This window comes from Chenopodium quinoa, unplaced genomic scaffold (genome assembly GCF_001683475.1).
Source record: "Chenopodium quinoa cultivar QQ74 unplaced genomic scaffold, ASM168347v1, whole genome shotgun sequence".
In the NCBI taxonomy this organism is placed as follows: domain Eukaryota; kingdom Viridiplantae; phylum Streptophyta; class Magnoliopsida; order Caryophyllales; family Amaranthaceae; genus Chenopodium; species Chenopodium quinoa.
In genome coordinates, this window is record NW_018742356.1 from 188 (window position 1) to 144,366 (window position 144,179).

General features: G+C 36.0%; 11 protein-coding genes and 4 pseudogenes across 12 annotated transcripts; 8 read left to right on the forward strand and 7 right to left on the reverse strand.

Moving 5' to 3' along the window:
• Positions 1–5,338: 5,338 nt before the first annotated feature.
• On the reverse strand, positions 5,339–7,731 carry LOC110695659 (tropomyosin-2-like; the record flags this gene model as incomplete). Its single annotated transcript, XM_021872882.1, has 3 exons — positions 7,528–7,731; positions 5,759–5,812; positions 5,339–5,659 (listed from the first exon to the last, which is right to left on the reverse strand). Coding segments are annotated over exons 1-3 (579 nt in total), but the record flags the coding sequence as incomplete, so codon positions are not given.
• Positions 7,732–12,465: 4,734 nt separating this feature from the next.
• On the forward strand, positions 12,466–12,861 carry LOC110695516 (uncharacterized mitochondrial protein AtMg00810-like). The gene has a single exon (XM_021872744.1). It carries the CDS (start codon positions 12,466–12,468, stop codon positions 12,859–12,861), a length of 396 nt encoding a protein of 131 aa, XP_021728436.1.
• A 6,564-nt stretch (positions 12,862–19,425) lies between these two features.
• Positions 19,426–33,140, forward strand: LOC110695568 (annotated as a pseudogene).
• On the forward strand, positions 22,679–23,361 carry LOC110695575. The gene is made up of 2 exons (XM_021872792.1): positions 22,679–22,789; positions 22,900–23,361. The coding sequence occupies exons 1-2, from the start codon at positions 22,688–22,690 to the stop codon at positions 23,323–23,325; spliced, it is 528 nt and encodes a 175-aa protein (XP_021728484.1). The 5' UTR covers positions 22,679–22,687; the 3' UTR covers positions 23,326–23,361.
• Positions 23,408–24,451, forward strand: LOC110695583. The gene is made up of 3 exons (XM_021872799.1): positions 23,408–23,601; positions 23,691–23,778; positions 23,861–24,451. The coding sequence occupies exons 1-3, from the start codon at positions 23,463–23,465 to the stop codon at positions 23,952–23,954; spliced, it is 321 nt and encodes a 106-aa protein (XP_021728491.1). The 5' UTR covers positions 23,408–23,462; the 3' UTR covers positions 23,955–24,451.
• Positions 33,141–38,998: 5,858 nt separating the features above from the next.
• Positions 38,999–43,054, forward strand: LOC110695589 (cytochrome P450 CYP82D47-like). 2 transcript variants are annotated; one of them, XM_021872809.1, is made up of 2 exons: positions 38,999–40,160; positions 42,240–43,054. In XM_021872809.1, the coding sequence occupies exons 1-2, from the start codon at positions 39,228–39,230 to the stop codon at positions 42,861–42,863; spliced, it is 1,557 nt and encodes a 518-aa protein (XP_021728501.1). In that variant the 5' UTR covers positions 38,999–39,227; the 3' UTR covers positions 42,864–43,054. The 2 variants fall into 2 exon arrangements, with proteins under 2 accessions (XP_021728501.1, XP_021728497.1); XM_021872805.1 differs by lacking the exon at positions 42,240–43,054 and adding an exon at positions 40,629–41,927.
• Positions 43,055–45,584: 2,530 nt separating this feature from the next.
• LOC110695606 (cytochrome P450 CYP82D47-like) lies at positions 45,585–48,095 on the forward strand. Its single transcript, XM_021872817.1, has 2 exons — positions 45,585–46,670; positions 46,755–48,095. Exons 1-2 carry the CDS (start codon positions 45,708–45,710, stop codon positions 47,379–47,381), a joined length of 1,590 nt encoding a protein of 529 aa, XP_021728509.1. The 5' UTR covers positions 45,585–45,707; the 3' UTR covers positions 47,382–48,095.
• On the forward strand, positions 47,566–49,505 carry LOC110695614 (annotated as a pseudogene).
• A 7,513-nt stretch (positions 49,506–57,018) lies between these two features.
• LOC110695550 lies at positions 57,019–57,856 on the reverse strand. Its single transcript, XM_021872772.1, has 2 exons — positions 57,624–57,856; positions 57,019–57,524 (listed from the first exon to the last, which is right to left on the reverse strand). Exons 1-2 carry the CDS (start codon positions 57,777–57,779, stop codon positions 57,255–57,257), a joined length of 426 nt encoding a protein of 141 aa, XP_021728464.1. The 5' UTR covers positions 57,780–57,856; the 3' UTR covers positions 57,019–57,254.
• A 4,034-nt stretch (positions 57,857–61,890) lies between these two features.
• Positions 61,891–63,896, forward strand: LOC110695625 (cytochrome P450 CYP82D47-like). The gene is made up of 2 exons (XM_021872836.1): positions 61,891–62,939; positions 63,167–63,896. Exons 1-2 carry the CDS (start codon positions 61,968–61,970, stop codon positions 63,788–63,790), a joined length of 1,596 nt encoding a protein of 531 aa, XP_021728528.1. The 5' UTR covers positions 61,891–61,967; the 3' UTR covers positions 63,791–63,896.
• A 1,920-nt stretch (positions 63,897–65,816) lies between these two features.
• LOC110695642 (zingipain-2-like) lies at positions 65,817–67,680 on the reverse strand. Its single transcript, XM_021872854.1, has 2 exons — positions 67,179–67,680; positions 65,817–66,940 (listed from the first exon to the last, which is right to left on the reverse strand). Exons 1-2 carry the CDS (start codon positions 67,648–67,650, stop codon positions 66,372–66,374), a joined length of 1,041 nt encoding a protein of 346 aa, XP_021728546.1. The 5' UTR covers positions 67,651–67,680; the 3' UTR covers positions 65,817–66,371.
• A 19,362-nt stretch (positions 67,681–87,042) lies between these two features.
• On the reverse strand, positions 87,043–90,344 carry LOC110695633 (zingipain-2-like). Its single transcript, XM_021872845.1, has 2 exons — positions 89,101–90,344; positions 87,043–88,396 (listed from the first exon to the last, which is right to left on the reverse strand). Exons 1-2 carry the CDS (start codon positions 89,567–89,569, stop codon positions 87,825–87,827), a joined length of 1,041 nt encoding a protein of 346 aa, XP_021728537.1. The 5' UTR covers positions 89,570–90,344; the 3' UTR covers positions 87,043–87,824.
• A 1,770-nt stretch (positions 90,345–92,114) lies between these two features.
• LOC110695523 lies at positions 92,115–95,199 on the reverse strand (annotated as a pseudogene).
• A 5,179-nt stretch (positions 95,200–100,378) lies between these two features.
• Positions 100,379–102,843, reverse strand: LOC110695560 (annotated as a pseudogene).
• Positions 102,844–127,490: 24,647 nt separating this feature from the next.
• On the reverse strand, positions 127,491–129,966 carry LOC110695649 (senescence-specific cysteine protease SAG12-like). The gene is made up of 2 exons (XM_021872865.1): positions 129,441–129,966; positions 127,491–128,339 (listed from the first exon to the last, which is right to left on the reverse strand). Exons 1-2 carry the CDS (start codon positions 129,877–129,879, stop codon positions 127,750–127,752), a joined length of 1,029 nt encoding a protein of 342 aa, XP_021728557.1. The 5' UTR covers positions 129,880–129,966; the 3' UTR covers positions 127,491–127,749.
• Positions 129,967–144,179: the final 14,213 nt, after the last annotated feature.

The following is a 144,179-nucleotide window of genomic DNA, read 5'->3' on the forward strand; positions in this document are numbered from 1 at the left end:
CCAACCAGAAGGTTGGCCGGATCCTAATAGACACCGGGAGCTCGTCTGACCTAATCAGTTATCAGTGCTTGACCAAGCTCAAGTACACATCCGGTAACATGCACCAGGCTCCTCACCCACTAGTCGGTTTTGGGGGTGGAGTAGTGCATCCGGTCGGAAGCATAGATCTTCCGATCCGGCTGGGTGAAAAAGGGGCAAGGACGCCACATGATAGTCAAGTTTTTAGTTGTGGAGGAGCTGTCCGCCTACAACATGATATTTGGCCGTCCTACCTCAACGCATCTAAGGCTGTCATCATCCCGTCCTCATGTTGGTCAAATTTCAAAAGGATGATGGTACAGTCGGTGCCCTAAGCGGGGACCAGAAGACGGCAAGAGAGTGCTATCTCTCTGACGTCAAGACAACTATGGGTGCAGCCGGCCAGGGCGAGCCCATAGATATTGATAACTGCGACCCAGCAGTCCCGGCTCCAAGGGCAGCCGGTATGAAAAGAAAGGCGGACCAACTGGCACCCGTCAAAAAGGAGAAATAGCAATCACTAGCCGGGGAAAGGTCAGATGACCAACGACCTCAGCCGGCTGGTGACTGCCTTGATGTCATCCTAGATGACAGCCGTCCTGAAAGAACAGTCAAGGTCGGGACGGTAGCCTTCGAACGGTTGGGAAAAGGTTTGCTCCAGCTGCTGAAGGAATTCAAAGACATCTTTGCCTTTGAAGTGGAAGAGATGCCAGGCGTCAGCCCGGATCTTGCTGTCCACAAGCTAGCCGTAGATCCCAAAAAGCAGCCGGTTAGGCAGAAAAAGAGGGATCATGGTGGAGAAAGATCTCAAGCGGCAGCGGCTGAGGTCAAAAGGCTGTTGGATGCTGGATTCATTAGGCAATGCTACTACCCGGATTGGGTGGCAAATGTCGTTCTAGTAAAGAAGCCGAACGGTACTTGGCGGATGTGTGTGGATTACACAGATCTGAACAAAGCATGCCCAAAAGATAGCTACCCGCTTCCAAAGATTGACAGCCTAGTCGACTCAACAGCCGGCCATGCGTTAATGAGCTTTATGGATGCTTATTCCGGCTTCATCAAATACCTCTCTGGAAGAAAGATCAGGAGAAGACGGCTTTTGTCACTGATCAGGGGTTATTCTGCTATACGGTGATGCCGTTTGGGTTGAAGAATGCACCGGCTACATTCCAGCGCATGATAAACACCGTTTTTATCAACCAGATTGGCAGGAATGTAGAGGCGTATATCGATGATATGATAGTCAAATCCAAGCTACAGACGGATCACCTAGCAGACCTGCGAGAAACCTTCACCACACTCAGGCGGCACCGGGTCATGCTTAACCCAAAGAAATGCGTATTTGGTGTTGAGTCTGGGAAGTTTCTCGGATTCTTGATTGACCAAAGAGGCATCGAAGCTAATCCGGAAAAAATACAGGCGGTAATTGACATGAAGTCTCCCCGCACTGTAAAAGAAGTCTAGAAGTTGACCGGTTGTCTGGCGGCATTGGGGAGGTTCCTCAGCCGGTCAGGTGACAAGTGCCTCTATTTCTTTCAGGCAATCAGGAAGAGGTCAAGGTTTGAATGGGGTGAAGAAGCAGAGGCGGCATTCCAGAGGCTTAAGCAGCACTTGCATTCTTTGCCAAGGCTAGTGAGCCCCCTACCCCGGGAGGTTCTGTACATGTACCTAGCCGTCTCTGATCACGCCCTTAGTGCCGTTCTCCTCGCTGAGAGAGACGGCATTTCAGCTGCCAGTGTACTTCATCAGCCATGTCTTAAAAAATGCTGAGCTCCGGTACCCCATGATCGAAAAATTTGGGTTGGCCTTATTCGTAGCAGTCAAGCGGTTGAAGCCTTATTTTTTGGCACATCCGGTTGTGGTATACACAGATCAGCCGCTCAAGCGTACGATGACTGCTATAGAGTCATCCGGTAGAATGATCAAGTGGGCTGTTGAAATACAAGGCCTTGAGATAACTTTTGAACCCAGGCGGGCAGTGAAAGGTCAGGCGTTTGCCGACTTTATTGTCGAGATGACTAGGCCGGTGCACCCGGAAAACCCTGATCAGGTCTGGAAGTTATTTGTAGACGGCAGCTCTACGGTGAACGGCTGTGGTGCAGGTGTTATCTGTCATTCCCCGGAAGGGGATAAGTTTGAATATGCACTACGGTTTAAGTTCCAAGCCTCCAACAATGAGGCAGAGTATGAAGCCCTGCTAGCCGGATTGCGCATGTGTAAGGCAGCCGGTGCAAGAAAGGTCGACGCCTGCTCAGATTCACAGCTGATCGTTAGCCAATACCTTGGTGACTACGAAGCCACCCATCCGGCTATGATCAAATATTTGCAGGCGGTCAAAGAGGAGGCTGGGTCCTTCGATGAATTTCATCTGCGACAGGTGCCCCGGTCTGAAAACAATCAGGCGGATGCCCTCTCAAAGTTGGCATCATCAGCCTCCGGTGATGCTCCTAGGACGGTCTTTTGGGAAGTCATTGAAAAACGAAGTATTCAGAATGATCCCATTGGAGTCTTGGACAGAACTGCTACCTGGATGGATCCCATCCGGTCCTTTTTTACGGATGGTACCTTGCCGGATGACCCTTCAGAAGCATCAGCGCTCAAGAAGCGTGCTTCAAGTTTTGTTATGCATCAAGGGGAACTCCTCCGGAAGGGATACCTGCAGCCGTTTTTGAAATGTGTAACCCCGGATAGGGGGAGAGAAGTTTTGGAAGATCTGCACGCGGGGTTTTGTGCCTCGCATATTGGCGGCAGGTCCCTGGCCAGAAGAACCAGACGGCAAGGGTACTTCTGGCCCACTCTTGAAGCGGATGCCATGGATCTAGTAAAGAGATGCGACAAGTGCCAAAAATTCGCTAAGTTGATACATCAACCGGCAACAGAACTCACGGCAATCCATAGTCCGGTTCCGTTTGCTAAATGGGGCATGGACATTTTGGGACCTTATACGCCTGCGTCAGGCGGCCGCCGCTACATTCTTGTAGCAGTAGACTACTTCACCAAATGGGTTGAGGCAGAGGCGGTAAAAGGGATTAAAATGAAAGACGTGATTTCTTTCATCTGGAGAAACGTCATCACCCGGTTCGGGGTTCCAATGTCCATGGTTTTCGACAACGGACCGCAGTTCGAAACGCCTGTCCTGAAGACCTGGTTGGGAGACCAAGGAATTTCCCATTGTTTTGCATCCGTTGGCCGTCCTTAGGCAAACGGTCAAGTTGAGGCTTTTAACAAGTTGATCTCAGACGGGATAAAGAAGAAAGTAGAAAGAGCCGGTGGACTATGGGCAGAGGAATTACCTCATGTCCTTTAGGCTATCCGGACAACCGAAAAGGGGGCAACCGGTGAGACCCCATTTCTCATGACATACGGCACTGAAGCAGTTCTTCCCATTGAACATTATGAGCCTACTCTACGCATTATCTTATATGATGAGGAGGCTAACTGGGAAGCCATGCGGTTGGCATTAGACGCTCTTCCAGAGCGAAGGGGGAATGCTGCCTTGCGTCATGAGATCTACCGTCTGCGTATGACTAGAGCCTACAACAAGCGGGTTCGTAAAAGACCTTTGAAAGAAGGAGATTTTGTGCTTCGCAAAATGGAGGCAACCGGTAGGGCCAATGAACAAGGCAAATTAACCCCAAATTGGGAGGGACCCTACCGGATCTTTGAAGAAGTACGAGACGGCACTTACCGCCTGGAAACTCCAGACGGAAGAAAGTTGCCTAGAACTTGGAATGTAGATAACCTCAAAAAATACTACTTCTAAGTATTGTACATCTTTTGAAAATTTTCAAATGACTAATGAGAATTACATTCAATTTTGTATACAGCCGCCATGTCTTGTGCCTACCACAAGCGGCACCAGTAACTAATTTTTTCATCCGGTGACACCCATACGGGTGAATTCATCGAAGAGAACATCTCCCATTTGGGTGGTAAATTGTTCTAAGCGATCACACAGGCGGACAAATCCGCCTGACGATCCTTCGCACCAAAAAAGGGCAGGCTAGCAACCCCAAACTTGCAGCCGGCTCACTTTTTGGAAGGACAGCCGGTACTCAGTACCGCCGCCTGACTCTCTAAGAGCAGGCCGAAACATTTGGTCTAGGCCATAATTCATTCAGGGGTATGCTTGCATAAGCCCAACCGGTGAACGGACATCCTAATCTGGCGTGATTCTTTTGCGAAGTCCCGACCGGTAATTCAGTATAAACCGACTGGCTCCCGAATCTAATGTTGGCACTTAGTGTATATTCGAGCTATATCATATGGATAGTCGCCTGGCTTGCAAAGACCCAGACCGCTATCCAGGGGCAATTACCCAGACGCCATCCGGTTTGGTTTTGGGTCGAAATTTCTTCGCCTAGTTTGCGAAGACCCAGACGGCAGTGTTACCGGTGGGGTCTTCTTGGCAACCCTTGCAAATTTCTTCGCCTAGTTTGCGAAGACCCAGACGGCAGTGTTACCGGTGGGGTCTTCTTGGCAACCCTTGCAAATTTCTTCGCCTAGTTTGCGAAGACCCAGACGGCAGTGTTACCGGTGGGGTCTTCTTGGCAACCCTTGCAAATTTCTTCGCCTAGTTTGCGAAGACCCAGACGGCAGTGTTACCGGTGGGGTCTTCTTGGCAACCCTTGCAAATTTCTTCGCCTTGTTTGCGAAGACCCAGACAGCAGTGTTACCGGTGGGGTCTTCTTGGCAACCCTTGCAAATTTCTTCGCCTAGTTTGCGAAGACCCAGACGGCAGTGTTACCGGTGGGGTCTTCTTAGCAACCCTTGCAAATTTCTTCGCCTAGTTTGCGAAGACCTAGACGGCGGTGTTACCGGTGGGGTCTTCTTGGCAACCTTTGCAAATTTCTTTGCTGTTTGCGCAGACCCAAGCGGTAGTGTTACCGGCGGGGTTCTTTTGGTTATCCTCGCAGAAATATGTATAAAAAATAACAAGAATTCTAATATTGAAGTGCAGAAACATAAAAAGCATTCAAAAGCCGGCTCAGCCGGTGAAAATGTTTATATTCAAAATAAAAATTATTACAGCTTAGCCCATCTCATCCGGCGCTATTACAAGATAATGCTAGGCACGCAGGCCGGGAAGTAGTTGCTACTCCAGGCGAACAGTGAGCCGGTCCTATTCCGGTTGGTTCTGGGTTGGATCAGGGTGAGCGGCTGCGTCGGCTTCAGGAACGACTTCTTCCTCTTCAGCAGCCTCCGCCTGCCGTCGCGCAATCTCCTCCCTAACCCAAGCGTCATAGGGTCCGGGCCCCGGCTCATTCGCCTCCTCGGCCAGAATGGCAAGATCAGAATATTTGAAGGCGAGTTCCCAAACGGTGAAGTCCGCCTCCGGGTGGATGAGGGAAAACGCCCGTTGCATCCGGTTTGCACAGTCATGCTCATTCTCTTCAATGAGCCTCTCCTGCTCCGACTCCAAGGTGGCCTTGAAGTTCTCATTGGCAGCAGCCGCCTCTTTGCGCAGGTGCTCATTCTCTTTGGCAAGGCGGCCATTTTCAGTCTCCGCCTTGCTCAGCCGTTGGAGGGGCTCTGTCTGTTCCTCCAACTTTTTATTGGCATCATCCAGGGACGCCTGCAGTTGGTCAACTTGGTTTTTCAGCTGATCAATCTGCTGTTGGAGGGCTTTGGTCTTCTCCGCCTGTTCCATGCGTATAGATTTAGATTCTAAGCCATGCATGTACAAAGAGTAGTCAGCAACAATATGGGCGTCATCAACAGCCCGTTTGCTTCTCCTTACCTCCTCAGACTTGCGGGTATAAGCTCGTTTGAGCCCCTCTACGCGCAGCATAGCCTGCAAAGATACAGCCGGTTAATACTGCATATTTAAAAATGCACGTCAAGAAAATTATCGCATGGTTGTTGGAGCATACGTCGGCCAGGTCGACCAGCACCCGGTCGGCATTAAAGGAGTTGATCCCAGGGATCGCCTCCTTCTCGTCCCTAGGGACGGCTTTCAGCATGGCCCGAGCATATTGTGCCCCGTCCGGCCAGCGGGGAGAATTATCTGCACCAGAAACAGACGGTGAGAAACTCGCATATGCTCTGCCTATAGATTGCCGGCTGATTGGAGAATCCCCTGGCTGCGATCGAGACTGTGAATAAGACTTGACCCGCATGGGCAGATCAAGCAGTGTAAGGTCGAAGTTACCTTGGCGGCCCGAACGGCCTTCAGAGGGACCGGTTGCGGTCCTCAATGGGATGGCAGAAAGCACATCCGCAGATCCAGGCCCGTCTGGGACCCTTATTGATTTGCCGCCGGTAGTTTGCCGGTCGGCTGTCTTCTGCACCTTGGATGCAGACTCTTGTTGGGTCGGCGGAGGCCTGACCTGTTTTTGAAGGGACCGGGGCATCTGCTTCCCGTCCTGTAAACGAGAAAAATATAAGTTGGGATAAAAGGATTGAAATAAACGAGAAGGATCAGACGGTTATACCTTCTTCGCCGCCTGGGCAGCAAGTTTTTTCTCGAGATTGGCTTTCCGAATGTCGGCAGCCGACCTAGCCGGTGTCTTCTCGGTGGGCAGCATTTTCTTGGCTTCTTCTGCAGAGGAAGGCACACGGTTAGAATAATAAATAAGGAAATAAAAGCATCCGGTACGAAAGAAACCGGCTGAGTTCCGAATACATACGTTTTTTAAACATGCTGCTTAGGCCACAAGCGGACAAGAAGCATTCGTCCCTAAAAAATTCATGTTTGGGCACCCAGTTTCTAGGTACCCTTACTATCTCTCCGGATGAGAGGGTGTCAGGAACTAACTCAAAAAACCCGGAGTCAAGGATGGTCTCTCTATCATCCTCCGGGACAGGGGGCAGGCAGCACTTGGTCCCCAAGAGTTCTGGTTTCCGGTTGTAGATCCGGAATTCTCTGTTCTCTGCCGTAGTTGGGGCCTTAACCAAGTAGAACCGGTGCTTCCAGTCCGACCATTTGGATGGCTTGTCCAAGGTCATAAGGTATTTGGGCTGGGTGGTCAAGGTATACCAGGCTCTCCAGCCGCCTGGGCTCCTACTCAAGTAATGCATGTGGGCAAACGCCTCCCAGCCGGGGTTGAGGCCCTGCATCTCGCAGGCGGCGATATACCCTAAAATATTTACCCATGAGTTGGGGGTTAATTGCCAGAGACCTAGGCCATACCCCCTAAGTATGGTTTTTATTGTGTCGTGGAGAGGGAAGCGGACTCCGGCCACGAAGGCCGCCTCGTAGCTCCCGAACCAAGCGTTCGCGTTCGGTTGTCCATCCTCCCACCATATTGTTCCCAGAGCAGCCGGGACTTTTATTGTATAGTCACCACCCAGCGGCCGCCGTTTGATAAAATCTGGCAGCACAGCCCGCATGAGCTCGCGGTCCTTGGAGGAGACGGCGATCATGAGAGGATCGTTCCTATTATCCCAAGAAGGCCTCTCCGCCTCCTCGCTATCCTCAGATTCGGTTAAGTAGCTGCTACTGCTACTTTGAACGTGACCGGCATCAGAGCCGGCTGGGGAGTTGGAGACCTCCTTATCAGAGCCTACCTGCTCTCTGGTCTCCTGGAGGGGAGCACTCTCTTCAATTAAAATGCTATCACCCGGGGTGCTAGGAGCGCCCCCGGGTGAGCCTCTCTGCTCTACCTCTCCATGCTCTACTTCACCGCCTGAAGCTGGGACCTCAGGCGGCTGCTCATCTAAGCTCCCACTTCTGTAGTTGGGATCTCTGGCAGTAGACCGGATTCTGGCCATTGTGTCCTGCACAGACACAAAGTCGGTCGATATGGGTGTTGAAAAAGGGTTGTCCCAAAGAACAGAGGCGGCAGACCCAGTTCTAGACTCAGCCGTACTAATAAACCGGCTGAGTTCACAGCTAGGTTCCGGGTATGGGTATAAGGGGTCCATCTACTTATGGGACCAATGAACAAAAATGCGAGTAAAAGACTCAAACGGAAATACATGAAAAAGCTAGAAAGAATAGAGACGGTACCTAGAAGAAAATCTGGATATTCTCTGGGATGCTTGCGAAGACGCAGGCGGTTCAAAATCTGGCTGGGTTTCTCTGATTACCCTCTCGAAAACCTTTGGCTAGATTGCAACGACCCAGACGGTCTGTAGACCGGTTGCTCTCAACGAATCTCAACACCGAATGCTCTCAACTCTCAAATTGCCGGCTGCTCTCAAATCTTCAGAAATTTGGCAAAGTTTGTAAATGAGAGCTCGGGGGACATCTTCTCCTATTTATAGAATTTGTCCCAGAAGGTGAAAAGTCGTGACTCTTCGCCTTCTGCTTTTCCATCCTTCAAAAGGAATCTGAAGAGTAAAAAAAAAAAAAAAAAAAAAAAAAAAAACCTTTCACCGGCGCCACGTGGCACCCTGCCACGTCAGCACCAGTGAGGGGCAAATGTTTGGGGTAAAAATACCCTAAACACGTGGCCCAATGGCCTAGTGACACGTGGCATCCAGCCGTTGGTCAGCAGGGCTCCAATCCTCTGCTGACACGTGTCCTCTAAACCCTAAAAGGGGAACCATCCCTTCCCCACTATAAATAGTGGAAGGACCCTCATTAATGGGGGTTGGAACATTTGTTGTTCACATTGAATACTCCTCAAAAAGAAAAACACTTACCCCGAGCAATATTAATTGCAGAATTCTCCCATTACGCGAGAAGTAACTTCCACATTACGTGCATTCTACCTCCCGTATCTTTACTAACTTGATCGTCGGAGGCGGAGCTCCTACCCCCAGGAGTCTTCGTGATTTTGCAGGCACAGGCGTCGAAGGGCATTCTTGGAATTGTAACTCTCCCGCAGGACACATCAAAAAACCCCGAAACACATTCTGTAACAACACCAACAAAAGCACACACAACAATAACCAATTTCAGTAATTACAGTAAACAACAAAAACCAATTCACCAATTACAGCAAGTAAAAGCAATTCACATTGACTATGCACTAAATTAACAGTAACCAAGTACATCTAATTAACTAATTATTTAACAAATGCACACTCTAATTCAGTCAAAGATTCGCATAATTAGGGTTTATAATACTTTAATTCACAGATTCCCCAAAAAGGCATACTTTACCCCAATTGACAACCATAAATCCAACGAAATGTACTAATAAAGGGTTTAAAGTACCTCTTGTAGTCAGGAATCTCGATTTCTGTCAGCAAATTACCAAGCTTTTGGTCCCCTCACCCTGTGGAAGATGACAAGAGAAGCTGATGTGTTGCAATTTTGTGGTTCCAGCTCGATTTCAACCACCCAAATTGATCTAGGGTTTCAGTTTTTACAGAGAGAAAGAGAAAATTCAAAGGAGAGAGAAGCAGTTACAGTGAGAATCAAGAAAAATCAAAGGAAAGAGAGACGAAAATTGATGAGGAAGTGAGAAATTTGGTGAGACATTGATTATGGAAGGTGGAAGGTGAGAAAAGGAGGAGACAGAGGGAAATAGATTTTAAAAGAATTAAATTGGAGGGAAGTGACAGTTAACTGGGCCCCACAAGCGTTTCCGTCACCTGAGCTCAGATGAGGTGGTAAAACTGATGTTTAATTTTTTTATGAGGTGGTAAAGTAAATGTTTTTTTTTTGGAGGTGGTAAATTCGACAAAGTCATTATTTGAAGGTGGTAAAAATGAAAATACCCATAATTTAATTGATTGTAATAAGGAGCATAACTCCAATTTTTGCAATTCTTGTCAAATTGGGAAACATGTTAGACTACCGTTTTATGATTCTAATAATTTTACTTATAGTGCGTTTGATATTATTCATGCCGACTTATGGACCTCTCCTATTCGTAGTATTAATGGGCATAAGTATTATTTGGTTCTTCTTGATGATTTCACCCATTATGTGTGGACTATTTCCTTAGCTTCTAAATCTCAAGTCTTCCAAAGCTTTCTTATTTTTAGACAATACATTCAAACTCAATTTGAACGACCTATAAAATCGTTTCAAAGTGATCACGGTTGTGAATTTGACAATGATCCGTATAAAAAATTTTATGAAGACAATGGAATGGTCTTTAGATTTTCTTGCCCACACACATCTTCTCAAAATGGGAAAATGGAACGAATGATCCGCACCAATAATGTCAAACACACTCTCCTTTTTCATGCCTCATTGCCTCCTTCTTATTGGTCACATGCCCTTGAGACCGCCACATATTTATTAAACATCTTACCAACAAAGTCTCTCAAAAACATAACCCCGGCTCAAGCTTTGTTTCATAGAAACCCGTCATATGCTCATCTTCAGGTTTTCGGTTGTCTTTGTTTCCCAAATTTATCGGCCATTGCTCCTCACAAACTTGCTCCCCGCTCCACACCGTGTGTCTTCTTGGGGTACCCCTCTAACCATCGTGGGTATAAGTGTCTCGACCTTACCACCAAAAAGGCCATCATATCCCGTCATGTCACTACAACAAAATAAAGCAAAGGTAACAATAATGCAAAACCATTGCCTAATATAAAAAAAGTGTTGCCTTGTAGCTAAGACAACACTTATGAGGCGTAATTTATGCCCCCGTTGTCTATTCATAAGGCAACACATTTTTATTCAAAGGCAACAATTTTGAAAGCTTAGGTAAAATGATACATAAGGCAACACTTTAACAAAGACAACAAATGAAAAATGTTGCCATCTAAGAAGATAATTCAAAAATGTTGTCACTCCCAAGCATTTAGTAGTTGGTAGGGCTCGAACTTGTGACCTCAGAGTCACAAGGTGAGTTCCCCACCAACTCTACCAAACTTGCTCATATATATATAGGCAACACTTAAGATTGTAACACTTACATAAATGTTACTCTTAATAATCTAACGCAACAATACTTATCTGTTACCTTGAACTAAAGTAACAGAAAAAAAGTGTTGCTCTAGACTATATAAGGCAACAGTCACTTAAAGTGTTACCTTTTTCTTGTCTAAGACAACAAATATAATAATTGTTGCATGAAAAGATAACAATAACAAAACTATTGTTTGAAAAATGTAACATTAATATCTATGTTGCCATCTATAACAACATTTATATTAAAATGACAACATATATATATATATATATATATATATATATATATATATATATATATATATATATATATATATATATATATATATATATATATATATATATATATATATATATATATATATATATATATATATATATATATATATATATATATATACTTCCCCTATAGGAATATAGAAAATCATCAATTGAAGGATTACAATTTTTTGGGTTTCAATGATCAATCCCCACTACTCACACATTTTTATTTGCGCCAAGGAGTCACAAACCAGCCCACTCCGCAGGCAGGCCGCGGCCCAGACCCACACACCGCAGCCCACCTGCGGAGCCCTCTGCCTACCCCAACTAACACCCCTCCTGTCAGCCCGCAACTCTCACCAAATCAGCAAACACTTCCAGCCCACAACACTCCCAACCTGACATGCCTATTTCGCCTACCAGCCCACATGGACACTCCCCAATTCGGCCTGCCACATCCCAAAACCAACAGCCCACTCTCCCTTACACCCCACCCCCTTTAAGGGGTGCACCTCCCATACAGCCCACACGTCCCCCTCTTTCTTCTCCCCCTGTAACCCGAAGTCAGAGAGGCATTTTCAAGCCCAACCCAAAATATAGTCAGTCTGCTTTGGTCACTTCGGGTCCACCTCATCATAAATCACCTCTTCCTAAGTCTTATAAACATGCTTTAAATTACCATAATTAGAATGCGACAATGAATGATGAATATAGTGCTTTAATTAAAACAGGGACATGGGAATTAGTGCCTAGGCCAACGGGGGTGAATGTTGTTAATTGTATGTGGCTGTTTTAACATAAATTCAAGTCTAATGGTGATCTTGAAAGGCACAAAGCTCGTCTTGTTTGTGATGGTAGGTCGTAGGAAGTTGGTGTAGACTGTGATGAAACTTTCAGTCCGGTAGTTAAACCGGCCACTATTAGAACTGTTTTGAGCTTAGCTATGGCCAAGAAATGGTCGATACATCAACTGGATGTCAAAAATGCCTTTTTACATGGTGATTTGCAGGAAACAGTTTATATGCATCAACCTCCGGGTTTTGTTGATCAGAGGGCTCCCTCTCATGTTTGTCGGCTCCGCAAGGCCCTCTATGGTTTGAAACAAGCTCCCAGAGCTTGGTACCAACGCTTTGCAAATTTTCTTATTAAATTGGGTTTTGTCATTGCTAAAAGTGACAACTCTCTCTTTACTTTCCGACAGGGAGATGATATGGCATATTTGCTCTTATATGTTGATGATATTATTTTAGCTACTTCATCTGACAGGTTGCGCACAAGGATCATCTCTCAGTTGCAAACTAAGTTTCCCATGTCTGACTTGGGGCCTCTTAGCTTTTTTTTTGGGTATTGCAGTAACCCGAAAACCTTCTTATATGCTACTCTCTCAGGAAAAGTATGCACAGGAGATTTTATAGCGTGCAGGGATGGCCTCTTGTAAACCTGCTACCACTCCAGTTGACACTAAGTCCAAACTTAGTGCAGATGTAGGGCCACCTTTTCGGGATCCTACTTTGTATCGCAGTTTAGCAGGTGCTCTTCAGTACCTCACTTTCACCAGGCCAGATATTTCCTACGCGGTACAACAGGTGTGTCTAATTATGCATGATCCCCAGGAACCTCATTATGAGGAATTGAAACGCATTTTGCGTTATGTTCAGGGTACCATTGATCACGGTTTACATTTATATCCTATTGTTTCACATCGGCTTATTACTTACACTGATGCTGACTGGGGAGGTTGTCCCGATACCCGACGTTCCACATCAGGATACTGTTGCTTTCTTGGGGACAACCTTGTATCTTGGTCATCTAAGCGTTAACATACATTATCTAAGTCGAGTGCAGAAGCAGAATATCGAGGCGTCGCAAATGTTGTTTCTGAGGCGTGTTGGCTCCGTAATCTTTTGCTAGAGCTACATTGTCCTCTACGGCAGGCTACTATTGTTTATTGTGATAATGTCAGTGCTATCTACCTTTCTGGCAACCCTGTATAACACCAACGCACCAAACATGTGGAGATGGATATTCATTTTGTTCGAGAAAAGGTTGCATTGGGACAGGTTCGGGTTCTCCATGTTCCTACTAGATATCAGTTCGCAGACATTATCACTAAAGGCCTACCGCGAGAATTATTTCTGGAATTTCGATCCAGTCTTAGCGTACGACCTCCTCCCGCTATGACTGCGGGGGTGTGATAGATATTATATTTAGGATAATATTTGTCGCAGATTAGGATATATTTATTGTATATCTTGTATGTTTATCGTATCTAGGATTCCTAACGTGATTAGGCCTAGGGTTGTAAACTTTATATATTTGATCAATGGTACACACTCCAGATTGAGGAGTTTTCCCGAAATCTAACAGAAAAGATTATAGGTTATTATATAAAACAAATTAAAACAAACAAAAATAATCAAAAATGGAAAGGAATTTAGGCGTGAAATTTTTTAATGAGGTGATGACATGTATTATGTGTCATTTTAATTCACCTTTAGTATATAATTATTATTATTATTATTATTATTATTATTATTATTATTATTATTATTATTATTATTATTGATAGATTATTGATTTGAGTGTATATGAAGATATAATATGAATAATTATATTAGCAGTATATGCAATAATCATTTTAGTGTTTGACAAAAAAATAGTGATCAAATAGGAAGGTTTATATATTTTAATAATATGGTAAATATATTTGAAGAAGATTTGATAAAAAAAAAAGTGATTTTGGAGGGAAAAACAACACCAGTAAGTGACACGTGTCATTTCTAGGGTTTGTTTTAGTATTATGTTATTGATTAGAAAGAATAAATAGGAGATGATATTACTGAATACTTTTCATATTTATCTATTGAAAAAAATTTAAAATTAAAAAAAAAATCACAAAGGTGGGCCCTTAAAAAGAGGTTTGAGTTGTCACTCAGGGTGCTAGCCTAACCCATATTTTGTTAATCTTAGCCTTTTGCGCCACCAGGGTGAAAGCTCAATTTACAGTGTGGTTTACAGTCCAAATCAAAACCAAACCATATAAATATGTTTGAGATTCGAATCTCACTGTACCATATTACTATTAAAAAAATCTGAACAATTGCAAATTTTGAACATGTAGTAAAAACATCTGAACATCGCAAATTTTGAACATTTAGTTAAAAAATCTGAACAATTGCAATGCATCATGCCTATACTTTTGAACATTTAGTAAAAGAAATATGAACAATCAATAATTTTGAACATTTAGTTAAAAAAATCTGAACATCACAATTTTGAACATTTAGTAAAAAAAACTGAACAATCGCAATGCACCACGCCTATAATTTTGAACTTTTAGTAAAAAAATATGAACAATAAATTTTTTTGAACATTTAGTAAAAAAAATCTGAACAATCGCAAATTTTGAATTATTACGAGTCAAACAAATTTTGAACTAACTCGTAATAATTCAATAGTTTTGTAATATAAACTGAACATTTAATGTATACAAAATGAACATTTCTTGATAAAATATGAACATAAAAATTGCATGTTTATGTTCAATTTTTGTGACGTGTTCATATTCTTTTTACTAAATGTTCAAAAGTATAGTCGTGGTGCACCTATTTCTAGGTGCACCATGGTGCACATAATACTAAGTCGGCAAATTATAATATGCACCATGGTGCATATAGTTATATGTGAACCACCAATTAAAATATTATCTCTATTCTCTTTCCTCCTCTAATTTCCTGATTTCTGATTTTTCTCTCTTTTATTTTCTCTCTTCTCTATTTTTCTCTCTATTTTATTTTTCTTTCTCTTGAATTTGTTCATCATCCTTTTAATTGAATTCTTTCATATTTTTAATCACCATAGAGTGAATTTCTTCATTACAATAGATTAAATTCAAATTTTGTTTTCTTCAACCTTCGATTTGAAGCTTTGTTAATGGAGTTTTACAATGAAGTAGTGAAGATAAAAATGGCGTCGTCCTCAAATAGAAGGTGGTTAAGACGATGGTGAGATTATTTTTCATGAGATTTCATTACCTAAATCACCATGGCTAGGTTTGAGTTTCGAAATATGTAGCTTTTATATTCTTCTGATTTTTTTAGTGATAATTGTACATTTTTTTATGAACAATTCTGAATTTGATTATATTTTAGTATTTTGAACATTTTAAGTTAAAAATGTGAACGTATGATACGTTTTCTGTAAACACATAACATGTATTTTTGGAATTTCGAACATCTTTATTATAATTCTGAATATGCGATAAATTACTTATGAACTTATTTTTGTTTTAAATCTATATATTTTTAATTTTATTAAAAATTTGGCATTCTCTACTTTATAATTTATTAATCTGAACATTTGGCATTCTGAGCAGTGTTTTCAAGTTTTCAGTGGTTTGTGGATGGGGTTCGGAAGTTTTTGTAGGGGGTTCAGAGGTTCATCTAGGGTGTTCAGTGGTTTGTGGTTGGGGTTCATAAGTTTAGGTTTTTGTAGGGTGTTAAGTGGTTTATGATTGGGGTTTAAAGGTTTTTATAAGGGTTCAGAAGTTTTTAAAGGGTGTTCAGTGGTTTGTGGTTGGTGTTCAGAAGTTTTGTAGGGGGTTCAGATATTTTTGTACGGTGTTCAGTGGTTTGTGGTTGGGGTTCAGAAGTTTTTGGGGGTTCAGAGGTTTTTGAAGGGTGTTCAGTGGTTTGTGATCGTAGTTTAGAAGTTTTTGTAGGGGGTTCAGAGGTTTTTGAAGGGTGTTCAGTGGTTTATGATTGGAGTTCAAAGGTTTTGTAAGGGTTCATATCAAAAGTTTTTGAAGGGTGTTTAGTGGTTTGTGGTTGGTGTTCAGAAGTTTTATAGGGATTTCAGAGATTTTTGTAGGGTGTTCAGTGGTTTGTGGTTGGGGTTCAGAAATTTTTAGGGGTTCAGAGGTTTTTGAAGGGTGTTCAATGGTTTGTGATTGGAGTTCAGAAGTTTTTATAGGGGGTTCAGAGGTTTTTGAAGGGTGTTCAGTGTTTTATGGTTGGGGTTCAAAAGGTTTTTTTAGGGGGTTCAGAGGTTTTTGTAGGGTGTTCAGTGGTTTGTGGTTGTGGTTCAGAAGTTTTTGAGGGGGTTGAGAGGTTTTTGTAGGGTGTTTAGTAGTTTATGGTTTGGGTTCAGAGATTTTTGTAGGGGTTCAGAAGTTTTTGAAAGGTGTTCAGTGGTTTGTGGTTGGGGTTCAAAAGTTTTGTAGGGGGTTCAAAGGTTTTCGTAGGGTGTTCAGTGGTTTGTAATTGGGGTTCAGAAGTTTTTAACAATTGGTTTTTTCTTAGATACATCATCGAATTTCTTCTTTTTTTTGGTGTTCTGATGTTGAACATTTGACTAATTGTACAATTCAAACAACTTGCGAACTTAAATAATAAATTACTTAAAATCTTTATCCTCTTCGGTAGGAGCAGATAATTTTGATTTTCAACCAAAAAAAATTTAAAAAAAAATTATTTAAGTCAAAAAGATAATTATATAGTAAAATATAGTTTCAATTTTACAATTTGTTGAATTATATTAGCAAATTTATTTAACATTAATGTAGGAAAATAAAAAAAGTTAAGTATTGTATATTTTTTTAGAGGTGTTTTCGTGTGTTTTTTTTGTCTTTTGTTACTACACAAATTTGCAAATTTAAAGGTACTAGACCCGCAGAACCAACACAAAATTTTAAATAAAACGGATGTTCAGTAAATTACTGAACATCCGTTATAAAGTGACAATAAAATGTGCAAAAGTTACAATAAAACGCACAAAAGTTACCGTGACATATATAAGAGTTATTTATGCTTTATTGATAAATTTGACAAAAGTGACACTAAATTTGACAAAAGTGACACTATATCTGACAAAAGTGTACCCGATGTACAGTAAATCACTAAAAAGCGGGTGTATACAAAAGTTTTCCCAGAACCAAAGGGATTGTGAAAATGCCAAAATATAAAAATGAACTGATCCACTTTATATGAAGGGGGTTTGGGGGTTTGGGTTGTTTAAGATATTGGGCCTAAATTTCGGTTTAAAGTTCAATTAGTGGTTTATACACCCAGGTGTACCATGCGCATTGTACACATGGATTAAAGTGGAATGAACATCGTATATAGTTATAAAGAATATCATGAATTTATAAAAGAACATATTACTGAAATATAAAGAACAAAGTAATTTATGATAAATGGTATTTAAAAAAAAGTAAAAGATAATTACTAATTGAATTTTACCAAAAATTTAATGTCAAATCATTTCAAAATATTTAGATATGAATAATTTCTCTATCCAAAATTATTTTCACCCAAATTTAATTTTAAATTTCATTTTTGAATTTCAAAAATTCAAAATTCAAAATTTAAAATTTAAGAACATATTATTCAAGTGTAATGAACATACTTAATTTATATACCTTGAAAAACATTGTTTGTAATATAAAGAACATATATTTAGGACTCAAAAAACATATTGATTAGACTCCAAACATATTTGATTCCATTTTTAAAAAATGATAAAAGAACATTCAACAGAATATGAAAAACATCATCTTCAACCTTTGAAAATATTAACAAAACAGAAAAATAGATAAACAAAATTTTTGAAATTTTTTTCTCTTCAACAACGAATTCGTCAACTACACCTTTTTAATTATAAAATTCATGGGAATTATTAAATCACTTCGAAATCCAAATTATCATGACTTCTCTCTCTATAAAAACTTTATTTCTCTCTTAACAAAAAAAAAAAAGAAATTCTATATACCAAAAATAATATTGAATGTAAATAATAAATTAATTTCATAAATCAAGGAATATAAACCACAAACCAATACCTTAAATCAAGGAGAGAATCATTTTTTTTTAACTCGTGTACTTTGTATTTCCACACGATGTTCTTTCCGCGTTTATATAACTCTTGTATCCTAAGTGGGTGTACCATAAACATGGTACACCTGGGTGTATGATGAAAATTTCATTAAAGTTTGGTTTTTGTTTTATCTAAACCTAAAATCGAATCCACACCGCAAGCTGTATTTTTTATTTATTTTTTATTTTTCCAAACAAAGTCGCATCATATATTTTTTAAAAAATCAAACTATATTATATATTCGATTTGATTTGCAGTTTGATTTGATTTTAAACCAAATTACTTTCACCCTATACGCCACTTGGCCCACCATATACCCTACAATATGCGATACCCAACAAAACTTAGGGGCCGTTTGGTTCACACAAGGGAAACGGAATGGAATCAACAAAGGGAAATGAGGAGAAAGGAAAGCTAATCCCTCAGTTTTGTATTATTGTTTGTTTTACATAAACAAAGGGAATCACATTTTCAACCACCACTACCCTCCTCTTTCTACAACCACCAATCCACCACTACCCCTTAAATCTGCCATTCACTTACCACCACCACCACATTAGCCACCACCCTCCTCATGACCTACCACCGTTTCCCACCTTTTTCGCTGCTCTTCTACCGTCGTTGATGCCCTCTTCACTCTCAATTTTTTTTTAATTTTTTTTATTAGATCTAGTTGCTTGGTTTTCATGGTGGATCTGGAGGTTTTGGAGATATGGGTGGTGTTTGTGACGAATTGGGTGAGGTGGGTTTAGGTCAAATTTGGGAGATTTCGGTGGGTGTTTTCGGGGAGGTGGTTTTGGGAGATTTTGGTGGGTGGTTTTCAGGGAGGGTGCGTGGGTTTTTTTCGAGTGGGTTTAGGGTGATTTGGGTGGGCGGTGATGTTGGTGAAGTTGGGTCGGTTGATGGTAGTGGTGTTGACGGTTAGGCGGTGGTTTTTAGGGCTTTCGCGGGGAGTGGGGGAGTTTTTCGGGGGAGGAGAGCTCCGGCGAGGCACGGGGGAGCTCTGACGATGGGCAGGGAAGATCCGACGAGGGATGGTGGAGGTGCGGCGATGGTGGCTGGGTGGTGGGATAGGGTAGGATGGTGGTGGTTGGTTTGGATATGGTGGTGTTGTGGTGGCTAAGGAATGGGAATGGAAAAGTCTTGGGGGGGGGTGTGGGGAATGTAGTTGGAGGGATTTGGGGTAATGGAGAGAGTAAAGGAAATGGAAGAAAGTGTCAAACAAACAATATCAAAGAGAATCAGGGCAGTTGATTCCCATTCCCTTTGTTGAATACCCCCAACCAAACGCACCCTAAAAGTGATCATGACTCAAATCATAATTGACCATTCCATCCTGATTAGACCTATTCGAACCCCAACAATGACCCAATAATTAGCATAGCTATTTTTGCTTGAATGTGCGATTCCATGTCTCATATTTCTCCTTGATCTAATCTTATCTGATATTTCAGGAAGAGGCAATGCATTAAAGTATTTGTTACACTACTGTTTAAATGAATTTTACAAGTTGTAATTTATTACTAATCGTTTATCACGCTGAAACAAAAGTCAATACAAATGCCAATAATCTTAATTTGCTATTTAAAAGAAACAAAGTACAAGCATCATCATGTTTAAAGATGTTTCTTCAGCAACTAAACATCATTGGCTAATAAATACAAGTAATAAAAATAACTAAAAATCATAAGTATCATATAAACAAGGAATTCTATAATTCAAACATAGAACAATTTTATTGATAAGTTGTCAGAAAGAACAAAATCATAGTCTTGTGACACATATTCTCAGTTTAACACCAAAAAAAAAAAAAAAAAAAAAGATATTATATGCAAATGGAAGTTAAATTTGGACTACCCATTCAGTTCTCTGCTGAAGCTGCAAGCTTGCTTGCCTTAATACTATTTCTCTACTGTCTGTTTCGACGAAAACAAAAGGCGGATACTAACGGAAAACTCCCTCAACCATCTAGTTCATGGCCTTTAATAGGCCATCTTCATCTTATGAAAGGACTACCTCACATAGTCTTGGGGAAATTAGCAGATATATATGGTCCAATTTTCATGATTAAGCTCGGTGTACAACGAGCCTTGGTCGTGAGCACAGCAGAGATGGCGAAAGAGTGCTTAGGCGGCACCAATGACAAGGTATTTTTAAATCGCCCCCAAACAATCTTTGTAGAACACTTGGCTTACAATGGTGCTATGTTGGGGTTTAGCCAATATGGTCAATATTGGCGTGAGATTCGTAAGATTACTACTATCGAGCTGCTGTCAAACCATCGAGTAGAGATGTTTAAAAAATGTCAGGGTCTCAGAGGTAAGATCAGCCATGAAGAGTATATCAGATGTAAGGTCTGAATCAACTGACATGAAACAATGGTTTACTGATGTAAGTATGAACACTATAGTCAAATTAATTTCGGGCAGGTCAATGAAGGAATGTTACCAAGGAGAAGAATATAACAACTGTGTGAAGGTATTCAGGGATTTCTTCGAGTTGGCAGCTGTATTTGTCCCTGCTGATGCACTGCCCTTCCTGAGGTGGTTTGATATTGGAGGGTACGAGAAAAAAATGAAGAAAGTTGCAAAAGAGATTGATCATATAGCTCAAAGGTGGCTGGACGAGCGTAAAAACAGAGGAAGCTCCAAAGAGGCACAAGGAAAGCTAGATTTCATGGATGTGATGCTTGGTATTTTCGAGACAGGACATGAAATGGCTTCCAAATTCGAAACTGATACAATCGTTAAAGCCACTTGCACGGTAAGAACTTTTATTTTTAGTTTTTACTCATTTTTCAAATTTCGTTTCAACATTAAGTGTATATGATGGATTCTTAGATAAATTTAGTCTAATGTTTCGACAAAATCATAGAAGATATTGACAGCATGTTTTCATTATTTGAGATTTATGTTGTGAATTGAGCTTATGTGGTCTGTGATTTGAAGTAATTTTGAGACTTTCATAACGAGGTAAAGAACAAATTCTTCAGAGTTGTCTACAATTTAGAGATGACAACTCTGCTGCTTGGTATAATTTGGAAAATTTAACATTAATAAGTTTTACAACAATCTAATCACATAAGAAAAGGTCTTATTTTGTCTAATGAAAAATTAGATTAATAATTTATTTTAGAATTAAAAAATTTACTCGCCACCTAAGCAAAAGTGACGAATAATATTTAAGAATTTTAACACATACATAAAAACAACGAATAGAGAATAATTAAAATTTAAATTATTTTTGAAAACCAATAATTATCTTCTCTTAAAAAAAACAAAAAAAAAACACTAAGTAATAATTATCTATATGGATGCAAATTTTTTATCGCAAATATTTTTAATCTTTTCCTAGCAAATATTATAAAAGTTTGATTTTAATAATGTACTCGCGAATAAAACTAAATCTCATATGACTAATTTTCCATAATTTTTAATAGTTAAATGATTATAAATGAGACTAACATTTTAAACGGAACGAGTATATTAAATAAACGAATAGGCAAAAGACTAAGACGAATAAAACTAAATCTCACATGACTAATCTCCCATAATTTTTAATAGTTAAACAATTATAAATGAGACTACCATTTTAAACAGAACGAGTATATTACATAACAAAAAACTTATTTTGATCAATAAAAAAAAACTAGATTTGTCATTTATTTTATGAATTAAAAATTTAAATTGTCATATAAGCAAAATTAGTGAATAAGGTTTGAGATTTTTAAATTCAAGTGTCACACAAAATTAATAAAACAACAAAAGATAACTTTAGTGTTAAAATTAAAAAATTATCTTATGATATTAGATATTTTATCCATATATTTAATGAATGATATTCATAAATATACAAAATTTTAAATTAAATAAAATAATTTATTAGAACCGTGCATCGCACGGGCTTACATCTAGTATATATATATAAAGGGGAGTTTTTTCCCGCGTTTGTAGAGAGCCACGTAGGATTTTTTTAATTTAAAAAAAATTATAGAGCGCCACATAAATGTGCGATGTAGAGTTGGGATTTAATGTGTGCCACATAGGTTAAAAAATATTAAAATTATAAAAGTCAAGGTGAAAAATAACAATATATATCATCTATCTTTATGTACTAAAAAAAAAAAAAAAATTATGTGCTATACGTTTCACTGGCCCAAGCAATCGATCATATATCTCACCAAGAACATAAATAAAGAAATAAAGTATTGATAATTATCATCTATCTTTATGTACTAAAAAAAAAAAACTTAAAAAATTAATCCTTTTCACCTACATGCATTATCTTTTAACAAACATTACTGACTTTGTTCCTTTAATTATGATAAGCAAATTTAACGTAAGTTAGTTTGCTCATAGTTGATATATTATTAGTCAATATGTTTCAAATATTATTATTTCTAAGGAAAAAAAAAAATTAATTAGGAAAAAGATAATAATGATTACAATTTTAATAATGATAAAATTTAAGTTAGGAAAAAGATATGAATTGTTTTAATTAGCTTATGATTTGTTATTATTATAAACAGACATTAATTTAATCCACACGCCACCAAAGAATCACGCAATACTTCATACAAAGCAATTTACGACTTTATATTGTGGTTTAAGAAAATGTACGTCTAATTCCTTAAACTCAATTTTTTTTATGAATTAACAATGAATATGATGAGGTATTCACAAATAATATTATTTTGAACTACTCCGTATTTTTTTTCATTGCATTGTTTTCTTAGGTCTATTTCGTTGATTCGAGAACTTAATTCTTCCAAAAATGATTGGAAAATTAAAGTACGCGTCAAGGCTTTTTGATATATTGAACTTTCGGAAACATAATAGTTTGATTAGTTTGGACATGGTTTTAATTGACGAAGAGGTATGCCTTTTATTTTATTTTTTTTAATAATAATATATAATTCTTTTTTTGAAAATTTATTGTGTAACTTACCATATTATTTTAACTTACAATATTTTTTGCATATGTAGGGTGATTATGTCCATGCTTCAATCAAAGGAAAATTTGTCCAACAATTTCGTTCTAAACTGGTTGAAGGCAAAGTTTACACAATTCGATATTTTTCTGTTATACCTAACAAGAATGAATATCGTGTTGTGAGCGATAACAAGATAATGATACAATTTTTTCAAAATACAACTGTCAAGGGCGTTGCAGATAATAATAAAATTCCGTTGCATAGATTTGATTTTGTTCAATTGCAACATTTAGATAAGTTCCGTAGTAATGCTACACTCCCCGGTATATATTTTACAGATTTTCTATTTTTATTTTTAAAAAATTTCTATAGTGTTATCTTTTGCTTAATTATTTTTTATAATTATTTTTTTTGTTTCGTACATCACTTTGTCCTACAAGATGTGGTTGGCATGATTGTTAACGAAATTGGAGATTAAATTGAAATAGAAGATAAATGGTAATTATTATTTTAATATATTTGTATATATTATTATTATTTTATCAATTACAATTTACTAAGATTTATATTTGATTAATTTTATATTTATTAGTAAATTATTTGTATTTTGATATCATGGTTAGTGGACAACGAATCCAATTAAAGATTTGGGATAATGTATTTCCCAAATATTCAAGACAAAAAGACCTACTTGCTGACTCTACTAAGCCTTTTGGTATAGTTGTTACTTCAACAATGGTCAAATATTTTAATGGTAAGTATCATATATTAGTTATTATAATAAATTATTTTTTAAATATTTACAAGGAATAACCTAATTTGCCATTGTCATTTTGTTTACAGGAAAAATTAATCTAAATACTTCTGCATCAACCAAAATTTATATTGAGCTTCAAATTTCCGAGGTTGATGAATTGAAATCTTTATGGAGGTATGTTATTTCAATAATTTTATTTTTTTATAATATTCTTTCTAAATATATATACCTCTTATATATGATCATTATAATGCAGTGAGAAGTTAGATAATGCAACCATTGGAAAACTTGAAATTCAGAGTATTAAGATTGGACCGAAGAAATCAACTCTAAAAAAGTTGATATTTTAACGCTTATGAATCATGTACAAAAAACTTTAGAAAAAAGGTATTTTAACGAGTGGCTTTTGGCTATGGGTGATGAAAGACTTGAAACAAAATCTGAGGACCACGAAGTTGAAAGGACTTGGATTGAAATACCATATGAATATTTGGCTGACGTTGGGGTATCTGAACTACATAAGATAGTGGAAGCCACTTACCCAGATTTTGAGCTAAGAAGATCTGACAACAACTATTTAAAGGAAAGGGCTATACTCACTCCGTTAAATGAGACCACAGACACCAAAAACGAGTACATGATGAGCCTCTTGCCCATAGAAGAAAGGACCTACAAAAGCTGTGATGAAGTATGCTTATCTTCTACTGAATGTGACCAACAATTCTCAGAATACCCAACTGAATATCTAAACAGCTTAAAATTGCCAGGATTACCGCACCACGAGCTTAAACTAAAGGTAGGAATGCCAGTCATGCTACTTCGAAATATAAACCCCCCACAAGGGTTGTGTAATTGTTGTGCGACAGCGGAAGCAAAGGTCGCACAACAATTGGTATCAAGAGCTCAGGTTCAATCCTTGGAGAGTTTCTTGAAGATAACAATGGCAGGAGATTCAACAATAAGAATTGAGAAGTTTACCGGGAAAAATAGTTTCGGGCTATGGCAAATTAAGATGAAGGCTCTGTTAAAACAACAGCAGATATGGCGTCCGTTGGCTCCAAAGAGTACTACTTCGGAGTCAGGAGACGGACCGACTGACTCGCAGTTAGAAGTTATGGAAGAGAAGGCACACTCTACCATATTACTTAGTCTTGATGATCAAATCATCACGGAGGTTGCTGATCAGGAAACGGCGGCTGGATTGTGGCTGAAGCTGGAGTCATTGTATATGACTAAGTCGTTGACCAACAAATTATTACTGAAACAGCGGTTGTTTAGCCTCCGGATGCAGTCAGGTACTTCCTTACGGGAACATCTAGAAAAACTTAACTCTATTTTGCTTGATTTACGTAATTTAGATGTTAAAATTGATGATGAGGATGCTGCGTTGATTTTACTTGTATCTCTACCGTCTAGCTTTGAGAATTTTGTAGAGTCTTTTGTTGTTGGTAAGGATTCTATAACCTTAGAAGAAGTGAAGGCAGCACTTCATACTAGGGAACTCAGAATGAAAGCTACGAGTGATAATGGGGATAATGGTAGTGGGTTATTTGTTAAGTCCGGAAAGTCTAAAAAGAATAAGGGGTTTAACAAGGGGAACAATGCTGGGTCGGGTGCTGGAAACGGCAAGGATGGATCTAGTAAAACTACTACTAAAACATGTTATTACTGTAAAGAACCGGGTCACTTTAGGAATAATTGTCCGGTGAGGAAAAACAAGTCCCAGGCTGCTGTAGTTGAAGAGAAACCGAATGAGAGCTATAATTCAGAGGAAGATTTAGCATTAGTCAGTTCTGCTAGGTCTGATGATTTATCTGATAACTGGGTTCTAGATTCGGGGTGTTCGTTCCATATGTGTCCACGTCGAGATTGGTTTGATACATATGAACCTCGCAATGGGGGTATGGTTATAGTCGGTAACAATGCTCCATGTAAGGTCACAGGTATTGGTTCCATGAGGTTGAGGACTGTTGATGGGCGGAGGTTAACTTTGACTAATGTACGGCATGTTCCTGCTTTAGGAAAGAATCTGATTTCATTGGGTACCCTGGATGAATTGGGGTACAATGGTGTGTTTTCAGATGGGGAGTTGTGTATTTTCAGAGGTTCTGAGTTGGTACTTAAGGGTATCAAAAGGAACACCCTCTATGTTTTTGAGGGTGTTACACTGCCTAGTTCTGCGGTTTGCGCATCTGTATCTCACCAGGAGATGACTAAGATTTGGCACATGAGGCTTGGTCATATGGGGGAGAAGGGGATGCAGCTATTGTCCAAGAGGGGTCTTCTATCCGGGGTCAAGGTTGCCAACCTTGAATTTTGTGAGCATTGTGTGTTTGGTAAGAAACACAGGTCAAAGTTCAGCAAGGGTGCTCACATTACTGATGCAGTGCTCGATTACATCCATTCAGATTGCTGGGGTCCATCTAGAGTTGAAGGTATGGGAGGTTACCACTATTTTGTGTCATTTGTTGATGACAAGTCCCGATACACATGGCTTAGGTTGCTTAAGTCAAAGGATGAGGCCTTCAAAGTTTTCAAGCAATGGAAAGCTTTGGTGGAAAATCGACAAGGAAGGAAGATCAAGAAGCTACGAACGGACAATGGGCTAGAGTTTTGCAAAGACGAGTTTAATCAGTTCTGTGCAGATGAGGGTATAGGTCGGCATCATACTGTCAGGAAGACACCACAGCAGAACGGTGTAGCAGAACGGGTTAATCAGACACTGCTAGAGAGAGTCCGATGCATGCTCTCCAATGCAGGGCTTGGGAGGAGGTACTGGAGTGAAGCTGTGTTAACAGCTTGTTATGTCATTAATAGGGGTCCTCATTCTGGAATTGATTCCAAAATTCCGTTTGAGATCTGGAGTGGTAAGTTGCCTAATTTTTCGAATTTGAAGATTTTTGGTTGTGTTGCTTATTATCATGTTATTGAGGGTAAGCTGGATCCACGAGCCAAGAAGGGGTGTTTTGTTGGGTACGGGGATGGTGTGAAGGGGTTTAGAATTTTTTCACCTTCGGAGGGTCGGGTCATTCTTAGTAGGGATGTTACTTTCGATGAAAACACCATGTATTCAATTAAAAATGCAGAGATTTCAGATTTGAGAAGGGAAGGAGACAATTTATTACAGACAGATGGGGTACTTGAGGTACATCAGTCTACCATTGCTGATTTACCTCGGGTACAATATATTGATGATGATGCTGATGTTCCAGTGCCGGGTACTCCTGAACCTGAGATTACTCCTACTCATTCTAACTCTGGGGATGAGGTGGAGCAATCTAATCAGGGGTCATCTAGTCAACCTGACACCATTCTTGAGATGCCTAAACGAGTTATCAAGAAGCCTGTTAGATTGATTGAAGAGATGGAGGGAAGAAATTGCTGTGTTGATGCGATGACAGGTTATGCATTGAGTGTAGCTGATGATGTAGAGTCATTTGAACCTGCCACATATAAAAAAGCAATTAGTTGTAGTGAGTCTGCGCAATGGCTTGCCGCAATGGGTGAAGAGATGCAGTCCCTTTACAAGAACAGAGTGTGGGAACTGGTAAAGGTACCGGAAGGGAGGAAGCTTGTGGGTTGTAAATGGATTTACAAGAAGAAAGAAGGGTTGTCGGAAACTGAGCAAATACGTTTTAAGGCTAGGCTAGTTGCTAAGGGGTTCAGTCAGGTAGAAGGGGTTGACTTTGTTGAGATATTCTCACCTGTGGTTCGACATACTTCTATCCGTGTGTTATTGTCAATTGTAGCACATTTTGATCTTGAGCTGGAGCAGTTGGATGTTAAAACGGCCTTCCTTCATGGCGATTTGGAGGAGGAGATTCTGATGAAGCAGCCCGAAGGATTCGAAGCTCCTGGAAAGGAACACTATGCCTGCAGATTGCTAAAGTCATTGTATGGACTTAAGCAATCCCCCCGACAGTGGTACAAAAGGTTTGATTCTTTTATGGTTTCACAAGGTTTTGACAGGAATTCATATGATTGCTGTGTGTATCATAGTAAGCTGGATAATGGTTCCATGATTTATCTTTTGTTATATGTTGATGACATGTTGGTTGCCACAAAGAATAAATCTGATATTGCTAGATTAAAGGAGATGCTTAACTCGGAGTTTGACATGAAAGACTTGGGTGCAGCTAGGAAGATTTTGGGTATGGAGATCTACAGGGATCGGGCTAGAGGTAAGCTTTTCTTGACTCAGAAAAGCTACATTGAAAAGATTTTGTCTCGTTTTGGGATGGAAAAATCGAAGCCTATAAGTACGCCAACTACTGTTAGTTGTAAGTTGTCTTTGTCTATGTCACCTCAATCAGAGGAGGAGTTGTCTTATATGTCTAGAGTTCCATATGCAAACGCGGTTGGTTGTTTGATGTATGCTATGGTCTGTACTAGGCCGGATATTGCGCATGCTGTTAGTGTTGTAAGCAGGTTTATGGCTCGACCTGGGAGGGAACACTGGCAAGGGGTGAAAAGGATTTTTCGCTACCTGAGAGGGACAGCTGATATTGGTCTTGTGTACGGGAATGGTAAGGAATGCTTGGTCACTGGGTACAGTGATTCTGATTATGCAGCTGATGTGGATACCAGGAGGTCTGTGACTGGTTATGTGTTCACTTTGGGTGGTTCTGTGGTTAGTTGGAAGTCTACATTGCAGTCATCAGTTACGTTGTCAACTACTGAAGCTGAGTATATGGCTCTAACTTCTGCAGCTAAGGAGTCTATTCGGCTCAAAGGCCTAGTAGGTGAACTGGGTATTGCACAGGATTTTGCTACAGTGTATTGTGATAGTCTAAGTGCGATTTGCTTAGCTAAAGATCAAGTACACCATGATCGGACGAAGCACATTGATGTCAGGTATCATTTCTTACGTACTGACAAGAGGATTAAGGTGAAGAAGATTGGGACTGCTGACAACCCGGCTGATTTCTTCACTAAGCCTGTTCCGTTTAGCAAGTTTAAACATTGCTTAGACTTGCTAAATATTGATTACTACGTGATGTAGTAGGCCCTGAGGGGCGAAGTTGGGGAGCTCCTGGTGTAGGTGTGTTGGCATTAAGGTGGAGCTTGCCCGGGGCTTGTGATGCAGGTGGAGCATTATGAGTTGTTATACTTGGAGACGAGTATGTGATGGGTCTTGGTTGAAGACTTATCGGGATGTATGGCTTATGCATGAGTCCTGCATCGGGTTTGGCTTGAGATGTTTTTTCACTATGTCTTGATGGGGTCGTTTGCTGACTACGAGTTCTCGTCAAGGTGGAGATTGTTGATAAGTATATTAGGTGACTCGTACTTCGTAGCTTTGTCCGCCCGATCGGGCGGACATTGCCCGGTCTGACCGGGCGGAAGAAGAAGAGGTGCCTGGCAAATTCGTTGAAGAAGCTGCTCTCGCGCCCGACCGGGCGAGCCTTCGCCCGACCGGGCGAGCCTTCGCCCGATCGGGCAGACCTTGCCCGGTCTGACCGGGCGGTGGGGGTTGGATACGTTGAAGCATTCGTATGGAGTCTTCTTCTCGCGCCCGATCGGGCAGACCTTGCCCGGTCTGACCGGGCGGAGAAGGAAAAATACGGAACGCGGATTTTGCGGTTTTAGGTTATCTTATTTTATTATCTTTTTGCCCAAGTATCTTTTAATTAGGGATTAATATAAAACCTCCCTAATATCAGTATTAGGGTCAAGAGAGACAGAGTGAAAGCCGTTCTTGAGAAATACAAGAATCATCTTTGTAATCTTTGCAGTTTATAGTGAAATCATTCGATCTCGGTGCCCGTGGACGTAGCTATCACATCGATAGTGAACCACGTAAATTCTTGGTGTTGTTCTTATTGTTTGCATTGAATTTCTTTATTGTTTTCTTGTTTGTTTTCGACCTTTGCTTCCGCTGTCGCACAACAGTAATGGTACTAGACTGGTTATAACCCACCTAGGAAAGTTTGTAATTGAAGGAAGGATCATAACGGGGTCGAAACAGGGTAACAAATTCCTAATTCCCAGAATTGTGATGACATCTACGGACACCAAATTACCTTTCATATTAAAAAGAAGACAATACCCATTAAAGCCTTGCTATGCCATGACAATAAATAAGAGCCAGGGCCAATCGCTTTCATATGTTGGTGTTTACTTACCAAAGCCCGTGTTTAGTCATGGACAACTCTATGTGGCAGCATCAAGAACTACTTCTCCCGAGGGTCTAAAGTTCTTCATTGATGATTCCTACCAAAAATACAAAAGGCATACAAGGAACATTGTCTACAAGGAAGTATTCTCAAACTTGCCAAGCATGGTAGAGGATAGCCTCTAAAATCTTTTAAAACATTTGACATATGATAATCTTTGTGATTCAGTTCCCATGACTGTTATTTTATTTTATTTTTTAATTTTTTTTTGTAGACATCCAATGACTACTATTAAAGTTAAAATTTTTCTTCATTACTACTTTTGTATTTCATAAGTACAGAGTAAACACTCATTAGTAGCATCTTTCATCAAGCGTTGTCATAGTAGTCCTGTTTTGGAGCTTTGGAGTAAATCATTATCTGATGTTAAAGCTGTTTGGTTAAAAATGTTTAATACTGTTTATATCAAAATCATATTTTGGTAAACATATTAGTCATCATGTATGGATCTTTTACTTACTAAAATTGACAAATTTGCTGTTCAAATTTCAGTCAAAGTATTACAATTAAGGAAGGTAATCATTTTATTAGGAGCCTCTATATATGATTAATTTTTAGTTAAGCTGTTTTATTTAATAGTACTCACAAGATTAAGGACAAAAGTCAACATTGAAGTTGTACTAATTTAGCCTTCTACCAACCTATTTCTATCATTAACTTTATTTCGACAGCATAAACATCAGGTCTACCCAACTTATCTACATAATCTCTCTGTTTTTTATTTTTTTTAAATTTGGTAAATAGAAATTTAACCAAAAATTAAGAATTTGTTATTGGAGTTTAGGTTCAGTTGATGTAAACAGAGAGTGAAATGATAGAGAAATTGATAAAATTAAGCAATTAACTGAGTCAAATTTTCAATTCTTCATTTTGGATATGGAGGATAGTGTGATTGATTTCTGGGTTTGATTTGATTTGGTTAGGGTTAATAAAAGTTAATGAATTGATACAATAGAATAAAGAAAAGGGAAAGCTGGTAATAAAAAAATACGAAGTACATAGTTAGCGTGAGGAAAACAATTCCCAAAAGGAAAGTTTATAAGATTTCTTTTTTTCTTTTTTTTTTTTTTTTGAAAGAAGGAAAGTTTATGAGATAGCTAAAAATAAAAGTCAAAGATATTTTTTATTTTGAGGTAAAAAACATGGAGTAATTATTATGGATAATGAAGTCTGTTTTTTACACTACTACTACAAGCTAAGCGACATAAAAAATCGTGTGTGTCAATATATCATGCTCGATTATTAGTATTCTCTTTTCAGATGAAAGGTTTTTTTAAAAAAATAAAAAAAAAAGACAAAATTGAGAGGGATATTTTGGGAAAGTGAAATTTATCACCATCACCATCACGTAAATATAGAATGAATATATTAAAAAGAAAAAGAAAACAAAAACAAAATCAAAAATTTATTCTTATAGATAACAACTAAAAAAATGATAAAATTTAATATTAACAAGAAAAAACAAATCTTAAAAAATGATATGAATAACAATTAAAAAAGAATAGATTATAAAGAATGATAAAATTCATATAGAGAAAATATGATGGATTGTATTTCCTTATAAATATGCCTTAATTAATTCACAATACATAGAACAACGTTAATTGTGTTTTTTTTTCATAATCAGATACCCCAAGATTCATGGCTACACAAAGTGAAAATTACAATACCTTCGAGGATGCAATAGTAAACAAAGATACAACTAAGGTTGGAGATGAAGATGGAAAAAAATTAATCTTATCACCGTCATTGATTGGAGGCACAAGAAATATGTACCAGAATTACAAAGAAACAATATACTCTACACACTACATATTTAGGGCTACAAAAGGAAATAGGATAATCCTGTCAGCGTCATTCACAGGAGACCCAAGATACCTAAATCAAAACTACAAAAAAAGAATAGAGTACTCTATATAGAGGTGTACAAGAGATCATTCTATTTGAACATCACAAATTGTTTTTTTTTAAAATTTTTTTTGATAATATAATAATAATAATAATAATAATAATAATAATTTTTTAATATTGAAATATTTTTATTATTCTTTTTGATTTTTGACATTATTATTATTATATGCTGATAATTTCTGGTAGCTCTGTGGACTATATAATATAATATACTGTATAATTGGTCATCGGTCCATTAATGAAAGTAATAGAGTTATGACTTGTGTAGTTGCGTTGGCATGCATGAAACTAATATGTTCCTACGGTTCAAATCAATTATAACACACATGTAAATTAAAGCATTTTTTCCTTTTAACAAATTACATCTTTTGCAATCCAAATCCAAATCCAAAATGAACACAAACCGCAACACTTACCAACTATCCTAATGTCTTCAAATCCTTTTAATATTATTATTATTATTAGTATTAGTATTTAATAAGACACAAATCTTAAATAATTTTAAAAATAAACCCGTGCGTCGAACGGGCTTCACACCTAGTATTATCTAATTGTTAATTAATAAGTTTCCAACCTCGAAACAATTTAACATTTGTGTTTATTGACTAATTCATACTTGGTATTTTACAAACCAGGAAAGGATATAATGCTTCCTAATGTCAGATATAATGATCAATACTCGTAGTAAAATAATTATGATATATTCTATTACTCTTCTACTTGGTAGGCTATGATTTTAGCAGCAGTATACACTACATCAGTAACCTTAACATGGGCACTGTCACTGTCAAGCTGAACTCGACATTGTGGTAGGAAAAGAAAGGCAAGTGGAAGAATCAGACCTCAAGAATTTAGTCTACATGCAAGCAGTTCTTAAGGAGGCTATGAGACTATATCCTGCTGTGCTACTCTCAGTCCCTCGAGAAGACATCACAGACTGCACTGTCAGCGGTTACAGTATTCCAGCCGGTACACAGCTCTTTGTTAATCTATACAAAATACAGAGAGATCCACAAGTTTGGGAAAACTCTTTAAATTTTCACCCTGAAAGGTTTCTCACAAGTCACAAAGACTATGATGTTCGAGGCCAAAATTTTGAACTTATGCCCTTTGTAAGTGGAAGGAGGATCTGTCCTGGTATATCATTCGCCCTTGCGGTTATACAGTTTACACTAGCTAGTTTACTCCATGGATTTGACATCTCGATTCCATCGGATGAACCTGTTGATATGACTGAGGGTTTCGGAATAACCAACCTCAAAGTTACACCACTTGAAGTCATTCTCAGGCATCGCCAACCTAAAAACCTTTATAATTGATCTTTATTATTGTGTATGTCCTATCATTAGTGTACTAAACTGCTAATATTCGTAAACTTTCACAGTATATTTTTGTTTAATTGGTCTTTTAAGATTGTCATCCATCCCGTCAAAAAAAAAATAGAAAAAATTGTCATCCATGTATATTATTATGTACAAGCTAGCTTATTTCAAATCTAGATTATTAGATTACTTTCAAATGTTTAGGAATAGAACATTAAACTAGCTTAGACTCTCTTTTTTTATTATTGATCATTGAGAACTTTGAAGATATTTCTTAGATAACTCGATCTTTGCCCATCAGAGTACCTAATTAATTTTCACAAGATTTCACCGGCTTGTAGCTCCTATCTAAGTAGCCTAGACTTAAAATGTCTCGAAGGCTTGGTTGTACGCTTATGCCCATAGTTGCATATAGATAGAGTGACAATAAAATAAGTGAATCAATTGGTTGTTGGTGTAGTGGTGATTGAGAGTACACTTGGTAGGAAGGACCCGTGTTTGATCTCCCGCAACAACAATTGGAAGGGGAATGAAACCTAATCACCCAGAACTGATCCTCAAATCCGGATTAGCCCAAAGAGTGAACCGGGTGGAACATAAAAAATAAAATAAATAAATAAATAAAAAATTAAAAAAATAAAATAGGTGACATTCAAATGAATGAAAATTTTTCCCTAGGGGTGTGACATAGACTAATCAATAACTAATAAGTCTTGTGTATGGCTAATAACTTTTGTAGTATAAAAGATAACTTTAAATACTTTTAAAAAAATACACTTTAATAATCCCAACTTTCAATTATTCCTCAACAATCCAACCAACTTTCAACTGTATTTTCATTCTTGAATTCTAAACTGGTCAACAAAAGTCAATGACCTCTTATTTTAGGTAACTTGACACATGTCAAAGTGTAATTGGTTCAAAATACTAAAAAATTAAAGAAAAATTCAATTAAAAAAAAAAATTAGACCAGCCAAGCCACCATTGACCCACAACCGCCGACGGTGGTTACTCACCCCAAACCACCATCTCCGTAGCCCTTTCCCCCAAAACCTCCCCAGAAATCGCCCTACCATTGCGAAACCGGCCCACTCTGCCTTCCCCCACCCCCTGAACTAGCCATAGCCGAAACCCTAGCCTTGAAACCTCCCTTTAACCCATGTTTGACCATGGTTAAGGGCTTTAACTAGCCAAAAAAAAAAGAAAATGGGTTAGGGATATAATGACGTCATGGTTTAGGGCTTATAGAAATGTTTGACCATGGTTAAGAGCTTTAACCATGGGTTAAAGTGATATAATGACGTCATAATTGGGTTTAATGGGGGTTTGGTAGTAATCGCAACACCTTAAAATTTCATAACAAGAAAATGGCCTGTTTCCGACCGAAATTTTTCGTCGCTGAAGGCTCTAAATCCGTCACAAATCATGTTTGCGACGGAATTCCGTCGTTGGTATCCGTCGTAAAACCTTTGGTAGGAAATTCATGAATTTTCGAGGAATATTCCGTCGGAAAGGTGTATTCCGACGGATTTTACGACCGAATTTAATCCGTCGCAGAACATATTGACTTTTTGGTTTAGTCCGTCGCTAATTTCCGACAAAATTTTCCGTTGGTGTGCTGTCTACAACGACGGATATTTCCGTCGCAAACATTAATTTCCGACTGAAATTTTCCGTCGCAAACAGCATTTTCCGACCGAATATTTCCGTCGCTGGTAGTGTATTTTGCGACGAAAATTATTCCGTCGCTGGTTTACGACGTAACATTCCGTCGGAAAGGGTGGTGAGTTTCGACGGATTTAACTCCAGTTTTTCGTCGCAAATTTAGTGCTTCCGACCAATATAATTCCGTCGGAAATTGCTTTACCTTTCGAACAAAAATATTAACAAATATTATTATAATTGTGTATGTTCCTGCACCTAATACCTGTGATAATTAAAACTATTATCAAATTGCGAAAATATTAATAAATATTATTTTCTCAAAAGCTATATACATCCAAAAGCTACATAATATATAGTAAGTTCTACAAAAGCGGGAACATAATCAAACGCTACATAAAATTGATCAAATTAAGTGCTTGTCCATACTACACAAACCTAAGCTAAGCTAAAAAACTGTAAGGGTACCCTGGCTTGCTCCTCCACTACCCGAATCATCCCTAGGGTCTCGACGCTGAGGCTGAATGGTGGAACATGTGTCGGTGTTGTTGCCAAATCGACTTATGAAGTCATTCCACCTCTCCTCGGCTCTCCTCTCCATTTGGGCCACTTCAGCTCGAATTTGAGCTTGCATCTCAACTTCCATTTCACTCCGGAGTTCACTGCGGATCTCACTACGAAGAGCCTCGACCCTATGCTCCATCTGATCCTGCATCTGAGAAACAACGGATGGTGTGTACTGTTGTGAAGAGCTAGACACCCGACCCATCCGTTCGCCATAGTACAGCGATGCGCTTTCGCCAAGTCCCCCCACTCGACCCTTCTTGTTGCGACCACCCACAGTCTCCCAATACAACTCATTGTGACTCTTTTTAATCCCTTGGGTGGTGGCTTCTTCAACTTTCTTATGGTAGGACTCCTACAAAAAATACATTATACAATTATATATGGTTTTAATAATTTACCAACAACATCAGTTACAAGTAAAGCAACATATAAGTGAAAATGGAATCAATAAACAATAAAAGAAGCATATTTTAAGTTTAAGGGTCTTTATCCTCAAAATGAAGCCATTTCAAGCCTTTATGGCTTCTTACATGCCTATTTTCTATATTTCTTTACTTTTTAACTCATTCTTTGTCAAACCATCTCATATTTACATACTTATAACATATTATGGGTTTAAATCACAATAAAGAAGCATATTTCTAAGTTTAAGGGTCTTTATCCTCAAAATGAAGCCATTTCAAGCCTTCATGGCTTCTTACATGCCTATTTTCTATATTTCTTTACTTTTTAACTCATTCTTTGTCAAACCATCTCATATTTACATACTTATAACATATTATGGGTTTAAATCACAATAAAGAAGCATATTTCTACGTTTAAGGGTCTTTATCCTCAAAATGAAGCCATTTCAAGCCTTTACGGCCATAAACAAATCACAAATTAAACTAAGCTAACATACATCATTATACTAAACAAAACCAATATAAACTAACATATAATCCCGTACATTATTATAATAAAATATCAACCTAAACTAACATATCATGTCATACATTATTATACTAAATCAAAGCAATTTCACATGTCATGTCTTACATTTTTATGATAAGCCAAATTAAACTAACATATCAACCATTATTATAATAAAATAAACCAAACTAAAGTAACTTAAAATTATCACAAAATAAACTAAACTAAGAATTTTTAAAAATGTCATGTCACTAACCTCAAGATCTGCACTATTTATTGAGATTCAAAGCAAGTAAATGTTCAAATCCTACAAATACTAAAAATTAATATGTCAAATTTTATAATAAAGGTACAATTATTTTGTAAAAAATAAAATATATATATAATAAATGTACAATTACCGGCTGTAGAACGGGAGGTGGTGAAGATGGTGGTGGTTCTGGTCGGAGCGAGGACAATATTGGAGGAGGAATCGGCGGTGGTGGCTGATTGTAAAGGCGCCGGCGGTGGTGGCTGTTCAAAGCATTTTCAGACTAAAATTTAAAAATAAAAGTAAAAAAAAACACAAAACAACACTTACCGGCGGCGGAGAACAGCGTGGTTGGGCGACGCGGGACCTCTGACCGGCGCAATGGAGGCTGTTGCAGACGGTGGTTAATTGTAGTGGAGGCGTGTTTATATTTAAAAAAAAAAAAACTACACTTACCGGCGGCCGACCAACGGAAGGGCGGGTCGACCAACGGAAGATGGATCTCCGGCTGCGGCGAACGGCGAACGGTTTCCTATTCGACGGCGGCGGATCTCCTCTTTCTTCTTTCTTTCGTTCCTCTCTGTTTCTTCCTCTCTCTTTCTTTCGAATTCGCAGCAAATGGACACCAAAAACCAAACCCTTGACTTTTGTCTAATTAATTTTCCGATGGAATTAAATTCGGTCGGAAAATATAGTTTCCGACGGAATATTCCGTCATAAATATATTTACGACGGAATATTCCGTCGGAAACTATATTTTCCGACCGAATTTAATTTCGTCGGAAAATTTGCGAGGAATTTTCCGTCGGAAACTATGTTTTCCGACCGAAATTAACGTCAACCTTAAATCCGTCGTTGATTATAGGATTTGCGACGGAAAATCATGTCCGTCGGCATGATTCGGTCGGAAATTGACCCATTTCTAGTAGTGTTTTTTGCGGTAGTAATTCACAAGTTTTTTAATTTGCGGTAGTAATTTACAAAGTGGTATTAACTTGCGGTAGTAATTGGCAAATTTTCCTACATTATATTAAATTAATGTACACCCGCTTTTTTTTTTTAGAATTTGTGTAGATTAATAGATCTTATTATTATGACAAGTTTTTACTTTATTCATTAACTTAAATTTATTTTGGTTAACATTTGTAATTTTTAGATATAAAAAGATATATTCATGTGTGATCTTATTAGATTCATTTTAACGTGTCTTTAATTGAAATTCAATTTTTAGTATTGATAAATGTTTTACAAAAATCGGGTGTACATATTGTGTGGCGAAAAAAAACAGGAAAGAAATATGGGTAATTTTTGTGCATTTTGGGTAGATCTATCAATTCTGACCCAAACCTAATGATCCGATCTGAATGACCCGACACATGACTTGAAATTGACCTAATATAATGACCAAAAAATGACCCAATCTGATCCATACCAACCCAAAAATGCAGTTGACCTGATCCTGACCCGACATTTGAATTGACCCGACCCAAATTGTTTCACTCGAACAAACCCGATACTTGAAATTGACCCGAACAGACCAATACTCTCCCAAAATAAAATTACCTTATTGAACTAAAAATGTCTGGTGCCAAAAATAATTCAAATTGTCCATCTTCAATAGTAGCCACCCTCATAAAGAATTGGTAGTTCTTACTATAACAATAATTAAATATAAAATTATGATTTGAGTTAGATCTACAAATGGAACAACCCGAATACAACCCGACCTAATTTTGACTCGACCTGAATATGCCCTGAACATACTTGACTCGAAAATGACTCAACCTGAACAAACCCGACCCGAACTCAACCAGACGCGAACTCAACCCAATACCTATCCGAGCCATACCCAAAACCCAAAAATGGTCTGACCCGACCCTTACATGACCTGAATGTTAACTGACCCGATCAATACCTGATCCAAACAACCCATTTGCCAGGTCTAATTATGGGTATTGATAGTTTATGGGTAACTTTTGATGGTTTAAGAGTAATTTTATGAGAATAAAAGTAATTAGGTGTAAGAAGGCTAACTTTTATAGAACTAATGGTAATTTTGTGATAATACTGGTAACTTTTGGTATACAATAACAGGATGTACATTAAACTTATTGTACACTTGATACATACAAAAACTTTTATAATTATTATAAGATAAACTAAACAAAACCTTTATATTTGGTGACTCCAAAGCGCAACCACAAGTTTGATTGTAGTCGAGGTTTCCTCCTAATCTGACCCTAAACAACTCCACCTAATTCGAAGTGAGCCAATCTAGTTTACAATATGCAAAGTATAATAATTTAACTTGACTCAAATTCAAAATGATCCGACCTAACAAGACTTGACTCAAACCCAATTGATGACCAAAAAAATTTGCATAGCTGTTTTTGCTGGAATTCGTCATTCCATGTTGCATAATCCTAGATCAAATCTGATATGTCAGGTAGAGGCAATACATTAATGTATATGCTACATTATTGCTTTAAATGAATAAAATAATTTGTAGCATTGATCGTTTATCACGATGCAAACAAAAGTCAATGCCAAGTGCCAATACTTTTTCTATAGTAGTATAAAAGAAACAACTTACATGCATCATCATGTTTATTTAAAGATGTTTTCTTCAGCAACTAAGCATTATTAATTGGTTAATTCCATAATAAAATATATAATCACATCATATAAAAAAATCCCATTATACAAAGAAGTGATCGAACTATCTCCCAAAAGAAAAGATCTTGTTAATAAGTTGTCTGAAATCAAAAAAATAAAATTTCTCAAGATACATATTCTTATTTTTAGCACCAAAAAGAGCTCTAAATGCAAATGAAATTTGAATTTGGACTACCCAGTCAGTTCTCTGCTGAAGCTGCAAGCTTGCTTGCCTTAATACTATTTCTCTACTGCCTGTTTCGACGAAAACAGAAGGCGGATACTAACGGAAAACTCCCTCAACCATCTAGTTCATGGCCTTTAATTGGTCATCTGCATCTTCTGGGAGGACTTCCTCACATAGCCTTGGGTAAATTAGTAGATAAATATGGTCCAATTTTTATGATTAAGCTCGGTGTACAACGAGCCTTGGTCGTGAGCACAGCAGAGATGGCAAAAGAGTGCTTAGGCGGCACCAATGACAAAGTATTCTTAAATCGTCCCCAATCAATATTTGTAGAACATTTGGCTTACAATGGTGCGATGTTGGGGTTTAGCCAATATGGTCAATATTGGCGTGAGATTCGTAAGATTACCACCATCGAGCTGCTGTCAAACCATCGGGTGGAGATGTTCAAAAATGTCAGAATCTCAGAGGTAAGATCAGCAATGAAGAGTATATCAGATGTTAGGTCTGAATCAACTGACATGAAACAATGGTTTACTGATGTAAGTATGAACACTATTGTAAGATTAATTTCTGGCAAGTCAATGAAGGAATGTTACCAAGGAGAAGAATATGACAGGTGTGTAAAGGCATTCAGGGACTTCTTCGAGTTGGCAGCTGCATTCGTCCCTGCTGATGCACTTCCCTTTCTGAGATGGTTCGATATTGGTGGGTATGAGAAAAAAATGAAAGCCGCGGCAAAAGAGATTGATCATATAATGCATAACTGGTTGGAGGAGCATAAAGAAAGAAGAGGATCAAAAGAGGAAGAGGGGAAGCTTGATTTCATGAATGTGATGCTTGGGATTTTCGAGACAGGACAGGAAACGCCTTCCAAATTCGAAACTGATACAATCCTTAAAGCCACTTGTGCGGTAAGAACTTTTTGCATAATTTTAAAATTTGAGTTTGATGACATCAATTTATTGGATGATCTAATTTTTTGACAAGAACAAAAAATTACACCAAAATCCTGTTTTGCTGCAGTATATCAATTAAGATTGTAGCTATGAATTAAACTTATTAGGCTGCCTTTGATTTGAGCTTACATTATTTGAGAATTTTTTACAGAGGAAAAGAATTTCTTCATACTTGTTTATTGTTTAGAGATGACATTTTTGTTGATTAGTAGAAATGAAATAAATATAATACTCATGTTTTACTTATTTCTAATTGATAAGTTTCCACCCTCTAATTATTATAATATGAAGTATATATGTAACATTATTTGTGCTAAATCATATTCTACTAACCAAGCTAGGAAAGGACTTAATATTTAATTTCTAATGTCTGATATAATAACCAATAATTAGATAAAAATGTTATGTTCTTCTACTTGGTAGGCAATGATTTTAGCGGCAGCATACACTACATCAGTAACCTTAACATGGGCACTGTCACTGCTACTCAACAATAAAGATGTCCTGAAGAAGACTCAAGCAGAACTCGACAACGTGGTGGGCAAAGAAAGGCAGGTGGAAGAATCAGACCTCAAGAATTTAGTCTACTTGCAAGCAGTTCTTAAGGAGGCTATGAGACTATATCCTGCTGTGCCACTTTCAGTTCCTCGAGTAGCCATCACAGACTGCACTGTCAGCGGTTACAACGTCCCAGTTGGCACACAACTCTTTGTTAATCTTTACAAAATACACAGAGATCCACAGGTTTGGGAAAACCCTTTAGATTTTCACCAACATATAACCCCACAAACAATTAAATCAAATAATATAAAGAACAGCAAATTACAGATAAGCTAGGAAAAATCTTCAAAATATATCAGCAACCAAGTATATATGATATTTCTTGCTATGTGGTTGTTAATGCACATTTTTGTTAAAGACTGAAAAAAACTATTGACAACCAAAATCTAAATTCAGAGTTTCAGACAACTAACCAAATAGAAATAAGCTCTGAATGGAGTTTCACAACCCCATCAAGTTCTCGGTTGAAGCCGCCACAGGCGTGCTTGCGTTCATACTAGTCCTTTACTGTCTAGTAAGATGGAAATGCAACGATAACAATACCAAATTTGATCCACCTGAACCATCAGGTTCATGGCCTATTATTGGCCATTTACTACTTTTAGGAAAACTTCCTCATGTAACCTTGGGAAAGTTAGCTGACAAATATGGTCCAATCTTTATGATCAAGCTCGGTTTCACACGAGCCTTGGTTGTGAGTTCAGCAGAGACGGCTAAAGAGTGCTTAGGTACGAATGACAAAGTATTCTTAAGCCGGCCTCAGAAGATCTTTGTTGAACTCATGAGTTACAAATCGGCTATATGGGGTATGAGCTCATATGGCCAGTACTGGCGTGAGATGCGTAAGATCACCACCATCGAGATCTAATCCAATCATCGGATTGAGATGTTCAAAGATGTCAGAATATCTGTAATACAATCAGCCTTAAAAGTCCTCTTCGATGATTGTAGGATCAAGGGAAGTTCGTTAGTTGAAATGAATCTATGGTTGAACGACATAAGCTTGAACATTATGGTAAGACTGATTTCGGGGAAGTTGTTGAAGGAATTCTACCAAGCTGAGAAATGCAATGAGTGTAGTCAGGCATTCAGGGATTTCTTCGAATTGGCGGGTGCATTTGTTCCTGCTGATGCACTTCCCTTTCTAAGAAGGTTTGATATCTGAGGGTACCAAAAAAAAAATGAACAAGGTTGCAACAGAGATTGATCAAGTAGCACAAATGTGGTTGGAGGATCATAAGACAAGGATCTCTAATGTGGCTAAAGAAAAGGATTTTATAGATGTGATGCTTGGAATTTCCGAGACTCAACAGGAAAAGCTCTCCGAATATGATGAAGATACCATCATTAAAGCTGCTTCCATGGTAACAACTTTTTCATTCATATTCATATGATTAATTAGTTAATAAATTAAAATTTGATGTTTTTGCGAAACAGAGTAAGAACATAATTTGTTTTTGTTTGACTGATTAGACATTGATTTTAGCGGGATCAGACTCGACATCAGTAACACTAACATGGGCACTGTCATTGCTACTCAACAATAAAGACGTCCTGAGGAAAACTCAAGCAGAACTAGACAATGTGGTGGGTAAAGAAAGACAAGTCGACGAATCAGACCTCAAGAATTTAGTCTACTTACAAGCAGTCCTCAAAGAGACAATGCGACTTTACCCTGCAGGGTCGCTTTCAGTCCCAAGAGAAGCCATCACAGACTGCACCGTGAACGGTTACCACGTGCCAGCAAGTACTCATCTCTTCGTTAATCTTTACAAAATTCACAGAGACCCTCGAGTGTGGGAACATCCTCTAGACTTTGAGCCTGAAAGATTTCTAAGGACTTTCAAGGATTTTGATGTTAGAGGCCAAAGTTATGAATATTTGCCTTTTGGAAGTGGTAGGAGGATGTGTCCTGGTATATCCTTTGCTCTTCAGGTAATGCAATTTACGCTTGCTAGTTTACTCCATGGATTTGAGATCGCGACTCCATCAGATGAACCTGTCGATATGACAGAGCATTTTGGACTAACCAACGTCAAAGCCACACCACTTGAAGTTGTCCTCACACATCGCCTTCCTCACAATCTTTATTCGTAGCTAAGATATTGCAATAAATTTGATCTTCATTTGTGTAACTCTAATAATAACGTTTTGACACTAGCATGCTGTTTTTTTAGCATTTGTCATATCATGTTTACATTAGAATTTTAAGCACAATAAAGCTATCATTGTTTACAAGACCTCTAAAAATACAGAATTTTGAAATTGCATCAATTTTTAATTAAGTAAACTGTGAGATTGGTTTTATGTGTACTTAGCCATTATTCTAGATAAGCCAAGAAAATGGGACGGCAGTATTGCAAATTTTGACTTGCTGTGAAGCTAATTTGTGCTTAGATTTTATGATAATAATACCGTTTCTTAATATTTTCATTTGAAAGTTTTATTACCCTATTCACAATTTCACATTTCACATAAACTATTTTGATTATCTTTAATTTTTTTTTTTCTCCTGAAAGATAGAGATTTGTAATTAAGTGGATCTTATTAATCATGTCATCCTTTTTTTTTTTTTTTTTTTTTTTTTTTTTTTTTGTGATATCAGAAAAAGCATTATATTAATCATACAACAAATTACACACTAATACATTAGGGGTAGGACCATACAATCTCTTTCTATTAGGGAACCAAATATTTTCGGAGGAGCACGACGCTCTTCTCTTAGAGCCACTCATCCTGCAAAACAAGGAGTTAGTAATATCGGAGGGAGATTTACTTTTTAGACAAGTGGTTTTCTTTCTGACTATGGAACGGCGAGAGGAGCCAAATCTCTTCGACATCTCAGAGGGGCGCGTATTGGTGTTAGCAGTAGACGTCAATTGAGAAAGGACTGGTTCATCTGGAATAGGCATCAACGTACTTTCACATGACGACGGATGAGTGACCATATGTATGGTCGGATCTTCATGCGTCGGGATTGGAGTTGTTTCACACCTATCATGCCCTTCAAAAGGGGGGTGACTAATCTCAATTGGTGTAGAAACTTCTCGAGTTTCAACACAATCCATTTTTTGAGGAGGATCAAGTACTCGAATGCTAATATAATTCTTTCTGGAAGAGCAATAGTAGAGTAGTGTTCGTCCCTTGGAAACTACCCCATACATTTTCGGGGTGAGATGTAAATAGGAATCAATTTGTTTTCGGTTTGAAAACCGATAACCTGACCCTGTAAGATTTGATTTTTTTTCTTTTGAAGTTGAATTCAGAACAGAATTGATATCAATAACGTTGGGCTTTTCATCTTGATCGGAGGGGTTGACCTTACCCTCCGACTCTATATATTTGCCAACAACATTCTTTTCCACTTTGGTGTCATCTTGTGTACACCAACGCATCTACGAACACAACCATTTTCATAACCATCTTCTTCCTTCCTTTTCCCCTTCTTTCCTAACTTTCTTTTTTCTTCTTCCTCCTCATATTGAACATAGTCTCTAAACCTCTCATCCTCTGTTGTAACCGCAAGTGCATCATCTACAAAAGTATACTTTAATCATGATCAATTATTTATAATTTTTTTACAATTGAACTCATGCACTAACAAACATGAAAATAAAAGTATTGAAACCACTAAGAAGCATAAGTATTGATCAGTTCAGGTTAGTTTCGTATGTTTTATAACACTCACTCTATCCCATAATATAGTGCTCAATTCCAATAGTATTATGATAAAATTCTAATAAGTATGACATTATTTTCATTAATATATACAAAAAAACTTAAGCAGGTAATATAATATTTACTAGATTCGTCTCAATTTATAGTTTTATATATGATATCAACTTTTAATAATTTTGGTTATTGCGAAATTAAAAAAATTTGATGCTTATAAGTACGTCTTGAAGACCATGTCATCAATGGAAATCGACACTATAATATGCAAGGGAAAGAGTGGTAGTTAATTTTATTGGATTATTGTAGCTTTTTTACTCTATTTGCATTTGTTAGCATGTTATATATTATGCACATACATTTTTGAGGTACCTAAATTTGAGAATGGCAAATAATAGTGGTTCAAAAACTGCTACTGTAGTATTAAAATATATTTCTAGCTTTAGTGGCATAGTGTTAAAAGTGGTTGTGTTGGAGTTTATCATATATCCACATTAGCATGGAAGTTATAATTTCATGCATATAGCTATATAGAACTTAGAACCCGTTCACATTTACTGAATTGAGCTGAGCTTAACTGAAATGAACTGATTGGAGCTTATCTGAACTGATTGGAGCTGAAGTGAACTGAATTGAACTAAGCAGAAATGAATATTTTATGAGAGAGGGAAATTAGGAGCTGAACTGATTGGAGCTGAGCTGAGCTGAACTGAACTGAATTGAAATGAAATTAGTAAATGTGAACATGCCCTTAGTGTTGTTTAGGCTCTTTATCGTATTTTTGCAAACTTCCGTGGGAAATGCATGCCAAAAGTTTTCATATTTAGGCATAAAGTTTCAATTTCCTAGCAGTTCATATTATCTTTATCTATCTATTAAATGACACAAAAATGAGAAACTTTAGACCTATACTAATGTAATTCTCTAGTCTCACACGTCTTCTTACTAGTGTTCTTAGTAACATTCTCATAAATAGTCATATTGCAACATTTCGATTTCTTAATCTATCATTAATTAAAGTAATGTGTAGTTGCGTTCACGAAAGTAATACATAATTTGACAGTTTATACTATGTAGTAATACTCTCATATAATGTGTTTGTCTAATACCTCTAATAATGTGATGGTGACCATCATAGGACACCGGGACACCAATGACCAACATCGCTTCAGTCTTTTTATAAGTAATGTTATCACAACACTTTGTAAGATCATTTGATTTCAGTAACTCTGAAATCTAAAATCAGTCCACAAAAGAAAATCACCTAAAATGGAGTTACTCAGCTCAATCAGTCTACCAGCTGTTTCGATAGGCACGAGCATGCTTGCGTTCATACTATTTATTTGTAGCCTGAAAAGGAAGACTGATAATGCCAAGCGAAAACCACCACAACCATCAGGTTCATGGCCTATTATCGGCCATCTACCTCTTCTAAGAAGAGGGCTTCCTCACATAATAATGGGGAATTTAGCTGATAAGTATGGTCCGATTTTCATGATGAAGCTTGGTGTCCACCAAGCCTTAGTTGTAAACTCATCAGAGACGGCTAAAGAGTGCCTACACACCAATGACAGAGTTTTTGCTAGTCGGCCCTGCTCGATGGCTGCAGAGCATTTGGGTTACAATTCTCTCCTGCTGGGATATAGCCCTTATGGCCTGTACTGGCGTGAGATGCGTAAGATAGTCATGTCTGAGCTCCTGTCCAATAACCGGCTAGAGATGTTAGAACGCCAAAGAACATCAGAGGTAAGATCGGTCATAAAAGCCATATATGAAAGTTATTTAATTAAGCGAAAATTAAGTCCAGGTAATGATAGTAGTTTCATAGTGGATATGAAGCAATGTTTTAATGAAATAAGCAGTAATACTTCAGTAAAATTAATTGCTGGAAAGTCACTGAAGGAGTTTTATCCTGGTGAGGAAGAATATAAGAAGTGTACAAAGGCGTTGAGAGATTTTTTCGACTTGGGAGGCGTCTTTGTTCCCTCTGATGCTCTTCCATTTTTGGGGTGGTTGGATATTGGAGGGTATCAAAAGGCTATGAAGAAAGTTGCAAAGGAACTCAATCATGTAGCTCAAGGTTGGTTGGATGAGCATAAAGCAAGGCGGCTCTCTGAAGATCAGGGGAAAGAAAAACAGCACTTCATCGATGTAATGCTTAGTATCATCGAAACAAGGAAGAATGATCCGGTATTACACGAAGCAGACAAAATCATCAAGGCCATTAGCATGGTAAGTAAATTCTAATGCACACTACAAACTTTATAGCATTAATTTCATCAAATTAACATGGTTGCATTAATTAACTCTTAATAGGCAATGATATTAGGAGCAACAGACACAACATCTGCAACATTAACATGGGCATTGTCATTACTATTGAATAACAGAGAATCACTGAAAAAGGCGCAAACTGAGATAGACAATCAAGTAGGAAAAGGCAGGCTAGTCGAAGAATCAGACCTCAGGAAACTAATCTACTTGCAAGCTGTCCTAAAAGAGACTATGAGGCTATATCCAGCCGTGCCACTAACACAACGCGAAGCCCTTACAGACTGTACTGTGAGTGGTTACCAGATCCTTCCAGGGACTCAACTCTTTATCAATATTTCGAAGATTCAAAGAGACCCGAAACTGTGGACTGATCCATTGGAGTTTCGGCCTGAAAGGTTCCTTACTACTCACACAGAATATGATGTCAGAGGTCAAAACTTTGAACTAATTCCTTTTGGAAGTGGCAGAAGAAGCTGTCCTGGAATAACTTATGCTCTTCTGTCAATGCAATTTGCATTGGCCAATTTACTCCATGCTTTCGATGTATCGACTCTATCTGATGAAGCTGTTGACATGACTGAAGGTTTTGGGATTACCAACTTGAAAGTCACACCACTTAAAGTCCTCCTCAATCCGCGTCTCCAGGACCACGTTTACACACTTTATTAGTCCAAGAATGGTTGTTGATTCATCGCCACCAATAGAATTTATATGTACTTGTCAAACTAATAATAATAAGATTCTTTCCTCATTGTTGCACGGGTTCAAAAATTGAAATTATGATTAGTGGGATGAATTTGTAGTACTATATATTTTATCTGTACACCAATTGTCAAAAATTTACAAAATTTCAAATGAATCATTTCCTATTCGCAACCCCTTGGCAAATCAATCATGTCATGTTCCCTACTAAAACTAATGAACATAACAACACTAAGGCCAGAAAAATGCCACCCGAACCATCTAGTTCTTGGCCTTTTATTGGCCATCTACATCTTCTAGGAAGGCTTCCTCACATAAGCTTAGGTGAATTAGCAGATAAATATGGTCCAATTTTCATGATCAATCTTGGTGTAAAACGCACCTTGGTTGTTAGCTCAGGAGAGATGGCGAAAGAGTGCTTAGGCGGTACCAATGGCAACATATTTGCCAACCGGCCTATAAAATCCATTGTCAAACTTGTGACTTACAATGCAGCGATGTTTGTATTCAGTCAATATGGCCAATACTGGGGTGAGCAGCGTAAAATTGCAATCGTTGAGATCTTGTCCAATCATCGTATTGAGATGTTCAAAGATGTAAGGATCTCAGAGGTACGATCAGCCATAAAAGTGCTCTATGATAACTGTCAGATTACAGAACTATCACCTTCTGGTTCTGCATCAGTTGACATGTCAGAGTGGTTAAAAGACTTAAGCTTGAATATTATACTAAAGCTGATTTCAGGAAAGACTTTGAAAGAATCCTACCAAGGTGAGGAATATACTCGGTGTACAAAAGCAAACGAGGATTTCTTCCAATTGGCAGCTGCTTTTGTTCCTGCTGATGCCGTTCCCTTCTTGAGGTGGTTCGATTTTGGAGGATACGAAAAAGAGATGAAGAGGGTTGCAAAAGAGATGGATCGCGTACCTCAAAGATGGTTGGAGTAGCACAAAAAAGCAAGAAGCTCTAATTCGGCACAAAAAAATCAGGATTTTATAGATGTGCTGCTTAGTACATTTGAAACAGAACAGCAAAAGCCTTCTGAATTTAATACAGAAACCATCATTAAAGCTACATGTATGGTAAGTATATTTATATATGATTTCATATTCATCAGTTAACAATGATTAATTCTAGAAGAAAAATAATGAGATCAATAATTATTATCATGTTATGATTTATTAGTTGTTACAGGTTGAAATAAATCAAAATAAGATGAATGTTGTGAAAAATGAGTTAATAAAATTTCTTCTCCTAGATGAAATAAATCAAAATAAGATTAATGTTGTGAAAAGTGAATTAATAAAATTTCTTCTCCTAGGTGATGATATTAGCAGGAGTAGAAACCACATCAGTGACCTTAATATGGACGCTGTCATTGCTACTCAACAATAAAGACGTCATGAACAAGACTCGAGCTGAAGTAGACACTGTGGTGGGCAAAGAAAGACAGGTTAATGAATCAGACCTCACAAACTTGGTCTATTTGCAAGCAGTTCTTAAGGAGAGTATGCCACTTTACCCTGCTGGACCACTTTCAGTCCCTCGAGAGTCCATTACAGACTGCACCGTGAATGGTAACCACATCCCAGCAGGAACTCAGCTGTTTGTTAATCTTCACAAAATACAGAGAGATCCAAAAGTGTGGGATAATCCTTTGGACTTCCAACCTGAAAGGTTTCTGATGACTTACAAAGACTACGATGTTAGAGGCCAAAATTATGATTATTTGCCATTTGGAGGTGGTAGAAGGATGTGTCCTGGTATATCCTTTGCTCTTCGAGCTATCCAGTTTATCGTTGCTAATTTGGCACATGGGTTTGAGATCTCTACTCCATCAGATGAACCCGTCGACATGACTCAAGCTTTTAAACTAAGCAACCTCAAAGTTAAACCGGTTGAGGCCATCCTCATACGTCTGTCTTCCTCACAACCTTTATTAAATATAGAAGAATTAGAATTGTATTTCTTGATCCTATTATTCCACCAACATCAATATTTATACAAGATTTCTCCTTGAGTAACAAGGAAACCAAAACTTATCTAACTTAGGAAAACAATTATCTTTTCCTAAGATAAACTAGAAAATATATCTTGCATAATCACATAATATTTTGTAAAGATATTATCATATCTTTCCTAATAAATATGAATAAATAAATTTAGGAAAATTTGCGAGGAAGGTCCTCTTATGAGGTCGACCTTGTGTGGAAGGTCCTTTTATGAAAAAGGTGACACAAAAGGTCCTTATATGAATATTGGGTTGCGAGGAGAGCCCATTGACCGTTCTCCGGCGTTGACCAAAATTTTTCGGCCATTTAAAATCACGTGCAAATCACGTGACCCTTAAGTTACCCCTTTTTTTTTTAATTTTTTTTTCCTTTCCCCTCTTTTCTCACGATTTTCCCTCATTCCCCCATTTCTCCCTTATGAAACCCTAATTTCAAAACCAAATTAATCCCCAAATCTTCAATTCATACCCCTAAAATTACAATTGAAGGCCAATCAAAGCCATTCAACCATAGGCGGTGCTGCGTGCTCTTCTTTCCTCCTCACCTTAGTGTTGTATGTTGCTTGAACTTTTCCCAATCGTCTTCTTCATTCTTTAATTTTCGCCGGTTATTGGTGGGTGGGTGTTTGTGGGGGTCGTGGGGTTGGGTTCTAGTGGGGTGGATGTTCGAGGTGTGGGTTTTAATGGGTGGTTTTTGTAGGTGGTCGGTTCCGGTAGTTTTGGTAAAATTAAACACCATAACAACCATAATTCTAATTCCAATTGTTGTTTCCAAGATTAATTTAAAGGGGGAAAAGGGAAATCAAGGGAAAAAGGGAAAAAAAAACCTCATTTAATGGTCACGTGCACATCACGTGATTATTTTTGGCCGGAAAAAATTGATCAACGCCAAAATTTGGTCAAAGGATCCTCCTCGCAACCCAATGTTCATATAAGGACCTTTCGTGCAACTTTTTGCATAAAAGGTCCTTTCACACAAGGTCGACCTCATAAAAGGACCTTTCTCGCAAATTTTCCATAAATTTACTATGGTTATCCATTGATTCATTTGAGTACTACTATATATGTTAGTAGTTTGTTCTGATATTGCATGCTGTTTATTAGCATATTCATATCAATTTTCACTTCTCTTCTATGTATTTATATCAAAATTAATCGCACTTCCATTTATCTCTATAAAAAGAATATGACGATTAGAAAACAACTTTGAGTATCCAATTGTTTAAGTACAATACCAGATATATATACTTCTTCAATTGATCAATTCAGCAGAATACTTCACCATGGAAATCTTATCGTCTTTTCGAATTTGTGGAAAGCAGCACCATTGAGATGAACTGTTACATATTGCATTATTGTATCATATTAGTCTGTCATGTATCCATATAATGTTTAATAGAGTACAAATTACTATTCAATTTTGGACCACTTTGTGTAAAAAAATTCAAAAAGAAATTCAATCTTTTGCTAAAATGTTATAATTCCCTAGTCCTTCATGTCATCTTCACCTATCTACATCAAATGACTCTGAAGACAATATTGTACATTTGTATTAGCCCCACATATACTTGAACATTTACAGTATTCACTAGCTTAGGCAATGTAGGCATATTGCAAAAATGTCAGTTGCTTAATCCCTTTTCCAATACTAATGCAATGTTATTATAGTAAACAAAGTTACGTTCACGAAAACACTACTATGTGTTAGTGCGTTTGAAATATGATAGTCACTATTATTAAGACCATCATTATTCTCAAATTAATGGTTGATTTTTCCTTTTCTAAAAAATGCTTGGTCAAATCTTTTTTTTTTTTTTTTAATTTTTCCTTTTTATAAATCATTTTCTTTTTTCCTTGAAATTAGTTTTTGATTTTCGAAAATCTTTTCTTTCATATTTATTTTATTAAAATCATTTATCAATAAAATCCAAACATAAGATTAAATCTAAAAAAAACTATTCTTCAATGTTCATCAACGATCTTCAAGGTTTTTCATCCGTGGATGAAATAAATAACCATTCATGATTTTTCTCGTAAATACACTCATGCATCAAAAATTATTAAAAATATGCCTCAATCTACATAGCTTATCCAAAATTTTAAGATTTCTGAAATCGGGGTTATAGTGAATATGGATTGATTTTAATCTTTCAATAATAGATTTAATCGGACAATCGATCTCAACCTAGGGATGCGAAATATGCGATTTTGTGTATCGAAATTAAAAAAATTTACGTTTTTCGCTAATTAGGTTCTTTAAGCAAATCTGAGAAGAAATCGTAACATACTTTCTTCTAAACTTAGTTTAATCCAAAAAAAACAGAGATATAATTTTAAAATTATTTTTATATTAGGTATTCACCAATATGCTAATAGGTCATTACCTAGTTTTATTGTTTATTAGTATACGAAAATAAAGAGTTTTGTAATCATATTAAAATGATATGATTATGACTTCTGTGATTACATTTATGTAATCATCAAACAGTTAATATATATGGTTAACTTATCAATTAAAGTCTTAATGTCAATGGAACTTGTCCAATGGAACTAGAATTTCTGATTTTTGGTGTGAATAAGTGGGGAGAAGCTTAAGATGTGATATGATTACTAAAAAATATGATAAGTTTTTGGGGTTGTTAAGGTACTTGAATCAAATTAAGTCTAGAATAGTAGTTGGGTTAAAAGATGAGAAAAAATTTAAATGGATGCACATATGATTGAGAGAAGGAAGATAGGAACAAAAAAATGAGATAATGAAGAAGAAAATTAGAGGTTAAGTTAATACACAAAGTTTTATATGTGGTTGGCAGCGCCGTACGACCATCCATAATTTTTTTCTCTCTCTTCTCTCTCCTCTCTGATCTCCTCCATTTTCTCTTCCCTGAAGCAGTGAAGCACCAAACCTATAATTTCTCCCAGCCATATATAATTTCTTGTCACTCCAACCCAGATCATCGTCGTCTTCGTTTCTCTATCCTCTTTTCTTCTCCAATCTATCATTCGTCGTCGTGGGTTAGGGGCTGGTTAGGGTGGTTTCGTCATCGTGGTTAGGGGCTAATTTGGGTATGGTTCTGGGTTTAGTCAGGGTCAGGGGTGGTTTTTGGGTGTGGGTTGTTCGTGGGTGGGTTTGGTGGAGGTTCGTTTTGGGTAGAAGTGGTTTCGTGGGTGGGTAGTGGTAGTTTTGTGGGTGGGTAGTGGTGGTTTTGTAGTGGTTTCGTGGGTGTGTAGTGGTGGTTTCGTGGTTCTAGGTTCTAGATCTGTTTTGTTGGTGGTTTAGGTTGGTATTTGAAATTTTGTTGGTGGTAATTTCTTGGTTGTTGGTGGTTAGGGTGGGTTTTGGGCTACTGGCGTTGGGGCCGGAGCTGGTGGCGTGGGGCAGTGGGTACGGGAGTTGGTGGTGGTGTTGTGGAGTTTAAGGCTTTGAGGTGGTATAGTATTAGGGGTTACTTACTTGGTTACGGGTTACTTGGTCCGGTTAGAGGTTACTAGGTCCGGTCAGGGGTTACTTTGTCAAGGGTACTAAGTCCGATCAGGGGTTACTAGGTCCGGTCAGGGGTTACTTGGTCCACTAGTAGAAAAAACGCATTAGGCAGCGGTTCAAACCCGGTCTAAGGCACCGGTTTGAACCACTGCCTATTTGAGGGGTGCCAAAAACCCCCTATTTGGCACCGGTTCAAAACTGGTGCCATAGGGTTTAATAGGCACCGGTTAACCGGTGCCATAGGGTAGAATAGGCACCGGTTAACTGGTGCCTAATACTGCTCTCCCGCCATTTTTTTTGGGTGGTGGACAGTTTAGGCACCGGTTCCTGCCTAACCGGTGCCTTTTGTATAATTTTTTTTTTTCGTTTTTTTTTTTCAATCGTGCAATAATATTTTAAAAAAAACCTGCAATAATAATACCCTGTAATTCCAGCAATTATATTAAATATAATAATTAATAATTTTATTATTATAATAACTAATAATAATATTATTAATTATTATATACAAAAATAATATGAGATACAAGAATTCAATTATATATATATATATATAGATATAAATATTCCCAAACGCAATACAAAAACAAAAGTTGCTTACATATACAAATAATAGTAAGTACACATATATAATGAATAATAGTTATATATAGCTCAAAAGTTAACATAAATAATTTACAATTACAATGCATGCCATTTACATGTTGAAGGTGATGAAAGACGCCAACATGTCACGAACTTCATTAAGCTCCTTGATTGTCAACGGGCCATCCTTTTGTACCTTGCAAAACTTGAAATACAAAAACATTATTTTAAAAATAATTAATTAGGCAAAAAATATGTATTTTATTAAATATTACCTATACGACTTCTATATAGCCCATTTACTACATTACTTATAAAATGAACTATTTCTTTCTCATAACATTTCAATATTGGATAGTTGTATGTGTGTAAGCCCTAAAATTGTATAGGAGAGCATTTTATTAAGGTTTACGACGCTTTTTACTCAAAATGGCCCGAATATGGCCTATATGACCTTACTTTGCCCATTTCCTACATTTCTTATTAAATGAACTTTATTTATCTCATAACATGTCAATATTAAATAGTTATATGTGTATAAGGAAAGAAATCACATCAAAAGTGCATATTAACACAAAATGGCCCTAACATGGCCCATATGACTTCTATTCAGCCCATTTTCTACCTTTCTTGTGAAATAGCTTTTTTTTCTCATAACATGCCATTGTTGGGTAATATTAAGTGTCTAAGGTGTGAAATCACATCAATATAGAATTTCAAGAAGTTTTAGGACTTACCTCATCAAGCTGTTGAGTGTCCGTACAATGAGTCACAATGTCAAGCATGAATCTCATCACATACAAAGCACAATCAAGTCCATTCTCTTGTTGTGCGCACTAGCATATGACAAACAAATCACATCAGTGAAACATGCAAAGGAAATGAGCAAATATTTACTACCATAGATTTTCAAGATAATCACAATAATATAATATCATGTAAATTACCAACGGTGTCTTCCATGTTGGACCCTTTGGAGCACGACAATGTAGCTTCTTCATAACACTGTAGTATAAAAAATACAATCAAATTTGATTATGAGTTGTTTGGAGATGCAAGTAGTTTATAAGTTGAGAAATGAAGAAAATAGCCAAGTGAGTATCCATTTCGGGTCAAAATGGCTATTTTTGACGAATCGGACCCAAAAACTTAGAACTTGGCGATTTTTATGTAATTTCAAATGACAAACACTTATAAATATGTGATTATGAGTTGTTTTGAGATGCAAGAAGTTTATAAGTTGAGAAATGAAGAAAATAAGCAAGTGAGTAGCCATTTCGGGTCAAAATGGCTTTTTTTGATGAATTTGACCCAAAAACTTAGAACTTGGCGATTTTTATGTAATTTCAAATGACAAACACTTATAAATATGTTATTATGAGTTGTTTTGAGATGCAAGGATTTTATAAGTTGAGAAATTAAGAAAATAGGAAAGTAAGTAGCCATTTCGGCTCAAAATGACTACTTTTTGATGAAATGATGAAAATTGCTTAAATTTTTTTTTAAAAAAATGCAACGGCAGCCGCACCGGGACACCTGAGGGAGGCGCCCCCGCTGCCGGAACAGCGAAGGCAGCCCGTGCCGAGGCCACAGCAGCCCCGACAGGTGGCTACCAAGACTGTAGCAGCCTCGACAGGCGGCTGCCGTGGCTGCTACAGCCTTGGCAACCACCTGTCAGGGCTGCTCTGGCCTCGTTGGGGCTGCCTTTGCTGTTCCGGAAGCTAGGGCGGCTCCCTCGGGTGTCCCGGTGCGGCGGAAGTTGCTTATTTTTTTAAAAAAAATAAATTTGAACTAGGCGATTTTTATGTAATTTCAAATGACAAACATTTATAAATATGTGATTATGAGTTGTTTTGAGATGCAAGTAGTTTATAAGTTGAGAAATGAAGAAAATAGCCAAGTGAGTATCCATTTCGGGTCAAAATGACTATTTTTGACGAATCGGACCCAAAAACTTAGAACTTGGCGATTTTTATGTAATTCCAAATGGCAAACACTTATAAATATGTGATTATGAGTTTTTTTGAGATGCAAGGAGTTTATAAGTTGAGAAATGAAGAAAATAGGCAAGTGAGTAGCCATTTCGGGTCAAAATGGCTTTTTTTGATGAATTGGACCCAAAAACTTAGAAGTAGGCGATTTTTATGTAATTTCAAATGACAAACATTTATAAATATGTGATTATGAGTTGTTTTGAGATGCAAGTAGTTTATAAGTTGAGAAATGAAGAAAATAGGCAAGTGAGTAGCCATTTCGGCTCAAAGTGGCTTTAGTTTGATGAATTGGACCCAAAACCTTAGAACTTTGCGATTTTAATGTAATTTCAAATGACAAACACTTATAAATATGTGATTATGAGTTGTTTTGATATGCAAGGAGTTTAAAAGTTGAAAAATGAAGAAAATAGTCAAGTGAGTAGCTAATTTACCTCCTTATTAATCAACTTCACCCATGCACGTGGCCAATCAACGAAGCTACCTACAGCTTGCCAAAGCGCTGTTATCTCAACCTCTTCTATCGGTACGGGTAGTGGGATGTCTTCGAACCCCGCAACCACTGAATCGATCCCAACCGAGTAATGATGTGGCCCCGCCGTTGCACCCGTCGTCGGTTGGGCACTACCATACGCCACCAAACTCAACACGGTACTATTTGCATGCCCCGAGGCTAGAAGTGCACACCGGGTGTCTTCCTACACAAGTATATATATAAAAAGAAGATAGTTAAATAGGACTTTTACAACAGCATAGATATAACAAAATTCATTAAGGTAGAGGGTTACAAATCACCTATAACTCTGGAAATTCATGCGGTGTTAGATTTTCAAGCTCCCTTGAGTCCGCATGTGTAGGAGTAGGAACCTGCAACAATATATCATTCATTGCACCTAAAATCTCAATTAACTCGGTATTTTAAAACTTTTAATAACCCAATTGATTTTACCTGTGGTGGCACATCTTCACCACGTATCTCATCTCCTCCATGTCTATCACCTTCTCCTTGTCCTTTTGGTTCAGAACATGAGTTGACTGGGGTACGAGTGAGAAACGGCAAAGTTGGTAAGTTCATCAGCTTCGCCCAAGCATTCAATTTACCAACTAACTCGTTGCGTACTTGTTCCTTAATTGATGCCACCTTGGCATCCAACTCCCCCGGTGAGTTAACACTGGCTCGAGATGTACCCGATTTTGTGTATTCGGGACCCATCACCTTATTCCATCCAAGCAATGACCCTCCCGAACCTACTACTCGTCCTGGATGGTATGGCCTTCCCAAAGCCATGGTGAAAGGGTCATTCTCCACACTTGGTTCAAATTTTCCCTCCACCATCTCTTGAGTGTGCTCAAGCTATAGCATAAGGAAAAATGAGGTCAGTAAAACAATTAATGGTTTGTACAGTGATTAGATGCAAAAGTGACTTACTTTCAACAATTCATAGGTACCTTACTCTAGCTATTTCCCGGACCCTTGATGAAGAATTTTCCGGTTTTCTTATCAAACGAATGGAAAGAACAAAAGAAATCACCGGCACGACTCACCAAGGTAGTTATCGTGGAACTAGAGGGTTCCTTCGATGCCACCAGAAGCGCTTTAGGGTATAAACCCGAAGCGGCCCACTCAGGTCTCTTTTTAGCAAAAGTCTTGGGACCCATACGATGGACGTATTCCTTCTTTCCTGCATTCGCTTGATTTTGCTCTCGAAGTTCCTACAAAACAAAAAATGTTAGTCTCATTAATACAAAAAGTGTCAAGCTATTATTCAATTGACATCAGATTTACACAAACTTACAATGGCTTTCTTTTGACTCTTCATTCTAACGAACTCTTCCCAATCATCTTTTGACACGGTCGGCCATATTTGCCACGGGAGACGGTTATCCTCTTTGGCATTCTTCTTCTTTGTTTGCACCTTCTTCTTCTTATGGATCCACCGATTAGTCAACTTGGTCTTAAAGCCTCTAAATCTTTCCCCTAATAAAGAGACAAACACCCTTTTCTTCTCGGGATCATTAGGAATAGAAAACTGCCTCTGCAAGCACAAATTAAAACTGATTATTAGTTTCTATTTAAAAACAATCATAAGGTTAAGGTATCTTAAATTGTCTAAATGTGCCAAAAACACACTTACCCTTGTGTCATCCCAAAATGCTTGAATCAAACCCGGAGGTACTTGCCGCATTACAAGTGTAATGGGGATTTTCCACGAACATAAGCCAACTTGATTAGCATATTGTCGACGCCATTTGGGCCCGGGTTGGCCTTTGTTGTCATACTCCAAGACCATGGGACCGCCCGGTTCGTCGGACCCCTTGTTTTTCTTTCAGCCGGTGCCTTTTCCCCCCCTTCACCACCTGTGTTGTTTTCATCTTGTCCTTGGCCTTGACTTTCAGGAGTCGGGTTCTCACCAACAATCTCACGTGCTGTATTTTCAATGGCCGGTGCACATTCAGCTATCATTTCAAAATCGTCAAGCCTACGCTCGAACTCATCTTGAGCCTGATCCTCTGGCTCACCCAAGTCATCCTCCTTATTCACAACATAAGGAGTATCACTATCATCGGAGTCATCATCCTCGTACTCGTCCTCATACTCATCATCGTCAATGTCCTCTACCAAACGAGGATCATGATCGTCCGCCATGAGATATAAGCACCTGTCAAAGCAATCATAAAACAATATTAGTGTATAGTAAAGTATATGCATGATAGTTATTATGGTTATGTAGAAGCTATTTTAGCCATTTTCACCTACTTATTATGGTCCTATAACCTTGTATATGCATGATAATGAGTACAAAATGCCAATTTCAATCTACATATGGAAAATAGGTTGTTAGAATGAATAAATGTTAGTTCATACACAAAACAAAAGAGTTGGGTTAAGTAGAAGCTATTTATGCCAGTTTCACCTACTTATGGTCCTATAACCTTGTATATGCATGATAATGAGTACACTTAGGCAATTTCAAACTACAAATATATCATTTTCGCCTACTTATGCTCCTATATACATGATAACTAAACTATATTTGCAATGAAACCATTACTAACTTTTAATCAAACTACCTCATTCTGAAATTCCTTCGTTGTGGTCTGATCGCATATAACCTGCTTCGTTGTCTATGTCATTTAGTACTCCAGGTCTAGGAACAGTGAAAGGTGCTGAATCATCAAACGCATCATATTCTTCCTCATCCTCAGCATCTCCAATGCCTAGGATTCTTCTTTTGCCAGCTAGCACTATAGACCATTTTGAATCCATTGGGTCAGTTACGTAGAACACTTGCTTAGCTTGAGATGCAAGGATAAATGGTTCCGCACTATCATTCAAGTGGCCAAGATCTACAAGAGTAAAGTCCTCGTGTTTGACGTTTCGCCTAATATTATCAACCCACTTACACTTGAAAAGAGCAACCGTGAAGTCACAATAATCAAGCTCCCATATTTCTTAAATTCGACCATAGTATGACAACTCTGCATCGACAGGTGATTTATCCTTAGAACTTGCAAACTCCCTTGACGATGCCACAAGAGTTACACCACTTTTTGGGTGGAGGAAGATTTCAAATCACGAGTCTCGGTCCAAAAAGTGTACCCATTGATGTCATATCCCTCAAATGAACGGACATCATCCCTAGGAGACTCGGTGGTGACCCTCAGGCCGGTGGCGCGGCTCGGTGGTGGAGGAGCCTCAAGGGGGTGGCGCAGCTAGGTGGTGGAGGAGAAAAATAGGGCAGCAGCTAAGTTCATAATGGAGGAGGCGCAGCATCACTCACGACAAATGGAGGAGGACACTCAGGCTGGTGGCGCGGCTCGGTGTTGGAGGAGCCTCAGGGGGGTGGCGCGGCTAGGTGGTGGAGCAACCTCAGGGCGCGGCTAGGTGGTTTATTTTCGAAAGAGAAAGAAAGGGAAAATAGAGAGAGGAAGGATTGAACTAGGCCGGTTTACGAAACCCCTGGTGGCCGCCGGTGAAGGTGACGGCTGGTGGTGGAGGGAGAGAGAGGAAGGATTGAAGGATGAGCAGCAATGAAACAGTAATTAAGGAGGGAATTGAAGAAGGAATGAAAGAGAAAGAGAAGAAAGAGAGGAAGGCGAGTCCGCGTTTTTTTTTTTAAAATGGGTCCGGTTCAATTGGCACCGGTTCAAACCGGTGCCATTTTAATTTTAGGCACCGGTTCAGGCCAAACCGGTGCCTTTCCTCTTCTTCTAAAATCCCGCCCATTTCTGGACCGGTTTTGGGCACCGGTTTAGCCTGAACCGGTGCCATATGGGGGGTGCCTAATGCTTTTTTTCTACTAGTGGTCAAAGGTTACTACGTCCGGTCAGGGGTTACCAAGTGGGTCAGGGGTTACTAGGTTGGTGGGGTTACTGAGTTGATAAGGTTACTTTGTCATTTGCTGATTAGGCACCATGCCACATGGTGCAGCCGCAGCAGAAACGCGTTGCAGTTAATATATAATTATTAACAAAGTAAAGTGATAAAAGCATTCTTAAAACCATGGATGTTTTTACTAGCTTCACGTTTCACAAAATTTTGTTTTTTTTCTTCTTTTTTTTAAATATAAAAAAAAATATCATCATAAAATAATTGAATTTGGTAATTAAACTAAGTTGTTATACAAATATTTTAATATTTTAGATAATTATCAATACTACAAATAGTTGTAAATCATAATTTATATTAGGTATTATCTTTAAAATTCAAGAAAGTGCTAATATAATAGCATACATATCCAATAAAATATGGACCAACCTATAAAAGATAATTATACCTATATTTTAAATTTAGATATTCGAAAATGATTAATTATTCAAATGATAAAATACTTATATTTGGCGCCAAAATTTAAAATTCATTTTGGCTCCAAATTAAATAATTTAAGAACTTTCAAAAATATTTATTTAAAATTCGGGGTATTATAGGCCACGTTAATAACAGGTCAAGTTACATTCGGGTTGGGTGAATAATACATCAGGTATAATTCGAGTTTTCATAGGTTAAAACGAGTTAGGGTCAGTTTTGGATTCGAGTAAGGTTTGATTCAAGTCAATAATTTTCAAGTTATAATTAGGTCGGGTTATTCTCGAGTTCGGTTCAAGTCAATATTTTGAGGGTTTTAATCAGATCATTTCCAAGTCGGGTCATTCTCGAAGTCAAGTCTGGTTCGGTTCAAATCAATAATTTGCGGGTTAAAAATCAGGTTGGGAAATTTTCAAGTCGGGTCATGTTCGGGTTCGGGTCTCAAATATTGGGTTAGTCTGGGTTTCGGGTTGGTTTCAGGTCGGGTCATATCGAGTTCGGGTATATTTTTTGGGTCGGTTTGTTAACATTTCATGTAACGATGTCACATTAATCATTATCAATTTATTCATTTATTGTAAGAGAAATAATTTCAGATAAGTTTAAATTTGAGCTAATTAGTTCTAATAAGTTTACATAAGATATGCATAATAAGTAACAACATCACTAGATAACTATGCTTTGATCAATATTAATAAGGTGGTCTAAACTGAATTTAAGGTGATTTGAAATAGAGTTAGGTCAATAACAGATTAAGGTTGAGTTCGAAATGGGTCTGGAACAATTCGGGTTGAATTCGAGTCAGTTCAATAACAAGTTGTGTTGAGTTCGGATCGTGTTAGTAATAGATCAGGGTAATTTCGAGTCGGGTTAGTAATAAGCTAAGTCAGGTAAAATTCGGGTCAGGTTAGTAATATGTTGGGTTGAATTCGGATTGGTTTAATAACAGGTCGGGTTAAATTAGGATCGGGTTAGTAACATGTTGGGTTAAATTCGGGTTTTAACGGAATAAATGAGTTTGGTTCAATCTCGGTTCAGGTCGGGTTCAGTTCAGGTCAATAATTTACAGGTTATATTCAGGTCAGGTCATATTAAGGTCGGTTCATGTGTTGGGTTCGAGTCACAAATACTTGGGTTAACTCAGGTCTAGGTATTGTTTCAGGTCGGGTCATATTGGGTTCGGGTCACCATTTTTCCAGGGTGATCAGGTCGGTTAATAATCGGATTCGGGTCGGTATTTCGGATCGGGTTAGCTTTTGACAGGTCTAATAACATTACTTTGTCATATATGGAAAAGTATTGAATTGTCATATTAGCTTGTCATAAAGTCATATATGGAAAAAAAAGTTTATAAGAGTACAAATTAATATTCAATTTTAGACCACTTTTAAAATTCCAAGTCAGAAGTTTGCTCTTCTGCTAATATGCTATAGTTTCCTAACCGTTAATGTCATCTTCACCTACCTACATAATGAATTGTGTTCACATAATAGCATGTTAGTATGTGTTAGTGCGTCTGAAATATGATAGTGACTTACCGAAAATGATATAACGACAGCCAATTCATAAGATATATTAATGAGTAAAATGTGTAACAAAATTTCAGCAGCACTAATTTTCACAACCAAAATCTCATCAAATTTGGCCAGAAAAGTGATTCAGCTAGCTGTGAATGGTGTTACACAGCCCCATCAAGCTCTCAGCTGAGGCCACGACGGTCTTTGCTTTCGTGTTATTCGTCTACTGTCTACTAAGATGGAAAACTAACCGTGATACCACCATAAAAAGCCCACCCCAACCATCTGGTTCATGGCCTTTAATAGGCCATTTACCTCTTCTAGGAAGAAGCCTTCCTCACATTTCTTTGGGAAATTTAGCAGACAAATACGGTCCGATTTTCATGATCAAGCTTGGTGTCCACCGAGCCTTGGTTGTGAGCTCAGCCGAGATGGCTAAAGAGTGCCTAGGCACCAATGACAAAGTATTCGCAAACCGGCCTTACACAACTTTTATTGAGCATTTGGGTTACAATTCTCTTATGATGGGTTTCAGCCCTTATGGCCGTTACTGGCGTGAGATGCGTAAGATTGTTGTGACTGAGCTACTGTCCAATAATCGGTTAGAGATGTTAAAACATGTTCGATTATCCGAGGTAAAATCGGTCATAAAAGCTACACATGATAGCATCTTAGTCAAGAGTAAATCAAGTCCTGATGACTTTGAAAATAATGTAGTATTATTGGACATGAAACAGTGGTTTAGTGACATAAACTTAAATGCATCGGTAAGATTGATAGCTGGGAAGTCGTTAAAGGAATTCTATCAAGGCGAGGAAAATTGTAACAAGTGCATAAAAGCTTTGAGGGAGTTTTTCGACTTGGGAGGCGTCTTTGTTCCTGCTGATGCTGTTCCTTATTTGAGGTGGCTTGATATTGGAGGGTATGAAAAAGCTATGAAGAAAATTGCAAAGGAAATCGATCATGTAGCTCAAGGTTGGTTGGATGAGCATAGAACAAGACGACTTTCTGAAGATCAGGGGAAAGAAAAACAGGACTTTATTGATGTAATGCTTGGTATATATGACACTGGATTGAATAACTCTTCGCGTCTTGAAGCAGATAGAATCATCAAGGCCAATAGCATGGTAAGCACTTGGCCTTAACACTAACAGACTTATAATTAGACATGATATTTTCTTGTTTTACAACAAAGTCCAAGCATTGTTATAAGCGAAAACAGAATAGGCTGGTTGCATCCTTGAAATGAATTTTATTGTCATATTCATATTACTGATTTCATCAAATTGTTACTTCTTACACCACTTTAGTGTCAATAATCATAAAATAACAATTGTGCTCAATTTTTTTATAGGCTTTGCTACTAGCAGGAACAGACACCACCGCGGTAACCTTAACATGGACGCTATCTTTGCTATTGAACAACAGAGAATCTCTGAAAAAAGTTCAAGCTGAAATCGATTATCATGTGGGCAAAGAAAGGCAAGTCGATGAATCAGACCTCAAGAAATTAGTCTACTTACAAGCTGTTCTCAAGGAATCGATGAGGATATATCCAGCTGCACCACTATTAACTCGAGAGGCCATTGCAGACTGTACTGTGGGTGGCTATCAGATTCTTACCGGCACCCAACTCTTTGTTAATATGTACAAGATACAAAGGGACCCTGAATTGTGGCCTGACCCTTTGGATTTTCGGCCCGAAAGATTTCTTACTACTCACATGGATTATGATGTCAGAGGGCAAAATTTTGACCTTATTCCATTTGGAAGTGGCAGAAGGATATGTCCTGGTATATCTTTCGCCTTGCAGATGACTCAGGTTACATTAGCTAGTTTAATCCATGGTTTCGATGTCTCAACTCTATCTGATGAACCTGTTGACATGACTGAGAGTTTAGGAATAACCAACCTCAAAGCCACACCACTTGAAGTCTGCCTCAAACCTCGTCTTCCAGACCATGTTTATAAATTATAATTATCCTAAGCTAGTAGGATTGTTACCTACAATATCACTTCACCATTTAAGTCGTACTGCTTAATAATGTTGCTATTCGCTTTAAATAATAAAAACTACTATGTTAATGTTAGGGTCGTTATATTTAACATAACGTCATACTTCAAATTCGCAATGATATTAAAGATCATACAAGTTTTAATTTAGGTTACTATGTTAAATATAAGGTTATCATGTTAAAATGGGTCATTATATTCTATATAACGCTAATTGCGTGTGTATAAACTTCGAATTCACAATAATAATACTAGATTAAGTCTCGTATCACGCACAGTTTTTTCAAAATTTTATAACGAATTATAATGTTAATTCAAAATCTACCAAAAAATAATCCTCATATTTTTAAATGAATTGGAAACAGTTTGAATCTTAATTTATATCCAAAATTGAATTTTGTCTTAAAAAGTAAAAAAGTAAAAAATATAAAATAATATTATATAAAATAAAAGATATGGAGTGTATGTGAATATTTTATTAGGAATTGAATATTACAATTATATGGTTTGGTGAATATTTTATTAAGGAAGTGAATCACAATTACATAAAAAGTGATTTTTTATTTAAATAGAATACAAAGTGAACTATATTGTTTAAATTTACTAGTAGCTTAGTGGTTGGAAAATTAACTTATCTATCAAAGGTCAAGGGTTATAATCCCTTACCCAACATTTATTATTCTTTTTTTTTTTTGGTAACACCATACTTGTAAGTTTACCAGAGATAATAAGTTTTTTTGTAATTTAGCTCTAAGAAAACTTAAAAGTATGGTGTTACCAAAGAGAATTTCCTCTTTTTTTCGCATAATTTTTTTTTTTTTAATTTCTTTACTTTTTGCTTAATGTCCTATTGCGGTACGAAAATGTGTCTTTTTAAAAAAAAAAAAATATTAAGACCTTGGTATAAGTGTTCTGGTGCCCTACCATTATTAAAATTCTGGCTCCGTCACTGACTAGAATAATTTGATTTACATTAACATGATGTAGTTTATGATAATTAATTTTTCCAAGTTTAATATGAGAGTGTATCATATAATAAGTAGATTATTTTATTTTTTCATGATTTCGTTGTTGACTGAATCATTAAAATAAACTAAATTCCACATTTCATCCAAAACCTTGAAAAGGGTCGAGTGCGCGACGCAAGTCATGCAACAAAATGACAAAAAATATTACTCGCTTATAGCCTTAAACCTTAAGTTTCAACTGACCAAAGACCGTGTATAAAAGTCACACATAGTTGATTGCGGCAAACAATTTCTACAAGACTTGAAGTCTACAAAGTTTACTACTCTTGCTCATATAATCTTGTGTTACCAAAACCCGATTGGAATCAATCAAATCTAAGATTGACTTGAATTGAACATGTATTATTGAAAAGAACTAACTTAAGCCCAAAACCAAAAGCAATCCAGATTCACCCAAATTTGAAGTGATCCAAATATATCCAATAATACTAAAGGTGATCATTTACATGCCTAGACGGATAGCGGGCCAGACTTATGCTTATTTTTTTTTCCAACGGACTTTATGTAGGCAATGTAGCAATCCAAAAAAACACATACACTAAACCAAGTTACCAACATTACTCAAATCCAATGTTCACCAACTCATCCATGACCAATTACAACTCAAAACATACACATACAATCACACACCTCCATTCTTTAACAAGTACATCTATATCCCCTTGACATATTTGAAGAAGGTGATAGGTAGAGGTAAACAATCAAATTAACAAATATAATTAGAACACTAGCTATCCTAGTATTGTTAGAAAGATGTATGTTATTGGTGTTTAAGTTATTTTTGTTGATTTGTCTGTTTATTTTTTCTAATCTCTTTAATGTGTTCTGCAATGACATACATGTATTAAAAACATAAGGAAATAATAAATTTGACATCTCTAGGTATACCATATAGATATGTGTGCGTTTGGTTTAAATAATGGTATGAGATTAAATTTAGGAATGAAATTAAGTTGGTATAGCTCCAAGTTAGAACTGTACTGGATTCTTCATATCTTGTGTTTGGTTGTTCTTTAGAAGAAAAAAAAATGATCTCTTGTTTGAGACCTATATATAGGCTTGTTAGAACTTGATTCTCCATATTATAGACCCGATGAAGTAATTTTAACTTCAACAACGTAAAATGCAAAGGTTCATAAAATTAAGTTTCACTAATTAAGATATTTCTTAGAAAACGAGCACTATTTGTATAAAGCTATCACGACATCCCATGAAACAAAAAATCCATTCACACAAACAAAAACATAACAACCTGATAAACACACCCACAGAAAAAATGGCCTTAGAACATTGGCAAAGTGACCAAAACTCACATACAACAAGAAATGATCAGAGTGAGTGAAGGATAGCTTAAGTGGTTAGAGCTCCCCTCTCGGTTCCAAATGATTCTGGGATCGATTCTCAACACCCGCCCTTGTGGCTATTTAAACACCAAAAAAAACAAGATATGATCTGAGTACGTACATTGTAGCTTAGCTAGCTAGTTCGCCGCTTAATTTTTGTACAAATTTTCGTAAATTATATAGGATAAGAAGCATAAGAAGTGATACCACATTTGTTCTGACCTCGAATAATCCTCATATAACCATTTTCACCCCAACTTTCACCCCACGAATTCTTCAACACCCAATAATCAGTCCCATTTGTATCAGTCCCGTACCCGACCACAGTAACAGCATGATTAATGTTATCGCGGCCACAATCCCCATTATAGATACTATTGCTGTAGTGTCTGAAGTCAATCCCATGAATATCAATACAAACCGCGACAGGCTGTTGTGAAACTGCTTTCATCAGGGCGGACTCATCGTTAGGAACTCTTTGAAACCCGTCTATTGTCACTGCATTGCTTCCAAGAGTACGAGCCTGACACTGCGACTGAGTGTCCTGATATGGGTACTCGGCTTCTGTTGATATTCCTTTGTTTTGTTGGATAAATGTGAATGATTTTGTCATCTCTCCGCCACCACATCCGTAATCTTTAACACAATCGAGAAGTTCTTGCTCTGATAGTGAGATTAGTTGTCCTGTTTTTATTTTGTTTAAACCTTCTACTGCCGCGACTGCTGAGAATGCCCAACAGCTTCCTGAAAATTTAAATAATATGAATAATAAAAAAAAAAAAAACAATGTAATAGAATAATAGTAAGTAATCGATCAATATTAACTACATTTGCTTAAGATAAGAGGGATTCTCTAATCTTCCCTGTACTCTCAGGCATTGACTAGTGGAGTTGGACTGGTTTAACTTGTGAGAGGTGCAGGTTCAGTTTGGTCATTCATTTAAAAATAAATAAATAAATAAATAAAATGATGTGTTCATACCGCATAACCCTTGGTCCTTAACCCCCATGACAGCTCCGTGTTCTCTCCAATCTATTGAAGGTAGGATATCATCATCCGTAAGATTTTCATGCCTAAACTGGGTTGTCCTTGTGGACATTGATTCCGAAATAAATTGTTTTTTAATCCCGGTGTGAGTAGCTATTAGCTCCTCTGTAGTTAGATCCGTGAAGGCGTTTGTACCTAATGTGTACAATTTATTTGATGCATTAGCATTGAAATTATCTATGTATTCAACATTAGTTTTGAATATGTTGAAACGCTTCTCCTTTTCGATCTCATCCTTGTAGACACGTCCATATTGAGTCATCCAACGCTCGTGCCTCTCTTTTAGTGACAAGCTGGCCTTGTGATCGTCGAGAGGATGTGCCAAGGGTTGGGTCGCCCAAAGCCCTAACACTAGGACTAAGGAAAAACATAAGAGGAGTTGGAAATGTTGGTTTGTGAAAGCCATAAAGAGATTAAAGACTAAGATAGCAAGGGTATATAGTATATGTTTCGGTTGAAAACAATGGGACCTTGCCGAAGGTCCACTAAAATGGAGAAGACTGGATTCGATCCAAGCTGTGTTGGGCCGAAGGTTTCCTGCACAGTGAACACACGTAAACTAGCCTCGGGGGTGTTTCCGAGGAAGGCCCCTCCGATGCTAAAGTCAGTACAATGTGTAAAAAGGAAGACACTATGCAAGAGAGTTTGTAGCTTGAGGCTTTTGTGGAGTATTTCTCAATGCAAGAATGAGCATATGAGTTGGAATAATCCGTGTATGAGATAATGTATGTGATGATGCATGTGTTGTTGTGTCTCGTATGTGATGTTATGAGATGTCTTATGTAAGAATATGACTCTCTCCTTGAATGTGTTAATATGAGGGCTTTTATACCTCATCATATTTGGAGAGGTTGGGCTTTAGCCCAATTGGCTTACTTTGTGGGCTGACTTTTGACTTTTGAGCAATTGGAGAGTTGAACCTTGACCTTGGGCTTTTAATTGGATCATTTAGTGCTCAGGCCCAATTTTGACTAAATTGGACCCAAACAACTTGCCCCCCAGACCCGATTCGGAAGAATGACGGGTCGGGTTTGATTTAACTCAGAAAAGGAGGGAAGTAAATGATTTAATTGATCCAAAAATTTGAATTTAAACCGTAATTAATGAGATAACAACGGTTAATGATTTGCGGAAGTTGGACGGATAATGGGCGGTTTAATCACAAGACATGTGTTTAATGGTTACTTAGTGGGTACTTAAGAGAAATTAAAGCACAGACTCTTCGTATCCCGTACCTGGAGATATAAACAGAGGCGCGTCATTCTCCTCACTGATTCACCAACACAAACCCAGAATTCTTCGAGAGAGAATCCAAGAATCCGTATCAAAACTTCGCAAATTCCCCCGAGCATTGAGCTTAGAAGCTGAGACTTGCCACTACGAACTCGTAAATCGGCAACTTTCGCTTCAGATTAGGTAAATTCCTTTGATTTCAGTTTATTTTTCTTCGAATTCGAACTCCTTCCCCTCTTCTTTCGACTTTTCTCTTCGAAATAGTCCATGGCAAGAGGAGTTAGAGGTAGAGCCCGTGCTCCAAGAAGAGCAAGGCCGATTCCCGATCCTAGGAATAGGATTGGGACCTGGAATGGTCGAAGGCCGGAGTCTGACCCTGCTGATGGGATTAGGGCGACTCCCCTTTCCTCGGCTCCTCCTCAAAGAACGGATGAGCCGAGTGCTTCTGGACGGGACGATGAAATTCCCGCTGTCCTTTGGGATATCCTCCCTGGGTTTTCAGAGTGGGAGAATGCCGAAGTCGCTTCGGCCATGATAAAGAACCGCCCCTACTCATGGTGGGTAGAGAACGCCGATCAATATCGATTTGCCGAGCAAATTGAGTTGCACTACGGCATTTTTGAAGCTGATGGATATTGGTGCCGAATGCCCTCAGCATCCGATAGAATCCATCGTCCACCCCCGGGGTATGTGGGGGTGTACACGAGACAGCTTCAGTATGGGCTGAGGTTCCCTTTGGACGTTTTCGTCCGAGACTTGCTGATCCATTACAACATTTCCCTATGTCAGCTAACCCCCACCAGCATCCGAAGGGTGATGACATACTTATGGGTCTGCAAGTTCTTCAGATACGTGCCGAACCTGCACTGCTTCAGAAAGCTCCATCGGCTAGTGCCAAATATTCAGAGTGGGCACGGAAGCCATGGTTCTGGGTGGTATCGGATTGAGTCCCGGCCCCAATATTTGACCATGTGGCCAAATGACTCTTCAGACAAGGACTGGAGAGGTCAATGGATTTGGGTTAGGGCACCCATAGATCCGGGCCACCCTTGTGTCTTCAGCGCTCCCCGGTACTTAGCTGAGCCTGATCCCGAAATGGGAAGTCTAGGTCCCCCCGCAGATAACGGGGCGGATCCGAACCTGGATCAGCAACATATCTTCGGCAAGCTGCCGAACCCGGGGGGGAGTGGTCGAATGCAGCATATCCCGGAGACTTGGCTCCCCGATACGCATTACGTTTTCCAAGAGAATATGCTAGCAGCTGTTGGCCTCAGCCGAAAGTTTAAGGATGGTAAGCTTCTTCGGCTGGGGCCGAGGCTTTTTAACTACCTCTTTTTCTTCTCTCGCTTTGCTTTTTTATGCTGTGCCAACATATCTGAGCTAAACTTTTTCCCTTTCCTTTTTTCAGAGCGGGACGAGACCAACGTTGGTATTAACTACGCTCGTCTTGGTGTTAACCGAGAGCGAGTTGTAACTGAACGGGCCCCGTCTATCACTGAGCCGAGGCATAGGGAAGTTCATCTGGACTCTTCCCACTTCCAAATTGAGGCTGTTGCTCTGTATCAGAGGCAGAAGCCTTGGTGGAAGAAGAGAGACCCTTGGTTTCAGCTGCTGAACGAGGAAGCTGAAGCTGCCCGCACAGCCGAAGAGGTTGCACGAGTACTTGAGGCTTGTGAAGGAGGAGAAGGGTCCTCCAGAGCTGCTGAAGCCGAAGCTGCAGCTAGAGCAGCTGAAGAAGACGAGGCTTTGCTGAAAACCTCGGTGAGCTTTCAGACAACTTTTTTCTTTTCTTCTTCTTTTTTTTTTTTTTTTTTTTTTACTCACACTCTTCTTCCCCCCTGTCTGTTACAGTCTGAAGAGAGTAACAGACACAGAGAAGGCAAAGCTCCTGTTCGTCCCGAAGATCAAATACAAGAGTCTTCAGACTCAGATATGGACGAGCAGCCCCTTCTGAAAAGGCGCCGAAGGATGGCCATCATCGGCCCTCATGACTTTCAGCAGAGGCCGATGACCATCGGCGTCGCAATAAGGGAACCTGAGGAAGGCAATGGATCGCCGAGGGTTCCCCAGCCAACACCCCAATCTCCTCAAAAGACCCCTCCGCCACCTCCTGAGATGGAGGTGGATCAGAGAACTCCCGAACCTAAGGGAGGGGTCCAAGAAGAAATCAAGGAGAGTGCTGCTGAGCACGAAAATAAAGATGCCGTGATGTCAAGTGCTGAAGGCTTCACGGTAGATATCGCAAGAGAGGTTGAGGCTTTCGTCCTCACCCCTGAAGAAGAGGAGGTCATAGTACTTGACTCCTCTGAGAAGGACGATGCTGAGACAACCAAAGCTAATCAAGCTCCATCGTCGTCCTTCCCTTCTTTCCAGACTCTGCATTCTGGAGAAATGGGTTTCTCGGCCCCCCGAATTCCAATCCCAGATCACATCTGGGACCTCATATGGGGTCAAAACCGAGAAGGAGCTGCAGCCTACTTCGGCAATTTTGCTGGCATGTCCGAAGTAGACAGGGCAAGGATCTGGTCGCTGAAGGCCACTGCTGGGATGGGCGAATCCAGTAGATCAGTTCCTGACCCAGCCAGGTCTAACCAACTGCTGATGATGCAGGTAATTTTCCTTCATTTCCTCCGAAATTCAGCTCTATTTTTTTTCTTATTACTTATTTTTTTTTGTCTTCCTGTTTTCAGTTCGTGCACAATCAGACTCTCACTGTAGAGCTGATTGATACCCTACAAGATAGGGTAGACGCTGCTGTGCACGAAAGGAAGGTGGCTGAAGAGGAAGTTAAGCTTGCTAAGCTGAAGCAAGCAGCAGCTGAAGAGAAGCAGCAGGAGGTTGAGGAGTACGGTAAAAAAGCTGCCGAAGCTCTGAAAACCTTCTGCGATGCTATGGAGATGGAGGTTTTTCCCCCACTGATGGAAGGGGAAAAATTCCTCCAGGAGCATATGGGAGTGGACGTCTCCAAATTCAAGGCTGCTATTGAGAGCCGAATTCAAGAAGGAACTGCTGCACAAGCTGAAGTGCAGCAGCGTCTAGAGGCTCTTGAAGCCAGCCGAATGGCTGCTGAAGAGTTGCTCTTGGCCAAAGACGTCCAACTCTCAGAGGCTGCTGCTGCTGCTGAAGCTCAAAGAGCTAAATTCCAAGAGGCTGAGGATCAACTGCTGATCCAGAAAGTTGAAGTGGCCCAAGCTCAGACAAAGGCTTTCCAAATTCAGCAAGAGCTGAATGAGCTGAAGGGGTCCTCCTCCAAAGTCGCTGAACAGCTGAAGAAATCCAAGGAAGACTTGGAGGAGACCCAGAAGAAGCTGGCTGATGCTGAGGCTTTACTCAAAGTCCGTGTTTACACCCAAGAGGAATATGAGATGGGTTTCAGAAACGGATTCCGAGTATGCCGAAGACTCTGCCTTCATGCTGAGCCGAAGCTGGACTGGTCTAAATGTGCTGAGTGGGTCCAGAATCCCGAAGACCCTCACATGAAGTATGCAACTCCAGCTGAAGCTGAAATTCTTAAGGCTGAGGAAGCCGAAGAGGAAGCTGAAAGACTGGAGTTGGAAGCTGAGCAGAGGGAAAGGGAGGCTCGGCAAAATGCAAAGCCCGCCTCTTCTGCTGCTGGGGCTGAGGCCACCATGGGACTCAACGCTGATCAGTCTGATCCTCCGGCTGAAGCATAGGAACTCGGGCAGTCGTCTTCAGAATCTTGCGGTTCATCATGTGCTTAACTTTAGACTTGCCGCTTTCTGAGTTTTTTGCCTTGTTTTTTGCTTCAGCTTGCCTTGTCGTACAGCAGTTTTATTTTTTTGCTTATGTACGTATTTCGGCAGCTGTTATTTTCCGCTTGTGGGCGGCTGCCGATACTGAATTATTGAACTTGTAGCTCAAAAATTTTTTCTTCAGTTGCTTTATTTTTGAATGCTTTACTGTTTCTTTTCTTCAACTCTGCCGAACATAGCTGCACTGCGTGCTTCTTGCCCCCACAGAAATTGAAGTATGACTTTAGTTGAATAAGCAATTTCTGAACTTCTTCAAAATAGATATCCGAAACACAGGGCCAACTTAAGGCAATGCTTCTGGGATACAAGTCTTACTGAAGATTGACTGTCTGAAAGTTGGATATCCGAAACACAGGGCCAACTGAAGGCAATGCTTCTGGGATACAAGTCTTACTGAAGATTGTCTGAAAGTTGGATATCCGAAACACAGGGCCAACTGAAGGCAATGCTTGGGATATTAGCTTTCTGGGACTAACCTCTTTAGAACAAGTCTTACTGAAATTTGACTTCAGCTGAAAGACCAGCGTTCTTAAAGAAGACGTATATCCGAAACACAGGGCCAACTTAAGGCAATGTTTCGGATAATGGCTCTCTGGGATACAAGGCTCAGTTAAGGCAATATCCCAGGATTGTCCATGGACTCATGTCTTTGGAGAACAGGTCTTACTGATGTTTGATTTCAGCTGAAAGACCAGTGTTCTTTAAAAAGACTGAGTTTTGTAAGCCATCTGAAACCCAGTTACCCGAAGGCGAAGGTTTCAGACGAGGCTGATTTAAAAAGGCTGTTATCCTTGATTTTCTGTCTATCTTTGAAAAATGGATACCCGAAACACAGGGCCAACTTAAGGCAATGTTTCGGATAATGGCTCTCTGGGATACAAGGCTCAGTTAAGGCAATATCCCAGAATTGTCCATGGACTCATGTCTTTGGAGAACAAGTCTTACTGAAGTTTGACTTCAGCTGAAAGACCAGTGTTCTTTAAAAAGACTGAGTTTTGTAAGCCATCTGAAACCCAGTTACCCGAAGGCGAAGGTTTCAGACGAGGCTGATTTAAAAATTTTCAACTGTTGTTGTTATCCTTGATTTTCTGGCTATCTTTGAAAAATGGATACCCGAAACACAGGGCCAACTTAAGGCAATGTTTCGGATAATGGCTCTCTGGGATACAAGGCTCAGTTAAGGCAATATCCCAGAATTGTCCATGGACTCATGTCTTTGGAGAACAAGTCTTACTGAAGTTTGACTTCAGCTGAAAGACCGGTGTTCTTTAAAAAGACAGGTTTTGTCAGCAATCTGAAACCCAGTTACCCGAAGGCGAAGGCTTCAGACGAGGCTGAATAAAAAACCCTCAAAGAGTAGATAGAACAAAGAAAATTTTGAAAGGATAAACAGTTGTAAATTTTATATAAATGGCGGCTCCAAGGCCTGTCATTAGTTCAAAATGTACTTACAAAGATTGTTCTGCCCCGAAGGGTTTACACATGGTATTTTTTCAGTACATCAGCATTCCAGTGATTCTTCAACTCAGTTCCATCCAACTGCCGAAGTCGGTATGTCCCTGGCTGAAGCTCATCATAAATTTCATAAGGTCCCTCCCATGTAGCTGAGAGCTTCCCATGGATTCGGCCTTTCTGAACTGCAGCAGCATTCCGAAGGACAAGATCCCCAATTTTGAGAGGCCTTGCATGGACCCTTCAGTTATGGGAGATGAGGTCTGAACTTATCCCGGGCATATCAGCTGCCGAGAAAGCAAACACATCTCTGTTATCCCGCAGGAGCTGAATAAGTTCACAACGGGTGTTAGGATCAAGGTCCATCCCGATTGTTACACATTTCTCAGCATCTCCTTCGGCTAACTCAACTGTTTCAGTCTGTTGGTCCATGTCCATTGCCGATGGACTGGACTCTTCAGAATCTGGTCTGCTGCCAATGTCAGCAGGTGTCCCAGTCTTTGTGTTCTTCGGCTGGCTCTCTGAGTCTTTCGGCTCAGATGAAGAGTCAACCTTTTCCCTTTCGGGACCTTTTTCCCTGGGCACTGATCCTTGGGCCGAAGCACTTAGGCCTTTCGGCTTTTTTGTGCTTGGCTCTCTTTCTTTTTCTTTCTCCTCCTCATCCTTGTCGTCATCTGGGCGACTACTGGATGGCTTGAGGTAGTTGCACCTTCGGGCGTCCTTTTGGTTGCCCTGTATCCTTTCGGGGAAGCCGGCGTCTGAGACGTAAATCATCAGCTGATGATAAGTTGAGACGACCCCTTGGATCTCGTGAATTATGGGTCTCCCCAAAATCACGTTGTACACTGAAGGAGCGTCGATGACCAAAAACTCAATCATGACGTTCCGGGCTGCCTCATCGCAACCGATGGTGACAGGAAGTGTCACCTTCCCATCTGGATAAGTTGAAGCCCCATTGAACCCGGATACCGGATAGGGTACCGGCGTAAGGTGCTTGGGCTTCAGCTTAATTTGGTTGTAGGCCTTTCGGAACAGAATGTTTGCTCCGCTGCCGCCGTCAACAAGGACCTTACTGACGTCGTGGTTGGCCACCGTGGCGATGATCACCAACGGATCCTCGTGAGGGAACGTAATCCCCCGGCAGTCGGCGGCTGTGAACGTCATGTTCGGCACCGGCGACTGGGGAGATTGAATGTCAGCGTTGTTCACCTGGTGAGTCAAAGCTCTAAGGTGACGCTTGTGCTCCCTCCGAGAGTATATTCCTCCCGAGATAACATTGATCGGAGGGAATTTCCCCTCCGGTTTTTTACTGTTTTTCCGGGGGAAATCAAGGTCCTGCCGAGGGTCCTTTGCTAACCTTTCGGATTCTTTTTTCTCGCGGTGATCCGCGATGTATTTTTTCAAGTATCCCTTCCGGACCATGTCTTCTATCTGGTCCTTCAGCTGGATACACTCTTCAGTGTTGTGGCCCGAAGACTCGTGGAACTCACACCACTGATTTTTATTTTTTCGCTGATACCACTCTGGGAGTGGTCTCGGCTTTCGGTAACTCTGCTCCTCCTTCGTCACACTGTAAATTTTGGCGCGTGGAAGAGAGAGCGGAGTGTAGGACTCGTATCTGCCTGTGTATGAGGCAAACCTGTCCTTCTTTAGGTCGCTGGCCGAAGATGGCTCCGAGGCCTTTGATTTTCCCTTTGCCTTATGGCCTTGGCCTTCAGACAAGGGTATTTGCCTCTGTTTCCCTCCCCCGGATTGAGGTTGGGTTTTTGCTTTATTCCATTCTTCGGCTCGGATGAACTTATCCGAAGCACTAAGAGCTTCCTCCAAGGTCTGCGGGGTATGCATGACCATGAAGTCTAGGAATTTTCCTGGCTGAAGGCCATTCTGCATTGCAAAAACAGCTAGCCCCTGGTCCAGCTGAGAGACGCTTGATGACTCGTTACTGAAACGGGTCAGGTAGTCTCGGAGGCTTTCGGTTTCCCCCTGTTGCAGACCCATGAGCTCTGCGGTAGTCTTTTCTCGGCGGTTTGCCGTGGAAAACTTGCTCCTGAACTTGGAGGACAGATCATCCCAACCTGTTATGGAGCCTTGCCTTACTCCCTTGGATATCCACGCTTGCGCGACCCCCTTGAGAGTGGTTGGGAAATATTTGCACCAAGTTGCCTCGGATCTGGGGCAAAGATGCATATGAGCCTCATACGAGGCCACGTGGTCCTTCGGATCCGTGGTCCCGTCATATGTGATATGCGACGGTATTTTAACCGTGGGTACGCGCTCTTCTAGTATCCATTGCTCGAATGGTGAACTAGCGGGAAGCATAATGGCCTTGCCCTTGTTCCTGGCCGAAGGGACCGCGCTCCGCCCTCTCAGAGAGGTAGGAGTGGTTTTCGTCCCTGGCTGGGAAGTCTGGGCCTCGGCTGCAGGGAACGTGAGGCGACTACGCACGCTCGGTTCCTGGCCGCCGAGTCGGTCAAGGACGCTTCTGCGAGCAGTCTCAGGTTCCCGGCGAGTAGATTCTGGCCGAGAAGCTGAGCTGCTGCTCTTATGCGCTGCTGGTCTTGAGGATGAGGATCCTTTAAATAATTGAGAGTTCTTCTTCCTCTGTTTTTCATTTTTCCAAGAATCCTCCTCCCACTCTTCCAGTTCCCGGAAGGAAGGAAGCTTCCCACCGTCATGGTCTAACTTCCTCCGCTGATGCCGGGTATGCGGAGGAGTTCGATCACGAGGCGGTGGCATATTCTGTGCCCTCATTGCCTCCATGAGTACTGCCAGCGCTCTTGCCACCTCTTCCGAACTGGGCCCCGTCAAAGGGGTCTCCGGCCGAGTGTGGGCATGAGGCCGTGCAGCCGATGGTTGGCTTCGGGACACTGAATATGTCCTATGATCAGACTGACCCCTGCTAGACCGAGAGTGGTCCGGCCTATATTGAGAGTCATGCATTATAGGAGATAGGGAATCCTCCTTGTGTGATCCTCCCCCCGAGCCGGCACCCTTGGGAGAGTTCCGGTCCGGCGAGGGCGATGGTGTAGGGGTTTTAGGCTTTTCGCCCGCTCCTTGACGGAGGCTTTTGCTCTTGCGGTTCTTAGCCATGGCTGCTAAGACAATTGCAAGATGATCTTGGTTAGGAATTTGGCTTAAAGATTTTTGAAAGTCTTCCCCACAGACGGCGCCAAATTGTTTCGGTTGAAAACAATGGGACCTTGCCGAAGGTCCACTAAAATGGAGAAGACTGGATTCGATCCAAGCTGTGTTGGGCCGAAGGTTTCCTGCACAGTGAACACACGTAAACTAGCCTCGGGGGTGTTTCCGAGGAAGGCCCCTCCGATGCTAAAGTCAGTACAATGTGTAAAAAGGAAGACACTATGCAAGAGAGTTTGTAGCTTGAGGCTTTTGTGGAGTATTTCTCAATGCAAGAATGAGCATATGAGTTGGAATAATCCGTGTATGAGATAATGTATGTGATGATGCATGTGTTGTTGTGTCTCGTATGTGATGTTATGAGATGTCTTATGTAAGAATATGACTCTCTCCTTGAATGTGTTAATATGAGGGCTTTTATACCTCATCATATTTGGAGAGGTTGGGCTTTAGCCCAATTGGCTTACTTTGTGGGCTGACTTTTGACTTTTGAGCAATTGGAGAGTTGAACCTTGATCTTGGGCTTTTAATTGGATCATTTAGTGCTCAGGCCCAATTTTGACTAAATTGGACCCAAACAGTATATATGTTGGGTATAAATGCATTTAAGATATTGTAAGTGATATAATTTTATACGCAATCTCATGTATAGTATTTGATATAATTAGCTAAAATCCATGTTAAATTAATGTTCACTAGAATTTACGTGGTTGATGTAGAATCATGATTTCTATTTCCGTCCATTAGTTGTGGGTCTAAGTATGTTGTCAATCTACTTTATATATCTTACTTTTTAAAATTGTTTGCATTGCAAAATATCATTGGATATAAACCGGCTACTTTAATACTACCTCCATTTTTTTTAGTTGACACGTTTTGAGTTAAATAGTATTCACATTTTCTCTTTTGACCGTGTTTTATGCTTTATATGTAATGAAAAATATAGTCATATGGGATCTTATTAGATTCGTCACGATATGTATTTACAAAATATCAATTTTTTATAATTTTTGTTTATCGGTAATTAAAGATATTAATGGTTTAATTTGTGCATTGATAAATTGATTAAAGAAACATGTTAACTAAAAAGAAACGGATGAAGTATATCAATAAGGTCGTGACTTAGTGGTTGATACAAATTGAGAGCCTAGGTAAGTATCTGGCTCATAATCATCCCCCTCTATTCGTAATGAAATAAACCGCATTATGTTCTTGTAGTTCATCAAGACCAAAAATAGAAATTTAAATTGTGTTGCTCCAAATTTTTCTTTTAATTTGGAGCTATGCCAAAAAATGGAGAAGACAATAAACCACATATGTACTTCTTTTGTTCCTTATTTTTTGCACGTAAACACTTTTCACAATAGTAATTTAAGTTTTTTAACTAAAGAGCAAAATAATTATATTAAGTCTTGTTAAATTGGTGTTGATACTTATTTTTGTACTTCAAAGGTGTTCTTTAATGGTTTCAGTATCCGCGGCATTATTAACCCTTTTTATATAAATATAAATAATCTTATAAAATGGTCTTGTTAAAAAAAAAATACAAAATTGATGATATTTATGGTTGAAAATGTGCATGGGAATTTGAGATGTGGCAATCCCCTCGTGGCTATATTTTCATAATGTATAAATTACAAAACACGGTTAAAGGAAAGTGAATGATTAGTGTTCAAATCAAAACATGTCAATTAATAAAAGAAAAAACGGAGTTAGTATAGTATACACCCAAGTTTGTAATGAAAATTATTTAACAATAATACCCTCTCCATCAAGAAATAAGTAATTATGTTTATATTATAATAGATTGATGGAGTCTCTAGAGATTCGATTATCACTCATAGTTGAATAACGCAAATGTACACCATGTACACAATACCATACAATACGAATAACGCAAATGTACACCATGTACAAAATACCATACAATACAAAATTCCGTAGCTGTATAAGGTTGAGTGTTGTCCGTTCATATTTTAAGAAGAAAAAATTGCGTTGAACCTAATAAGAAAGGACATAATAAGTCTAAGAAAGGGTGGTGATGACTAGTACTATTCACACTATTTAGCATTTGATATAATAACAAGATGTTAAGTTGCGACGCTCCATCGCCGAGCCCATTAGCATGACATAATTTGTCTGGATTACAGAACTTGGTTCCTTTATATTTGGATGTTTTCTGGCAATTAACTGGCTATTATTGTTTTATTGAAGAAATGGAAAGGAAATAAGGAATTAAATTGATGAGGAAATGACAAATGTAAATGGTTTATTAGCCTATAACCATCCTAACATGCATGTAGGGTCTATTCTCATGAGTCATGACCATCCCAAACTTTAAAAAAGATATTTAATTAAAAAAAATATATTAAATTTTAACGAGCTATACCCAGTTAATTATAATAAAATTTGTTTATCTAGGGGTATAATTGTCTTTTTAAGTACCAGTGGAGGGGTATATGCGTCTTTTCATATACTAATTGAGGGGTACATGTATAATTTCCTCACCAAACAGTAAAAATAAGTTGCAAACAGTAATTGGACAACTCACCAAAAGTACTGAATAAATGACCCAGTTTTTTCAATATATTTACAAAAATGCCATCAAATTAACAAAAATTTGTTTATCAGGCGGATTAACTTGTATTTTCCCAATTTTAACACCATTAAAAGACTAAAAATGGATTTAAACACCACAACAACAACAAAAATAAAGGAAAATAAAATTAATACCACATAAAAAAAATTTAAATTTTTTTTTAAAATAAAAAAACAAAAAAACTGCTCGTGCAATGGATTGTAATTCAAATTATTTTTTATTTTTTTTTTTTTTTTTTTTTTTTTGTAATCCATTGTTATAGGGGTTATTTGATTACTATTACAAGGGTTATTTTGTCAATGTTATAAGTATTATTCAATCTGTATTATGGGTTATTTAGTCAATATTATATATTTTACTTGGTAGTATTATAGAGGATACTTTGTTGGAGCCACATGGTATGACAAAGCCGCACACTAATTATAGTAATAATAATAATAGTAAATTAGTCATAATAATAATAGCAATAAGGGTAATGTTATATGTAGCCCTAGGGGCTATATATAAGCATTAAATACACTCTTGGAAATTGTATAAAATTAGAAATTCGTGACAAAAACATGCGTAAATCAGTGTTATTAGTGTTTGTATTTTGATGATTTCTTAACTTTTTACGATTTTCAAGTGTAAATTTAATGCTTATATGTAACGGGCTATGTATAGCATTTTCCTAGTAATAATAGTAAGGAAAATTTGCAAATTACCACCCAAAATAGTATCAATTTCTAAATAACCACCCAATTAAAATTTTATTTTAAATTACCACCCACTAAAATAAAAAAAACGCTCAGATTGCCACCCATTTAGAATTTCCGGTGGAATTTCGGTTTGTGGACCCCACTCAACGGCTAATAACAACTATTTTTTGGTTTTTAACTCATTGCTTCCCCGATTTTTTCCCATTAAACACTTCTCCATAGTAAAACACCATCTTCTTCTTCAAATTTTCCCAAAATTTCACAAAAAACGCTTCCCCTAATTGCAGAAGCATCCACAAGAACTGTAATTGGGGAAAAAATGGGGGATTAGTTAATTAGGGTTCTTGTTGCCCTTGAATTGGAGAAAATTGGGGAATTAGTTGTGTTATTTCAACAATTAGGGTACCTGTATTATTGAATTGAGAAGTGGTGGCGATTTGTGGCTCAATTGCGGGCCAAAGTTGGAACAATGGTGGCGATTTGGTGCGGTGGTGGCGATTTGGTGCGATTGGTGGCAATTTGGTGCGATTTGGTGTGTGTGGGTTAACATGGGCAGTTTTGCACGGATTTGGTGGCGATTTTGTGGTGCTTGGTGGCTCAATTGCAGGCTGTAGGTGGAACGGTGGTGGCGATTTGGTGCGGTGGTGGCGATTTGGAACGAAGGAGGCAGTGGCGGAACTAAGGGGGGGCTGGCGAACGGAATGAATGGTTTTTCAGGGGGTTGGGGGGAAGGGGAGGGGTGGTTTTCGGTGTTGCTGGAAAAGGAGATATGTGATTTGCTAGAAAAGGTGGAGCAATGGTGGTGGTGGTGGTTGGGAATAAGAAAGAAAGAAGGTAGGAAGAAGAAGAGTGAAAAATCGGGGAGAGAGAGTGAGAAATCCGTAAAATAGAAGAAAAAAAAAAGGAAAAAAAAAAAAAAAAAAAAAAGTGGGGCCCACAGACGGAAATTCCACCGGAAATTCTAAATGGGTGGCAATCTGAGCGTTTTTTAAAATTAGTGGGTGGTATTTTACAATATTTTTTTTTTTGGGTGGTTATATCAAAATAGGTATATTTTGTGGGTGGTAATTTGCAAATTTTCCTAATAGTAATAATAATAATAATAGGATAACATATTTACTATTTTTAAATAAATTTAATTGTCAGGCCACATTACTAATGTGGAGTAATTACAAATAAAGTTGCATTATAAATTTCATTAAAATAAAATCTACTATTCTAATAGGCAATAGCATTTCAATTAGATTGGTTTTTTTTTTAAAACTATTATTAAATATTAAATTGAATCAAATAATTTAATTTTTTTTTACCCATGAAATAATTTAATTAAAAATAACTTTCTCATAAAAAAATGTATACTTTAAGCCTAATTAAGATACACATATTTTCTTGAGATTTATGTATTAAAAAATCGTGCATCGCACATGCTTTTCTCTACTATCATACAAGTGTGTATATATAGGGGAATGTTTTCAAGAGATTTTAGAGTGACATATGGGAAAATAAGAGATTTTAGCCGATGAAAAGAGTGATTTGCAATTACTTTAAGAATTAAAAAATTTAATTCATCACGTAAGCAAAATAAATGAATTAGATTTAACACTTAAAAACTCAACCATAATACCAAAATCTTCTTGTCTCATGGTACTCAGGACGTTTTCACAACTCGTAATACCAGAGTCATTCTTCTTGTCTTAGCACAAGATTTTGAGTACGAGGACAGTAGCTCGAGTAGTGATGCTGAAAATATGGATGGTGACAGTGATAACTTGGATAATGATGATGATAATTCTAGAGCTGATGGTGATGACCAGCAACCTCGGGATAACAATCAAGATGGGGACGATAATTCAGATTCAGACGCGAGTGGTCAGCAAGAAAAATCTGAAAATTCGGAGTCCGATTATTCTGGTGCAGGGGACGATGATCAGCAAAATGGCAATGGGAACGCTGCTGCTCCTAATGGTGACGATAATGATAATATTGAACCGGATTTTATTCCAATTAATGGGGTTTATGAGAATGGATATATGTCACAGTACATCCAATTATTGGGGGTTCTTCTTCTTCATCGGAGCATTCTATTTATGGCTCTGCTTTTGAACAAGGGAATGCGAGCGCCTCTTCCTCTGAAACAGACCCGACTACTTCGGAATCCTACCACAACCCGCATTCATTAAGATTCCTTGAGCGGAATCGAGCAGAGGAGGCGCGACAGCAGCAGCACAAGGTTGTTATCCCAGAGGGCGACCCCTATGCCCCCTTTACTCGACCCTAGCCAAGCAACACCTTCGGTGGGGGATTTTGTATGTCTGTAGCTCTGGAAGAAAGCTTCATTTCGAGTAGCTCAGACGAAGATGAAGACGCTTGTTTGGAGCAATATATTTTACCTGCTTTAACCTCTATACCACCTACGTTTCAAAATCTTTCTTTGCAGGAAAATAAAGAGGCTTCTAACTCCTCTGATGGAGCTACTGCTGCTCCTTTGCCGCAGGTTAACAAAGACACGGGCCAGGCTTCATCTACATGTTCTGAGCATGGGCCTCAAAAACGAGCTTGCTCGAGTGCTTTCCATCGATGCAGATCATATAATCAGGATCCTTACTTTAGCTACTATGGGTCAACTTGGTCTTAAAAAAAGACTCAAAATTCAAGCTCTAAATTTGCATAGCAAAGATGCGTTTACCTTGCCTGCTTCTAGTTCGCGTGGGCCGCCTATTCACAAGAGTTGTTCGAATGTGTCCTTAGCTGCTCACTTGGGCTGCGCTTCTGCAGCATTTGCGTGCCGTCCTTCTGGGAACAACTCATCTATTGGCAATAAGAGGAATGTGGAAGATTCTATCAGCTCTTCTTCCTTCAAGATTCTCAAGCACTCAAAGGAGGGGTTTTCTTCTACTAAGTTTAATGTTGGTACTCCACCACTTCACCGACTTTGTCTTCTGGTTTTTCAACTAACTACGGTTCAGCACCTGGCCCACACAGCTCCCTAAGGTTTTATGAAGATCACATCTTGGAATTGCCGGGGCCTAATTAAATGATCAAAATTCGCCTAAACTTCCCTATGTGTTTTGGCTATTACACTCTTTTGCTCCTAACTTTTTGTTTCTTTGTGAAACCAAGGTCTCTGTGGCAGTTGTGATTGGTTTACTTAGTATTTCTAGTCCTACTTCAGTTTTTGGGGTTGATGCAGTAGGTACTAGCGGGGGTTTAGTTGTTTTTAGTTATGGTTCGGAAGAAGTTTCTTGTGTTTTTGGCTGTTCAAATGTTGTACTCTGTAATGTTAAACATACTAATGGAACTAGAAAATGTGTGATGTTTGTTTATGGTGCTCCTGTTCTTGAAGATAGACCTCAGGTTTGGGGTTTGAATTTAGATTTACTTGCTATTGCTCCTAATTTTTTTTATTATTGGAGGTATTAATCAAATAGAGCATCACTATGATAGGCTAGGATGGTATAATATTATTAATGGTTGGGACTCCTTTATTGATTTTAGGTTGAAATCGAGTTTACTTGCTACCCCCTTTAAAGGTCGTCCTCCGTATACATAGACGAATAATAGGGATGATGCTAAACTTATTTTACAATGACTGGATCGGGCTTACATGACTTATGATTGGTTTCATAATTATCCAAATAGTCGGTTACTCAATCAACCGATTCTAATATCTTATCATGTTGCTATATTCTTTGACGACTCTCCATTTATACATCTTTCAAACCGTCCTTACCAACTGGACAATTGGTGTTTGGAATATCAGGATATGCATGACTTTGTCCTTACTACTTGGCAAAGGAACATCAATGGCTCGCCAATGTTCATTATCTCTAATAATCTGCAACACGTCAAATCTCTCATTAAGAGGTGGTGTCTCAACAATAAGAAATTTTGGGGCATAGATTGGAAAAAAAATTCGAAGGATCTTGCTAGCGAGGGAGAGCTAGTCCAGTCAGTTTCCGATGCCTCTCTCTATTTGTCCAATATAGTTACACTACAAAAAAACAGCCTATTTTCGACGGAAAAATTCCGTCAGAAGAACCCCAAAATCCGTCAGAAACGAATTTCGTCAGAATGGGTTGTCGGAAAATGGTTCGTAGGAAAACGGACCCTTCCGAACGGAAAATTCCGTTGGAAACACTATTCCGACGGAATTTGGTCATCGGAAGAGGTTTTCCAGCACCGTATAAATCCGTCGTAAATCTTCGACGGACACAATTTCCTCGGAAAGTTGCGGCGGAAAATCCGTGGGAAAATTATCTAAAAAAAAAAAGCATCCCACCACCAGCCCAAACCACCAGCTACCACCCCCACCACATGCCCACCCCTAACCCATATCACCACTCCCCGTAACCCGATCCACCACCCACACCCGCACCCACGAGAACCCATACCCACCTAACCCTAAGTCCCTAACCAACACAAACAAGCCCAGATCTACCACCTTACCTACGTGAACCACCCCACCAACCACCTAAAGCCACCACCTCCACCGCCTAACAAACCATTACAACCCAGAAATTAACAAAAAGAAAAGAAAAATAAAATAAAATCCCAACACAAAACCCAAACCCGAAAACAAATAAAAAAAAATTATTTTCACCAAATAAATTCAGTACCAGAAACCAAAATCCAGAAAATAAATAAATAAAAAAAAAAAAAACTAAAAACTGAATCAAAAAAATTCAGAACAAAAAAATTGAAAATAAATGAAAAAAACAATTGATCTGCACTTACCACAAAAATTCGACCACAATCCACCAAATTTAGCCTTGAATATGGTTATATAAGGCCAAATTCGACCATGAAAACGCTAGATCTAGCGTTTCAATGGTCGAACTTGACCTTAAAACCATAAATTTGATATAAAAAAATGTCGGGGATGCTTCATGGGCTAGCTTGGCCAGAAGTTAAAAAAAATATGGAGTATGGCGAGAGAAGAGAGGGAGTAGCAGCGAAAGAGGAGAGATAAAGAGAAGAGAGGAGAGATAAAGAGAAGAGAGGAAGAAACAGAGAAGATAGATGAAGAGAGAGAGGGAGTGATGAAGAGAGAGACATAGAGTACGGCTATAAGGGGATGAGAAAAGAAAAAGGGGAACATTTGGCATAAGGGGTTGCTTTAGGGTTAGGTATTTATATGCCGTTTTGTTTTTTTTTTAAATACTCAAATGCCTTTACGGCATAAATTTCGGTCGGAAAGTAAATAATTTCCGACGGATTTTAATCCGTCGGAATACACTTTCCCACGAAATTTCTGTCAATGTTGTATGAATTCCGTCGTAAATTATGCGATTTGTGACGGATTTTCGTGTACGTCGGAAATGGACCTATTTCTTGTAGTGTTACTTCAAAAGATAGTGTTTTATTGCAGCTGCAATTCTGGAGACAACGTTGTAAGAAAAATTGGATACTTAAAGGTAATTGTCCATCTAAACTTTTGTTCTCCAAGGTCAAAAGTCGGCAAAAGAAGAATGAGATTAATTCCTTATTTGATGACCAAGGAACTCTTCAGCATGGCTAGATAGATGTCTAGCATGTGGTGGTGAAATCCTTAAAAGATACCTTCCACTATGATTCCATGCTTTCTTATGATCCAGAAATTGACATTTTTCTACATGAATAAGATCTACCATGTTTCAATACTTCCCAACTTGCAAACCTGGATCGTCCCTTCTCTGCATATGAGATTCGAAGTGCAATGTTTTCTTTAGGGAACAGTAAATCTCCGGGTCCGGATGGAATTACAGTCGAATTTTTCATATCTCACTTGGATGTTGTGGGCGACTCGGTTGTTTTCGGTATTCAGAGTTTCTTCCACACGGAGCATCTACTGAAAGAATGGAATCAGTCCCTTCTTGTTATGATTCCTAAGATTGGTACACCAACAGAGGTGGGGCATTTACGTCCGATCAGCCTTTGTAACACAGTGTATAAATGTGCTTCCAAGTGTTTGGTGGCCAGGGTGCGCCAGTATCTTCCTCTTCTCATCTTAGATTCTCATCATGCCTTTGATCAAGGTCGCGTTATGACGGATAATATTTTGTTGAATCATGAGTTAATGGAGAAAATCAATTGTTCAAAAACTAGCACTAATTGGCTTGCGTCGGTCAAAAATGACATGAACAAAGCTTATGACAAAATTCACTGGAGTTTTCTTTTGCAGGTTTCTAAAGCCTATGGGTTTTCGGACCGTTGGTTACTGATGATCCAACAATGCCTTTCCACGGTTTCTTACAAATCCTTGATTAATGGTTTTACTTCGGACACCTTTAAACCACAATGTGGTCTTCGCCAGGGTGACCCCATCTCCCCGTGCCTTTTCCTATTCTACATGGATATTTTCTCCTGTATGTTGCATTTTGGACAGGATTTCAAGCTTTTTCAAGGAATCAAGTTGTCTAGAATGAGTCATATTGTCTCGCATTTATTCTTCGCGGATGACACTCTCATCTTTTTTCAGGCTTCGTCTACAGCCGGTACTAATATCATGCAGATCATTTAGCGGTTTACTAAGATATCAGGCGAACAACTAAACTTGGCCAAATCCTTGATCAAGTTTAGCCCGAATACAAATCCATGGCTCTAACTGTGTGTGAAGTTATGTGGATGAAACTATTATTTAAAGAACTGGGAATCAAGGTGAAAGACAACATTCTTGTGTTTTGCTGTGACAATCAAGCAGCATTATCAATTGCTGCAAACCCTGTGCAACATGAGAGAACCAAACATGTTGAAATTGATTGCCACTTCATTCGTGATAAGGTGAAAGATGGTACTATGAAGCCAACTTATGTCTCCGGTTTAAATTAAATTGCAGACTTGTTCACCAAAGTGTTGCCTGTTGCTCTACAACAAAAGCTTCTAGCCAAGCTGGGAGTTCAGTCTCCTTCCTCTCAGCTTGAGGGGGAGTATTAAAGGGTAGTAATATGGTGATAATAGTGGTCTGTGTGTGTGCTGTCATTATTAGTTGTCCTTTTTGTCTTTTTCTAGTTGCTATTTTGTTTTGTAATTCCTAGGATGATTCTAGTGACACTTGTCTTGCTTTGTAAGGTCAGAGGACCATGTTATATATTCTGATGTCCTGCTTTCTTGGAGATTAAGGAAAATGAATGAAAGCTTACCCTAAAACGTGGGAACATTCCTCTAATTCTGCCACTTTACTATTTTTCATGTCTTCACACAAATATTGAACTATTTCCATTTTAGAAAACAAAATATCTTGTTCACACTACAAATACCCAATATGTCCTTACTTTTGCCACTTGATTCTTTAGTTTATGTTTACATCACATGAAAAACTTTGTAATTTTACCCTTCTACCTCTTCCGTTTTCCCACTAACTGAAAAAAGTATGTCAATATCTATGGTGCAATAATAAAAAAACGGAGAAAGTACTATTTTTTCCTATATTCAATCTTTATAGAAATCAACCAAATACATAATTTTAACACACAAACAATCCATGCATACATTGCATGCTTAACAACTTGAAGAAAATATAAAATAAATGAATGTCCGAAGTAGGACTTTTGAAGTAATATAACATTACAAAAAGTTTAAAACATAGCCTCATTCAATCATAATAGAATTAATACTCCATAGCTAGGTAACCAATCAAAACTCAAGTAATCTCATATAAAGAGATGTAAAATTGTAAAATGCATCTAGTAGATCATCCTTTTGACGTAAATCATACTGGATAAGAAGCATCCAATGTGAGACCACATTTATTCTGTCCTCGAATAATCCTCATATAACCATTTTCGCCCCAACTTTCACCCCACGAGTTCTTCACCAACCAATAATCGATCCCATCAGTACTAGTGCCATACCCGATAGCAGTAACAGCATGAGTAATGTCATTACCACACTCTCCATGGAAGACTCCGCTTTGGTATTGTAAGAAATCAAACCCGCTACCATCAAGCCCAACCGCGACAGGCTGGTTAGAAACAGCTTTCATCAGGGCAGTCTCGTCGTTAGGTGGAATTGATTCAAACCCGTTTATTGACACAGCACTTGTTTTAGGTTGGCATTGACTCGGAACACCGTTGGTTGCAGTGTATGGGTAATCGTCTTCTTTTGATATGCCTTGGTTGTTTCGGATGAATTCGAAAGCTGCTTGCATTGCAGCGCCAGCACAACCGTTTGGTGGTTGTACACAATCAACAAGTTCTTCCTCTGAAAGTGAGATTAATTGTCTTGTTTTTATTTGGTTTAGCCCTTCTATTGCCCCAACTGCTGAGAATGCCCAACAACACCCTACAAAATTTTAAAACATGATCAGAAACACATTTAAGTTTAGAGACAAAAAAAATGTCTAAGTGTAATTGTGTAAAATTAAAAAAGGAATTGGGGAAAAATTCTACAATAGCCATCCTTAAAATGAATAATACTACAATACTCAATTTTGATTGGCTGATTTTTTATTCACTTTTATTGTCGGTCAAACTTGTTAAAGATGATTTTTCTTTCAACTCATTTTGTATGTAGCTCGCAATACTATGTGGCCGCTTGTACAAGAACAAAATAACTCTTATATCACTGACCGAGTAACCTATAAATATTGACCGATTAACCCCTGTAACACTAATTGAGTAACCCTTATAACACTAATGAAGTTACCCCCATTATAGTTGGCCGAAGGTATGACCAGCCACATATAAAAGTTGGTTGTTATTCTTTCTAAGAGTTCGGTCATTTCTTTATTTCAAATATGAATTGTTATAATTTTCGAAAATCTTTTTTAATTTCATACGGAGTAGTAAAATATCAGTTTCTAAAAAAGGAAAATCATTTTTTAATAATTTTGACCAACAAAAAACAAATAAAAACAAAATTAGCCAATCAAAATCGAGTATAGTTTTAGACATTTAATAAGGATGACTACCATAAAAACATTTGGAACAGAGAGTGTACGTAGTGATAATAGGATTATGTAAGATATTTCTCAATTGATTTCATACCACATGACCCTTGGTTCTTTATCCCTGTGACAGCTCCAAATTCTCTCCAATCCATTGAAGGCGTGATGTCAGCATCAGTAAGGTTTTCATACCTAAACCTCGTTGTGACCGAACCACCAAATGTGGAATGAGATCGCTTTTTATAACCAGTGTGGGTTGCTACAAACTCCTCAGTGGTTAAATCACTAAAGGCATTAGTACCTAATGTGTATAGTTTAATTGATGATGCATTAGCATTGAAATTTTCTATACGTTCAACATTCTTTTTGAATATGTTGAAACGCTTCTCCTTCTCTATCACATCCTTGTAGACTCGCCCATGTCGAGCCATCCAAAGCTCATGCCTCTCTCTTAGAGACAAAGCTTTGTGATGGTCAAGAGGACGAGCCAAGACTTGGTTAGCACAAAACCCCAAGATAAGGACTAAGGCTAAGCATAAGAATTGGAAAGGTTGGTTTGCGAAAGCCATTAAGAAGTTAAGATTGTGAGAGAAGGTGTATAGTATATATATGTTGTGAGATAATAAATGTTAATTGTGAAGTTGGATGCACAAAATGGTATTAATGTGTCTATCTTATATAGTTATAGAGGTAGGCATTTATTAATATGAAAAGTAAACATTTTTCTTAACCAATCTGTACGTTTTACAAATTACATTACAGTTCATGGAAACTACACTACATAGTTGACGTAGAATGATAATTTGTCTTCCGTCTTTTCCTCCGTAATTAATTATTAGATTCCTTTCAAATGGTCTGCAATAAGAATAAGTCCTTAATCAAGAAAGCATGACTCGTCAGTATACAGTATATATATACTCTATACACTTATTTAATTATTTAAAGTAATAAATAATACTCGTGTAAAATTGGTATATCCATTGACAAATTCAATAATAACTTACATAATTACATTTAAAAAAAAAACAAAAAAAAAAAAAAAGGTTTACATATTTAGTAGAGATATAGTTCGAAATATCACAAGTAAATAATGTCAATGTTAATAAGGTACGGAGTAGTATATACAATTATCCCCTCTATTCCTTTATTTATTTATTTTTTTTATTGTGTCAAATTCAGATTATATACATAATTTTTTTTATAAAATGAAAAATATTAAGGAGTATTTTCTATTTTGTAGTTGTTGAAACCCATTGTATTCCACTTGTGAGTGTCCCACATTGGAGAAAGATGAGAGTTGGTTCCACTTTATAAGGTAGAGGAGTTACTCCTACTATTGTCAATTGGTTTTAGTATGAAAGCTCCAAAGCCTAATTTGTGGACCAAATTCTCCTCCTCACGTGAGATGCAAGGTCAATAAATCAAGAAATGAGGAATAGTCGTTACACTAACATGGTTCCACTGGACTTCAAGGATTAGCTTAATTAATATGCAAAACTAATCATCTTTTCTCACTCCAAAAACCCTAATAATAATGCTTTCTCCTTTAGGACGAACTTTTCTCGTTTTTCGACCTCCTTCGAAATACAAGGTTTATCTCCTCGGAGAAATTTCTTAGTTTTGAATTCATGGTAGCAGATCTAATGGATTGTCGTGAAATTATTTCGTTGGTGAAAACGTTATCAATTTTTTCGAATACGGGCAGATAAATCAGAAGGAAAACATCCTCACGGCTACAAAGGATCGTTATATTGTCTCTCCAACAAGGCTGTAATTTTCAGCGATATAAGTGGGAGATGCTCCTCAGTGCAAGATCTACTCGACGATCGTTGTTTTTATGAAGGGAAATTCTATTTGATTCAATATCTTATGTATTTGTTAACGTCGAATAGATATCGTATGATTTTTAATTAATGAAATATTTTTGCTATTAAAAAAAAAAACACGGTTCCACTGCATTCTTTCTTTTTATTAGTTTCTACTCGATGACGTGCTTTTTTATTATAAGGAAAATTACCTGATTTTTTGCTCCAATCCAAAACCAATTCAGTTTTGCAACTTCGAACTCCTTGATTTGGTTGAGAGAAAAGTAGGGGAATTGTTGTAAATTTTCCATATCTTGACCTTAATGTCTATTTTCTTACTCGTACAAGATATACAAACTACGAAGTATATCAAATATCAAATTTTTTATTTTATGATACAATATTGTAGAAAATTTTAGAGTAATTATGAATTTATGAGCAAGTACATACTAATTGCGCTTGATATTTTTTGAAATCTTCTAGAACACACGTAAACACTCCACCAAAACATATAAGCCAATAAAATCTTGTGCTTGATATTATTTGAAATCTTCTAGAACACACGTAAACACTCCATCAAAACATATAAGCCAATAAAATCTAAGTCACGCCTAAAACACAGTGCTTCCAAAGTTGAGTATATACATACATATATTTATTTGGCGTAGATAATCTAAGGAATTATCTACTCTCTTTCATTCACAAAGAGAGAAATATAACGTAGTACATTTTTTTATAATTGGCTTATATATGATTAAATAATCATCCTTTTTATAAGAGATATATAGTTTTTCGAAAAAAGGGAAAAACATCCTATCTGTTTAAGATCATAATTTTCTTCTTAAATAAGATTTAGAAGATCATATAAATCAGATTGTATTAGAAGTGTTGTTTTAGACTTTAGAGTATCCTTAATAGTTAACCATTGACCTTACTCTAAATATATTTCAAGCTAGTTACAATGATGCAAATATACGACCCATTAAAAATTTAAAATATGATTAGATTAGTAGTATACTATTTATAATGTTTGATCTTTGTATTCAATTAAGTAGGTGTACTAAAATTTTAAAATATAGTTTACTTAAGAATAACATAGACACATCTTGTCAATTAAAAAACAGGCACTTAAAACTTTTAAAGTAATAATAACAAGCACTAATTATAATAACAATCTATCAACTTAACCAGCAAAGCAAAACTAAATATTAGGCTTAATTGCAACTGACTAACAATTGCTCCTAAACACTGGCAACTAACTAACCACTAATTTGACTTACATACTTCAACATTCTTCCATGAATATCAATTAATTAAATAAAAAATATATAGGATAAGAAGCTCCCATGTAAATGCCACATTCATTTTGATCTTTGACAATTCTCATATAACCATTCTCTCCCCATGAATTTTTGATCAACCAATAGTTAGTCCCATAGGCGTCGTCGAAACCATACCCGATAATAGTAACAACATGATTTAAATCGTAATAAGAGGTTCCACACATTGGGTTGTAGTAAATTCCCCCGCTGTAGCTCTTAAACTCTGCAGACCTAGTGTCGATGCCAGCCAAGTCAGGTTGTTGGGAAACGGCCTGCATTAGAGATATTTCGTAGTTTTGAGGAACATTTTGATAGCCATTAATTGTCACTGTATTGCCTCCAGCATTCCTAGCTTGGCATTGACCCTGATAGTCGTAGTACTCAGTGAATAGGTACTCTTCTTCAGTTGTTATGCCTTGGTTTTTTGTTGGACTAACGTGTAAGCTTTCGAGACATCACCTCCACCACAACCGTCTTCTTGGACACAATCGATGAGTTCTTGAACTGATAGTGAGATTAATTGTCCAAATTTTATTTTATTTAGTCCTTCTACGGCTGCAACTGCCGAAAATGCCCAGCAACCCTCTGTAATTTTTAAGCATAATAAGTAATAAAATCAATTTTAAGAAAAAATCCATATAAAGTATCTTATTGTTTAATTTCATACCACATTGTCCTTGGTACTTTATCCCTGTAACAGCTCCTTGTTCCCTCCAATCCATTGAAGGCGATATATCATAATTGGTAAGGTTTTCATACCTGAACTCCGTTGTTATCGAGCCATTGGATATGGAATGAAATTGCCTCTTATAACCCGTATGCGTGGCAATAAACTCCACATTAGTTAAATCAGTGAAAGCATTAACACCTAATTTGAACATTTTGTTTGATGAATTATTATTACCTTTAAAATTCTCTATATATTCGAGATTTTTCTTAAATATGTTGAAACATTTCTCCTTCTCTATCTCATCCTTATAAATGCGACCATATTGAGTCATCCATTCCTCATGTCTTTTTCTTATTAACAAGGATTTGTGAAGGTCAAGGGGACGAGCTAAGGCTTGAGTCATGTGTTGAATCTATAATTTTTATAAGGTAGGGATTCGAGATTTTTCTTAAATATGTTGAAACGTTTCTCCTTCTCTATCTCATCCTTGTAAATGCGACCATATTGAGTCATCCATTCCTCGTGTGTTTTTCTTATTAACAAGGATTTGTGAAGGTCAAGGGGACGAACTAGTGAAGTCTTAATAAATTTGATAATTGAGTCATGTGTTCAGTCTATAATTTTAATGATACTTATGTTTGATTAATAGTAGCATGTTAGGTATTTCTTAATTTATTTCGCAGCTTGTATGTACTCAGCTTTGCTGATTGCGTGATTTTGCGTGTGTCTTTCTTTGGTCACGGCCTTCGCCTTTCAATGACCCTGTGACGAACCAAATTTTTACACTTGTAATATTGTGGAGCAGATTAACCACAGGTTCTTACACATGCATCACCTATTTCTAGATGGTGGGATCTTGAGTGGAGAGTTAGTTGCTTTTCTTATTTTATTTACTATTTACATTTAAAGTTATTTAAACTCAATTTGCTTTCATACTATTTCTATTGGTTTCAGTTTTGAATAATGGCCTTAAGGGTTCCAAGTTGTAAGATTTAATTTGGTTTTGGTTATTGGTTTTGAAACTATATATACTAGGGCAGTCAACGCGCGCGTTGCGCGCGAAATGGCTAGCCATTTCGAGTTAGCTTTTTTCAGCTTGTGTTTAGGAATGACAATATCCACTTATCATATGTGTACATAATTATCACAAGTATAGCTAAAACTTGGTAGTGTTTGGGTGGAACAACGATTACTTTAGTTGTGGACGATTACTATGTTTAAAATAAGTGTTTTTTTTTATTAAGCCTTACAAATTTAGGCCATAGTTTTAAGGTTTATTGGAACAACTAAAGCATCTAACCTAACGCATAATATTCTTAAACCATAACCTTGAAAATGTTACAAAAAAAAGGTTCAAAAGCAACAATTACAACCAAACATTGAGCATAATATGTTGTATGTGGCAGTGTTCTTGTATGAAGAAACACTGTGTACTTATTCATGTTGTTGCTAAGTTGTTTTAGTAGAGTCTAGGAAAAGGAAATGGCTTTGATAGCCCACTGTAGAATCCGAAGTATAGTTAGGGATGTTGTTGATGCAATCTAAAAGTACATTAGCTTGGTTGCCAAGGTAGTAGTTATTACTTCAAATTCTTGCTAGTCGCCGTGTGAAATAATGCATTGAACAATAGTACTAACCTTTTTTTAAAGGTGAAAGAGACATTAAGATTAAGGAGAAATAGGAAAGCCAAGTATATAATTTGTTGGAATTATAAAAGAACTATCAGTTTCCTAAAAAAAAAAAAAAAAAAACTCTTGCAAGTTACAAACTCTAGCTATTCTTGAGCTTGGTTTTAATTAGAATTGAATTGATAATAGGAAACTAATGCACGGAATTTGAAAAGAGTTACAATTATGGTTTATGGGAATAATTATTACAAATCATTTTCAAGTACAGTACTATTTTACGCTTTCTATGACAGATTGACAACGTAAGATGTTGTGCAATAAATTAAATATAGCCTCCATTGCATTGATTGGCGCACTTTTGGGTTGTGCTTCATCTTCTCTGGGTTTTCTTCTACTCAGGGATGGTGAATAAAGATTAAGAAGATAAGAAATTAAAGCGCAAAACTCATTAATGGGTAGGGATTATAAAGGGATAAGAACGTAAATAAACATTTTGAAGGGTAAAAAGATCCGTGCACTATTCATAAGAACAACTTCCCACTTTTTATAAGGTAGGGATTCGAGATTTTTGTTAAATATGTTGAAACGTTTCTCCTTCTCTATCCCATCCTTGTAAATGCGACCATATTGAGTCATCCATTCCTCGTGTCTTTTTCTTATTAATAAGGATTTGTGAAGGTCAAGAGGACGAGCTAAGGCTTGAGATGCCCAAAATCCCAAAACAAGGACAACAAAGGAAATGAAGTGGAAGTGATAGTGATTAGAGAGAACCATTTAGCTTTAGAGAGTATAGATAGGTGCTATTAGAGGAGCTGAGTATGATGTAATTTGGTAATTTGAGTGATATACAAAATGAATGGGCAATATTATTTATCTTATTTCAAAACTAACTATGATCTACTTTGTTCCTATAAACAAGGTTTTTTCTTAAAAAAAATTTAAATTTTTTAATTTTTTTTTTTATTTCAAATTCTTAATTATCAACAGTTAACTTTTAAAATCTAATACGAAAGTAACTTGTTCTTCCATCTTAAAATTAACCAAAATATTATACTTGTTTCTAATTTTATTTATGCAAAATTAAACACTCGTACAAGATTGATTTATCTCTAATAAACTTCAAAAAAATATATATATATATCCAGAGGTAAAGTCTTATTAGGGCTATTAGAGGTTCAGGCTCCATGTATGCTCTAACTTCACATCTCAATTATATTCTTAATCGGTCCCTATAGAAAATTAGAAATGAGTTAAAATTAGGATGTTTTACCAAAACAGCTAGTTTGACAAAAGTATTTATCTATTCCTTATTTCCTTTGATCTGGTTTAGTTCACTCTTTTTTTCCCAAACTAGCTTATTTATTAACTTGAAAGGAATTTATCTATTCCTTATTTCCTTTGATCTGGTTTAGTTCACTCTTTTTTTCTTTTTTTTTGTTTTATTTTTATTTACTTAAAGATTTTTTTTAAGTTGGAAATTTAAGCAATATACAAAACTACTAAGAACGTAAACAGTCGCAGACTCGCAAAACCCTTATTTTGATCACAAAAAAAAAAAAACAAATAAAAGCACTAATTTTTCATCTTGATCATATGAATCACAAAAATTTGGAATTTCAAGTAGTATTGTTCTTTCAAGTCTACCGCAAATTTATACGACGATAAGAGATTTTAAGGTATTGTTCATCTTTTTCATGTATATTAATTGTATACTCTTTGTTAATGTCGGCTAGTAGGAATATTTTTTTATTTAATGTGTATGATAAATCAAACTTACATATATTTATTTCTATTTTTATGTGTTAAAAAAAATAGTTGATTTTTTTTTTATTGGAAGTTTGGATCATTTTTTTGAGTGGTTGTTTATGTTGTGTAACTTTTTAACAAATTGAGAATTGCTGCATATATATTATGTTGATTGTTATTGTTCTGTGTTCACATTAATGCGATATTTTAAACTATGGCATTAAAATTTAAATAAAATCAATATTTTAAAAAATAATTCTTTTTAAATAAAACAAAAAAAAACATAAAGTGAAGTGAACGGTTCAAAGAAATATAAAAAATAAATAATATTATTTCAAATCAATAAATTTAGCTAGTTTGGGAATTAAATTTTATAATTAGCCGTTTTGGTAAATACTTTTGTCAAATTAGCCATTTTTGTAAAAGATCCTTAAAAGTACTTATAACAATTTTTTACCTTATTAGTGTATGGCCTAGCTCCACATCTAAAGTATACTTGTTCTAACGGAAATGAGTTTAACAAAATCATGAAACAATTATCTATATCTCATTGTACTAGTCATTCAATTTTGTCTCACTACAAAAACAATATAAATGTTTTTTTTGTGTGTTTAGAACCACAAAGACAAAGTGAGAATCATATCGGTCCCAAGATTTTCTGAAACTGGGAGGGAAACTCTAAGCACTTAAATTATCCCTCAATCTCATAAAAATAGTATACATATGATTGCTCCAAGTGGCAATACTTAAAACCAAACTTTATTCGAAAAAAAAAAAAATTATATAAGATTGTATATCAATTATCCTCATCTACCCCACTCAAAAAATGTTTTTTTATCTAAAAAATCAACTTTTATTTATTATTTAATTTTTCCATTTTTCTTTTTCATTAATCATTAATAAATTTTTTTTTAATCTTATAGAATGGTCTAATGGTTAGACAATTAATCAATTAGATATAAAATGTAATAGAGCTATAAGACTTGAGAAAAAAAAAAAGTTTAAAAAAGTTAATACATGAAAATTTGGTAAAAAATCTTTAAAAAGTTAAATTGCAAACCGTAAATATCTTTTTCCTTTGTTATTATTATTTTCATACTCCATTGTCAATTTATCTGTAACATTTCCTTGTGCTCATCAATCTATTGAAGTGAATGCATAATAACAATCAAGGTTTTCATTCATACCTAAACTTGGTTGTTGTCAAACCATTGGGACATGTAATGAAATGACCTCGTATAACTAGCTGGTATGAATAGGATTACAAATCCCTCAATGGTTAAATCTGTAAATGCTAAGCATTGTTGATTAATACAAACAATTTGTTTGATAAACTATTACCATTAAAATTCTCTATATATTAAGATATTTCTGTTGGTGGGGAAGAGTTTAAAGGTTTTGGGGTGGAGGAGGAGTTTTTAGGGGGTTTTCGAGAGTAAGGGAGGTGGTTTTTAACGGTTTTTGAGTGGTTTGGGGTTGTCGAGAGTTGGGGAGGTGGTTTAAAGAGAGTTTCGAATGGTGGTGGTGGCTGGTGTAGATTAACGGTTGTAGTCGGAATGACTGGTGTAGATTAACGGTTGTAGTTGGAATGACTGGTGACTAGTGGCCGGCGTCCGTGGCTAGTGGTTGGTGTCAAGGGTTTGGCTGGTTGGGCTTCAGGTGAGGAGGGGTGGTTTTTTTTTTTTTTTTTGAAAATTTTTCAAAAATAAGCCAACCTTTATATGATTTGCTTAAAATAAGTCAATATTTCAATTAATTAAAGAAAAACCCACCCATTACATCTAATCACCCCTATGGCTGCATGGATCGACGAGCGCCTCCGCCGCCCTTTTCTACTACGAGGCTGCCAACCCTCCAAACTAACCATCGCAATGGCTGCAAGGATCGGTGGGCCCTTTCTCTTCCCCCCTGACACTGGTCGACCTCCTTACTCCCCAACCCAATCCTTTATTTTTCTCCTCCCCTAAACGATGCCTTTGTCGACCAAAATCAACCCAAACCCGCTGACTCATGTTGAAACCCACCTCGAATCCTTACCCTAACCACCATATTGTCACATCATCTACCTCAAAACCCAACCCTAACCACAAAAACCCACCCTTCCCTCCCCCCTCGAAAAATCACCGGTTTAATAATTAGTAAAACAAATAGAGAGTAGCTAGGGAGGAGCAGAGGCAGCGGTGGAAGGGGAGAGCCCGAGAACGGTAGTAGGTGGGGGATGATCGGCGATTCGGCGGTGGCCGGTAGCTAAGTTGTGTTCCACGAAGGGTTGAGTTGTTCTTCGTTGAGGCCGTGGGAGCTGAGGGATTTTTTTGAAATTTTCTTGTAAAAAAATTATTAAAAACTAAATTAATTAAAATTCAAAATGGACCAATAATATTATAACAAATGGAAAACTTAACCTAAATGACCAGTTAACTTCGTAATCAATAAGTCATGACTCATTTTGAGAGTATATCTTATAGTGGTTGACTTATTTTAAGTTAATAAAATTTTGGCTTATTTTGAGCTAACCACGCAAAGGTTGGCTTATTTTTGACAAATTTTTCTTCTTTTTTTTTAATTTTGGGTTTTTATATATTTTTTTAACTAATTAATTTGTGACATGTGTCACTTTAAACCAAAAAAAAATAAAAAAGAATGATTTGCCCAATTGGTGTTAATAAATAAATAAATTACTAAAATAGTGTTCACTTAAAAATATTTCTTAAAGTAGTGTTCATGTAGGTTTGGATGGTTGGGGTTCAGGTGAGCAGGGGTGGTTTTTTTTTTAGTAGAAATTTGTCAAAAATAAGCTAACCTTTACATTTGCTTAAAATAAGTCAAACTTTCAATTAATTAAAAATAAGTTAACTTTTAAGAGGTATTTACTTTTAATAAGTCAAATGACCTATAAGTCAAACAACCTAATAAACAAGTCAGTTTCTTTTATTTTTTATTTAAAAATTAATTATTTCAATTAATTAAGGAAAAACCCACACATTACAGTAAATCACCCCTATGGCGGTGCGCCTCCGCCGCCCTTTCCCACTACGGGGCTACCATTCCCCCAAACTAACCAATGAATGGCCGCAAGGACCGGCGAGCCCTTTCTCTTCCCCCTGACACCGGTCGACCTCCTTACTCCCCAACCCAATCCATATATATAATTAATTAATTAATTAATTTGTGACACGTGTCACTTTAAACAAAACAAAAAAACCATTCAACCGGTAATCGGTATTTAGGATTGAAGAAAATGTAGACCCCTTAAAGTTCGGATTATTCCAGTATAATCCAATATTGGGATTATTCTACTAAAAGTGATGAAAGTTGGTATTATTATTCCTAATTTTTCCAAAAAAGTATGTTACCATGAGAATGTGCAATTTTACATGACTGCCAATGAGATTTTCCCTAGTATTATTTTTACCAAAAAAATAAGTTTTATTATTAAATACAATTTTTAATTTAAGAATAGTAAATTAAAATTATCGTGAATGGAACCTAGTCGTGACGATTAAAGAAGATTCAAGAATGCAATGTGATCTTATACATAAGATCTTCATTTAAAAATTTAGGCATAAGATTTATAACTATCAACACATAGTATGAGTTATTGATCTTGTTTGATGAAAAGCTGAAAGCTGAATCGGTTTGATTTTGTTAGCTAATTTGACTAGTTGATTGTATTAACGGGTTTTACTGACTTATTTTATTAGCTGATTAATAAAAGCATTTGGCCTGGTAAGTAGTGGAGGGCATAATGTTGTTTGAGTATGTGAAATGACCAATAAGCTGATGTTTGTTGGAGTAGATAGTTCAGGTAGGATTTTAAATTAAATGAGGGTATAAGTGTCATTTCATCATAAGATATTGAATATGCTAATTGAAAAGGCTCCTAGAAGGGGCTTAAAAAAAGTTTATTTAGTGTAATAACCTCTTTAAGCTTTCTACCAAACACCTTAGCTTAAATTAAATTAGTTATTATTGGTCAATAAGTTATTAATTTGATAGGCAATAAGCTATTTACTAAACACATCAGTTGAAAGGCTTCAAATTTGCAAAAAGTCAAAATAGGTAATATAATTTTTGCTTGTATTAAATCAACCAAATACACAAATTTAACACAAAAAATCATGCATATATTGCATGCTTAACTACTATTCTACTACTAGAAGAAATAAAAATATGTATGTCCGAAATAGGACTTTTGAAGTTTAAAACATAAACTCATTCAATCATAACATGACCATTCTTTTGACAAGTTTCTTCCATGCATAACATTAGTATGTAATCATACTGGATAAGAAGCATCCAATGTGAGACCACATTTATTCTGTCCTCGAATAATCCTCATATAACCATTTTCGCCCCAACTTTCACCCCACGAGTTCTTCACCAACCAATAATCGATCCCATCAGTACTAGTGCCATACCCGATAGCAGTAACAGCATGAGTAATGTCATTACCACACTCTCCTTGGAAGACTCCGCTTTGGTATTGTAAGAAATCAAACCCGCTACCATCAAGCCCAACCGCGACAGGCTGGTTAGAAACAGCTTTCATCAGGGCAGTCTCGTCGTTCGGTGGAATTGATTCAAACCCGTTTATTGACACAGCACTTGTTTTAGGTTGGCATTGACTCGGAACACCGTTGGTTGCAGTGTATGGGTAATCGTCTTCTTTTGATATGCCTTGGTTGTTTCGGATGAATTCGAAAGCTGCTTGCATTGCAGCGCCAGCACAACCGTTTGGTGGTTGTACACAATCAACAAGTTCTTCCTCTGAAAGTGAGATTAATTGTCTTGTTTTTATTTGGTTTAGCCCTTCTATTGCCCCAACTGCTGAGAATGCCCAACAACACCCTACAATTTTTAAACAAATGATCAGAACGAAACATTTAAAATTGTTTATTACATTGCATTTCAGTAAATTAATCAACAACTTATTTCATTAATGTTAACTCCATAATAGATGGTGATTTGATAGATTTGTTATTTATTTATGAAAATGTTATGTGATAAACAGTTTTTGTTTATTACTAATAGAAACTAGGGCAAGCTCGTAAAGTAATATTTCCTCTTTAAGAAAAAGTAAAACTTCTTTTATTCCTTTTTACTTGTATTGTTTACTCTCTCCATTTTTAAATACTTGCTCCACTTTTTTTTTCTGGCCGTTTTTAAATACTTGCTTCATTTCCTTTTTTGGACAGCTTTTACAATATTTAATTCATTTCTCACATTTGGTGGACCCAATATAATACTCTCTCTCCTCCTATTCTTCCACTACTTTTGCTTTTTACAATTTTTTATTTTTTCAACTACCTTACTATCTCGATATATTATTACTTTCTTCAATTTCTCCTAAAACTCCGCGCATGGAGAAATGGAGCAAGTATTTAAAAACGGAGGGAGTATTACGGTTGCAATTTTCATGTGAGAGAAAAAAGTTCAAGGTGTAAAAAAAAAAAAAAAAAATTGAGAGGATGTAATAACAATAAGATTATGTAATGGTTTTCAAAAAAAAAAAAAAAAAAAAAAAAAAAGATTATGTAATATTGATTTCATACCACATGACCCTTGGTCCTTTATCCCTGTGACAGCTCCGTATTCTCTCCAATCCATTGAAGACGTGATGTCAGCATCAGTAAGGTTTTCGTACCTAAACCTCCTTGTTACCGAACCACCAAATGTGGAATCAACTCGTTTTTTTATAACCAGTATGAGTAGCTACAAACTCCTCATTGGTTAAATCAGTGAAAGCATTAGTACCTAATGTGTACAATTTATTTGATGATGCATTAGCATTGAAACTTTCTATACATTCAACATTCTTTTTGAATATGTTGAAACCAGTGGCGGATCTAGGATTTGATTAATAGGTTGTCCCATCATCGTCCATCGACCGTATATAATATAAAAAATAGTCAAAGCTTGTATCATCGTCCATCGACCTTGTACTATACAAAACCTGAACTCTAAACCAAATCCCTGAAAGATCTCAACCTAAGTGTTCAACAATCAACACAAACTTGAATACACCTTTTTCGGGGTCTATGTCAATGCAAATCTACTTTCCTTGTACGGTATACATGGTCTCATGACAATTAGTCAATGTTTGTTCAAACAAATCTCGTGCTTTAAAACTCCAAGTTACCAGCATATATTCTACCTCAAAGCTCAGAAAGTCAGAAGCATTCATATCTATAAACATCATTTTCTATGGATGGCAAGCATTACCATTTGAACTAAAGTAATTTAAATGAACTCTATAAGACACTCCCATACAGTCACAGGAGAATTGTGCATAAGTCATTGAACAATGCTACCAAGACAAAGTTCACCCCTATTGGCCCTATTCAATCATCAACAGTCACCAATCCTTGATCAACTACCCATTAAGCTATAAAAATAACCCCTTTACACACATCTTATGCTAGGACTGGTCATAATTTAATTAGGAAGCTCAATTCAGCAAGCTATAGTTCATGTCAACTTGAAACGTTTCTCCTTCTCTATCTCATCCGTGTAGACTCGCCCATGTCGAGCCATCCAAAGCTCATGCCTCTCTCTTAGAGACAAGGCTTTGTGATGATCGAGAGGACGAGCCAAGGCTTTGGTGGCACAAAGTCCCAAGATAAGGACTAAGGCTAAGCATAAGAGTTGGAAGTGTTGGTTTGCGAAAGCCATTAAGAATTTAAGATTACAAGAGAAGGTGTATACTGTATAGTATATATGTTGGGTATAGAAGTTGGATGCACAAAATGATATCAATGTATCTATCTTTTATAGGCATCCCATACTATGAAATATAATCATATTTCTAAACCAATCTTTACGTTTTATATTACAGTTCATGGAAATTACATAGTTGACTTAGAATGAGAATTTGTATTCCCCTCCATAATTTGCGGGTGTCAATATGAATTCTTTTCCTTTCAAACGGTGTTTAATAAGATTCCGTTGATAATCAAGAAAGGATGACTCGGTATATATATGCACAATACTTATATATGACACTTTAGTTGATCATTAATATTTAATATATGATACGAAGTAAATAATAATACTCGTGTAAAAATTGGTACTCGTATTAGATACCACGTTTGAAAATTCAGTAATATATAACTTGTGTAGTTATAATAAAATAATTTGTTAATATTTAGTATGTAGTCGAAATTTTGTTCCGAATACAACAAGTGAATGATGTCGATTGCGATGTTAATAAGGTAATTCATTTTTATTTATTTTTGTGTCATGTTCTGATTGCATACCTGATTGTTTTTTAGAACCAAAAATATTATATGGGAAACACAAATATAGAAGATTGAAAAGTGAGGAAAAGTCCCACAATATAATACGACTAAATACTTCCCTCGTTAATGAGAGATTGAGAGTAGTAGTTTACTAAAACTTATTTAAGAAAAGTGGTAGAATGTCTTCACACACACACACACACAAAAAAAAAAAAAAAAAAAAAAAAAAATGCGGTAGGAGGGATGATGCCCTTTATTTTGTTGTTTAGATTTCCAAAAGGTCAGGGTGAGAATCGATATCAGCATCTCACGGAATGAGAAGAAAAGTACTTGAGCTATCCGCCTATCCCTCACTCTCGTGATGCCCTATAAAGGTGCATGTATGCCAACCTGGGCTGGCTTGAGCCTTGAAAGTTGGGGAATATGCTGTGCGGAGGGGTGACAATTTGGAACATTTCGGTTTCGGGCTGAATTTATCAGTTTCGGGTTTTAATGGGTCGATTTATAAAGGGTTGAATTAATTAGCAAGTTGGTTCGGGTCAATTTTGAGAATTATCGGTACAATTCAATTCAATTTTTTTTTTATAGCGGTTTATATTCTAGGGATGACAAAAAATTTGGGTCGAGATGGACATGACCTTAACATCATATCTCGTACCCAAATCCACAAAAAAGTAGCAGGCTTGTCGGGATAAACCAGGCTTTCGGGTTTGAATTTTTAACTAAAAATGTCCTTTTAGGCTTGTCCAAACCCGCTCTATATTTGGGCTGGGTTAGTGGGTCGTGCCGAGGTTGATCACCTCTATTCTATTCAATCGATACCTAATCAGGTGGGGTTGTAACCTGTTTGGGCCATAATCAATTTGGGTTTAACTTGGTCAATTTTATAATGAGTTTAGCAGTTAACGTAGGTCTCAGTTCTAAACATTTCAAATCCTAATCAAGTCGGGTTGTAATTGGTTTTGGTCATAATCAGTTTGGGTACAACTTGGTTTGTTTGAAAACTATTTTCAGTTCAAAATAGATCTGATGAAATCTGGTTAGGTCATTACCGGTTCAGGTCATAACCAGTTTGGATTAAACTTGGTCGATTTGAAAACGGGTTTACCCAGTTTGAAGTGGGTTTCAATTAAAATCGGATCGAACAATTATTGAGGCGGGTTAATCAGATAATGGGTAGGAATGAATTAGGTTCTAATAGAGTTAAGTCTTAAATAAGTTTGGTTTATCGAGTAGTTGGTTGAAACAGATCAAATCATAAACATGTTGTGTTACATGTTGTAAACAACTACTCAATCATAAAGTGTTACAGGTTGTAAACAATTCGGTCTCAACGAGTAACGGGTTAAAAACACTTCGGGCAAATTAGGTTACGGGTTATAAAAGGTTTGGTCTCAACAGGTTCCAGGTTGGAACGGTTCAGATTTACCGGATTTTCCCTGAATATAAATGGTTTCAATTTAAAATGGGTCGGGTTATTATCGGGTTCGGACGCAATCGATTCGGGATATTTTCAATTTCGGGTTGTAACGGTTTGGCTTGATATAACGGGTCAAGTCATTAACGATTTGCACAAACTGAGTTCGGTTCAGTTTCAAGCCGGAAAAAAATTAGATTGGGTCAAATTTTTGGTTTTCAAAACATGGGTTTTTAACGATTAGGTTCCTTTTTGGGTCGTTTTGAGACAGTTAGATTTAATGGTTTGGGTATAGAAATTGACACCTCTGGATGGGTGTGTTAAGGATCTTCTATCCTTTGTTATTTAGGTGCTCATCTTTAAGGATTCTTTTAAAGTTGTTATTTTCTATAACGCATTCAATACTTATATACTAAAGTAATTCCCGTTATTATCTCCATAATACCACATGTCATTATCTCAGAAAAAACTTTCCCGTCTAGAAACTTTGTTTATGTTAAAAAAAAAAAAAAAAAGGTTATTACCGGACTTTTTTTTTTGAAACAAAGTTTGTTACCGAACTTTGGATAGTTACAAAACAGTGTACTTTTACTTTTTTAAAAAAAAAAAAAAAAAAAAAGGGTTTTTCTAAACTATACTCCTAAGGTAGCTGAGTTTTTAAGGTGTACCCATGTTTTTTCAAGTTTCTAAGTCATGCCCTTTAACTTCTTATCAATATTAAAATGTACCCTTATTAGTTATTTAAAAGTTAATTGAGGGTGTGATTTCGTGGCTTTAGTTTTCGTTATTAGTGTTGTTGTGGTTAAGATTTCTTTCTCGTACCATTTCCTTACCTTTTATCATCTTTTTATTAAATTTATAGTTAATTTTAGGTGACATGGAAGTCCCAAGAAGGGTACCATTCATTAATGGTAGTGAGTTGAGGGGCACAACTTAGAAATTTGAAAAAGCATGGGTACAGCTTAGAAACTCGACTACCTTAGGGGCATAGCTTAGAAAAACCCTAATTTATTTCTTTGTATGTTCTTTTCTACTTCCATTAATTATATTTTCTATGTGCCTTTTCTAATAAACGAGTAATGAAATACGACCATAAAACCGTGCATGGCACGCCATCTGAACTAGTTTATATTATAGTGGTTTTTTTTTTAAAAAAAATTTGACCACTTAGAATTGATTAGCCCTTAATGTCGCACTAGTCCTACAAGGTGAGCACCTCACGTCTACAAGGCGTGACATTGTTAGTTTGGTTCGGGGGCAGTATGAAGATATTTATAATTGGATAATGATATATGTAGTTCTTAGAGTTGTATATATTTATCACCAATTCACGAGTAAATTAGTGTAATAAATGTTTATTTATTGTCAATTTTTTTCATTTTTAGCTTCTTATATGCTTCCCTTAGGGCTGCATATATCTCTTTCTTAAAGGCTAGATATACTACCTCCGTTAATTTTTATGTGCAACTTTGGAATATTATATATATCACAAATTATCCAAAGTTACACAAAAAAATTAATAGAGGTAGTATTTTTTTTTACTTTATAATTTGGTTATGGTTTTGGTTTTGTTTCCCTCATAGTTTAATAAATGTTTTTGCTTACGTTATAACTAGAAATATGTATAAAGCTTTTTTTTCTCCAACCTTGGATGTTCTTTGAAAAGTTAAAATATAAGAGTTGATGACTGGACGTGAGATACAAGGTCATTATTAGACCAAGAAGTGAGGAATAATTGAACTCTTTTTTTCTTTTTGACACGAGAAGAATAATTGAACTTAATGTGAATAGCATTTTTTTTTTTTTTTTTGAGGTAATAAGCAATTAGTCTAATAGTCATAGTCTCATTACGCTGACGGCTAACACGGTTCTACTGCCGAGCCCCACACATTTTTATTATACTTTTTACTTTCTAGATGACGACATGACGTGCTCTTGAATTTCCACGAAAATTAGCTGATATTTTGCTCCAAAATCAGGAACCAACTTCATTTGCAACTTTTATTTATTTATTTATTATTATTTTTTTATGCAGCGATTCAAAAGGAGGCTAGTTCTACAGATTCGGCGCTACAACAAGAAAATTTAAACCTCTTAACCAAATTAATAAGAGGGCGGGATTGGGGTTACAAATGCTATGAACTGCTAAGTAATGCAATTAAGGGGGATGAGAAGATACATCATCAGAACTAGCACTAAGTTGTTCCAAACTTTTTCGCTTGCGCTTCCTAACCCTGCAAAAACAACAACGGCACAGCCGTATCTGGGGCAGGGCAACTGGGGCGGTCGTCCAGGGCCCCAAAGGAAAAGCCCAGTTTTCCTTTAAGCCTGGCCTAAATTATTTTAGGTATAAAAATTGATTTCCAGATTTGCTGAATGAATGAATCAAGTGGCTCACCGTTTAGTACTTCTAAGAATTTAGATACACACTTATGTTCTCCTGCGTTCGAAACCCATTAGCAATTTTTTTCCCTTCATTTTCCCCCCTTATCTATTTACTACTCCAAAGAACATTTTGAAACAATACTTTGAAGAACAATATAGTGTAATTTATTATTATATTATACATTCACATTAATATTAGCGTATTAGGAAGTATTGGTTGTATGAAATTGATTATTAATTTATACTCCTTTTGTTTTTTTTAATCACATGTAACGTTGGGAGTTTCACGCTTGCTAATGTCAATGCACATTTTATAACTTAAATATATTTAGCTGTATTTTACTAAAAATTACGAAGTATAAAAGTTTATCTAATGAAAGTATATTTCGAGGAATATCTAACACGATATCATATGTATATATATTTTTCCAACCCATAAATCACAAAAGATGATCAAAGGAGTATACGTGAATAAGATTAAATTCAAAATATTAGAATGATTTATTTTTTTTTAAAAAAAACGGAGGAAATAAAAGTTAAATAGCCTCATAAATAGTACTCTTCATTTACAATCAATCTTTAGTGCATATCGCATGTATGATTAAATTTATAGGGCCCCTAATTTTTACTTTGCCCATAGGCCTCACAAAACTCAGAAACGGCCCTGAACAACGGGGATACCTTTTACCTTTCTTGTTCTTCATCCTTGTCCTGATTGGTCTTCCATTTTTTCTTGACATGATATGGCAGAGAACGTGAAGGTAAAGAGTGGTGGAAAGCGATAGATGCACTTGGTCGTATTCAATTGTCATGGGGTCTTTGACGTTAGAGCCTACGAATTCCACTTCATCGATATCAGTGGTAGTTAAATATCTCGCTTGTTACTCGGTACTTTTCTTAATAATCGAACCCTCATTGCTACTAGAAGTTAGGCTAGTAGGTATATGATCATCCAACTTCTCAATAGCAGCAGTGCTAGGCTTGGGCGGTCCGACAACATGGATGACCTCGGCATTGTCCAGAAATCGCTTGGCCTTTTTCCTTTTGCCTTGTCTGTTGTGACACCTCTTCTTAGTACCCACCATCCTAGTGGGCATGAATAAGGTTTCGGGAACTTTGGATTCCTTTTCCTTATGAGGTTTAGGATGCCCATTATAGGTGTTCTTTTCCTTCACTCTTACCGTCATCCATGATTCAGCGGAATGCTTAAAAGAACTCAAGGTTTTCCCTTGTCTGATATCTAAATAAGATAAATCGGAAATCTTATAGCAAGTTTAGCCCCAAGTCTTAAGACTTAGGGTGACATCATCATTTTGAGTCTTAAGACTTATGCTTAAGACTTTTCCCATTTTTCTTCAAAAATCTCAAGCAAGTCTCAAGTTGAGTCTTGAAATTTCAAGACTCAAGTTAAGACTTGAGATTGGGACCCACTTCACCCACCTCAATTTTATTTTTATTATCTCTTTTTTTTTTTTACACTTTTCTACATATTCTATGTCAAATGTTTAAAGTCTTAGGGCTAAAGTGATAAATTTGTGTAAGTCTTAGTGAGTCTTAACAAGAATTTGATGACATCATTTTCAATGGGGACCACCAAAAATGATGTCATATCCAAGTCTTAAGACTTGGGGCTAAACTTGCTCTTAAGGGACAGATTATTTCTCGTTGATTGAGGATATGTATGAGATATCCTTGGTCCCTTGTCCATATCATGGCTAGAATCATGGTTGTTTGGAGGGCTAGTAGCATCATCGTCCCCTCTTTTCGAAAGGGTAAGGACATTGGATGTAGTGATAAGGCTCTCTACCATCGTCTCATTGGCAACATCCATGGTGGATAATATAAGGCTGTAATATCACTCTATGCCTCGCTACTACGCAACCGAAAGAGTCTAGACTAACAGAGGTATTGTTGGTCTCCCCTTTTTGTTGAAGATGATGTTGGGTAACTCGGATTCCTTAGTGCCCCTCAGCTCTTTCCCTTAATCTTGCTAGCTTGTCTTCTCAACCCCTCCTCCTTCTCCATCTCACGAAGGATGTCCTGATTTTTAGGCTCATTCTTGACTACTTTGCCAAGATCTTCATGAGCCTCTTCGAGCTAATAAAGCTTGATTTCAGCTAAAGCTCGATCTCCTGTAATGGGCTTTAGTATTGTTAACATCATCAAGCACAATGACTAATTTGCAACTTTGAACTACTTGCTTTAAGAGAAAAGTATGGGAATTGCTGTAAATTTTTTATATCTTACTTGCAATTCAACACGATGTATAAAGTGATAATTACTAGTTCTACGCTTCTACCACATTGTCTTTTAAAGATGGGTACAGATCATGTCATGTCAACATGTCTCGTGTAGTCGTGCGCAGACAAGTCGTATCTAAAATTAATGTATTTGAAATTAAAAGTGAACAATTTTTTTTATTAAAAAAATGAATAATGTTTTAGTTGGTTAGGACTTTCCTTCCGATTCATATTTCTTTTTTTTTAGGCATCCGATTCATATTTCTTTGCACAATTATTTATTTAATATTGACTTGTAACTTTTACACCTTTACCCCTTTAAATTATAAAACAAACTATTTGCTTTTGCCACTTGCGTTTTTTCATAACCCTGTAAGATATTTGTTAAAACATCATTACTAATATTTAAAACAAAAGGTTGGAAGGACACTTGTCCTCTTTCTGTTTTTCTGTTTTAAAAATAAATTTTTACTTGACAAAAACTCAATCAAACATTTCTTCCATTCCAATTTCCTTATATATTAATGTTGCCTCTTCGAATTTTTTTTAAAATTTTAGTGCCGCCCTCCAACAAAAAAAATGGGAAAAAAAATCTTCTTTTCTATCGCAAATGCTATAAATTTCAATTGTCTAAAAAATAAATAAATAAATAAATCACTTGCGTCTCTTGGTTCCTGTAAATTTCAATATAAGAATTACACTAAAAATTTGTTTATTTTAAATTAAATTGTAGATGTCAATATGTAAATAAAATTCAAAAAAAAAATAATGGTGGTCTTGCACTCAACGAAGCATTGGCATGTTAATTTTCTCAATTTTGTTTACAATTTACATTAAACTTTCATTTTCAAAGCTGTTTTGAAATTGGTTTTTTATTTGATGATTTAATGTTTAATTATTTTTTACACGAATACTCCTTTATATTTTCTTATGTTTTTTTTTTTTTTTTTTTGTATAGATTTTGTATAATTTGTGTTTTAAAACAAAAGGTCTTAATAATTTATTTATTTTTGAAACAAAAGGTTTGTTGTTATAAAATGGGGAGAAACATGAGAGATGAAGAGAGAATAAAATGTGTATTAAATAAAACGTGTATATATATATACTCTTCGGGTGTGTTCGGCGCTAGGTTTTGAGTAGCTTTTAGTGGTTTGACTTGGTCAAACCACTACTTAACAAAAAAGGTGAGTGTTTGGCAAAGTAGTGATTATGGTAACTTTTAGTGGTGGAGGTAGCTTTTATGAAAAATTAGTTTGATTAGCTTTTGAAATTAGAGGTAGCTTTTGAGGTACCTATTAAAAAATTTAATCTATAGTTTTAAAATAGACACTACAAGAAAAATATCTTTTCGTAGCGATTATTTCGTAGCGATTGTACATTCGCTACAATATGCAAGTATGTTTGTGAAATAATTAAGGATGTCGTATCATTTTTACAATCGCCATGGTTTTCCCATATAAAATCGATACGGAAAACATAATAATACATATCCACACTATTTTTACACATTTATATAATTTTGAGAAATTGTATCATTTACAATCGCCACTAAATCCTAAAACCGATATGAAAAGCCTTTTCAACACTATATATATAAATATTGTTTGACAAAGAATACATAAAATATGGTGTTTTTTTTTTTGAAGAAAATGAGTAAAACATTTATAGCGATTGTAATCACTACAATAATCACCACGATTGGATGTAGTTTTTCGTATCGATTATTGAGGCCAACCCAGCGATATTGAAAACCACTACTAAAGGCTAAGGCAACAGGGGATATTGTATCGAATGACCATTCGTTGGGAAAGCTTTTTGTTGCAATTACAATCGATACTAAAGGTTAAAAAATCGCTACGAAAAGGTTATTTTCTTGTAGTGAAAATAGTGATTTTTATATATAACAGCTAGTCAACCGCTACTTCACCAAACACCCATATCAAAATTTTATCTTCACAGCTATCAACTTGTTGACAGCTAACAACTACCTACATTGCTAATAGCTACTTCCACAGCTACAGCTACCTCCACAGCTATATTTTGCCGAACATGCCCTTCATCTCTCATGTTTCTCCCCATTTTATAACAACAAACCTTTTGTTTCAAAAATAAATAAATTATATATATATATTTATATATATATATATATATATATATATATATATATATAGGGATCCGGTGAGAATAGGTGCATATGTGAGAATTCATACTTATATGAGAACTGATTTTGAATTTAGAACATGTAAGTAAATTTTTGAACATATGAGTAAAATAACATGTGTCTTAAATTAAAATTTAGAACATATGAGTAATAATTTAGAACATATATGTGAGTAATAATTTAGAACATCTGATGTAAGAATTAGAACATGTGAGTAAAATTTTAGAACATCATACTTAACTTTCTATAGCATAGCGTTTAGAACAATATACCTAGAAATTTAAAACCTAGACTCAATGATTCTTCACATATGCGTAATAGTTTTTAGAAGAATAAATTTAGCTTTTCAAAATACAGTTTTAATTTAAACATGATACTCAAATTTTAAGACCTTGAACTCAAAAACAAATATGAACATATATGCAATATTTTTTAGAATATATGCAACATATTTTAGAATATGTGTACAGTTTTTAGAACATAATTCGTTAATATAGAAAACAAATAGAAATTCGATTTTTACAATGAATTGATTCGAAATCAGTTAATTCTTGATTTCCAAGGTAACAAAAACATATGAATTGTTGTTTAGTTACTTATATTAAATTAAAACTCATTGCAATTTCAAACTCAATAACTTGCCCAATTTGATTGATTTGGATGAAAAAATTTTGATTTCACATACTAAACTGTCAATTAAGCTTGGTTTACCTTTGATTAAGCTTCACAACTTGAATTCTTGACTACAATTGTTCAAAAGTTGATATAAAACACATGAAATTCTTGAGCATGTGGCGATGGTGGTCGTCGTAGAGAGGAGAGAGAGTGTTGGCCATGATGTCGGGGAGAAGAGAAAGAGTGATGGTGGTGGAGGTGACGACATAAAGGTTATGGAACAGGCAGTGGTGGTGATAGAGGAACTAGAGATTGGATAGTGTTGGTGAGGAGAGGAGAGGAGAGAGAATGTTAAGGTTGAAGATGGTGGGTTTAATTTATTTTCAGAATATCTAACTTAACATATTAGAACATAGATGTGTTCTCGATCACATATAAAGTTTTCTCACATAAGAGAGGTGTACTCACATGAGCCTCTCCCTATATGATTCTACCGTAGTCGTCGACTACGGACGACTATGGACGACTACTGACAACTACGTTAAAAGATTAAATCTAAACCGTTTATTAGTTTTGTTGCTTAATCTTAGCCTTTGAATATTACATTTTTTAAAAATTATAAAATCTAATTTACACCTCATTTAAGTCATGACCAGTCAGCGCCTAGTCAGTAAAATGTTGTTTGTTTTCTTACTTTAATAGGGTAATTTTTTTTCCAACTTATGATATTAAAAAAAAAATCCAATTTATTATAAAATTGGTAAAAGTCGTTCAAAATAAAATTTAAAAAAAAAAAAAAAAACATATGTATCCCGGCCATTTTAAAAGCTTCATCTCAATCATGATAGCTTCAACCTTATTCATTGGTGCACTTCATCTTCAACCTTAAACCTTCATTCAAAAGTCATCCTTAAATTACCTAAGTATATAATCATCATAATTATTCTTCAATTTTAAGTTAAATAAACACAAAAACATAAATTAATTTCGGGGATTTTTTTTTTAATGAAAAATTAACTTCAGCAATTTGTTTAATCAATTTGATTATCTTTACAAACATTTTTTTCTTAAAAAATAATGTATTATATTTTAGGATTTCATGTTTCGTATTGATTAAATTGACTATTTTTATGTACTTGCCATTGTTGAATGTTAAAGCTCTCAAATTAGTGTGCCATTGTTAAAGATGGAGCTTTAAACTATTATAATCGTGAATTAAGGTAAGAACATAATTTTAGGTAACATATTAGAATATATATTCAATTTTATTATAAAATAAAAAATAAATATTTTTTTGGAAGAGGCCTTATTTAGGGGAAGCAATCAAGCAATATATGACAAAATAAATTAATTTATTTTTCTCCTAAATTAACTCTTATTTATTTGAGGCATTCGTATGACTTGTATAACATTCTGGAACTCATCATGGTTAAATTAAGATGCCTTTTTTTCTGTTCAAAAAATAAAAAAATAATTAAGTTGATTTTTTTTTGGTTATTATTATTTCAAAGAAAAGAAGCAGTAATTTACTAATTTTGATGGAAACTACTCCGTAAAAAAACTAATCAATAATTGTAATTTTTCAAAATTTGCTTTATTCCTTTAATAAAAAAAAATGATTTATTTCTGAAGTCATAAAAAATAATGCACCATTGGAGATGTGGATATGCTCTTTATTTAAGTATACTCTGTATTTCCGTAATAGCAACAATTTTTGTAATTATAACAGTGATAAATTTTTGTAAAAAAAAAAATAAGGATAACAATTAACAAATAGGTTATATATTTATAATTATTACTCCGTATATATATGAATATATCTAATTTATTTATTTATTTATTTATTTTTACGGCATCTAATTTAGTTTGTAAATACCGTTTTTGTTAAAAACAAGAAAGAAATTAGTTAGTATATATTTACTTTCCTGGGCTTTAGCAATCAATTGAGGTTTTTTTTTCATAACAAGTTCAGTGAATCTAGGTAGTCAACATTAGTGGTCAAACTTTTTTTTTTTTAGTTAGCTATTATAACAAAATATATATATATATATATATATATATATATATATATATATATATATATATGTTTTAACAACATTAATAGGGAAGTTTTTAAGCCAATCTTTCCTACCCAATTCCCAATGCAACTCATGAGCAATAACATGATCCCCCTGATTACTCTCACATTCTCACGCCTAACCCAAACCCATGAAACATTATTGAAAGTGTTGGCAAGCTGAAAAATATCCTCCAAAATTCAATTTTTAAAGAGTTATGGATAAAAAAAATTGATTCTAAGATATAGATGTATATTTTGGTTATCTTCAAAAAAAAAAAAAAAAAAAAAATCATAGCAAGTTAAATTAGATAATATATATCTCTCCGTCCCTAAATTACATTCCTACTTCTAGCATTTATTCCTCACATAATAGAGAGAAGTAGGAATGTAATTTAGGAACGGAGGGAGTATAAGACTATAAGTCAGACACATATTTTTAGCGTAAGAAAAATTTCTTAGTAGTTTGTATGGTATAAAACCAAGACTGGGTACGCCCATTGCATAGGTACATTCTTGTTTTAACTATGATTATGATTGAGATTACTTTAGTTATAATTCGAACTTGTATTTAACTTCTTTTTTTTTGACAATAATTGTATTTAACTTGAAGTTTAGTTATAGCAACATTCTCTGGCGTGTGCCTTACATGGTAACAGCGAACCCCCTGACACATGTGATGGAAGTTCAGTTGGAATCTTGGGTGGGACAGTTCTCGGAGCCGATGGAGTTGATCATGACTCTAAGGATTCCCAATGATGTTAATCGTCTTATGCAATTTATTTCTCAAGCATATGTTAATGCCTTGTTTTCAATTCCCGTTTTAATGGAAGACACAATCCCTAATTTAGCTCAGGATAGTTCACCAATTTCTTGTATGGTGTGGAATGTTCAAGGTGCAGGAAGTAGAGCCTTTGTGACAGCACTGAAGGATGTAGTTCGTAGCAATCGTCCGAATGTTCTAGCTTTGGTGGAAACACATATGGGCGGTCAGCAAGCGGAGAGAATTGCCGATATTATTGGATACCCGGGACATACTAGAGTAGATGCTCAAGGGTTTAGTGGGGGTATTTGGATTTACTGGATACCCGAATTGGTCTCTGTCGAACCAATCATGAAGCACAATCAGTTTATCACCATGGACATTAAGAGGGTTGAGGGAACTCCGTGGTATTTTACGGCCGTTTATGCTAGCCCTGATCCAACCAAACGAACAGAATTATGGAAAGAACTACATGATTTTGCGAATTCTCACAATAAACCTTGGATGTTGGCAGGGGACTTTAATGATACTCGTTTTTCACATGAACGTAATACGAGTTGTTCTGAAACTAATAAAAGGTCTGCCAAATTCAATGAATGGGTGGAGGACATGAATCTCATTGAGGTTTAGTGGACCTAGTCATACATGGTCCCGTGGAAACTCTGTCGAAACAAGGAGAAGCGCCAGGCTTGATAGAGCCTTGTGCAATGCGGAATGGTCCCTTCGGTTTGCAAACGCAGCAGCTAAGAATCTCCCTGCTATCCAATCTGATCATTTCCCTGTACTTATATCCCCTAATGGTTTTGCTCCGAGTGCTTCTATCAACAAACCATTCAAGTTTCAAGCTGCGTGGTTAACACATGAAGATTTTCGTGGCTACATTGAAGAAAAGTGGGATAAGGACGCTCCTTTAATCCCTCACCTTAAAAAAATCTCTTCTGACCTTCAAGAATGGAACCAAAACGTGTTCCATAATATTTTAAAAAAAAAAATGCACCCTGTTAGCTAGGATTGCTGGTGTTCAACGCAATCTAGCCAGTCAAAGGTCAAGGCATTTGATTAAATTGGAGTCGAAATTACGCAAAGAATTAGACGAAGTCCTTGAACAAGAAGAAATTCTTTGGTACCAGAAATCTCGAGTAAATTGGATTCGAGAAGGGGATAAAAATACAACCTTTTTCCATCTTAGTACAATCACAAGAAGATGGAAAAATAAAACTTCAGCTATTAAGTCTCATGCGAATGGTGAATGGATTTACGACACAGAGGAGGTTCAAGACAACATTGTAAATTATTTTACAACACTTTTTACTGATGAAGGGGGTGACGAGCAGGGTAATCTTCCGTCGGATATTTTTCCAGAATTCACACAAAGGGACTGGGATAATTTGTCTCGACCTTTTGTCAAGAGTGAGATCGATAAAGCTCTCAATGAGATGGGTGCCTTGAAAGCTCCGGGTCCTGACGGTTTTCAAGTTCTATTTTACCAAAAACATTTGGACTTAGTGGCTCCTAATGTTTATAGAGTTGCTTTACATGTGTCAGCTGGCAAAGGTATTCCTGAAAATCTTAATGATATTTTCATAGTTCTTATACCTAAAGTCGATTCTCCTGAACTAGCTACCCAATTTAGACCTATTGGGCTATGTAATCTTGTCTACAAATTGATCACCAAAGCTATTGTTAATCGCATTAAACCGATGATGCCTCACTTAACCTCTTGCACCCAAACTAGTTTTATCCCCGGGAGACAAATCACCGATAATATAATTATCGTTTAAGAGGTGTTACATACCATGAGAAATAAACAGGGTAAAAAGAGATTGATGGCTATTAAAATTGATTTCGAGAAGGCCTATGATCTCTTAAGATGGGATTTCATCAAGGATACTCTACTTGAAATTCGATTTCCTTGTCTTTTAACAGATGTTATTATGGAATGCATTACTACTTCTTCGATGCAAGTCCTTTGGAATGGGGAACCTACCCAAACTTTTAAGCCGGGACGAGGTATTCGTTAGGGTGATCCTTTGTCACCGTACATATTTGTATTGTATATGGAGAGGCTCAACCAAATAATTGAGGAATCAATTATTGCTAAACAATGGCAGCCTATTTATGCTAGTAGAAATGGGCCGAAATTATCGATTTTGTGTTTTGCGGATGATATTATATTATTTTCCAAAGCCACAGTTGAACAAGCTAGTATTATAAGGAATTGCTTAAATCGATTTTGTGGAGCCTCGGGTCAGAAGATCAGCTTTTCCAAGTCGTGTTCTTATTTTTCTCAAAATGTCGAAACTAGCGACATTGCTAGTATCAGTGCTGCTTTGAACATTGATGCAACTGATGATCTTGGGTTGTATTTGGGTATGCCTACACTTACTAGCAGGGTTACAAGGGATACTTTTGCCTTTTTGTGCGAGAAAATTGACAGGAGATTAGAAGGGTGGCAAACCAAATATCTTTCTATGGCTGGAAGTATAACTCTAGCTAAATCAACGATCTCAACAATGAGCTCTTATGCAATGCAGACTGCTAAGATCCCGCGTTAATTTGTGATGACATAGACAAGCGCACAAGAAGATTTATCTGGGGGGTAATGAAGACACGAGGAAGGTGCATCTTATTTCATGGGAAACTCTTCAACTCCCTAAAAGTGAGGGTGGTTTAGCAATCAGAAATGCCAGGGAGACCAATTCAGCTTTCTTGACTAAACTCGGTTGGCGTATTCTCACTAATCCAAATGCATTATGGGCAAGAGTAATTCGTGCTAAATATTGCAGGGGTAGATGTGACTTAGACATGTTTGAAGCAAGGTCTAATATGTCCAACGTATGGCGTGGTATCATTGATAACGCGAAGGTCTTAGGTGAAGGGGCTAGAGTTGCTGTGAGCAGGGGTGATACTACTCAATTTTGGGATCAAAAATGGGTTTCTGGAATCACTCTTAGATCATTGGTTACGGCTGAAATTCCTCAAGAAATTGATAAGGCGACAATAGCTGATATGTGGGATTCTCACTCGGGTTGGAAGTGGGATTTATTTGCAGACTTTCTGCCTTCGCACACATTGCAAGAAATAACTGCTCACTCTCTCAAGGAAGGCTCGTCTGTAGGTGATCTTCTCTATTGGGGGGGTTCTTCTTTAGGAAAATTCACTATCAAATACGCTCTGAGTATTATTCGTGGTGATCTAGCAAAGGAAAAATCTGATGGCAGTTGGGAGCTCATATGGAGACTTAAAGTGCAGCAAAGAATCAAAGTTTTCCTCTGGTTAGTAATGCATGACAGAGTATTATCTAATGTTAACAGGTTTAAGCGTAATATTGCGCAAGACCCTTGGTGCAAATTGTGTGGAAATCTGGAAGAAACAACCCTTCACATGTTGAGAGATTGCAGGGCTGCAAGGGAAGTGTAGAGAGCAGTAAGTGGACCAGCTAAGTTCCCTAGTTTCAGGCAGGGCAACCTTCAGCAATGGATTATTAGAAATATTAAGATTCAAGCTAGAAATGATCTTTCACCAGAAATTTGGCCTACCTATTTTGCAATTGTAATTTGGTGGCTTTGGATATGGAGAAATAATGTAGCCTTTGATAATACTCGTGAAATGCCAATAGATGTTGCTCAATTTCTCCTTGGCAAATTTGAGGAAACTTGGCGAATTTTAGGTGATGACAGCTCTAATGCAAGCACTAGCAGGGGTTTGAGACATGAAGCACTTATCAAGTGGATTGCACCTCCTTATGAGTGGATTGCTCTAAATACGGATGGAGCGGCTAAAGGTGCCCCAGGTCCTACAGGAGGAGGAGGACTGATAAGAGACAGTACTGGTAAACTAGCTTATGGTTTTTCTCTAAAGCTTGGAGCTTGTAGTGCTTTTATGGCAGAGGCAAAAGCACTTGAGTATGGACTACAACTTGCTGGCAGGATGCAAGCCACCAAGGTTCAGGTTCAATTGGACAGTCAGTCTTTAGTCCAAGTGTTGAATAACACTGATGCTTACAAGGGGGAATGTGTTCATATTATTTCCAGATGCAAGCAGATGCTCGATGACTCAAAATGGCAAGTAGAGGTCCATCACATTTATAGAGAGGCGAATAGGGCTGCGGATTGGTTAGCTAATCATGGAGTTTCTCAGAACAACCCGATCGAGTTGATTCAATTCCCCCCTATAGCTTTAGGGCGTATTTTACATGATGATATTGTAGGGGTGACTTTGCCACGTTTTATTCCGTCTTAGTTTTTTTATGTTTGTTCCCGAGGCTTGCCTCTCTTTTGCACCCAAAAAAAAAAAAAATTCTCTGGCGTGTTCTTTTCAGCTTATTTTCAGTTCAGTTCAGTTTAGTTAGATTCAATAAATTCAGTTCAGTTCTTATCTTAATTTTTTTCTCTCATAAAATATTCAGTTCAATTCAGCTCCAATAAATTCAGCTCAGCTCAGCTCAGTTCAGTCAATCAAAATATGCCCTAAGTAGTCCTAAAATTAAAAGATAATATACTTGAAGTCAATGGTGGACCAAAAAAAAATATTTAATTGGGTCAAAATGTATTTGATAAATCTTAATAGGGTCATTTGATAAATATAAAAGCAATTTTTATTGGAAAAATAAATAAATTTATATGATTTCTATTTTTTTTCATGTTGAAGTGAGGCCATGTTAAACAGGGGTCAAAATTGTTGTGCATCCACAATTGATTTAAGAACAAATTGAAACTCACTAACTAGTAGCATTTTGTAATAACTTCAGATAAGTTTTGTTCACCTTATTTTTACTTTTTTCAAGTGTAATAATTTTAGATAGCCTATATAAAACTACATTTAACAATACTAATGTTTATAAACGACTTTCCATCTTCTATTTAAAAGTAAAAATAGGGACCTAGTTTCCACTTATTACTTCATTTTATATGAACAATACGTAAATGAGAAGATTAAAAAAAACGAAGGAAATACTGAATTGGGACTCCCTAAATTGATTGTAACAACCTTCAAATATACTCTGTGTTTTATTGGGATTAAGGACTATATAATAGTTAAATGGGAATGCCCAATTTAATTTTAAAAACTATCAACTTTTCTTTATGAGACTCTATAATACTTAATTTGGACTGTCTAATTTAATTGTAATAATCTTCAAATTTTTCTTTATTGAGACTCTATAATATTCTAATTGAGACTCTATAATATTCTAATTGGGATTGCCTAATTTAATAGTAATAACCTTTAAATTTTCCTTATTGAGACTCTATATTATATAATTAGGATTGTCTAGTTTGATTGTAATAACCTTTTAACGTTTCTTTATTGAGACTCTATAATATGTTAATTGGGACTGCCTAATTTGATTGCAATAACCTTCTAGTTTTCATTATTGAGACTCCATAATACTTAATTGGGACTGCCTAATCTGATTGTAACAACTTTCAACGTTTCTTTATTAAGACTCTATAATATTTAGTTGGGACTGTCTAATTTAATTGTAATAACCTTTAAGTTTTCTTTATTGAGACTCTATAATACATAATTGGGACTGCCTAGTTTGATTGTAATAACCTTTAACGTTTCTTTATTGAGACTATATAGTATTTTAATTAGGACTGCCTAATTTGATTGTAATAACCTTCTAGTTTTCTTTATTGAGAATCTATAATACATAATTGGCACTGCCTAATTTGATTGTCAAACCTTAAAATTTTCTTTATTAAGACTCTATGATACTTAATTGAGACTGCCTAATTTGATTATAACAACCTTCAACTTTTTTTTTTATTATTTGAGATTGTATAGAGCTTAATTGAAATTGCCTAATTTGATCGTAATAGCCTTCAACTTTTCTGTATTAAGACTATATATAATACTTAATTGAGACTGCCTAATTTGATTGTAATAAAATTTTACTTATCTTTATTGAGACTCTATAATACATAATTGGGTGTGTCTAATTTGATTTTAATAACTTTCAGTTTTTTTTATTTTATTTTATTTTATTTTATTTTATTTATTGGGACTCTATAATATTTTAATTGGGACTGCCTATTTGTAATAACCTTAAGTTTTCTTTATTGAGACTCTATAATACATAATTAGGATTGCGCCTAATTTGTTTGTTAAAACCTTCAACTTTTCTTTATTAAGAATCGATAATATTTTAGTTGGAATTGCCTAATTTGATTGTAATAACATTCAAGTTTTCCTTATCCGTTATATATTTAGAAAAAATTTCTAATTTTAAAAGATAATAATAATGCGGTAATAATAACAACAACAACAATAATGATAATAAAAAAAAAAATAATACGGAGTAATAATAATAACAACAACAACAACAACAACAACAACAACAACAACAACAACAACAATAGTAATAATAATAATAATATGCTTTGCTCTGTTCGGCTCGGCTTGGCTCGGCTATGCTTTGCTCTGATGACTTATGCTCTGCCCAAAAGCTCAAAAGAACAAGGCCTTATATTGATAACAAAACTTTGGGGTAAGTCTTGTATGTGGCTAGCCACACGGTGTGGCCACATTGGTTTATAAGAGTAATCTTCATTTATATGTATGAGTAACCTCATTTAATCGTAAGAGTAACCCCATTTTGTCTATAATACGAGTAAAATCAAGAAATCCATTCGAGTAACCTCTATTCTTTTGTTATTTAGGTAGTTAAATTCACAATATTATTAGACAATTTTCTTAAACTAATTTTTATTACACTAATTAAAATAGTGTAGAAACCCGTGCGTGGCACGGGACTTAGCCTAGTTATACCTATTTGTCGCCTACGTGACATGAAATTTAGCGAAAAATACAAATGTCAAGTGTCGTTGTCTCGTGGCTTGGCTACGAGACTGACTTCATCTAGTGATATAATGTTAGGTTTTTATTTTTTATTTTTTTTTTGAAAAAGTTAGAAAAATTAAACATTAAAATGCTCTCTTCAGTCTTCACGACTTCAGAAGGGGAAGTATATATACAGAATGACTTGAGTGAACCTGGTCCACAATAATATTATTGTGGACCCGAGATTTATACACACGCAACTAACCTTATATTGAACATAGTGACCCTTATTTTTAACATATTAACCTTACTTTTAACATAGTAACCTTTATTAAAACTTGTATAACATTTAATATTATTTTAAACTTGAAATACGACGTTGTGCCCTTAATTTAGTGACCTTTATTATTCATATTGACCAGTATATAAAATATTTCATTATAAAAAGTAACCTCTTATAGCCTATATATTACAAAAATGACTTTAATTTCAACATAGTGATCTTTTTTTTATTTTTATTTTAGTGACCTTTATTTATTAATAAAATAATCATAGTTTTCCTAATGTTAATGGTCCACAATAAATTAGTGTAAATCAGGTCATTTAAGAATTTATAGTGTATATAATGTTAGTGGTATATGAAGAAAGTTCAAAATATTTTCTTGTATAAAAGAAAATTAAAGAGTTGACCATCCACTGTAAATTATGCTACGTGTATACAATTTAAGGTCCAAACTAAGAATATTTTATATTATTTTAGTAGAGAAAACTATGCTTTATTCATTTAATAATTTTTGTATTAAGAATATTCGTTTAATAAAATAAAATAATTATTTTCTTCCCTAAAAAAAAATTAATTATTTTCTTTTGAAGGTTTTTTTTTTTTTGAGTATATATGTATGGTATTTTTTTTTTTTTTTAGTATTTATGTATGGTATTGATTATGATTGCACAAACCATGGTTCCATGGCTATATTTTTATGCTAAAACAATCATATCATTTCTCGTCAAAAAAAATCATATTATATCATTAACTTAAATATATATTTAGAATAATTTAATTTAGTGAAAGATAAAGACTAGAGATCTTTTTTTTTTTTTTTTTTTTTTTGAGATATACTAGAGATCAATTTGACAAAAGATATATTTACTACTCGACTATTATCCTCTTATTGATTACACAATTGACTAAATTCCAAATTTATAGTAATTGATATTTTTGTAATTTAAGTAAAAAAAAAAAAAAAAAAAAAAAAAAAAAAAAAAAAAAAAGAAGCTTACTTTGAACTCTTCCTATCCGAGTAGGTATAGAATATATCCACTTTCACATTTTGTAAGATATCCCCCTCCTAAACTCACGCCACTCTAATAAAAACACATCCAACTTCCTAATTTATAGGTTTTTAAAAAAATTAAAAAATTGAATGGTTATTTTTTAGAGCTTCAAACGTTCAGTAATGGCAGACAAATAACAAAACTTGACTGATCACAATATAACTTATAAAATCACTACATTAAATAGCCGTGTTATGGTAATCATTATGAAAATATTATGTCCACCTTCAACAATATCATAACAGCTTCTAGATTACTACATTCAACAAATGGAAATTTACTGCCAAAATCAAATGATTTTTCAAAATTTAACACAAAATTATAAGATATGATAGTGTTTTTTAAATGAACTTTTGATACAGATAATTATTATTTAAATCTTAGAATTAATTTGACTTAAAATTGAAGCAAAGTTATGCTAATCTAACATTAATTTTATTGAATTCATAAACAATTAAGTAGTTTATGGACGAGTATTATATGACGAGTGAAGGTTTTAGGTTGAAGATGAAGATGAAGATGACATACTATGTAGTTGTGATTTATGTGAAGGTTATTTAAGGTTGAAGATGAAATATTTTTATTTGCTAATTTTTTTTATTTAAAAAAATATATAATTTCTATGCATTAAACACAAATCAATTAAACAAACAATCCCTTAATGACTGTTTTGCATAAGTGTCAAATTGAACGATTAAGATTAGTCAGTTAACAAATAAACGGTTCAGATTTAATTTTTTAACATAGTCGTCCATAATCGTCCGTAATCGTCTGTAGTCGACAACTACGCTAGAATTTTTAATATATATATAAATCAAGTATACTTGGTTCTAATGGAAATGAGTGAATCTTAAAACAAATATCTATCTTAATGTATTAATCATTCAATTTGTGTCACTACAAAAAGACTATACTTATGATTGCTCCAAGTGGCAACACTCAAAACCAAATTATATTCCAACTATAAATTTATATTTGCCTATAACATTTTACATATAACATTGTAAGTCATCTATCCCACACTGTATTTCATTTAAAGACTCAACCTAATTTATTTATTTTTGGTTTTTATGCTCATTAATCATTTTTTTTCTTATAGAATGGTCTTTTGGTGAGAATCAATCAATTAAATGTAACAAACAACATTACTTAACAAAACAAAATGTTAATATATGAAAAACTGTTTATTAAAAATTAGATTGCAAATATTAAGTATCTTTAATTTATGCCGTTTATTCTATGACATTTCATTATTCCAGCCAATTTATTGAAAAGTGGTATGTCATCAAATCATTGAAATATGTAATGAAATTATCTCTATTATGAATGGGATTACAAGTTCTTCAATGGTTAATCAATGAAAGCATTGACGTCTAATTTAATGCAATTATTTTGTTTGAGAAAATATTATCATTAAAATTTTCTATATACTCAAGATTTTATGTTTCATCCTTGTAAACGCGACTATGTTGAAACATGTAAATTTGGTGCCTCTCTCTTATGTGACAAAACTATAGGAAGGTTGAGAGGAAGAACTAAGGCTTAGGATGCCCAAAATTCAAAACAAATATGACGGAAAAAAAAAACGAGTTGAAAGTGATAATAATTTGAGAAAACCATTTAACTTTGGGGAGTATAACTAGTATCGGAGGAATATGATCTGATGTAATTAAATCATGTAGTAATTGAATCCAAGGATACACGACAAAACCAAGCAAGGCTAAGTATTCCATTCAAATCCAAGGATTTTCTACACGAACATGAGGATGAATACTTGAAGAAAATCATGGGTTATGATAAATCGGGTCGTGCTATAAGACGGACTATGGATGTGATGTTGATAGAGCCTGCACTAGTGAAATACGGCGACACGGGAGAGAATAAGCACATTATTAAGCAATTTAAAATTCAAATATTGGGAAGTGTTTTATGTTCTCGTTAAGGATTGGATACAAGTGGTGGAGAGGAATAAAATTATGGTTGGTCAAAAGTATAAATTGTGGTCTTTCAGGTATGTTAATCAAGATAATCAGAGGGATCAACTTGGCTTTGCTCTTGATAAACTTTGTTAGACCGTTCGTTGTAAATTATATCCGAGAAAAGAGAAAGAGATTTTGTATTAAGGGATGAAGTTGATGGTTTAGCTTAGTTTTATTAATATCTTGTTACATATTCATAAATACTCTGTACAATTTAATGTTTCATCAACCTCTTCTTATTTTTAATTGTCTACTTTCTTTATGTCAATATAATTGGTACTATTTTAAGTTTTAACTAGTAAGTAGCCCAGGTGTTGCCTGGGTAGTTACTACTTTTGTAATCGTGTAGTTGGGGTTTTATTTTTTTTAAATGATTTTGAAATTTGAAATCAACATTATTGAATGTTTTTTTTTAAAAAAAAAATAATAATTAAATCATGTAGTTAGCTTCATTATAAATGGTTGGGTGTTTGAATCCCCTTAATCTTATTTCTATACTAATATATTAAAAGGCGTTTATAAAAACGTCTACGTGTCACGTACACTACCCTCACTACACCACGTCACCAACTCAATTAATCATTACGCCACGTCATGCACAAGATATTCCTAAGAACGTCTATGTATCACGTAAACTACCCTCATTACACCATGTCACCAACTCAACTAATCATTACGCCACGTCATGCACTTATAAGCTCTACACAAGATTTGAACACGCAACCTCTAAATCTAAAACTAAGTGTTTTACCACCAATCTAAGTTATTTTTTATGTATTCTTTTGAATACAAAATATTAATATGCAACAAATGACAATTCAATATGAATAACAAATTTAATTGAGTTATAAATTACTATATATATTAATGATCAACACTAAGTAATAACCCAGGGCATCGCCCGGGCCCAAAAACTAGTTTTTATATGAAATAATGTGGGTTTCTTGGGCGACGTGGCATAGCAATTAAATATACGTTGATACATTTTTTCTTCTATGTTTCATCCTTGTAAACGCGACTATGTTGAAACATGTAAATTTGGTGCGAAAAAAAAAATGAGTTGAATGTGATAATAATTTGAGAAAACCATTTAATTTTGGGGAGTATAACTAGTATCAGAGGAATATGATCTGATGTAATTAAATCATGTAGTAATTGGATGATCTCAAATATTGTATTGATCAATGACTTTTTTGGGTAGTAATAGTAGTGTAATACTACTTAATTATTTGCAATTGGTCTTGTATGGATCCGGTCTACAATAAATTATTGTAAACCCAAAATTTGACACTTTCTTAGATGATATAATTTTATTTTTGTGAGTCATATTTTGAATTATATAATCTCATATCAAACCATTTAATGAGATTACATAATTATCTTTAGGATGATAAAATTTAAAAATCATGTTTTGAAATGATGTAATTTACTATTTGATACTTTTTATAATGATAAATTCATTTTTTGAGCTATACATTTAGCTAACAGTTTCAAAAGATATAATCACTTTTGTAGTAATATAATCACATCTCGTATGATATAATCACATTCGTATGGTATACAAGAAGGTTGGGTCTACAATAAGTTATTGTAGACTGGGTCTATTCTAGTCTTTGTAAATTATTTGAATTCCAAATCTAAGTATGATATCAATTAGGGGAAAAATTAATCGTTTTATTATTCCCATAAACTAGGTTATTAATTTTTTTTAGTTTTTTTTTTTTAGTTTTAAGTTCTTTTCAATAGCTGTGAACTTTTAAAATCTAATACAGAGTACAAAATTAAATTTTACTCTTAATTAATCATTTGTATTTCTTTTTAATGATCCCAAAATATTGTGCTTCTTTTTATTTTCATTTCATGCAAAATCATCAATAACACCCTTCAAAATTGATGTCATAACATTATGGTAATGTAATATTGTAAAAGACAAAAAAAAAATGTTTATATACAAAAACAGTACAATTTTTTTAATTTAAAAAAAAAATACTTTGTTCCTCTTTTGTTTTTACTTATTTCACGTTAAATTCGTTTTGAGATTAATTAGGTTAGGTCTCATTAATCTAAGTCTTGATTTGAATTTATAGAATATGTAATTTTTATAATTTTTATAAATTTTATAAATATACAATAAACTATTAATGGTGAGAGTGAGGAATAGCTCAAGTGGTTAGAGCTTCTCTTCCGATTTCAAGAGATCATGGGATCGATTTTCACCCCTGTCCTTGTGGCTCCCTAAGCACCAAAAAATAAACTATTAAAGTTTGTGCATTGTCAAATATGCATAGAAGTTAAGGTAGAACAACGTTTTTTTTTAAAAAAAAAAAAAAAAGAGGAATTATTATTAAAAAGATTTACCTATTTTTTTACAGAAGGAATATCAAATTTACAAACCATACGACGTACATGGTAAACATGTATAGACTTGAAAGTTACAACTTCGATTTCAAATCACACATCATACATCACAAGCCAATCAAAGAACTTCACCTACTGTTTTAGATAAACACTTTAAAACCATATAAATTACAATTGATAACATCCATATTATACAACACAATATGATCAATCATGCACATTAATACATAAATACATTTAAATTCCTAAATAGGGTAAGAAGGCTTCATAGCAATACCACAAAGACCTTGTTTAGCACCACCACCTCTCTTAATCTTCATATAACCTTTCTCACCCCATTCTTTTCCCCATGAATTTTTCACCAACCAATACTTACTCCCATCTTTCTCCTCCACTCCATACCCTATCACCGCCACCGCGTGATCGAGCTCCGTCCCACACTCTCCGTTAAACACCCCACCGGCATAGAACTGGAAGTCGAACCCTCCCCCTTCAATCCCCACTGATACCGGCTGATGAGCCACGGCTGCCAACAAGGCATCCTCGTTGTTTTCCGGAACATCCTCGTGCCCGTGGATAGAGACGGATTTTATGGCAGCTCGCTTTGCATTGCAGGTGCCATCAGTGCCCATGTAAGGGTACTTGGCCTCGGTGGTGAGGCCGCCGTGGCTCTTGATGAACTCGAAGGCGGTGTCCAGTAGACCGCCTTCACAGCCCTCGTCGAATGATGTGTCGCAGTCGACAAGCTCTTGCTCGGAGAGGGAGACTAATTTGCCTGTTTTGATTTGGTTTAGGCCTTCCATAGATGCTACTGCTGAAAATGCCCAACAACAACCTGTGGTATAATACAAAGTAGCCAATGAGGTTATTTGATTTTGATAGTTTTTATTTTAATACTCCCTCCGTTCCAAAAAGAACGACCCGTTTGGCCAAAACTTTGTCCCAAAAAGAATGACTCATTTGCATTAAAACACCACCAATTTGCAACAATATTTGTGCAAAATTAGCTTCCCCATATAAAAATTTGATTTTTCATGTTATTTTATTACTTTCTCTCTCTATTTTTTAACAAACCCCATGTAAATTTATCTTTCCAATATACTTTTACTTCTTTTACTTAACTTCCTTAATACCTGCGTAATCAACCCAAATGGGTCGTTCTTTTTGTGACGGAGGGAGTAATAATTTTAAAACATGTATTTATTACCAAGTAATAGACTATTACTTCGTACAATTATTACTAATCCTAGGTTTTGTGTTTGTAAACTACCACTTTTAATTTGTCATGTACTATCCTCCTGTATTTAATGGGGTTTTTAACGTATTGTGTCCCACCACTAATTACAAATTAATTTTGAGTATTGCTTTAATGAAAAATTAGTAGTGATGTGTTCGTGTGGGATCATGTGAATTGTTGAATTAATAATCTTACTACATATTTTTTAAATATCAAATTCTTATCACTTTTGCAATTACATATATATGTATGTTTTTGGTTTTACATTAGCAAAAGCTAAAAAAAAATGGTAATAATATTTTTATGAAATAGAGGTAATAAGAGTTAACCTTGTTTTGTTTTTTGGGATGTTGAGTTATAGTAAATTTATTTAAGTGACTATAATCCGTAAAAATTTAAGTAATGATTTACACAGTAAGCACGCAATTCCTAACATGTTACTGTAATAGTCTAGTGTCAATGAAAATTATGCTTATTATGTGAATTTTAAGTTAAAACCCTCTTAAATTGAAGTTTTATAAAAATATCATTTTCGTACACATGTTACCTGAAACATTAAGTTACTGACTTTAGATACAAAAATAAGGCAAATTACACTATGCAAAAATAAACTTACTTCTACACTTATTATTGATGTATGAAATGAAAACAAAAATTAAATAGGAGGATCAAATAAAGGAAAGGCTAAATAATTCTTACCACAATCCTCTTGATTTTTGATAGGAGTAACAGCACCTTTTTTCCTCCAATCCATAGTTGATGAAACACTATTGGTTAAATTTTCATATTTAAAAGATTTTGATTTTGACTTCAAATTAAAATGTTTGGACTGCCTCTTATAACCAGTACGAGAAGCTCTAAACTCCTCGTTAGTTAAGTCAGCAAAAGCATTAACACCTAGGGTAAACCCTCTATTCAATTTATTTGATGCTTCAATACGTTTAACATTTTCATTGAATATCTTCAATCGTTTTGATTTTTCAACTTCGTCTTTGTAGACACGTCCATGAAAATTCATCCATTTTTCGTGTTTCTCGATCATCGATGCCTCATCGTTGAGGAGCCGAGATGAGGCCAACACAATCCCAAATGAGAAAATAAGGAAAAATAACAAACAAAATTTGGTTACAATAGCCATGAAATGTTGAAAGTTTATGCTATTTTGGGATAGTTGAGTGATGATAAGTTTAGTTATTGTTTGCTTGTTACATTGTATGATTAATTTTGGATGGGACTATATATAAGCAAAGTTTGATGTGACCTATGGTATAAATCAGATTCCAACGAGTATCATGTTCATGGTCACTTCTTGTTAATTAAAATTGAGGCACATTCTATTATATTAAGGATTTAATAATGTAATAAAAGTATATGATTATAGAATCTTTAATATTTACACTTTAATATATTCAACCGTTAATCAAGTATAGCTTTAATTCCACTTTAGATTTACTATACTATTCCCGTGTTTTCGCTTTTATCAAATAAAAGTTATCTTTACCAATAAGGTCATGGCCTAATGGCAAAATTTGAGGACTTGTATACAATAGATCGTGTGTCGAACACCCTTTCTCCATTTGTAATTTGTATTGCCCTTGTGGCTAATTTGCGAAAAAATAGGGATTATCATTAATTGTTGATAAATTCACCAAATATTACTTTACTTACAACTTTAGAATGAGCATCTCCATTGGCAAACTATTAGCAAAATAGTTTGTCATACCATATAAGGTGCTAAGCTAATCTCCTTTTTAGATTGATTGTACTCCAAACCTTAACTAATAGCTTAAGTGTGATTCAAAGAGTTTTACTTTCTTAGGTAACTTTATTAATTTAATTTATTATTATATCAACCCCTTCTTTGGCAAATATGTTCATTTTTTAGTTTCGATTATCAAGCTAAGTGCTATTACGACTATTATATTGGATATGCTTATAGTATCCAAGGGACATTCATTAGAAGTATAACTTACTCCGTTGATCCAATCAATCTTTCCATTTTGGGATGACCTTGTCTAGCTTCTACATACATTTATTAGGTTATTATATATATATATATATATATATATATATATATATATATATATATATATATATTGAAAGAAGTTTGTTAAATTTAGCCTTATTTATAGAGAAATGAATGATGCACAACCATGCATAGTACTTTAAATAAAATTAGAAAGTATGGTAGTAAAGAATAAAAAATGTTACATAATACTATTACCATATAATACAAGTACTACTTAATTGAGAATAAAAGTAAGCTTTAATATTACGAATAATAAAAATATTATTACTCTGTACTCCTTCTCTTCTCACATTATTTGTACTATAAAAAAAAAAAATCACAGTATAATGTCTATTATACATTTTTTATGCTTTTTATACAAACAATGGTTTCGTTTATTTATACATTTTTTAATAAATGAATAATGAAAGTATTATTATTTTGTAAAACCGTGCATATTACGGGTTCTAAACTATTCATTAATGAAAGATAGTCAAAAGCACATACAAACAATTTCTAGGAAAATTAGAATTCCAACACAGGTACAAATCACCTTAGAACTAGATGCATCGCAGATTCGATCAACAATCATCTTAATAAAAAGCTTCATCCGAAATAATACAATATATTAGTTAGCATTAACTCGGCTTGAGATGCACAGATGAATAGTTGTTTGAGTGAAAATACTCATATGGTCTGATCTTTTGGATACTTTCAGATATTATAAAACCCTAAATTTTCAATCTTCAACAGACAAACTAAAAAAGAAATTAACCTTAATATAATAACATTCATCTCAAAGATAGGATTCATTTATAGAAAGCAATAAAAAAAATTTGGGGGCTTGCCACTGATAAAAATATTGATGGAAGCCCCTACAAAGATTTACAAAAGAGACTAGAAGAAAAAAGATGAAAAAGAAAGAGAAAAAAGGAGAAGAGTGAAGGAAAAACTTCAAAAAAGCAGAAAAAATCTAGCAATTGAGGTTAGAAATACCCTCCCAATGGAAAAATCCTAGAGGAAATCGAAACGTCCCGAGAAAGTGTGAATATATCCGTATTAGTTTATTTTTCATAAAATCTTATACACATATAATATGAAGTTTTTGGACTCTTATTTCTTTTGGTTTGAGTAATGATAATGAGTAAAAGAGTGTATGATCTATTCTTTAATTTAAACAAAGAATTAGTAATAATGTGACATTGACAATTATTATCAAGATATTATATTACTAGATTAGACTCGTGTGTTACACGATTTAATTAATTTTATTATTATGCATAAAATAAAATTTCATAATTTGTGTAAAAAAGAATGGTAATTGTTTTTGTTAGAAAAATGTATAGTAGTGTAGAGATTAAAAAAATTAAAATAAATGATGATATCACTCATAGAAAATGGAGGGAAATTTTCTAATGTTAAAATGATGATAATGTCAGCAATGTTTTATTTTAGTATTAGTTAATACTCCATCCGTTTTTAAATACTTGCTCCATTTCTCCATGCGCGGAGGTTTAGGAGAAATTGGAGAAAGTATTAAAATATGGAGGTAGTGGGGTTGGTGGAAGAATAAAAAATTGTAAAAAAATCAAAAGTACTGGAGAGAATTGAAGGAGAGAAAATGTGGATTAATATTATTGGGTCCACTTGGTGAGAGAAATTAATAAAATATTGTAAAAGCTTTTGAAATAAGAAAATGGAGCAAGTATTTAAAAACGGCTGAAAAAGAAAAGTGGAGCAAGTATTTAAAAACGGAGGGAGTAGCTTAGAAAATTAACGGATCTACAATCAAAATAGTTTATTATAAACATATTTATACTCAGGCACATTTTTAAAATCCATTTCTTTAACTGTGATGCTAGTAATATTTTTATTGTCGTTCAAAATTAATGTGAACTTACTGTAAATTTATTTATTTATTTATTTATTTTAAATAAAACTTACTGTCAATTTTATGGAAGCTGGAACATACTTTATTTTTGAAATTTAAATCTACGTAGTTTGTTATTATATGCTCCATAATTACCGGTTAGTTATAACTCTTCGAAGAATAATTTGGTTGATTGGAATTTGTTAGTGTCTACGTAACTTGGGGGACATGCTGAATTAGACTTATCTGTTGATTCCATTTTGGTCAATCTTCACTCCATTATCATTAATTAATTACGATCATATTTTACGCCAATGTAGGACATGCTAAGATACTTGCTAATTCCACTCATCTACGATTACTATTTACGATTAATATTTCCTTGTTGAACTCCTATAGTGGGCGGTCCAAATATGATAAGCGATAACATTAATGGACTCTCATAGTCATAATTCAAGTCTTAATCAATGTCTGTTTTTATTTTTTTTTATTTCTTTTTTTTTTTTGTGAAAAGGATTAGAATTTAATTAATTACACCAACTCCTTTACATACTACTCCCTCCGTTTTTAAATATTTGTTCCACTTTCCATTTCCTGTCATTTTTAAATACTTATTTCATTTTTACTGGGATAAATTTTCACAATATTCACAATTCTAATGGGATATATTTTAGGAAACAAGATAATTGTGAATATCGTGAAAATATATCCTAGAGAATATTGTGAGCTATTTTAGGTTATTTGGTCTTGCCCTCCAAGTATACCTAATATATAAATATTGTATGTGATCATTGTGATTAACGAGAATTACACAGAGATTATAATTCATTATATTTTTTCATGGTATCAGAGTCAGGTTAAGTTGTGTTGTGATATGAGCCAATATTATGGACAACTCACATGTGAGGGAGAGTGTTGAGCCCATGAAAAAACCCACATGTGAGTGGTGTGTTGTCCCACATTGATTTAGTTTATAAGAGTTTGTATTGGGATGTGTATCCCACATTGAAAAAATCAGAAAGTTGTGTCCACTTTATAAAGTTAAGGGGCTACTCCCCTCATTGTCATATGGTTTTGAGGTGGAACCTCCTTGGTCGTGTAAAGTGGATAGTTGTGACGGGTGTGGCCCAGGCCTGCTTATCAATTTTCTTATTTAGAAAGATTATACAATATTTAATTCATTCTTTCAACTAGTGGGATCCGAGATTTATACGCACGCAAATGACATTATATTGAACATAGTGATCCTTATTTTTAACATAGTAACCTTTTATTGATGTTACAATAAATTAGTGTGAATCAGGTTCATTTAAGAATTTGTATTTCATATTTATTACTTTTTCCAATATTTCCAAAAACTCCACGCATGAAAAAATAAAGCAAGTATTTAAAAACGAGGCAGTAGAAGCCTTATTAACTAGAAAAGTTACATTGTTTCCTTCGATAATCACATAAGCAGTTGTAAGGGTTACCAATAAGTGCATAATACAAAGAGGTTAGGGATACAAATAAGTGCATAATGCTCGAGCGCGTGTTAACTTTGAAGATGATGTTCATTTGTGATTTCGTGATTTATGGTTTATTGGTGTGGGTGGATATCATGTCAAGTCGAGCTTGTGATGAGCAGCATGAGCTCATGTCGGTGGTAGCCTGGTAGGGGTGAGTAAATCGGGTACCCGCTCAAAATTTTAGGATCTGAACTCGAAATTGGTTGGGATCGGTTCCTAAAATTTGGAATCGGAATTGGGACCAGTACAACCGGGTTTTACAATTTAGGATTTGGAATTGGTTCCACATGATACCGGTTCCGTTTCCGGGTACCCATTTATATACATAAGTGTTAAAATATAATACAAATCATAATATTTTTTGGTTTATTTCCACTTTTAGCGTTTAATACTTATATTTTTATATACATTAAGCTATTTTATATATGTTAAATATTAATTTTTTTTAGTGATTAGTTACCTTCAACATATTTTTGTTTTTTAAAAATATATTTAGTTCAATATATGATAGGTAACCGGGTACCCAACCGGTTCCGGTTCCAAAAAATTGAGAATTAGAAGTGGAACCGGTTGCAACCAGGTCCTTAAATTATTACCCGAAATTGAAACCACCGTGTCCAATTCCAATTTCGGACCCGTCGGTTCCTAACCGGTTCCAGTTCCAATTCCGGGTACCCAGAATTTTTTCTCACCCCTAGTTGGTGACTCGGTGGGGTTATATCTATATTATAATGGAGAAGCCCTTGTCCCCATCTACCCCACTTTTATTACTCCCTCCGTTCCTTTTTTACAGTATATTCCTACTTTCTTTTTTGGGTATTCCAAAATTACATTCCTCCTTTCCTTTGTAGTAAGTATTATTTTTTTCAAATATCCCAATTTATCCCTCTTTTTCTGTTTTGTATAATTAATGATCACTCTTACTTTCCTATTCTCACTTTTATTTTCCCCTAAAAAAATTCAGAATCCTTGTGCCTAAATTTAGATGAATATGATTGGTTCTTAATTTTCCAATAGGAGCATATTATTAGTCTTTTTTTTTTTTTTTTTTTTGCAAAGGATTGATGACATGGTATCATTAAATATTAATTTATCTTTGTTTTACTCAAACACATCATTTAATGTTTTGTACTTCACATAGTGTTTTGTTTTATTATTTGTTATATTCTTAGTTCTTTAATTCCGTGTAATTTTACAAACAAGAATGTAAAAAAGGGGACGGAGGAAGTATTGTTATTACTATTATTTAAAGGATAATAATAAATGCAAACCATCTCTTTTTTTTTTTTTTTTTTTTGAGTGAAAATGCAGACCATCTTATATAAGGCGAAAGCATTCAATAATATTACAATGGTATGCATTTGGAAATTTATGACAAAATACGGGTTAATAAGTGTAATTAATGGCTTAATGCTAAGTTATTGTTACTGTGTTAGTCTTTCCTTGTTTAGCTTCTTACATACGAAGTAATACTATATTAGTGTTAAGTCCATGATAAAATCACATGTTAATTGATGTAAATAATACCTTTTTTTTTTCGAGGAAAATGTAAATAATACTGAAGTTAATTTATTATTATTATTATTTTTTTTAGTGTTAGTTTGGGACCTACCTTGGACCCTAAATTTTTTTTTAAAAAAAAAAAAAAAAAAAAAAAAGAGTAGAGTATAAGTTTAAATTTAGACTTGATCCAAATCATTGAGTATGTCTTTTATTAGACTTGATCCATTGCTTCCCTACAGAACATTTCGATAACCACCAATAGCCATCCGAAGTTAGCAATAGCTAGAGATAAGTTACCAGCTAGTGTTCTCTTGGATAAGAATCACCACACGCTACATAATTGATGATTAATTATGCAATTTCACATTCATATGATATGCACACAAACTAATTGATGTAACCATTAAAATCATTAGATTCCATGAAGTTTGGAATTACAACCACTGAAGTCTGATTCCAAAGACAATTGTAATGACTTTAATTCGTGCAAGTTAAGGTAACGTGATCTTCACCAATTGGTGTCGTTTTAACTAATTGAAAAAATATGCGTTAATAAATGATGATCTAAATACTTCTATTTAAGGTGTTTTCTTACGTAAAGTTGTTAATCTTGTCATCGAATATGCTACTTAGCCGCAAGTTCTCCTGATTGGCTGAATATGGACAAAATGCATTGTAAGATTCCATTACTTTAGTGAATCTTAGACTTTGGTAGTGATTAGTAAGGTATCTTTTGAATAGACTCATCACTCATACTACATAGGTCCTATTTCATTCTAAGGCAAATCAAGAATTTATAAATTGGATATGCATGACAAATGTTATATAAACCAATCATGGGTCTCAACAATCAGCTAAAACTAGCATTTTGGCCCGTTTGATGCATGAATTGTTACTTGGTTATTTCATATTTCGAGAAGGTTTTGCGTAAGACCGTTTCACGTGAGTCCGGTTTATATTGCACACACTCATCCCCCACCCACTGCCACTTCCACTACTAAGCCACTTGTCGGCGACCGGCAACCATCCTCCCCCTCCCATCCCCCGACGTCGGTGTAGACACCTAAAAATGTCTCTCCAAAACCAAACCCGATGATGAACAACCTTTCACCGCCATTATTGGTCAAGTTGAGTATTTAATCTTTGAAGTGCTTGAATCCATGTTTCCATTCAATACATTTCATAAATCAATCCATTTCCTAGCTCATTTCCCTAAACCATAATTTGTTTTCCTCTTTCCGTAACCGAGAGAAACTGATTTTGTGGCCTAATAATTTCGGTCCAATTACTATTTTGATGGATAGGCCTTGAAGTAAGCTTTCCAACAATATATCATAAGCCCAATTTCGATTTAAAACAAAGAAGATATGAGCCAAACACTAAACTACTTGACCCAAAACCGACACTCTTCTACTAAAATGGCCATATCTTCAAATATAAAAATGATTTTTGAACTAATTCCAATTAGGTTGGAAAGTAGACTTGATAAGATTTCCAATAATATATTATATGCCTTATTCTGAGTTATGGATCAAAAGTTATCATGATTTTAAAAACGTATAAAAATTGGAATTACCGCGCACAATGTAAACGCACCGTGTCACGGCAAAATCTGACGTGGCACGGATGCACGGTACCTGGTGTCATAACACGGTAATTTTCAACGTGTTATGGTGCTTTTTTTTCCGCGTGGAAATCAACCGTGGCACGGTACCTGTTGTCGAGACACAGTATTTCTCACCGTGTCATGGTGCTTTTTCCGTGTATTTTCCGCGTTTTCTCACGCACTTTTTTTACGTGAAACGGTGTACTGTACCGTGCCACGGTGGACACTGCCATGTCACAGTACGTGTGCCATGTCACATAATTTTCTCGTGTTTTCTCCACGTAAACCCTTCACGCGTTTTATCTTTTGTAGCCTATTTTTTATCCCGCGTCACTCCAGTTTTCCCCGTGTCGTATGTCATGCTTTGCCGTGTTGCGGCAGTATTTTTTAGGGTTTTTATCTTTTTAAGGTTTCGGATGTTCCCCTTGCTCATTTTCCCAATAAATATCCCCCTCCTTTCTATAGTTCGGGGCACCAAATCATTCTCTCTTCTTCCCTTTTACACCAAAATCATTCTCTTCTCTCTCTCTCTCTCTCCCTCTTATATTTTAAGCTTTAAACCTATATTCTTAATTACATCGTTCTTCCCTTAAGCACTCCAAGGAGTCCATAAAACATCCGAGGTTTTGTTCTTAAACCAAGGCGTGAAAGGTACAAATAATTGAGGGTTTGGACCAAATCAACTCTACATTTATTTAATTTAATTTTCATTTGATTTATATTTTTTATTGAAGTTACTAACAATTTATTCATGATGTAGAAATTTAAAGGAACGCGCGGAATGTGAGTAATTAATTAATATAATTACTTATTTTTATTTTCTTATTGCTAATATCATGACTAGGTTAATTTATATTTGATTTGACTAACGCTATTATTGTTAAATTGCTTCCAATATTAATGTTTATTCTATTATTATATTTATTGATCACCATATTGCATGTTTAAAGGGATTATGCAATTGAAATCACACCTAATAAGATAATTTGGACGACCGGTTTAGGTTCCTTTTTAATCTTGTTATTAATCGAAGTGATCACAAATATTTAAAATTATGTGTTGCATTAATATTCAACCTATTTAGCTTAATAATAGTTTAGAGCAAATTGAATTTTTGTTTGTATGCCTTTGAGGTCGCAGGTATCACTTTTCACTATAAGAATCTAGTAGAGGCCAATACGGGCGAATGTGACTCCATGACTCACTTCATACAATCATCCCGATCTTCCTTTCGTGGTTCCGAACCATATGGAGTTAGTAATCTCATAGATTATGAACGGGGTGTAACCTTCACAGGTCAATTGTTGTTGCCTATCGTTGTCCCTTTAATCGTGGTTGCCTTATATGATCCGTGAACGGTTTACAAGTTCCTTAAAAACTTGTTGGCGGCTCCCTACTTTATTTGTCTCTAATCGTATACATCAATTCCCACTTCCTATGAGTGCCAAACATATTCACAACATGCTTAACGTAGGCGCACTTCAAACGACGCCTACAGTCCGCGACCCACCCCCACCCATTCCCCGACGCCGACGAACCTTCCCCTTCCTTCTCCGTGTTTATGATTGTTCAGAACATTAATGGGTACACAAATTAAAGCCCTGTTCCCTCCTTCTTTTCCCTGCCCACCTTTTGTTCGTTCTTATTCCCCGATGAAACTGTTTGTGCAATTCTTCATGGGGGTGTTGTTGATTTCTTAAGTTTATTTAAATCAGTTTTCCTCAAATTTATCTGGGTACTCTTGATTTTTTTTTGGGTCGTTTTAGATTTTTACCTGCTTCAATTTCTACAAACAAAGAAAAACAAACAATGGAAGATGAAGAGAACAACAATGGCAACAACAACAACATTATTTGATACTTATAAACCAATATCTGACTATTACACTAGTAGAAAAATGTATTTTGACACCAGTTCAAAACCCCCCTAAGACACCGGTTTTGAATTGGTGGGCATTTGAGGGATGCTAAAAATAAAATAAAAAATGTCGTCATCGATTCAAAACCGGTGGCAATTCTTTAATTTGGCACCGCTTAACCGATGACAATTCTTTAATTTTGGCACCAGTTAATCGGTGACATTTATGAAATAAAAAAATGATTTTTTATTCATTTTTTCACTTAAAAATTATGAGACACTTAAATATAATCATAATATACATAAATCACATATATATTCATCAAAAATTTGTTAATTTACAATTTTAAAAAAAATCATTCTTGAGTCTGCAAAATTAAAACAAAATTGTTAATTAACAAAAAAATAAAATCTGCAAAATAAAAAAAAAAATTAATTCTACAAAAATAAACCAGCCACAACCCACGGCCCACCATCCCACCACCTAAAACCACCCCATCACCCACCTAAAAACAACGAACCACCCCACCACCCACCTTAAAAGACCAAACCACCCCACCACCCACCTAAAACCACCGCCTCCGCAAATCACAACCTCTAAATTAACAAAAATAGAAAAAATGAAAAAAAATTATATAAAAAGACACATACCTTCATTCGACCACATAAAACCTTGAAATTGGGTTTACGAGGCCAAATTACTCTGGATCTAGAGTTTTCATGGTCGAATTTGACCTGAAAACCTTTGGTTTCATCACGATGAAAGAGAAAAGTGCGAAAATTAGCTTGGTGGTGTTGTTGTTGATGTCGGTTTTGGTGGCGCCGGTGGTGGGCTTTGAGGGGAAAGAAGATGAGGGCAACGAGAGAGAAGGAGAAATTAAAGAAGGAGATCGCCGAGAGAGGAGAGAGAAGTGAGACGAGAGAGCAAAAGAGAAAGGGGAGAGAGGAGAGAGAAGTGAGACGAGAGAGCAGGAGAGAGAAGGAGGAGAGGGGAGAGAGGAGAGAGCTAGGGTTAGGGTTTATAAAGGAGGGGCGTAAAATGGGGTATTTATTTTTTAAATATGGCACTGCTGGTTCAAACCAATGGGATTATTATTTTTCCGAACCGGTGCAATTTTGTTTCCTCAAAATCCCGCCCATTTTTTCCCCACCGGTTTTTTAAAACTGGTGGGCATTGCTCGGTGTCTTATTGTAATTTTCTACTACTGTTATAAACTAATTTCTGACACATTTAATCTAAAATCTAATAATTATAATCTAATTTCTGACAATTACAATCTAATTTATGATAAGGAAATTTTGTGAAAAACTACCTATTATAATCCAAAATTTGCGAGAAACTACCTATTAAAAAAAATATTTCAATTGACTACCTAATTTTTGAAAAATGTTGTAATTTACTACATTTACGTCGGATTATGAAGGAGTTTGACCAAAATTCCCCGACGTTGACTTGGTCACGTGACACTTGGTGAAAGAAAAGGGTCATTAAGTGTCACGTGATGGTCACGTGACCAAGTCAACACCGGAGAACTTTGGTCAAAATCCTTCATAATCTAGCGTAAGGTAGTAAATTACAACATATTTCGAAAATTAGGTAGTAAATTACAACATTTTTTTTAATAGGTAGTTTCTCGCAAATTCTGGACTATAATAGGTAGTTTTTCACAAAATTCCTTATGATAATTATGATCTAATATCTGACTGTTATAATCAAATTTCTAACAATTAAAAACCTAATTAATATCTGACACTTATAATCTAATATCTGATAATTATAACTTAATATCTGGCCATTATTATTTAATTTCTGACACTATTAATTTAATATCTTATATTTATAATTAAATATTTGACCATTATTATCTAATTTTTGACAATTAAGATTTTCTTTCCTGTTTGTATGATTGGACTCACGTGAGTCCGTTCTACAAAATACTTTCACTATTTCATAAGTAGTATGCTTTTCAATAGTTGAAACTTTTGATATGACATACGAAGTAATTGTTTCATTGCTAATAAAAAAAAAAAAAAAAAAAAAAAAAAAAAAAAAAAAAGAGTAAGGGTAGAACTGTGGAAGAAGATGAAGGAATTTAGTTAGGTATATACAAGTTTAGGAGTTGAAAAGACTTTTTTTTTATTATTATAATTTACATGTTTATGTGATGCATATTAATTGGTTCAACTTGATTTTTTTTTTTTGATGGAAATAAAACACTTTATAATCTTACTTGAATTTGCAAATTATAGAATACATACAGATTTAAACAAAAAGATCAAGAGAGCTAGCATGTGTCATATGGGGTGATGAATGAGTGGTGATTTGTGATGACAATATGTGTCATATGAAAAATTTTTGTTTTTTTTTTTATTACCAACTACCAAGTATAGATAGATTTTTGGTTGAATTGGTCTTTCAACATGTTATCAGAGCCACCGTGACACATGCTACATCCACACTAGAGTATAATACATATTATTGGGCATCAACCATCAAATTGATATGTAAAAATATTCTAGTTGAGTGTATATCGAAATAACATGATTGTCAAATTGGAAAGAATATATTATATGTTTTAGATTGTTTTTCTAAAAATTTTGCAACAAAAAAAAAAGAATATATATTTTGGTGATAATTTTAGATATTTGCTATAATATGTGATTATAATATCAAACCCAACACCATTTAAAAGTTAGTGGCTGGAATATTTCATTTTTCTAGAAACATTTTATCTCCTCCTACGCTATACATTTATAGTGTTGTTTTTGGTGTTTCCATTCCTTATTAGGTCTTAAAAAAAATTAATGAAAGATAAACCAGCGAATTAATGCTAACATCTTATAAATAAGTTTTAAATTTTATTTAAATTACGAAGCATATAGTATAATGTAGAGTATTATAACATCAAACCCAACACCATCAACAAACTTACAAACCTTAACCCCAACACCACCATTTCAACAATGAAACAATAATAAAAACCCTAAGAAAAATCTACAAATTAAGGGAATGGTTAACCCCAAATAAAAGGTATTTATCATTTGCTTGTGAGTTTCCTATCCTCAATTATTGATGTCCGACCTCGAGCTCTAGTGATGCAGAATTGAGGATTCATCAACTTTAATTGTTGAGATCGAAGAGAGCGCGGTTCACCGGTAGCTCTACCAAACTATCATTTTCATGACTATTACCAGGCTTCACGATTTTACTCCTACCTAAAGTAGCGAAATGACATGAGTGTCTTTTAAATAACTTCTAATATTACTCTTTTTTTTTTTTTGAGGCAATAACTTCTAATATTACTCATATTGAATAACTTCAATTTTCTCTGTTACCGAAATAAAAAATTGATACATTAATCTATTATCTATCCCGCAGTGGGGCTTGCCCCAGTCAATCAATCTAATTGACAAATTATCAGTGTTTCTTTTTGCCTTTTACTCCCTCCACGTTTTAATAAGTATTGTGGTTTGACTGGCATATAGTTTTAGGCAATTTAATTGACTTAAATAAAATATGAGGTAAGTGGGGTAGTTGGAGTATTAAAAAATTGTAAAAGAAAGATTATGGATTTAATATTTTATTGAAAAGTAATGAGTGTTAGAGAAAAGATATAATTAAAAAGTAGTAGTGGGTTTGAGTGGGGACCATGAGAGGAGAGAGATATAATATTTAAATGTAGGTTTTTGCCAAAAAAGAAAGTGTAACACTTATTAAAACACGAGGAAGTAATAATAACAAAAAAAAAAAAAAAAAAAAAAAAACAACAAAAACAAAAACTCAGATCTAAAATGGCTTCCACCACCTTCACAACCATCACTCTTCCTTGCAATCAACCAGAAGTCCTTGCCACCATCACCATCTCCATCTCCATCATCACATCTTCGTTCATCAACAATCGTCTTCGTCTTCCTGTCTTCATTGCAGCCACCACCACCATCTTCGAGGTCACAACGCTGCTTCGCGGCGAAACAAAAAAGACACCCTAGTAGCAAATAATGTCAAGGCCATATCAACCCCTTTAGGAACACTACAAAAAAACAAGGCACATTTTGACACTTTTTTGTACATATATTGACCATAAAAAGCGTCATAATTTTCTATTTTGATGCTTTAAAAAGCGTCAAAATTTTTGAAGCCAAAATATTTTGACGCTTTTTTGTGTCAATTTATAAGTATAATATGTCGCTTTTGTGTGTCATCGCTAAATTATTATGACACTTTTTTGTGTCATTACTAAAAAATTATGACACTTTTTTGAGACATTACTATCAAATTATGACACTTTTGTGTGTCAAATTGGGGGCCGTATTTCCCACCATTACTAATGTCCAAAAACTTGTGACGCTTTTGTTAGTCATTGTTTAAAAAGTTGTGACACTTTTGTGTGTCAAAATGATGATATATTATTTCCAACAATTTAAATACCACCAAGAACTTTGATTTATAAAAGCGTCACTATTTCCCCCTTTTTTTGGACGAAAACTGATAAAATTAAATTAATGAAGTACTTATATAAAACTGTAAACAACCAAAATAATAATAATAATAATAATAATAATAATTAATATATAAAATCATAATTGATGAAAATGTATTTACAAAAAGTAACATATATATATAGAAAACACACACACACATATATATATATAAATCCGTTTACATAATAACGTTATATATACATCCAATTCAACTAAACAAGTGTAGTATTTGTATACAGAGATATATATAGATATTTTCCTAAAAAAGATGTCCAAACTAATTACACACAACGCTATAAAAGCTACTAAATACCCACACATATATATAATAAGAGTGCTTGAAGCCAAATCACGCTCTTCATTTACTTTTTACCATTGCTGCCTACATCATCAACAACCTGCGAAGAAAATTTGATATGTGAACAATTATTGTAGTAGTAGTATTGCAAAATTAGAGAAGTTAAACAGAAAATATTTGCCATAGAGGAACGTAAACCAAGCACATAACTGTCTAGTGATACGCCTAGCTAACAAGAATTTTTGTACTAAATAGTCACTTTCTTGCACAACACAAGTAATTAACCCATTGCTATTAAAGGCGGTA

Bases quoted from the DNA above. Each gene is read 5' to 3' on its own strand.
- LOC110695625 (XM_021872836.1), top strand. From the start codon at position 61,968: ATGGTGTTACACAGCCCCATCAAGCTCTCAGCTGAGGCCACGACGGTC. The intron at 62,940-63,166 runs GTAAGCACTTGG...ATTTTTTTATAG, and splicing joins TCATCAAGGCCAATAGCATG to GCTTTGCTACTAGCAGGAAC.
- LOC110695589 (XM_021872809.1), top strand. From the start codon at position 39,228: ATGCAAATGAAATTTGAATTTGGACTACCCAGTCAGTTCTCTGCTGAA. The intron at 40,161-42,239 runs GTAAGAACTTTT...TTGACTGATTAG, and splicing joins TCCTTAAAGCCACTTGTGCG to ACATTGATTTTAGCGGGATC.
- LOC110695550 (XM_021872772.1), bottom strand. From the start codon at position 57,779: ATGGTCTTGGAGTATGACAACAAAGGCCAACCCGGGCCCAAATGGCGT. The intron at 57,525-57,623 runs GTAAGTGTGTTT...TTGTGCTTGCAG, and splicing joins CATTTTGGGATGACACAAGG to AGGCAGTTTTCTATTCCTAA.
- LOC110695649 (XM_021872865.1), bottom strand. From the start codon at position 129,879: ATGGCTATTGTAACCAAATTTTGTTTGTTATTTTTCCTTATTTTCTCA. The intron at 128,340-129,440 runs GTAAGAATTATT...ATTATACCACAG, and splicing joins CAAAAATCAAGAGGATTGTG to GTTGTTGTTGGGCATTTTCA.
- LOC110695583 (XM_021872799.1), top strand. From the start codon at position 23,463: ATGGTTAGTGGACAACGAATCCAATTAAAGATTTGGGATAATGTATTT. The intron at 23,602-23,690 runs GTAAGTATCATA...TTTTGTTTACAG, and splicing joins AATGGTCAAATATTTTAATG to GAAAAATTAATCTAAATACT. The intron at 23,779-23,860 runs GTATGTTATTTC...ATTATAATGCAG, and splicing joins GAATTGAAATCTTTATGGAG to TGAGAAGTTAGATAATGCAA.
- LOC110695642 (XM_021872854.1), bottom strand. From the start codon at position 67,650: ATGGCTTTCACAAACCAACATTTCCAACTCCTCTTATGTTTTTCCTTA. The intron at 66,941-67,178 runs GTATGAACACAT...TTAAATTTTCAG, and splicing joins TAAGGACCAAGGGTTATGCG to GAAGCTGTTGGGCATTCTCA.
- LOC110695516 (XM_021872744.1), top strand. From the start codon at position 12,466: ATGGCCTCTTGTAAACCTGCTACCACTCCAGTTGACACTAAGTCCAAA.
- LOC110695633 (XM_021872845.1), bottom strand. From the start codon at position 89,569: ATGGCTTTCGCAAACCAACCTTTCCAATTCTTATGCTTAGCCTTAGTC. The intron at 88,397-89,100 runs GTATGAAATCAA...AAAATTTTGTAG, and splicing joins AAAGAACCAAGGGTCATGTG to GGTGTTGTTGGGCATTCTCA.
- LOC110695575 (XM_021872792.1), top strand. From the start codon at position 22,688: ATGATTGGAAAATTAAAGTACGCGTCAAGGCTTTTTGATATATTGAAC. The intron at 22,790-22,899 runs GTATGCCTTTTA...TTGCATATGTAG, and splicing joins TGGTTTTAATTGACGAAGAG to GGTGATTATGTCCATGCTTC.
- LOC110695606 (XM_021872817.1), top strand. From the start codon at position 45,708: ATGGAGTTACTCAGCTCAATCAGTCTACCAGCTGTTTCGATAGGCACG. The intron at 46,671-46,754 runs GTAAGTAAATTC...AACTCTTAATAG, and splicing joins TCATCAAGGCCATTAGCATG to GCAATGATATTAGGAGCAAC.